Below are 110,169 nucleotides of genomic sequence, written 5' to 3' on the forward strand. Positions count from 1 at the left end.
GCTGTTGTGCAAATGGAATAGACAAAAGGTGGAAATTATAGGCAATTAGCAAGACACCCTCAATAAAGGAGTGGTTCTGCAAGTGGTGACCATAGACCACTTCTCAGTTCCTATGCTTCCTGCCTGATGTTTTGGTCACTTTTGAATGCTGGCGGTGCTTTCACTCTAGTGGTAGCATGAGACGGAGTCTACAACCCACACAAGTGGCTCAGGTAGTGCAGCTCATCCAGGATGGCACATCAATGCGAGCTGTGGCAAGAAGGTTTGCTGTGTCTGTCAGCATAGTGTCCAGAGCATGGAGGCGCTACCAGGAGACAGGCCAGTACATCAGGAGACGTGGAGGAGGCCGTAGGAGGGCAACAACCCAGCAGCAGGACCGCTACCTCCGCCTTTGTGCAAGGAGGAGCACTGCCAGAGCCCTGGCACATTTGTGGCCTGCTGGAGGTCATTTTGATAAATAAAGGGGGCATATAAGCAGACAATGAAAGCTCTTACAATATTTGATGATAACATTTATCGAAAACAGGCTATAGACTACATGTACACTACCAAGTCAGAACATGACTAAGTTATTTATGGGGAAATGGACCAAATTATTAGGGTGAGGCACATGGGCTAATAACAGCTTACTACACAACATACACTTAGTATTACTTTCTTAGCTATAGTATACATATCTTCCTGGCATATTACATAATTTACGCAAGACATTTTTGGATTCACCTTGTGCTGTGTTCACTTGAACAGGAAGGTGGTGCAAACTTTGTCATCCAAGTCTGGCATTCTCTGGCATTCTCTGGAATTATGGTGCTTTCAAGACAACTGGGAACTCAATAAAAAAAACAAAGTTGAATCATAATGTCAGGGATCTTCAGGTCAGAGCTCTAAAAAGAGGTCAGAGTTTTTTTTTTTTTTATTACCCCTTTTTCTCCCCAATTTTGTGGTATCCAATTGGTAGTTACAGTCTTGTCTCATCGCTGCAACTCCCGTACGGACTCGGGAGAGGCGAAGGTCAAGAGCCGTGCGCCCTGCGAAACACAACCCAACCAAGCCGCACTGCTTCTTGACAATGCCCACTTAACCTGGAAACCAGCCGCTCCAAAGTGTCAGAGGAAACACTATGCACCTGGCGATCGTGTCAGCGTGCACTGCGCCCGGCACGCCACAGGAGTCGCCAAACCCTCCCCTAACCTGGATGATGCTGGGCCAATTGTGCGCCGTCCCGTGGGTCTCCTGGTCGCGGCCGGCTGTGCCAAAGCCTGGACTCGTACCCAGAATCTCTAGTGGTACAGCTAGCACTGCAATGCAGTGCCTTAGACCACTACGCCACTCGGGAGGCGAGGTCAGAGTTGCCGAGTTGGAATTCCGAGTTGGATGACCCTTCAAAACGTATTTTCCTCAGTCAGAGCTTGTTTTTTTTCCAAGTTCCCAGTTGTCTTGGACTCACTGAAGTTTGAGATTTCCCCAGTTTCCAGTTGTTTTGAATGCGGCAGAAGTCATGCTTGATTGATTGCATGGCCAATGTATTCAACCTTTTCTGGCCCAGGTTGTTGAATGTTTATCCTTTTAAGCTTGGAAAAGAGACCCTTAAACCCAGACATGGACCACACACCTACTCCACTGAATAGCAGGCTAATGATTGCTTTGCAACGCTTGCAGTTAGCCACTGATTCCTTCCAAACCACTCATTGTTGAATTTACGATTTCCAACGTGTTGTGTAATGTTTGTGTCTAATGAGCACCGATATGTTTTATTTATAATTTAACTTCATATGACAAGGATTGAAAAGGATTTGCCAATACTGTAGATTGTCAATGTGATTCATGATGATGACTGCTTGTCTAGCTTGCTAGCTAAGATTTTGAAAGCTAGTGTAAATATAACGTGATTTGATGTCAATTGATGTAATTATCTGTGGCCAATGACCTTGAGCCTTCTTGGATGGGCACTTTCAATGTAACTCTATGGCAGCACCCAAGGGGCTTGAATTTTCGAGCTCTCTCCATAGATTTTGCAGTAAGGTATTGTCCCCATGAGTGACAGAACACTGAGACAATCACAAAGCAACTACAGAACATTACCAACCACTACGCCCTGTATTTTACACTGGCTGCTCCACCACCACAGAAAACACAGAGTTAGGCTGAAACGCCAACATTTTGGAGCTGCATTACTCAAGAAAGCAAAGAAAAAGACCAAGTTTGTTTGCGGCTTTATTAACTCAATGATTAAAAAAAAAAAAAAGGTACATTGTTTGCAAGCTGATATGTGACACATATTAATGCCAAAATAACATGCAAAACATCTAATATATATATATATATTTAAATTATTATTATAATTATTATATATATTTTTGCCCCACCTGCCCTGAATGACGGGTCGTCACTGCTGCCACGTTAATTCTCATAACCTGCTATGTTAGTTCTCCTAACCGCCCACATTAATTATCCTAACCGGTTTAACTTAAACACTACAAGGAAGCCGCAAGCAGCCACACAAAACGGTCTTGAGTGGCAACCAATCTGCCCAATTAGCTGTTATGTTTCCATACACCCACTTATGTTGATCCTCCCACTTATTTCGCACGCCCACTTTCAGACACTCCACATATGCAGTTACCCTACTGGATTGATTTGGCGGGGAAAGATGGTCCTCTCCAACCGGGAAATGATCATTTAATTAATGGTTTCAGTATACATGACTTGGAAGTGGCCAGTATGAAAACAGCAGGTCAGTCAGATTCAGAAAGATCTGTGAGATAACGCATAGAAATAACTGTGAGACGTACGCATGCCATGCACATGTGCAGAGGTTCATGGTGATTACCTCAAAGCTGTCAATCCAATTCACGAAAGATAGAAATAGCACAGAGAAGAAAATAAACGTGCCCGCGGTTAATGAATGAATATAAAGAGCATCCCAGTTTCCCTGTTTGCCTACTCAACTGAAACATTTCAAGAGTCATTAGAACTGTGCGCTTATCACAGCAAACTACAGCCTGGCACTTATTAAAAATATGGATTTATTGTTCGAAAATAATATTACCCAAATTAGGTGTTCCAACCCGATAATTATGTTATTAGTATACTATAACACATTAGAGAAAACTGTGAGTGATATAAATATTCCAATGCGATGAATAAAGGCGTTTTCTCCTGTGCACGAGCTCAAAACAAAAGCCTGCAGGGGTGATCGAGCCCATCACCCCTGATATATGAATTCTCCAGAGATGATGAGCAGACTCCCCCGTCTTGAGCAACTTGCGTCTTTCTGGAATGCTGGCGCGTGTGTCAGCTGTGAGCCAATCCGTGGCCCCAAACGTCACTATGTGGGTCTCATGGTTTGTGTTTAAAACGGAGAAATGCCCTGATGCACCGCATTCTCTAACCACTTGAGCCTCGAGTTTATTCCTCTGTCATTGGTGACAGCGCGCGATGACGATGCAACGCTAGGGGACCACAGTTTACGCACTGACACCTTCAGGTGGACACCGACTGTGGAGAGCATCTGTACCCTGGTAAGGCGATGGAAAACTCAAGCGTGGTGGTCACTGATGTTCCAACTGCTGGCCTAACAGAATTCCTCAACTTCACCATGAATGACACCATCTCCCGACTCTACGAAGGCTTCACAGATGAGCTCGCCATGACAGAATTACGCGTAACGAACGACCCGGTATCTCTGAAAGTCAACACTCTAAGGACTGCGTTTGCTGCTGGGCTTCGGGTTAAGCTGCCACCGACGGAACCCGCTCACTTGGTGGTTGCTTTTTGGGATTCCCCGCTAAGTCACGGAATCAATGTGTTTGTAGGAATTGTCCTGTGCTTCACAATGCTGGGCCTAGGGTGTACGGTAGATGTGAGCCAGCTTGGGGAACATATCCGCAGACCCATCGGGGTTCTGCTAGCGCTAGTGTGCCAGTTTGTTATCATGCCCCTGGTCGCCTTCCTGCTTGCTTTGGCATTCTCTCTCGACGATGTGGCGGCTATGGCCGTGCTACTGTGTGGCTGCTGTCCAGGAGGAAACCTATCCAACATCATGTCGTTATTAGTGAACGGGGAGATGAATCTGAGGTAACTAAAGGAACTAATACAAATATCTCCCACCTTTCCAAGTGGACTATAAAATGTACCTCAAATAAAAATATCTCAATTTATAGCCTAATTGGATGAATGGAAACCTAAACCTATATTAATTGATACATTGTCTGATATTGCACTTAATTCACGATGCCTATAACTCGAAGTTTAGGCACACGTAGGCTATTACTTGGATTGGCATATTGGTAGAGTTTTACGCATGATAATTAAAATAGAATTGTACGCACGGTCATATCTCCAGCATAGCCTACTGTTGGGACTTGTGGTCCAGATTGTCAAAACAGATTGATTTGAACACATCTTAATTTATTAAATAGAACATGATGTCATTATTTGAGGATCATCACTTAATATTCGTCCACTATTCTAAAAAGTAATATTAATGTACTGGTCAATCTGCATTTGGGGACTCGAATAAAGTTAATGTGACGGTGTGATACACTTTTGTCTTTCTCTTTTCAGCATCATCATGACCATCTCCTCCACGGTCCTGGCGCTGGTTCTGATGCCTCTGTGTCTGTGGATATATAGCCGCGCCTGGATCAACACCCCGGTGGTCAACCTGATGCCGTTCGGCGCGATCATCCTCACCCTCTGTAGCACTCTCATCCCCATTGGCCTGGGGGTCGTGCTCCGGTACCGCTACAACCGGGCGGCGGACATCGTTTTAAAGGTATACAGGGCAGCCTCAAATAACGGTCCGGTATAGAGGAAGGTTTGGAGACGGGTTGACTGGTTCATTGTGAGATTGAGAGCACTTGGCACATACTTTAGACAGACAGTGAAAAGCAGTTTTATTATTTTTCTTTGCCCTTTTCCTTTTTATAGTTTAGTTTAGAAATATGACATTACACGAAATTCATCAATAAAATGCATTAGACCTAGGTACTATATAAAGAATACAAATGTATGATTACCTAAATTATTTCCTGATTCTAAGTGTCACATTAAGAATGACATACAAGACTAAAATAGTACATTTTATGATTAAACAGTGTAGTTTTGCATGTAAAATATATATTTTTTTGTTGTAAAAGTCAGTTGTGGATCTTTTGACTTTGTAATCACTAGTGTGACATTATACCCACTGAGTCATTTTTTATGTCTAGCTTTTAGTGGCGACAAAGCCTGCCCACATTGCACAGTGACATCAGAGGCAGAGTACTGTCAGGGAGAGCCCCTCGGCATGAGATGTGTGACAGAGTCATAGAACTGGATGATAGATCCACAGAGGGGAAAGGATGCAAGAAATAACATCGATTCAAGTGGACCATGGTCACTTGTGGCTTTTCCTTGCTCCTTAATAATACTGGTTCTGTTTGAATATCCTGAAAATGCGTCCATTGTTTCTTCCCTCCACCCTCCTAAAACAATCTGGATGTAGAGAATGCCGATGTCATAAAACCTTTGTTGATTCCGTGCTGTTTGTTTCCCAAGTTGTCTCTGTGGTCTCTGCTGGTGACCCTGGTGATGCTGTTCATCATGACGGGGGCCATGTTGGGGCCAGAGCTGCTGGCCACCATCCCTCCATCTGTCTATGTGGTGGCTGTCCTGATGCCTGCATGTGGCTACGCTGCAGGCTACGGCCTGGCCACCCTCTTCGACCTACCGCCCAACAGCCGCAGGACCGTGTCCCTGGAGACCGGGTGCCAGAACGTGCAGCTCTGCACAGCCATCCTGAAGATGGCCTTCCCACCACAGCTGATGGGGGGCATGTATATGTTCCCTCTGCTCTACGCCCTCTTCCAGGCCGCCGAGGCCGGCATCATCATCCTGGCCTACCGGATGTACAGGAAAGAGGTTCTACACAAACCAGACACAAACTCACCAGGGGACAACAGGGATATTGGATATAATAGGTTTGAAGACGAGGATATGGGTTTTGACAATTCTTACGGGGCGGTGACCACGAGTGACCCAAATCTCATCATGCTGGAGCCTTGTCCGGACTCTACTCCTGTTTAGTGCGCATAAGACAATGACGGCCCACCATGGGTGGAGTGGCGCATAAAGACATTCAGGTCCGCTCATGACATCACTATCAAAAGATATCCTGCAGTGCAGAAACTCTATGGGTGTGTCTCATGACAGGACAGAAGACTGCAACTATTTATGAAGGGAGAGAATGTTACAAAATATATTTGAAGCAATTCATAAGACCATGAAAAAAAATGATGAACAGGTTCATAGAAGTATAAAAGCTTACATCAACATCTTGTGTATGAATTAAAATGGCTGTGAAAATGGATTTCATAAAATATATTCATCCACTCTCACATCACTGATGCAGGACAACAGCGGTTTGCCAAATGTATCATCTCACTTGCTTGTAAAGTCAAACATGATCATGAGCTACATAGCTAACATGGTCAATTATTGTTTTGCATTCAAAGCAAGTATTCAAGTTCAAGGGTACATGTTTTGGTGCCTATAGTTTCAGTTCAAGAAGAAAAATCATGCAGTACCTTTCTTCAACAAAACCTAACTACTCCATAATCACCATATATGTACGATGACAACCCGTCTGTAAAATATACAATTGTGTATATGTTTATCAATGTATATTAAAATATATATGATATAGGAAAAATAAAATATGTACTGACACTTCTGCATTCTGTAATCTTGCGGAGTTCCGTTATATTTGCGGATTGGTCTTGGAGGCCAATTTAGGAGAACTGCCACACCTGCGTACAATTAATGAAATCGTGTCTCGTCAATCTATTTAAATTGGTAAACCAAATAACCCAAGTTGGCTGAGCAAAAATGGCTACATATGTAGACGAGTCGATCGACAGATATTTCTATTCATCTTACAACCCTTATTCTGGCAGGTATCCCAAACCAAAAGGTGCGGGCTGGAGAAACAATTATTTGGCCAACTATGTGGCTACAGAGGACTATTTTGATAACCACCAGCGCGCGCAACTTAAATCCATCTTGTCTCAAATAAACCCCAATCTTACACCGAGGCTACGGAAAGCAAATACCAAAGATGTCGCTGTGCAGGTCAACCCGAAGAAGGATGTCTCCGTGCAGTGCTCCCTCGGCCCAAGGACTCTCATGACCGGAAAGCGAGACGCTTTGCGCAAAAGTAAACAGGAGGCCCAGACACCCGGTAGCCCTGCCGGTAGTCCAGGCAGCTCGGTGGGAGGCGTGCTCTACCCTCGCACACTGGCCGTCTACTCGCCTGTCGCTTCTAGGAGACTTGCATATTTTCTAGAAGACGACAAAGGGGGACCGAGTGAAGTACCGACCGGTGACCCACCTGAAACCGTGAAGGCGGGGAAAAAGAATAAAGGCGAAAAGTCTGCAGAGGACAAAACAGGAAAGGCAAAGGACGAAAAGACTGGGCCAGTTAAAAAAACTAGTAAGAAGACTGACCGGTCAGTTACGACCGAGGATGTCAAAGCCGATCAGGATGGATCGGAAGTCAAGGCCCGCGTGAGGTTTCAGGTGAGCCCCAAGCGCTGACGATACGTTTATTCGGCCAGTCTGAAAGACCCAAAATAAACATTTGACACGTGAGTAATTGTAAAGGTGGCTGTGTACAGTGGCCGTCTAGACCAAGATGCTCCATGTAATTCGCATTCTGACTAGACTCAATGCCTTCCTAGTTTCTGGAGCAGAAGTATGGGTACTATCACTGCAGAGACTGCAACCTGCGTTGGGAGAGCGCATACGTTTGGTGCGTCCAAGGAACGAGCAAGGTATAGTAAACTGGTCCATTCAATCCCTGACGTATGACTACTGCTGCTACTCTGGTAGTGCCTCTTATCAAGTGCTGTCTCCGTTTCAGGTCTACTTCAAGCAGTTCTGTAGAACCTGCCAGAAGTCCTTCAATCCTTACCGGGTCGAGGACATCACCTGCCAGGTTAGGGATCTAGGCTTCTGTACTATACTGTACATTGTTAAACCATGAGTCAACACTAAACTTGGGTCCTCCACTTAATCTTGTTCTCTGTTTCCACAGACTTGCAACAAGTCGCGCTGCGTGTGCGAAGTGACCCCTCGCCACATTGACCCCAAACGCCCCCACAGACAGGATCTGTGTGGCAGGTGCAAGGGCAAGCGGCTCTCCTGTGACCGCACCTTCAGTTTCAAATACATCATATAGCAGGAACCTGCACATGAACTTTCACATCTAAGTCCTGCAGCCCAGAGAAGCCCCTGTGCACATTTAATGAGGCTCTGGGATGGAGAATACTTTTGGATTTCATTATTTTCTGTTATGCCTTTATTTTCATTATGATAGTGATTGCAGGAAAACACTTCTGAATGTGAAATAAAGTGGCAATACCCAGCAGTCTACATTCTCTGGCATTCTTCTCTCCCTGTAAGATGGCTTGTCAGTGGTTTAAAAGCTAATCATTATGCATGTGACGGTCAGTGGCACAAGCATGTCAGCGTGCCTGACTAGCCATTGAGGTTACTGGAGCATAGCTCAATGCACATATGGTCAATTTTGCTAGGACTGTCTGGTGTTATTAGCAGAGGTTTGACTTTTCAATGTGTGGAAATAACATGCCTTTAAATGAATAACAATGGCAGAGACATTCATATGATCAAGTTTTTATTTATCCAGAGAGAAGGCTTGGTATGTGAGATGACAAAAAAAAGTATATTGGTAATGCATCCCTACAATAAAAACAATTTTCCAGGTAAATAACTAAGATCAGCATTCAAATGTACCAGACAAGTTCTCTGAGGAATGAGTACAGTGATCGTTTACAATGTGCCATGACAAGTTTCCTGCAACACTTTCAGACATCAAGTTCATGTTCAGCAAGCAGTGCCTTCTCAGAAGCAAAAGCAGAGCCTTAATGGCAGCAGTTTCCCCTCAGAACACAGGGCCATGGCACACCATCAGTGCAGCTGTGCGCAGCCAACATGGACAAACACAGGCCTGTTTCCCCTCATAAGTCTTAGAGGAGCCTGTTCCGGGGTACAGGGCCAACATGGAGATCACAGTGGAGAAAAGGAATGCATAGGACTGGGCTTGGTTGGGCTGTGGCAGTCCAACAGGAAGCAGAATCTACGCTAGCTAGCGCCTTTAACCAGTTCCAATTTACTCTGACCCACAATCCCCACCAGGCAGGCCAATCTTTGGGAAATGTTAAAGTTTGTGTGACAGGATTATAATAGTGGAGCAGGTCATTAGTGACTCAATATCAGCTATCTCTCACATTTGCTTCATACATCCTATTCGGATTAACAGTGCAACGAAAGTACAAGGGGAAAATACTGGTTTTACACTATACATTTTCTAAAATAAGTTAGATGTTTACATAATGAGTTGTAGCCAGTCTGCACTTTCTGTGCAATTATATGCATTTGTGTATACAAGAATATTAAATCTATACCACACAGCCTAAAGTCTCTACAGGCAGCTACTTATTTGGTTACAGAGTGAGTTTCATTAGAAGACCTGCTGAAGATGATGCTAGTCTCCAACGCAGGTCAATAAACAGATCAATTTATATTTTTCCAGTCCCTAAGGGGGGGGGGGGGGGGGCAGCTCCCCTAGGGTTACAATTACACGTTAAATACCCTAACATTTACAACCTAGGATGTTAGCTCTAATAAAAAATAGTACATTTCTCAAAAAATATTATTGCAGTGCTTCTCTCTTTCAAGCATGCTTTTGAAAACTATTATATCTTTGTGTTTGTTTATGAATCTTGACAAGGACTGCCCTGTCCTCTCACAAAGCCATCCGGTTTCCTTCCAGACCGACTCAAGGAGCCCATGCTCCAACTCTTCTGCTACAAGAATAACACCACTTCTCCCTGACCGAACCTCAAACCCCAACCAGTCTCCTGAGAGGGGCTGAGGAGGCAACTGGCCAATATGGGAGACCCATCAGGTAATTTCCGCCAAAACGCTTCCAGTTTAGCATCATCATCCCCATTGTCTCCTAACTTCTCGCTCCTGGGCCAGTCTTCACCAGTCACATAATACCCCGACTTATTGCAGCTGAATTTGGCAAGGTGGCTTATTCTGGGAAAACAGATACGAGCTTTTAAAGTATTTTATATATGTAATATATATTAATATGAGTCACAGTTATTCCCACACATCCTTTAGCCCTTATTAGGTGGAGTCTCTTCTGTCCTCCCTTGACACACGTCACTGTCTCCCCAGCCTCCAGAGCAGATGGAAGCTGTGAGTGGTACAGGAGAGGTCTACTGCAGTCCAGTCCAGTCTTTGGGCCTGAAGGCTCACAGTCCAGTGCTGACCACTGTGGTCTGGGGGGCCTGGCAGGCCTGGGCCTGGCTCAGAGCCTCTCTGATCTGCAGGTTGAGCTCCATGAGGCGCCCACTGGCCTGGGACAGGTCCCTGCTGGGCCCCACCACAGCCAGGCAGCCTGTCTGGCCCAGCGTCTGGTGACGGAAGTAGATGTGCAGGAGAGTCTGGACCGCGTCATCTGACTCGTTTCCAAAGATGTCGTTAGGCCACAGAGACCTATTGGAGGAGAGCGAGGAGGAAGAGAGCATCAGGACAGAAGACTAGACACATGCCTGTGTAGTCTATACATTGAGGAATAGATGTAGGGTAGAAAAGATGTAGTCCTTTGTTTCTTTACCTGAAGGTTTTGACCTGTGTGAGGGCAGAGCCGAAGTCTCTGGCTCTCAGGGTCTCAATCAGTGATTGGATGGCTGTCTCCGTACTGGTCTGGGAGGCATCCGACACGCCCACATCCTCCTGTCCATCAACCCCCGACTCCACCTGCTTCAAACAGCTCTCAAGGATGGCCAGCTCCTCTGACATGTTGGTCACCTTGGAGACACACCCAAAAAGGTCAGATAACCACAGAGATAATCTCACGTGTATTTGAGCACGTGCAAGACTTCTCTAGAAAGTCAATGAAGCAATGCAATTAGTATTGATGTGATTAATTGAAATATCTGACCTCATCTCTCCATGAGAGAAATGATTCACTCTCATTCAGGGGATTTAATGAGATTTATCTCCAGTAAAAAGCCATGAGACAGCAGGGCTAGACAGCAGCAGAACCTCTAGATAGTGACAGTCAGGCACTATCTCAGTCCCTATGTCTGAGTGCTTGTATGTCTGGTCGGCAAAATTGTGTGCGAGCGCGTGAGAGAAAGAGCATATACACGGAGGTATCTTGGAGAATGTTTATATCTTTTCTCCAGGGCACATTTGGACATCCGCATCTACAAAAATGGCTCATGACTTTACAGATCGACTTTTGCCGTTACAGTATCTTTCATTCCAAAAAGCATAAGCTTGCCCATTCACCCACTGAATGGCAGGCATACACAATCCACGTCTCAATTGTCTCAAGGCTTAAAAAGTATTCTTTAACCAGTCTCATCCCCTTCATCTACACTGATTGAAGTGGATTTACAAGGTGACATCAATAAGGGATCATAGCTTTAACTTGAATTTACCTGGTCAGTCTCATGGAAAGAGCAGGTGTTCCTAATGTTTTGTACACTCAGTGTATATACACAGGAAGCAAGTGAGTTTAATTGAGCGTGTGCGTTGTCAAAACTGCTTGTTTTCCTTTCAGGGAAGATGTGGAAAAATGCAGGGGGCCTCAGTGCCTCAAGCTTTCCTGAAACCAACCTGAAGTCCAATTAAAGAGCTCATTGGGGAAGGGAACTAAACTAACAACCTCTCTGTGTTGACCTAGCACACACAATGGTGCGTGTGACGTGAAACACTCCAAGTGTGCTTGAGTGGGTGACCTGCGATTTTTCTTTTTGGCATGTAAATAAATGACACAACTGACCCCTATTAACACAGCCTAGAACTGTTTTCATGCTGCCCTTCTGTACCACCCACATGGAGCGTCCCACCACACAGGCCCTGTTGAGTAAAGTGTTTGGGTGCAAACCCCTTGCCCAGTCTCACCTCTGCCTCTCTCTTGATGATGTCCACATGACTGATGAGTTTGCAGTAGGCCTGGAAGAGCAGCAGCAGCTGGAAGTGCAGTTTATAGAGCCTGCGACACAGCTCCAGCTCCTACAGAGAGAGAGCAGGGACAGTAACACACCGCTCACACTCGCTACAGCCACACCAGGTCATAATGGTCACATGATCAGACGGACGGATATCCTGGGTTAGAGACTAACGGGGGAGGAGATGAAAGGGTTAACAATGCGCGGAGCGATGTCCCTACACCAGGGGTCTCCAACCTTTTCTAGCACGAGTTACTTTAAAAATAAAACATTTAAACGTAGCGAGCTACTTATTTTTTTGAGCTTTCAAATAGGCACTTTCATCTCTTCTCCCCCCGCAGCTCTTCCCCGGGTCCTTAGTGTACAAGAAAAAGTAGTGCACGGTGTTCTGTCAATACACCTTGAGTGTAAACAACTCCACGGGGGGCCCTATAAAATCTGTGATTTCTTTCCCAAATTATGTTCTCAGTTTTATTTTTCCTCATTTTATATATATATATATTTTTTTACTCTTAAATTGATGTTCTGCATTGATGTCAATGCTTAAATCACATCAGAAGACCATTTTTGGGGGAGGTCTAAAAGAAAAAAAAGTGTAATTCCCCTTTAATTGCACATCTGGCCCTTTAATAGCACATCTAGTGTGCTTTCTAATGTGCCAGTCTAGTGATGGTTCTGTACTGCTGCTGCTCATTTCATGTCAATGTTTGCAAATAATAAATACAAATGATATACAGTACTTCCTCATGATATACTTATGCCAGACAAGCCTACTTTGCAGATAACATTTAATTGAGACATTTTGGGGAACGTATTTGTCAACCCACAAGACTTGTCACATCAACTAGCTAAACGCGGAGTGATAGACAAACTCCCGCACCACAAAGGGGCAATATTGCTGGAAGTTAATGGGCAGATAGTGTTAGGTTTGGCTTTTCAAGCCAATAGTAGCTAACCAGGGGTGGGACAATGTCTATGTTGCTTTGGTTAGATAGTAGCTGGGAGCTTGCGGTGTTTGATACTTGTGAGATTTGTTTATGACAGTTTGCGGTGGAACGTGAAAATTGCATGTACCAAAAGTATGTGGACACCTGCTCGACGAACATCTCATTCCAAAATCATGGGCATTAATATGGAGTTGGTCCCCCCTTTGCTGCTATAACAGCCTCCACTCTTCTGGGAAGGCTTTCCACTAGATGTTGGAACATTGCTACGGGGACTTGCTTCCATTCAGCCACAAGAGCATTAGTGAGGTCGGGCACTGATGTTGGGTGATTAGGCCTGGCTCGCAGTCGGCGTTCCAATGCATCCCAAAGGTGTTAGATGGAGTGGAGGTCAGGGCTCTGTGCAGGCCACTCAAGTTCTTCCACACCAGTCTCGACAAGCCATTCCTGTATGGTCCTCGCTTTGTGCACGGGGGCATTGTCATGCTGTTGCCACAAAGTTGGAAGCACAGAATCGTCTAGAATGTCACTGTATGCTGTAGCGTTAAGATTTCCCTTCACTGGAAGGGGCCTAGCCTGAAACATGAAAAACAACCCCAGACCATTATTCCTCCTCCACCAAACTTTACAGATGGCACTATGCATTCGGGCAGGTTCCATTCTCCTGGCATCTGCCAAACCTAGGTTTGTCAGTCGGCCTGCCAGATGGTGAAGCGTGATTCATCACTCCAGAGAACGCGTTTCCACTGCTCCAGAGTCCAATGTCGGTGAGCTTTACACAACTCCAGCCAACGCTTGGCATTGCACATGGTGATCTTAGGCTTGTGTGCAGATGCTCAGCCATGGACAGCCATTTCATGAAGCTCCCGACGAACAGTTATTGTGCTGATGTTGCTTCCAGAGGCAGTTTGCAACTGAGTACCCACAATTATTATTCAATTATTATTTATTTTTTTACACACTACGGCCTTCAGCACTCCCGTTCTGTGAGCTTGTGTGGCCTACCACTTCGCAGCTGAGCCGTTGTTACTCCTAGACGTTTCCACTTCACAATAACAGCACTTACAGTTCACCGGGGCAGCTCTAGCAGGGCAGAAATTTGAAGAACTGACTTGTTGGAAAGGTGGCATCCTATGACGGTGCCACGTTGAATGTCACTGAGCTCTTCAGTAAGGCCATTCTACTGCCAATGTGTGTCTATGGCGATTGCATGCCTATGTGCCTGATGTTATACACCTGTCAGCAACGGAAGTGACTGAAATAGCCGAATCAACTAATTTGAAGGGGTGTCCACATACTTTTGTATATACAGTGTACTTTCAGAATTGTTTGGCGAGCTACTCATCGGTGGGCTGTAATCGACTTGTTGGAGACCCCTGCCCTAAAGAGAACCGACAAGGCCTAGGTGAGAGTCTAGCCCTATTAACTAGCTACTAACCAACCAGAGGTCGGCATCATTATTAGCCATGGAGGACTGGGTTATACAAAGACCATCACCACCTGTCTGTCACGACCCCTATGGATAAAGTCTGTCCAACCACGGAGCTAAACCGACCAAATGTGTTACTGGAATTATCAAAACATTCTCTCTAATGCAGGAAACATGGAAGAGAATGGGAATTTGAACAGATATGGGAATGGTGCAATAAGCATGCAAAATGAAGGTAGACTAAACATGGCTTCACAGCTCTCTCCCCCCCATCCTCTCCCCTCCCCGTAACCCAGGGCAACACCCCCCCTCTCAAATCAGGCAGACAACTACCACAATCATGATTTAATTTGCGCGATTTTACATCTGCTGTGTAAATCAGTAGTGATGAGGGAGGGGTTAAAACGTCGACAAGATTATTCAGTCAAGGCGAAGCCAAAAGTAGAGCATATATCTGCATACATGCCAATGATGAGAAACAGTAGGCTTGGGGAAATTATTTAGATATATGAGAGAGGTGGAGTCAGAGTGGGAGGGCCCAGGCCTTGGTTGGTTGACGACTGCGGCAGGTACCCGCGGAGAGGGATGAGATGGTCAGTGTGTTGTCCGGACATCATGATTATATTGGAGTCTAGAATACTTAGAGAACCACTTACTGCTAGTTTTTCCATTTGCTAAGCAAGAGGGTGAGCAGGCCACAAAAACAAACAAACAAAACAGGAAGAGAGAAAGACCAAGAATTAGTGAGCCTTCACATCGCAACCCTGATACAGTGACCTGACAGGCGAGGAGGGGAGGGGTAACAACCCTCCATCATAACGCCCATTCCCAGGTCAGGGGGAGGCTTAATCCCAACAGTGGTTATTAGATAACACAGAGCACATCAGCTGGTCTAGGATCAGTGTGTTCAAGTCAAAGCAGTGTAGAAATATAGAGATGGAAAACAGAGAGCAGGATGTAGACCGAGTGAGAGAACGGGGACAGAGAGCTAAGAGGGCGAGAAGAGAGCTAAGAGGGCGAGAAGAGAGCTAAGAGGGGGAGAAGAGAGCTAAGAGGAGGAGAAGAGAGCTAAGAGGAGGAGAAGAGAGCTAAGAGGAGGAGGAGAGAGCTAAGAGGAGGAGGAGAGAGCTAAGAGGAGGAGGAGAGAGCTAAGAGGAGGAGAAGAGAGCTAAGAGGAGGAGAAGAGCTAAGCGGAGGAGAAGAGCTAAGAGGAGGAGAAGAGCTAAGAGGGGGAGAAGAGAGCTAAGAGGGGGAGAAGAGAGCTAAGAGGAGGAGAAGAGAGCTAAGAGGAGGAGAAGAGAGCTAAGAGGAGGAGAAGAGAGCTAAGAGGAGGAGAAGAGAGCTAAGAGGAGGAGAAGAGAGCTAAGAGGGGGAGAAGAGAGCTAAGAGGGGGAGAAGAGAGCTAAGAGGAGGAGAAGAGAGCTAAGAGGAGGAGAAGAGAGCAGCGAATGAGTATGTGCCTCTCTGCTGATGAGAGTACAACAGAGCTTTAGTCTGTAATTGCTAATTTTTCACAGCCAAGCATGTCCTCTGACCTGAAAGAGGGGAGGGGGGGGGGGCAAGCAAAGAGGCTATAAATCTATAACCTCCAGCAGTCAGAGTACTAAACATTATCAGGGGACAGGAGGAGACCGCACGGTAGAGGTTCTCAGCTGTTCTCAGATCAGCTACATCTACCATGATGAGCTGAAGTAATACTGGCTTCAGGACCAGTGGACATACCAGGGTTCAGTAGTGATTATATCACTGAGCTTGTGGGTAGTTAAAATATGGTGTCGAGGACGAGGGGAGATGAATTAGCTTTGACACATAAATATTTTCTCTGAGAACAAAAATGTTTCAAACAGGCGTGTTATCATGCTTATCGACTGTTTGACTGTGTTAGAAAAGGCACTCGAACACAGACTGTCGTCACATTTTTTGCAAGACGTAAAGTTGCTGTGTTCAGATGTGTGTGGGTTAGTCATACCTGGGCTTGAGTGTTGGGTCGTTGGTTGCCGTCTTTGTCGCGAAACGTCTTCCTGCAGTTCTCCAGCCACTGTATGAATGGGATGAGGGAGGGAGAGAGAGAGGGAGAGAATATGTCATGAAATTGATTGTCTTTTTTCTTTCAACGAGTGTGTGTTTGTGCAGGGGTCAGGTGGGGAGGTAGATTTAATAAGAGTGCTGTACTTAGCGAATTAAAAAGAGGGTCGGTTCCAGTGCAGGGGGGTGGAGACCAATCCTCCAGGAACTGCACCCGTCTCATTCAATTAGCACCCCTGCATCCCAGAGCCCTCTCTCTCAATCTCATCTGTCCTCTTTACCCCCCCCCCCCTCCCCTCCATCTCTCCTTCCTCCCTCCTGTCCAACCCTCTAACTGATTTAGGAGCGCCAGAGAATATTTTTTGCCCGTCAGCAGAGGATGTCGCTAGCAACGAGGACGCTAACGGATGCTAAATCCTCCCATATCCTCCTGTGATTCGATGGCTGACCCGACGACGAGTGACACCCAACACATTTATCTTCCTTATGACTCAGCTCATTGTCTCGGTTCTGTTCCCTCAGCCTCTTCCTCCCTGATCTGGGCTGAAGGTGAAATGAGGCGTAATCGGACAGCTCATTGAGCCTTCAGGTTTTCCTCACTATAAATGAGAGGCCATTGAAGAACCACCCAGTGTTCTGGTGCAGGGCTGGTCTGAGTACAGATATGTGCTATGATAATTAGCCATAGAATAAGGATGTGTGATTGCGTGGTCAGGCGGTTTAGGAAACGATAGGTCAGAGTACTGTAACTGTAGATAGGGACGAGTGTGTAACGGTTAGATGTACATGGTGATGAACGGGGAAAGCTCACCTCCTCAGCCGCCTCTCTCTTGCCGTTGTAGGTGTCCAGGTGCTCCTGCAACTCCAGCACACTGAACTTCAGAGTCTCCAGCAGTCCACATGACACCAACTACGACACAGACCACACGCGTTAACCAACCAACGAAAGGACACAACTGCAGGACAACCAACTACACAATATCACATGAGTGTGTCAACTCCCTGCAGTATAGGCCAAGTGCATTTGCACTGCGTAACGTGCAATTGCGCACATAACAAGTACGGCTGATTATACAACTGCTGCCGTCGCTAAAAATATCTTACCAACAAGCATGCTACAGTTAGCTTTCGTCATGGTTCCCTTTAGCAACCAGAGAAATGATGCAACATAACTTCATATTATTAAGGAAGTGGTCATCTCTGGGTTAGCAGGCGTAGACTCACCGTCTCAGCATCCAGCAGCACCGTGGGGCACTGGGAGTGAGAGGTCATGACCTCTAGGGAGCTGAGGAACTGGTTCCCCATTCGCTGCAGCCGCTCTCCTAGGAAACGCACCGACGAGTGGGTGATGAAGCCAAACTTCCTCTGCATGCTCTGCAGACACCAAGACAATAACACATTCAACAGAGCGAACACACACACAAATATATACAAAACAAACATATCCCACTCTTTCTTTCACCTTAAATAGTCGGGAGAACACGTGGAAGGTGTACACAGCAGAGGACCCATCCGTGTCCGACAACATCTGGTTGACATGGCAACGCCAAGCGTCCTCCTCGTCGTCATAGGTAACGGGCTGGAAAGCTGCCAGGATGGCGGAGAGGAAGGGCGAGGGGGGCGGAGAGGCCTGGATCTCTGAGAAACCATCTTGATCGCCCTCATCCTGACTGAGAACAGACAAACACACAGGGTCTGTCTTAGTACCACTGACACACACACAGGATTCACCCAATTCTGAATGCACAAACACATACACCCTCGCTCTGACTGTAACCAAAACAACGTCACACTTCCATCTCTCGCCTCCTCCCCTCTCTCTCTGCAGATGTTTCTGCTGCAGTGTTTCTTTTGCAGAGCTCTACTACAGAGCAAAGAGAACACATGGCTCTCCTACCATCTTAACACAACCACACACACATGGATACTCACAGGCCTGTGGGACCGAACAGCCTGACGAAGCAGACCGAGTAGAAGTATCTGATGCCTGCGCTGCCGAGCGCTGTGGAGGACACAGACTTCGTCCTCATCCTCACCTTAACTCCCTGCCTGCCGCTCTCTCTCTCTCTGCAGCACAGTAACACAGTCTCTCTCTCTCTCTCTGCAGCACAGTAACTCCGAGTCTCTCTGCTAGCTGCACTAGCCTGCCTAGCACACTGCACCGTACCACACAGGAATGCAGAGCAGAGTTCTATCTGAGCCCAGCATCTGACACACACACACACACACACCAAGGCCCCAATCTCACAGCAGGCAGCGCAACACCTCCTGCCGAGTTAAGCTTTCTTGTTGGCGTGCGCACACACACACAGCAGAGCCCCTCTGTTTTCCGGGGGAGGATAATTAGGAGCACTGCCGTTCCCTGTAGCGATCAATCAAACTGCCTGGGTTTTGGAAATGGGGGAAATTAATTCAAGTACTTGTGTACTGAACGAGCAACCAAGAAGTGTATACGTGGTTTCTACATCTCTGGTAGTTGAATAGAGTTGATTTGTGGCTGTACTGTGATCAGTGTCCTCTAGCCTGAGTTGGTCCACCTTGATGAGCGTGTATATAAAAAGGAAAGAGAGGAGCCAGAGCTGGCCCACCTTCAGAGAGATGCCCGCCGCTCCAGCCCAGCCCTCAGCTCCACAACCAGCCTGGCCCACGTGGGAGTCGAGCCAGAGATGAGCTCACCAATTACAGCAGCTCATAAGACCAGGGAAATCGCAGAGAGGCCAGGAAGACCCGACACACTCGGCCGTCCACTCAATCAATTACTTGGGCAAACACAGAACGCACATACAATACTTGCTGTCACGATACCAAGACCCACCACACACACACACAAAACAGGTTGGGAGCAACACATGGTCAGCTGCAGAGCAGTGCCCCTGGAGCAGGTTAGGGGGTTAAGTGCCTTGCTCAAGGGCACGGTCGGCAGTACGTGGCACCTGAGATATTGATGCCAGCAACACTCTGGTTGTTGACTCACTCCCCCCAGATTCCGCTTCTCCACATGCAACTCTGAACTGAAAACAGGTATGAAAATGTAAAACAGGATGTCAATCTAGAGACAGGATCAATGGATACCTGCCAACAATATACACCTGCCGACAAACAGATATCTGACTAGAGGCCACAACCACCGCACATTTGGCCACTGGTACAGGTCCTCTGATACTGGTCAGTAGAGTACAGCAGTCTTACCTGGACATGTCGGAGAAGTCGGCCTCCTCCTCCTCACAGCGGTCGTCAAGCTCCTTCAGCGCCAGCGTCACGTCCTCCTCACACACAGAGCCACAGGGGCTGTCTAGGATGGGGGGCAGGGGCATGGCTGTGAGGGAGTCCCTCTCTTCACAGAGGGACCCCGGCGGGGTGTCTATGGCCGGTGGGAGAGGGGGGGCCGGGTCCAGGTCATAGTGTGGGTCTTGGGAGTCGGTGACGTCACACAGCTCAGGGGGCAGAGGGGGGGCACTGCTGCCAAACCCCGTGTCCGTGCTCACGCTGCTGCTCAGCTCATCTGCCGCCGTCATGCTCACCCCGTCCTAAACAACAGCCAGCAGGGGGAGCTCAGGAGCAGGTCAGATATATATACACACTACAACACTATACAAAGATACATTCTCTCGAGACCTTACAGAACCAGAACTGGTTGGTTGGCATGACAACAGCCCTTCTAAAAGTCTCCCTAAGAGTTACTTCAGTGGTTGCCAACTGTTTTTTTTGTTGCTTACTGTACCACCAACTGAATTTTGCTCTGCCTGGAGTACCCCTGAAGTACCCCCCCCCCATTTTACCAGTAAGCTTATGGTCTGGTGGGTCTTCAAGAATCCCCTGTGGCTAGGCCAAGTACCCCCAGGGCTCCCAGCAACCCTGGTTAGGAACCACTGATCTACTTAATCTGTATCTATGCCTGACAAAAACATTACTGGCTTAATCTCTTTTTACAACATTCAAGAAAATAAGAGGTCACGGTCAGCATAATTCAAGAGATCGATGTTCACTTTAAAAAGTTCATCCTGTAACTTGGTGTCTCTAGAGAAAGGGAACACACTAAAGAAATAGGGCCAATATCAATCTATGGTGCTGGCCTAGGCCTGCCATTTAGAGTGTGACCATCAGGGTAGTAAAACACTGACATTGTGGCCAGACGGCAGGCTGGGAGAGCTAACGAGCCTTCAGATTAGATGAGATGCGTTGCACTCTGATCAGTGGTGGCACTTAAAAAAGTGGGGAGGACGGGCTCATAGTAATGTCTGGAAAGGAATAAATCAAATGGTCTCCCACAAAACACCTGGTTTCCCTGTGTCTGATACAATTCCCTTCCCTCCATTCATTATTATGAGCCGTCCTCCCCTGCCCGATGCATTCTAACACATACGGATGGATCATAAACTACCGATTTATGGCTCACACTAAATGACTACCTACAGAAGACCGTAAAACGTGACATTTGAACACAATGGGACATTGTTACCCGACATTGTTACCCGACTGACAATGACAAACTTCTGTGCGGTGGCAGTTACCTGCATTAAACCACAGTGTGCGTCATTAGACAGGAAACACTACAAGTCAACTGTGTTCATGGAAGACACGTCCACGGAACAGGGGGGGGGTCTAGAACATGTAATCGAAATGGACGTGTTCTGTCTGTGCCTCGTTTCCCTCCATTTAAGAGTCTAAGGCACTGAGAGAGGAGGTGGCAGGCTGCCAGAGCGTCCCTGAGGCACGATGGCTTCATTACGGAAAGCTTTTAGGAGTGGGTGGCTGTCCGGGCCGTCGTGGAGGGGATGAGCAAGAGAATCGATGGTTTTATCTGGGGCTCATTATACTAAGAGCCGGGCCTATCATGAGGAGATGTCCTTGAGCTGATGGGTACGGGCAGGGACAGTAGGGGCTCACAGGGAATCTTTATTCACATTACTGGGGGGGGGGGGGGACCCGGTGTTCTCTCTGACTGAAAGTCCCCGTTGAAAATCCCACCTCTCAGTTTCACTCGCACAATCCGCAGATGTACGTCCTGTGTCAGTGTGTATGAGTTAGTCAATTCAGAATGGGGTCGTCGGGGATAAACAAGAGCGGCATACTATCAACACAAAACATTATGTGGAAGAGGTGTAGATAATAAAATGGACTAATGGAAGCTGTTAGTGACTGGGTTACCTAACTGTGTTCCCTGGTGAACTGTCCTCACTGGTTATATCTAACGCATGTCTGTGTTGCGTCACAATGCTCTCTAGCGTAGCCGGCTTAACTAGCTCATACTCACATATGGGTCTGCCCCGCTGGTGTCCAATGCGTATTTAACGAGGGGTTTCGTTTTGAATGTTCAGGTTCCAAATTGAGAGGTGAACCGTTTCGGCTAGCCTGAGGTGAGCATTGACGATGATCTCGTCTCCCCAATTACACAAGCAAGAACCACGAACCAGCTAAATCAGAGAAAGCAAGAGCTAGCCCACCACAACACCCACAAGCCCCGAGCAGCACGACAAGCGGAGAGAAAGAGATGAGACGGAGGGAGATGTGAACAAAGAGAGCACCCCTTACGGCTCTGTCCAGAGAACAGGCAGGACAAGAGCCAGCCCACTGCACCCCAGGTACAGCGCTCTCCCTAGAGGCAGGCGGAGAGAGGAGGCGGCCACCAACCCTCTGCGTGAAAAAAAACCGACTGACAGAGAGAGCCCAGCAGAGGTAGAAAGTGGTTAAAAGAAGAAGATAAGGCGCTAGAAAGAACCGGAGCACCCCGATTTATTTCTCCCGATTGGTCGCACCTCAGGCAGCTGACTGCTGTTTGAGTCAGAGCGCGGCATCTCCAGTGCAGTGCTGTCCTGGCGGGGCAGCAGGGCCGTGGTCTCCTCTGTCAAGGCACTGCTGGACGACTCCTGCGATTGCTGCAGAGAGTCCACGTGGTTGGACGTGGCATCGTCCGTAGCCGAGTCACTGTTCATCTGGAGTGAGAGACGGACGCAAAGAACGGTTCAACTTTTCCATTTGGAACTAGATAGTAAATACTAAATCAAACCTCCAAATTCTATATATTATCTGGTCCTCTGGTCCGTGTCTCCAGGATATCTGCTAGTATACTGTTTAGTTTTTATTGTTCAACAAGCAAGTTTCTTTTTGTTGTTTTTTTGCATACAAAAGTAAGACGTTTACCAATAAAAAAAAAATCTGCTATGTTCCAGGCATTCTTACAAAACATTCTTGTTATTCGAAAAACGATATATTCTCACATTACTTTGTCTGCAAATGACATGCTGCATGCTCATGGTAGCATTGTTTAAAAGTTACTAGAGCCGTCTTTGGGCCCAAGGGCCACTAGAGGATCAGTCTCACAGTGCACTATCAAGCACAAAGGAGGAATAAGAAGACAGCATAGACTGAAGAGCAGCTCCAGGAATAACAGCATATTGTCGATAACACCCTGGGAAGATATATATATATTTTTTAGCAAAGCAAACAGACGTTAGAGAAAGGCAGCCAGAGGTTGGGGGTTAAAATTAAATTGGGTTCATGCTCATAAAGGAACATGCTGTTAATTTGATGCCCGTTGTAACTTGACTAAATACGTTTTTACATGGCATGCTATGGACTCTTGAGTTTCACTTTATTGTAATTCATCTCCCAGTTAGTTCATTGATTCCCATATATTATGTCTGTGACCTTAAACATATCAGAAAGCTGGACTGATTCTTAGAAGTACAGTGTTTGGGTCTCTACTTTACTTACCTAAAAACAAACTTCTGGGGGAAGGGGGGTACTGGTTTGTGGGTAAAATTAGAGTAGAGCATCTAGGATTGGGGTGAAATAGTGACTGTTACCAGCGGAAGCAAGCATCTAGCCCCAGGCCATACCGGGTAAAGTAGCAGCTCTGCAATCGCTCTGCTCAGCGGACACACACACACCATGCCAACGGGCTGTGTGAGGAGCATGGGGACGGGAGGGGGACGGGGGCACCCTGGTGGTGGGTGAGACTTACGAGGCCAGAGCGGGTGAGAATCTGGCTAGCGCTCAGTACCTCCTCCTCAGACGACTCGTCCGTGTCCTCCTGGTTGGTGAGGTTGAGGCTGGGCGTGCTCCCGGTGTACTGGCACTCCTGCAGGGACGGCGTGTCCCCGTCTCCCTCCCCCTTGTCCATGCTGTCCAGGGAGCGCCGACGCACGCCCCAGTTAAAGTTGTCCATGCTCTCCCCCTACAGGACACCCAAGGAAACAGCAGTCAGATACCAGTAGAACTAACTGAAGTTTGAGATATCTGTCGAAGATGTGGATGATGACAACAGCACAAGTACACAAGAAAACAGAAGTACGTCACTAACATGCCACATCTAAAGGAGCTGTGTTTGCAGTAATGGGAAAAGGAGGAAACAACGCCTTGTCTCTAAGGCTTTGACCCTAATCACTTCGGACAGAGAGCTGCAAAACTTTAAAGACAAACTAAATAAAAGCACAAGAGGAGGAAAATCAGGACAAAGTGCAGACTACATCGATCATGAAACAAAAAGTTTTTGTGGCATGCTTCATTGGCTGTCTGTTTCTAGACTGACAAAACAGGTGCTTCTACAGGGTGACAATCACATGACTGACAGAGGGACACCAGGGCACTGAGGAGAGCAGCTCTTGCTGGCCCAAAACTTACCTGCAACTCCTTGTGGCGGGAAAGGAGGAAAGGTAACAAAGTGAGTTAGGAAGAGTAGGCAGTAGGGACAGTTAGAGGACAACATGGAAGAAAAGTCATACCAAGACCTGCACACACACACACTTGAGTGCACGAGCCCACAATCACACACACTGAATGAAACCATTTATTGTCACCCATCAACGACATGATCTAAAATGATGCAACAGCAGAGCGACTATTGCAAATGATCATATACAAGGCAGGTGTGTGTGTGTGTGTGTGTGTGTGTGTGTGTGTACAGATGACTTATCCTAGTGTACAGTAACAGTACATCACCCCTCACCTCAGCATCTTCCAGCTCCACGTCCAGGAAATCAAAGTCCTTGAAGACTCCAAACTGCTGCTCACTTCCTGCATCCTCTCCCTGCAGGTCCTCCTCCCTCACCACCTCCTCCACTGTGGGGATCAAACTGGTCTGCTGATCACCTGAGTCCAGGTCCTCGTTGGATGAGAACACCACCTAAACACAGAGAGTACAGTTATGGTAAACATGTTCAATAAAGCACATGGAGGGATAGGATATGTTTTGTTGAAGTTGATCACTAGTCCTGCTCGCTCACAGTTTGACATGCCAGGTGTCTTACAGAAGGATTCTTGGGAACGCCAGACTCAGGACCACACAGAGAGAGAACGTTCATGAGCTTCTCTCTGGTTCGCCTCTGAAATAAGACAACATAAACCAGAAATGCATGAGACATTCCAACGTTAAACATAGCAAACCACATCGTAACATATCCAGTGGCTGAAAGTACCTGAGAGAGTTGGGGCCTCTTCCAGCTGACAGGCACCAGGCCGTTGGAGTTGGATCCAGAGGAAGTGGAGGACGTGCTCCGGGTCACAGCGATGACTTGCGGTTTCCCATTCCGCCCTGCAGCTGTGCGCTGGTCCCCGTACTTATGCCCTATGATGGGTGTCTGGGGGTCAAAGGTTAAACCAGTTAATCTCAATTATACAGGTCTAATTATTTTCTGATAAATGGTAGGGGATGAAGGTAAAAGATGAGAAACATGGAAAGAGTGAAAAAAACAATCAATCAGAGAAGGACGAAAAGATAACAAGAGGACGTAGGTCAGGACAGATGTCAGAGAAAGGTACTTCTTTGTATTGACATTTTAGCAGCACATACAGTTTCATATAAAAACATGTTACAACATAAAACACAAAGCACAACAGTTTAAAAACATCAATTTACACATTGAGCAGGCAAGACCTCACCTCTGAGATGTCAAAGTGGAAGTCCAGCGTCTTGCCGGGCAGCTCCTTAGAGGAGTTGTTGAAGATGCGAGTGAAGGCGATCTCTGGGGATCCAGAGGACTCGGTGCTGTAGGAGCGCTGCACCTCGTCTGGCAACACCAGGCTGGCCGACCGAGACACCACCAGCTTCAGAATGTTCTGGGCCTCCTTCCAGTACGGGCTCTGGGGAACGCACAGGAACAGAGGTGGTGTTGGTTAGATTGTCAATAGGAGAGAATTTTAAAATGGTTTTAGGAGGACACCTCAGTTCTAGGGAAAGTTAAGAAATATATTGTCTTTCAACTCAAACCTCTTGTTCTTTCCCATACAAAACACCATCCAATTCTAGGGCTATCCACAAATGTGAAGGAACAAAATGTCCACAGTCAGTGCTCCTATTATACTGTATGACATTTTCTAATTCAGGTTTTCATGTCATGTACACGAGTACAGTGAAATGCCTTTCATGCAAGCTTCAAACCCAACAATGCAGTAATCAATATAGTACTAAAAATAACAAGGTAGAACAAAAACATGAGAAATAAAAATAAGAACACGCAAAAGTAAGAAGCTATGTAGAGGGTCAGATCCAATACCATATTTACAATGTGTAGGGATACTGGAGTGAAAGAGGTAGATATGTATAGGGGTAAGGTGACCAGGCATCAGGATGTATGATAAACAGAGTAGCAGCAGCGTAAATGAGGATTGCATGTGAGTAAGTGTGTGTGTGTGCGTGTGTAGAGTCAGTATAAATGTGTGTGCATGTTATGCGTGAGTGTGTAGAGTCCTGTGAGTTTGCATAGAGACAGTGTCAAAATCACATAGAAGTGTCAACTAGTCCACGTATTTAGCAGTCTTATGGCTAGGGGATAGAAGCTGTTCAGGAGCCTGTTGGTGTCTGACTTGATGCACCTTGCCGTGCGGAAGCAGAGAGAACAGTCTATGGCTTTGGAGGCTGGAGTCTAACAATGACTACGCGGTCGTGGGTGAACAGGGAGTACAGGAGGGGACTAAGCACACACCCCTGTGGGGCCCCTGTGTTGAGGGTCAGCATATTCGATCCTACTCGGACCAGGCTGACAACCCTTACAAGCAACCTTGAAAGAACTCGGTCTGAATTAACAGTCTTTATTCAAACATACTAACAAAAGAATCCACTTGTACAAAAGCACACACTGCTGTGGAGGTCGGTGAGTGGAGAATTGTCCTGAGGCTGGGTGGGGGAGGGTAGGAGTGGTAGTCAGGCCAGCTGCAGCTCTGACTGAAGAGCAGTTCAAGCCCAGGGGTCAGGGCTGGTAAAAGGCTCTTCTATAAAGAGCCTTGGCTGGCTGACTATGTCCAAATGGCCTGAGATCCATGACCTGCTTTAAATCTTCAAGTGCGTCACTCTGTAGAGAGGGAGTCATTCTGGCTTTCTCCCTCACATATTCACTCTTACACACCAAAGGCTGTATCTGCTGAAATGAAAGAGCCACGTGACACATACAGGAATAGAGCTGCCTGACACAATGTACTGTATCAGCCAATTCCCGTTCATTCTTCTCAAACCTCCCAGATATGAGGCCTAAACAGTGTCAGAGTGTTTAGCTGAAACCTAAAGGGCGTCCAGGTCTCACCTGGACATATTTGCCGATGATCTTCATGATCTCCAGGTTGAACTGTTTGACGGGTGCAGCCGACAGGTCAATGTGACTCAGCAGGCTGTAGATGATCTGCAGCAGGGACTGCTGCATGCTGGGTAGGCCTTTCTCCAGCAACTGGGGATGAGAGGGGAAGGGTAAGGAACAGGCTCACAGCAGCTATCATGGGTTAGATGTTGGACATCTGATTACCAGCTGATCAACAATCAACTGCTGACTTGCCATAATAAAAAAACACAAGCTCCTGTAAATGGAGGTTAACCAGTGGGTGTAATGTAGATGGACTACGTAATAAGTTGCCAGCTTTGATTCTCCTCATTACTTCTATGAAAGCCTGGTGTTGCGGGTGCTTACCTCGGCCAGGTATGTGACCAGATTGAACGTGATCTCAGCGAAGGCGTCGTGCAGGTAACGACACACCACGTTGATCCAGTTGGCGCAGTCTCTGGAGTAGCTGTGTGCGCTGTACAGGCTCATCATGTGGGCCAGGTTAGACAGCGTGGCGGACTTCTCCTCGGCACACACCTTGGCTATCTTATCCGCCGTCTCCTTGCAGAACGGAGTGGGGCTGTCAAAGTGCTGGATGAGGTGAGGCAGCAGGCACAGGATGTTCAGAGGAAAACCTACAAGGAGACGGCAACAGACGACGTCAGGATCAAGTGAATCTAGATCGTCTGAGCTAACACAGGAAGAGAAACAGGTCTAACCCCATCGGAAGGCTCTAGGGGGGATTAGTGCCATTTACCAAGCATGAAGCCAGGAACTTGTGCTGAATAAAATCAATAAGATCAATACCTGCTCGCTTACCTGCCACCTGGGAGGGGTCGACCAGTGTGTGGCGGGAGACGCTGATGAGCTTGCTTAGCAGGTGGATGGTGAGCTCCTGGGTGGAAGCTGAGGTGAAGCCCTTGAGGAAGAGCTGCAGCAGACCAGGGAAGCTGTACCATTTCAGCTTGGCCTGCACCCTCTCTAGTCTCTCCCTGCTGTCTGCGTTCTCCAGGGGCAGCTGGCCCAGTAGCTTGTTGAGCAGCCGCAGGGCCAGCAGGTACTCAAACTCATAGTCCGACTCCAGGAGGGAGGCTGCTATCCAGAACACCGTGGCCATCAGGTTGGATGGGTCCACAGGAGGGATGGCCTCCTCCCCAGGACCCCCTCTGCCACCCTCCCGCAACGACGACAAGCTCTGCGTTCGTGCTAGGTTGCCGTGGCTACCGGCCAGCCGGTCGGCGATGTCTAGGGTGTTACTGCGGCGGCGGTCTCCCTTACGTTCACCCATGAGGCTGGCGCGGAGGGAGTTGCTGCGGGTGTGGCTGTGGGGGTAGTGGCCTTGGTGGAAAAGACCACCGCTACTCAGATTCAGCTGGCCCGTGCTCTTCCTTTTAGCTGCAAACTTGGCCCCCAGCAGGTGCTCATGGGCAGAGGCCCTGCAGGATAAATGACAATGAGTATTTCGCTAACACAGGGTTTTAAAGTATCCATAATGCGTGTGTTTAGAGAGCGCGAGTTGACAAAATTGTGTTTGTATCAGCGACGGGACATTCCACAGTAACAGTGTGAAGACAATGTCCACTGAACATTTTACAAAAACACATTTACTTGAAGAACAGTGCAGATGCAAAGTTTGGTAACAGAATGACTGTTTGTGCTGTTTGTTCCGTCATTCTGTTACCAAACTTTACATCTGCACTGTAAACGTGTTTTTGTAAAATTCTCAGTGGAAATTGTTAAGTAGTCCTTGTGCATAGAGTTGTATGGTTTGCTTAACTTTGCAATCATTGGTTTGCTTTGACATAGATTTTTCACATGAAATGTGAGTCTCATTGTCACTGTTACCGTGGAATTGCCCAGATCTAACTGGTCAGTGCTTACTGTGCCAAGGCAGTGAGGAGGTCATAGTTCTTGACTGTGTCAGCGAGCGTGTCGATCCCTGACTCCAGAGTCAGCAGCAGCTCGATAACAAAACCCTGAGGAGACAGAGGAGCAGAGGTCAACCACCGAGACAATCCGACCCCTGATACTGCAGTACCCAGTGGCTGCTGCTTCCTAACAAAGCTGCTGATCCACACTGATCACAGGTCAGAGTGGCTGAACCCTCTGGAGTATAGTCCCTGTTTAAGTGGCTATGCTCTCTCTCATCTGAGATCAGAAGTTAGTGAGAAAACAAATGAGCAGACAGCCCAAAGGTCATACTAGAAGGTGGTTGTCTTGATACCGGTGGGTCGTCTAGCTCACCTGTGCCTCCTCTCCCGGGTCGCCCACTGTCTCTACGAGGCGTGAGAGGACATCAGAAAGTGTGGCGGCTGTGAGGGGTTGTTTGAGAGCCCTGAAGATCTGGAAGGAGCGTCCTGCGTAGTGACGAGACGAGCAGGACAGAGCAGTCTGCAGGGCGACCTCACTCAGCAACTGCTCCAGTTGGAAACCTGATTCACATAAACAGCCAGAGATATTTAATATAAAAACAAGGATGCTAGACATAAGAATAGAGGGATATTTAATGGCAATATTTTAGCGCTAAGAAATGCTACAGACAGGACAGTCAGTGCAGCAGAGAGGGATAAGGAAGTGACAAACACACAAGGACCTGACTGGGACTGTTTGAAGACTGTCACTACATGTCGGAGGAACACGCTCAGCTGGTCAGCACTCTTTATGTTGGGGTTCTTGGGTGACACGTCCTCATGGTTCCACAGGGGCCCCCGCTTCCTGCAGGACAGGAAGACAAGACCGAATCAGGAGAGAAAACGAGGGGAAGTCCGAATGATCGTCACAACTCATCGAACCCTGATATTCTCACCCAAAGACAAAAATGGTTTGTAGTAGCACACGCAAACACATGCAAATGAACGATACCCCATCCTTTCAGACATGGCTGCAAGTGCGAGATCAGATACATGGTTTGGATGAAGAAATGAGTCATGATGGTACAGTACATCACATAAGACAAACTGATATATAGAGCCATGACAGACACATACAGTGCAAAAAACAGATTTTCAGGTAAATGTAGTGTAGTTGAGTGTAGGGTACTACCTGGAGGTGACAAACTCGATGAGGGCTTTGACCTTCTCGTACTGCTCTGCGGTGACGTCCACCTCGTTGATCAGGGTGGGGGTGAGGTGGGGCAGGGGGACGACTCCTGCACCCAGGCTGATGCTGGACGACGTGGAGCTGGAGCTCAGGCCTGAGTCTGTCATGGGAGACGGCTGGTAGTCTGGCACAAAGTCACACACTCCTGCGTGAGTAACACACAGACACGAGCATGGCTGACGAATCGCTAGAAACTTGAGATTTCACACACTGATCTGTGAAGACTGGAGAGCAAATGAGGACGTGGATCTCTGCTGCCCCCTACTGATCTTATTGAACAATACAGAACCAGGCAAAGGGATATTTGCGTGCTTGAGCTAAGCTACTCAGATCTTTGCAGAGCGCTACTGACCTGTGAGGTTGAACTCGTGGGGCGGTGGCTTCACGGTCAGCACCTTGGGGTCGTTGTACTCTCGGTTGCGCAGCAGCACGGAGGCCAGGGATTGGACGCCGCTGTTGGTTCCCTGGACGACCAGCAGGTGAAGCAGGAGGCGTTTGCAGTGCTCGTAGACCTCAGGGTGCTGGTGGTCCAACCCTGGTGGGGGGGAGAAACAACACAAGGGACTGCTGAGAAAATCTATTCCATGAACACTGGCAAAAGTAGAGTTTTGCATTTGTTTTGCCTGTAAATGATGAGTATAAAGACAAGTATACCTCACTCAAATTGTAATCAGTCAGCTGTATAGAGGTGAGTGGTTAGTTACCTATGAAGATGGAGTGCAGCAGGAGGTGAAGGTAGGCGCTCCACTCCACTTTGACCCCATGGTCTACTATGAGGTCAGTCAGTAGGATGACAGCTATGTTACACCTGAGATACACCACACCAGAGGGTCAGCTGGGACAGGGGAAAGGTCATACAGACAGGTCAGAGGTCAAGTGGAGAGGGGGGGGGGGGGTAGAGGTTACCTGTGGAGGGGTACTCCAGGGGTGTTGGTCTCCGGCAGGTAGTCCACCAGAGGGGACCAGCAGCCCCCTGTGGGAGGGAAAGGGAGGGGCTCGGGACGGTTGTGGTCCATCACCTTCAGACGCCAGTTAGCATACAGCGGCATGGAGTCACCTGGCGAAAACAGTGGCTTATCACACACACCTGTGGCAACGTGGACGTACAGTATGTATATACAGTTGAAGTCGGAAGTTTACATACACCTTAGCCAAATACATTTAAACTCAGTTTCACAATTCCTGACATTTAATCCTAGTAAAAATTCCCCGTCTTAGGTCAGTTAGGATCACCACTTTATTTTAAGAATTTGAAATGTCAGAATAATAGGAGAGAATGATTTATTTCAGCTTTTATTTCTTTCATCAAATTCCCAGTGGGTCAGAAGTTTACATGCACTCAATTAGTATTTGGTAGCATTGCCTTTAAATTGTTTAACTTGGGTCAAAAGTTTCAGGTAGCCTTCCACAATCTTCCCACAATAAGTTGGGTGAATTATAGCCCCTTACTCCCGACAGAGCTGGTGTAACTGAGTCAGGTTTGTAGGCCTCCTTGCTCACACACGCTTTTTTAGTTCTGCACACATATTTCCTATAGGATTGAGGTCAGGGCTTTGTGATGGCCACGCCAATACCTTGACTTTGTTGTCCTTAAGCCATTATGCCACAACTTTGGAAGTATGCTTGGGGTCATTGTCCATTTGGAAGACCCATTTGCGACCAAGCTTTAACTTCCTGACTGATGTCTTGAGATGTTGCTTCAATATATCCACATCATTTTCCTTTCCTCATGATGCCATCTATTTTGTGAAGTGCACCAGTCCCTCCTGCAGAAAAGCACCCCCACAACATGATGCTGCCACCACCGTGCTTCATGGTTGGAATGGTGTTCCTCGGCTTGCAAGCCTCCCCTTTTCTCCTCCAAACATAACAGTCATTATGGCCAAACAGTTCTATTTTTGTTTCATCAGACCAGAGGACATTTCTCCAAAAAGTATGAGCTTGTCCCCATGTGCAGTTGCAAACCGTAGTCTGGCTTTTTAATGGCAGTTTTATAACAGTGGCTTCTTCCTTGCTGAGCGGCCCTTCAGGTTATGTCGATTTCGCACTCGTTTTAGTGTGGATATAGATACTTTTGTACCTATTTCCTCCAGCATCTTCACAAGGTCCTTTGCTGTTGTTCTGGAATTGATTTGCACTTTTCGCACCAAAGTACGTTCATCTCCAGGAGACAGAATGCGTCTCCTTCCTGAGCGGTATGACGGCTGCGTGGTCCCATGGTGTTTATACTTGCGTACTATTGTTTGTTCATATGAACGTGGTACCTTCAGGCGTTTGGAAATTGCTCCCAAAGCTGAACCAGACTTGTGGAGGGCAATTCTTTTTTTTTTCTGAGGTCTTGGCTGATTTATTTTGATTTCCCCATTATGTCAAGCAAAGAGCCACTGAGTTTGAAGTTAGGCCTTTAAATACATCCACAGGTACACCTCCAATTGACTCAAATGATGTCAATTAGCCCATCAGAAGCTTCTAAAGACATGACACAATTTTCTGGAATTTTCCAAGCTATTTAAAGGCACAGTCAACTTAGTGTATGTAAACTTCTGACCCACTGGAATTGTGATACAGTGAACTATAAGTGAAATAATCTGTCAGTAAACAATTGTTGGAAAAATTACTTGTGTCATGCACCGACTTGCCAAAACTATAGTTTGTTACCAAGAAATTTGTGGAGTGGTTGAAAAACGAGTTTTAATGACTCCAACCTAAGTGTATGCAAACTTTTGACTTCAACTGTATATAAAGCATAGAGTAGTATGGCTGTCTCTTACTCTTCTCCTCCTCATAGGATCCTCCAGAGCTGCTGCTGTAACGAGACTCCAGGCGGTGGTGCTGACGGCTCAGGTTGCTGTTCAGACCACTGTAGATGTCCAGATGGGTGGAACTGCAGACAACAGAGAGACAGCTGTAGTCTTACTGGGAGTGTCTCGGTGTGTGTGTGTGTGTGTGTGTGTGTGTGTGTGTGTGTGTGTGTGTGTGAGAGAGAGAGAGTTAGTGTGTGATCTCATACCCGTCATCCATGTTGGAGTCTTTATTTTTGCTGCTGTCATGGTGACCGTCGGTTCCTGGCACCATGGTGTTACTGCTGGAGTTGGTTCCTGTGGACAGAGATGGGGATAGACATCTAGAAACTACGGCAACAAGGTTTATGAGGTACATGACAGACAATGTCATTATGACAGTCATTCATACAGTCCAACAGTCCATGAGGGAGCAGACGGGAGAATATGTAACATAGAAACATCAAGCATCTGTGTTTCATATCCCAGAACAGTAGGGCTATAACGTAGAGGGACATGTATAGAAGACAGTGTGATATATACCTGCTGAGGTGACGGAGGGGATCTTGTAGCTGGAGGTGATGCGGTAGTAGGGAGGGTTGTCCATGTGAGTGACAGCAGAGCTCACTGGGTCTGTCAGGTCCAGCTCACACATCAGCTCCTCCAGCAGCTGCATAGTCTTATCCCTGCCTAGGTAGACCACCACCCGCTTCACCTGACAACACACACACGTTTCAACAAACATTTGAGATGACTGAATAATGGTTGGATATGGGAGGTGTGAGGGAGAGAGGACAGTGTGTGTAAACTGGACTTACATAGGGCAGGAGGCTGGGCTCACTGTTGACCCCTGACATGCTGATGAGGAAGTGCAGGATGATCTTCAGGTTCTTTGGCCAGCTGTCGGCCAGGGTGGTCCACACGTTCTCTATCTCTGACCACGCAAACTCATCCCCGTACTGTATGCACAAGCGCAACACAGTTCAAACAAACACTATCATTTATCAGCAGCAGACAACGTAATGCCTGTGTGGGGTCAGGTCGCGGTCGTACCTTGGCGGTCATGAACATGAGGTTGTTGAGCACCATGGTGGTGGCGTGTGGGGAGCCCCAGCCCTCCCCTCTGAGCCAGCGCCGGCTGTTGACCATCATCATGTCGCGCTCGTGGGCCTCTTCTTCCTCCTCACAGACTGGGGGTTCCTGTCGCCGTGGCGACGGCTTGAAGTCCACCAGCTCCACGTTGTTCATCCAGGGCAGGAGGTAGTGCAGCATCACCTGGCGACCGCCAGGGTGTGCTGTCTGGATACGCTGGCTCACCTCTGGGGAAGGAAACAGCACAGTCGCCGCACCAATAAGACTCAAATCTACGTGCCAAACGACAAAGCTACGCATCTCGAATGACCGGCCATTTCCTTTTAAAGAGCACTACATTGACCAGGGTGTCCTTTGAGATTTGCCCAATGAGACCGAAGAGTGTAGGACAATGTGTGATGTAACAGTGCAGACCTGAGAAGATGGGCAGGGTGAGCTCTGGGTATGTCCTGGCCAGCTCCTCAGACAGCTGGTAGTAGGAGACAGAGTAGAGGTGTGGCAGCGGGGAGGGAGGGCTCAGGATCCCATCTGTTCTCTGGATCTCCAGTTTGTGAGCGTAACGGAAGAGCTTGGGCTCCAAGATCTGGGGAACAGAACACGCACAGAAAAATCCCATTAAGTACATGTAAAAAATAATGGATTTTTCCCAAATAGATCCAGTATGTGTCCCGGATCGTGTCAAACCAACCTGCAGCAGCTGCATGGCCACCTCATAGATATCTCTGGATGAATCAGCCGACTTGAACAAGATCAGATTCAGCAGCACCACAGTGTCAAACTGGTAATCCCTGTAGACCATACGATATCAATCATATTAACACATCATGGATTACAGAGTTAATACACAGAGACACACACACACACTATAAAAATGGCCGACGTGCCTGTTGTGAAAGACGTTGGCGATGGCCCTGAAGCAGCCGGCAGCCACGCGGCGTGAGCCAGTGTAACAGCGGTCCACAGCCCAGAACATCAGGTTACTCTGGTCTGGGTTCAGCTCCAACAGCAGCATCACCGCCTCACAGCCCAACTGGTGCACCTGCAGGGACACACACAGAGAAACAGACCATCAGAGGGACCATCAGCACAAGCCCTCCATATACACTCAGCGCTGCACCTCAAGAGTCAAGCTATTTCCTTCCCTTCATCCGTACCACTCAAAGTAATTGAACCCGTGAAAGTTTAGCCTTATCCTGTTTGGCGATCATATCAGTGCAGATGACAGACAGCTGGTGGTAATCAAGGAATAGTTTAAGCCCAGCAGTGGGGCTGTAGTGCAGAAGGGCTCTTCTCTTACCTTCCTGTCCTGAGAGTCCAGGATGTTGTCCAACCACTTGTAGAGATAACCGTCAGAGGAGAGGCCAACGTTATCAGCCACTGGACCACAGCACAACACTGCCGACATGGCCTGCAGACACGCAGTAAACAAACATTTACCCCGTCATGACGTGTTTACAGAGTGGGATCTCAGAGATAGTCTTGCGTGTGAACAGCTGGTTGTACCTTGAGAGCACAGTACTGGTGTCGGTTGATCTGCATGTTGCGGTCGCTGTACCGGTCTAGTGGGGTGAACATGATGCTGAAGGGCCCCGCCCAGTGGCTGAACAACATGAATAGACTGTGTCTCAGAGACTGCTGGGGGAAGATGGTCCTCCTCTGGTGCACTGGTGGGAATACATACGCAGATGTCAAATAGCCACTCACACATATACAACATTTTACACTTTATAGTGTGTGTGTGTGTGTGTGTGTGTGTAGTACCTGGGACGTTCTGAATGATGTTGGCCACCAGAGCGCTGAAGTGGCAGCGGATGTCCTTCAGTGTGTCTGAATCTTTGTCGTTCTCAGCCTCCAGCAGCTGTCTCGTCAGATCCACATACTCCAACAGTGTCGAGTTCAGAGAGTGACTCTCCCCGTCCAGACCGCCACTCCCCCTGCACACACACACAGGGGGTACAGTACAGGGGTCAGTGAATTCAAAAGATGGAAGGTCCATGATTCTATTCTAGGATACTATATAACTACTTGTGTATTTATATGTAATGGTTCTGTTCTGGCTTCCACTCACGTCTGACTGACGACGCCAGCGTCGGCCAGCAGCTCAAAGATCCGGACCAGCTGGACCCTCAGGATGTCGCGACGCCTACGTCGCTTCATGTTCTGCAACAAGAGGGGCAGAGCCAGTACTGAGCAGGTAGTACAGTGTTATGTTAGATACATGGAGATGTGAGGGTCAGTGAGCTGCACCCACCTCAGGTCTCCTCTCCAGAGCCTCCTTAATGATGGGGTTCAGTTCCTCTATCAGATCTCTGGAAGACGGAATAGAAGTAAGGAAAACTACCGGGCAAACGCTCATACAAACTCACTCACTACATTCTGTGCCTACTAACAAAATAACGCACACACTACTATATATTCAAACATGCAAATTCGAACACAGGCAACTGAAACATGACTCTCAGCCACAGGCGGACGTACAGAGTGGCTCCCTCACCTGAAGGCCACGGGGTTGGTCCTGCCAAGCCCCAGGACGAGTGACTCTGTGATGTCCATGCTCTCAGAGCGCATCATCGGGACAACGTGTTTGAACAGGGATGAGGGGGACGGAGTGCCAATAATCTGGACACACACAAAGATCAGAAATCAAAATGAAAACTAATGATTTTTCAATATCTAACTAAAAGGATAGAGATGTATATAGTAAAAAAACACTGCATTTTCTCAACTTGGAATAGGCATTATCACACTGACAGCAATCAAGTAAACGTATAGAGAGAAAAAATGGATAGGTCATGCCCTCTGACCTTAGAGTCGTAGCTGTAGCCACTGTCCGGCGTGGACGCCAGCGTCTCAGGCGGGGAGCAGCGGACGGAGCCAGAGGTGGAGGAGGAGGAGTTGGGGGAGGAAGTGGCGGAGCTACAACAGAGGATCAGGTAGTTCCTCCACAGCCCCACGTACGAGTCACTACTGCTGCTCAGGCTGTTCAGCTTCTTAGCATTTATAGGGCTGCTGCAGGGGCAGAGGACAAAGGTCAAAGATTAATAACAGGCAGGCGATATAGAGATATATATATATTGTTTTTAAAGTTTGCGGGCAAAGATGCTCAATTTTGCTGCGGCAATTCTGACATTTTGAATGGCAATATGCAAAAACTGTTTAATTTGTGGTGAAAATGAGTTGCAAAGGGAAAAAGTTTGTTGACGTGTGGCTTAATTGAATCATACTACGTGGTAAATTTGCTGGGATTGGTTGAAATTGCATGCCCTCTTTTTGTACTGCGCTGATGGGTAAGTTTAATGTGATAATATTGCTACGCTTTGAGTGCTTTAAGTGGAAATAGTGAGGTGATTGGTCAAATCTGCAAGCCATAGCATAATATGCATGGAAATCGCAGAATCTTGGAATCCTGGAGGGACTGATTTACAATATTACTGAAATAATTTCCATGTGTGTCAGACATACAAACACTGTAAAAAGACAGGGGCCAACTCTCCTCCTCACGGGGCTCACATACGTATACAGCTGAGGGATCTATTAGGATGAAGTCATCCAGTCACGCGCCGAGTCTCCAGTGACGGTGTAGACCGTATGGACACCGTACACGAGACAGGGTGACGTCACTCAGCCCTTTAGTGCGCAGACTGTAACCACATCAATTCTAAGTGCCTTTTTACAACCTCAAATCTAAACGTGTACATGCACCTAAGAGAACAACATTGACAGAGTAAAGGCCTGGAGAGACATACTTGATGTCCACTTGCGGAGAGAGCAGCTGCAGGCGTGTGTAGGCGAACATCCCGGCGTAGTTGAGTGCGGTGGGGCAGTGCTTGGGCAGGTGCTCCTGGCGCAGGAAGCTGGACAGGCTGATGACCCAGGGGTCCTGGCCCTGCGTCACGTGGGCAAACACCCAGATGTGCGACGGGCTGACCACGTCAAACTGGTGGCTGATGGGAGACGAGTTCCATTCTGCCAGCGTCTGCAGGTCGATACCGCTGGGACAATATAGCAGGTTGGTCTGCAGGGGAGAGGGGAGGATGAGGGTCAGGGTGTATGTACCATGTTGTGCTGCTGCCATGTTGTTGTCATGTGTTGCTACCATGTTGTGTTGCTGCCATGCGTTGTCCTAGGTCTCTCTTTACGTAGTCTCTTGTCGTGATGTGTGTTTTGTCCTACATTTTTATTTTGAATCCCAGCCCCCGTCGGTGGCCTTTTGCATCTTGGTAGGCAGTCATTGTAAATAAGAATTTATTCTTAATTGACTTGCCTAGTTAAATCAAAATCATGTGTGTGTTGCTTTGCCATTCTTACCTGGTCAGCTCCTGTGAGATGGATGAAGCTCTCCAGCACAGATGCACTTAGCCTGTCCATCACATCTATGGCCAACTCCTCATCTCCCTGAAAAAGTCAGGCAGAAACAGTAACTGAGTCTCTTGCATCTTAACTGAGGTTACTTTAACAACACTTCATCTAATTATTTGAGTCACTTTCACAACCCCATCTGTCAGTCTGAGTTGGTAGTTACCTTGGCGATGCCCAGAGCGGTGTGCAGGGCTCGGACCTCTTTGAGGATATTAACAGCCAGCCTGCGCGTGGCGGGGCGGCAGCTGCACAGAACCACCAGTGCCAGGCCCTCCGCCACGTGCAGCACCCCCCACAGAGGAGAGCGCTCCAGGGGCAGAGACGGCCCGCTTCCAGGGCCCTGCTGGAGCACACACACAGACAGGGTTACTTTATCACACAAACCCAATTCAAAATACACAATATAAACTGGATGGTTCGAGCCCTGAATGCTGATTGGCAGACAGCCGTGATATATCAGACCGTAAACCACTGGTATGACAAAACATTATTTTTACTGCTCTAATTACATTGGTAACCAGTTTATAATAGCAATAAGGCACCTCGGGGGTTTGTGATATGTGGCCAATATACCACGGATAAGGAATGTCCGCGTTGCGTTGTGCCTAAGAACAGCCCTTAGCCATGATATATTGGCCATATACCACACCCCCTCTAGCATTATTGCTTAAATAACCCTACTACTACAGTACAGAGCAAGAAGTTCGAGTCCCTGTCCTTGTACGGCGTTACGCACATGTAAAACACACAGGGTTGACCACAACCAGACAAAATGAGAGACGCCACAGCTATCCACTCTCCACCCACCTGTGCCTCGTGGGTCTTGTTGCTGGTCTGGACGGCCTGCCTCCACTGGCTGATGAGCTGCAGCAGCATCTTGACGGCATTGTCCAGCAGCGTGGGGTGGACGTCGGTGACCTCGCGCACCACGAAGTAGACGAAGCCAGAGAGCACGTCCTCCCTCCACTCTGGGAAGTCCAGCATCAGAGCCTGCAGGGTGGTGAAGGCCAGGCCACGCAGCTCCTCGTCCATGTGGATGGTCAGCCTGGAGAGGAGAACGACGCACGGGTCAGACAGAGGTCAAAACGGGATCACAAACAGAGCTTTTGAAGGCACGGCTTTGGCAAAATAAAAAGCCCCATTGATCTGTTCAGACAGAGGTGGTGCATGTGAAGGAGTGGGGTCTTTTACTTAGCCAGCAGCTCGATCAGGTCCTGTCTGCTCATGCCGTCCGGGATCAGCCTGGGGATGGCCGCCACACACGTACGGAACAGATCGATCTTCGGCTTCCTCTCCCCCCTGCAACACAACACACAGTTTACACACACACACACAGTAAAAAACACACATGTTATGGGCCACATATGTTTTAAGTCAGAGAGGCCCTTACGTGATCATGTCCTCAGGCTCTTTATTGGACATCTGGACGTTGGTCATGCTCATGGAGCGCCCCACTTCCTTGTCCAGGTGACGCAGGATGTTGTCCAGGGCCTTTCTCACCGCTGGGTAGTACAGCGACATGCCTACAAACACACACAGTCATCACTCTGATACTAAACACAAACTTAACCTTAAAATGACCCACTCCCATAAGATTATTTATTTAAGAAATGTATTCGGCAGAGACAGTGCACAATGATCAACATTTCAGGTTCAACATCAATGTAAAATTGCCGGAGTTAGCAACAAAGCTAACTTTGGTCCATAGTCCCTGAGTCATAGCTGAGTCATACTGTCCTGTTGTGACCAGGGTGGAGCACAGAGATGTTGACCTACCGATGACCTTGGCCTCCTCGTCAGTGAGGGTGGTGGCGAGGAAGATCTTTTTGACCCGCAGAGTGTTTCCTGAGGGCATGATGACCCCTGTGGTGGGCATGGGCGGCTCCCCGTCCTTCTGCTGCAGACTGTCAGCTATCACAAGGAAAGCCCTCAGGCCAATATTCATCCTCTGGGAGCGAGAGAATGAGAGAGAGAGGGAGAAAGGAACAGTCAGAGATTATACTCTTCAATCACAGTGAGTATGATTGGAAAATGACTGTCGTCTCTCGGCCATCTCTTACCTCTGGATTGATGGTGAAGGTCTTGTGAGATTTCCCCACACACAGTAGGTCATAAATTATCTCCTTCATAGCAAAGTCAAGCCTTTCCTGTGAAATGAGCCACAAAGGACCAATAATCACTAATCACAGATAACATTCAAGCCATTCGCTGAATTATACAGGAAGAACTGCTCCAGCATGACCTCAAAACAAACCTGAGCTATGAACTGGATGATCTTGACAAAGATGTTGAGGGGCGTGTCCCTCGGCACCACACTACGGGAGCCTTTGGGGAAAAGTGCTGAAACGATGCTGAGCAGCCGGCTGCAGGGAAACAGGAGAGGATTAAAAAGGATTATTCAACTGGGGATGTTCACCAAGGAGTCTGTAGACTAGACCAGTTCTGAGAGTAGATGGGATTCTAGTTCTGCAGAAGGAGTGGGCATTTGTTTGTTGTAATATGGTGATTTAGGTGCTGGTCTGGGTGATTTTCATTTGACAGTGTCTGTTCACACAGAGATAGCGTGGTCATGGGCCAACAGGGTGAGTGTGTGGGCCCTGACCCGTCTGTCTCTGGGCTGGGCTGGTACTGACCTCTGCGTGACGGTGTTGCTCTCACACTTGATCCTGATGATGTAGACCCACAGCAGTCTGTAGAGGGACTCCAGCGCCACACGGGACATTTTGGGGTCTTTGTTCTAAAAAAGGGACAGAGGGAACATTCAGAACTGCCTCCTTTGGGAAGTCCGGTGTGGAGCACAAACCATTCCTTTGACCTACTGTACTGAATGAGACAATTCACACAGCTTGTTTGAGGTCTCATTTAGAGTAAATGTTTGAGATGCCCCAGTGATGGATATGACTCGCGGCAAGTCGTATCTGTGATTTGATAACGAGGTCCACCTTCAGATCTAACGGCCTGTCAGATTCATACATCTGTCACACACCAATTACATTTAGGAATCATCTTATATAAAAACGACTGACGTACGAGATTCTTGAAAAGATTTCAGCTTGTCGTAAAAGAAATCTGTGCCAGAGTGAGCCTGTCTATATATAGATGTAGTACACCGTGTTATGCTAGCGGTAGTTTCTGATGTTCCGAACCCCGGGGAATGTTTGTACAGCTGAGCGTTCACAAAAACAAAAATAAAAAACGGTGACTAAAAACGCAATTACACAGTGCTGCCCATCAAATCCACGCACGCAACAGACCCTCCTCCAACATCAACACAGCGGACAACCATACAAAGGATTCTTTCAAGGGTACTAAAATGACCTTTCCAACCCTTCAGTGGGCCGTGGAGCTGCAAGGGTGCTTAACACAGCAACGCCACAGAGATAATAGAATTGGGTGTAACTAGAGACAGCCTCTCACGAACGCTAATAGAACACACAAAAGGATGCAGGACTCTACTGGTCTCCAAAACGAGACTACAAAATCCATCTGGTTAGTCCTCAGATCTACCAACAACTCCTTCCAGGTAACTGGCTTCGTAATACCCCTCAAAGAGTAAGGTAGGTCTCTGAGAATGTGTTAGCTACACATTGGCATGATGCAGTCCGCTCTATTGACATCACCAGGATGATGCGCTAACCACTACTATACACAGAAAACAGCAAAGCCATAAACCACTGATGAAGTCAAAGCCATCATTGCGTTTCAAACAATTTGCGATTAAGCGCCAAGTGCCCAACCACTATTTTCTGTGTAATCTTTTCTCTCAGTAAGTTCCACTTTAAGAGGACTATCAGTGTCCAGCACATTGTTGCCCCTGGCTAACGAGGTGCATCCCCTCTGTCCTCCAGAGGCTCAGGACAGGGTCAGGTGACCTCGGAGGGGGGGGGGGGGGGGGGTCAAGCCACCAGACAAACTCACCTGCAGTGTCTCAATCTGCTTTCGGATGCTGTTGTTAGACGGTATCTGGAGCGAGTGAAAATGTGAGCCAAAACGACAGGAGACATGGCGTGTGAGGATGTGGGGAGGGAGACATGCAGGTTAGAAAGAACAGAGCAAAATATAATAGAAACACAAAAATGAGAAGTTTGACTAAAAACCCTCACTACCAACTAACTGCCTTCTATCGACTTGAGTCAGTCTCATATTAGACACAGAAGTGAGATGCAAAGTATGAAATGCAAAAGCAGTAATATGTCAAAACACAAATATCCATCAATATAGTCGTATAGAAAGACTGCAATGATACACTAATATAGACAATATTGCATAGTTTTTTACATTTTGACATGTAGCATGATGTTCTTATATTTCATACTTTTTGAAAGTGAAGAGAGATGAAAGATGTGCAATAGATGGCAAATCAAATTGACAGGGAAGAGAACACACACACAAAGCAGGGGTGAAGAAGGTGTGGACAGATGGCGTGTGGAGAGGGACAGTAAACGGACACCAAGTAGGAAAGCAAGCCGTATGTTACGGCACCGACAAAATCTGATTGATTCTCGCTCTCCAAAACAAGGTAAGGCACCAAACTGAATCAATCGGAATCAGCATTTGATCTGGAGTGATGTGAGAACAAGGACAGGGTTCAAATGGCCAATAGGAGCTAAATCATCACTCCAAACAAATCTCCACCAGAGACTCAAGGTTTCACCACAAAAACAAGGGAGATAAGTCCATTTGGTGCTGATGTAATCTAAATCACCAGGTTAAGTAAAACTATGTCATCAAAGAGAATCTAATCTTTCACAGGATATCAAAAGCAACTGAATCACCACCTGACTGTGATTATAGAGAGTCAGTTCAACAACAGTCATCAGGAGCAAAGGCAATTATAGCACGTGTCCACCATGGAATCAGAGGGAATGAATCGCCACAAGGGAATCTATTCAGAGTTGAGAAGCGAGGAGACAGTCACACAACACAGTAAAAATCTGGGCTGGATTGGCTTGAGGTACGGTACAGGAGAGGAGCACGATTGATTGGCTTGATCGGTTTGGAAGGGGTTGTCAGACAGGGTAGGAGGAAGATATGATTTTTAAGGCACACCCTTCAACCCCAAAACACCTCAGATCCATTTCTGATGTGTGGGGGATGGCTAACATCTCACTATGACAATGAACAACTTACCTGGGCTAAAGAACATTCTGCTAGAGCAATAAGGGTTCAGTCATGGTAACAGTAACACATGGCAGAACTTGGTATGCAACACATATTTTAAGTTCATAGCACTTAACACAGCTAAAGGGACCGGAGATAATCTATTTTCATTATACAGTCTTTAGAAAATGACACTCAATGACATGTCCCAGTGAACTTCCAACATTAGGGAAGCCGCTGTCTTTAAAGATAAAACAGAAAGCGTCCTATTCAAATGTGAAATTGGCATGTATGTTTGCATTTCTTTTCAGAGTCCTTTAAAGGCCAGTAACTGTCAGGTACATGCTTGAGCTGATTGTGTCGTTTACCTTCAGGTGCGAGAGGCAGTTTGTGAGGAAGATGTGCCAGTTATTGAGGAAGAACTGCTTTTGACTGACACACAGCAGGCACGTCACCAGAGGATACAGAGCCTGAAAGAGAGGGAGGGAATGGGTAAAGAGAGGGAGGGAATGGGTAAAGAGAGGGAGGGAATGGGTAAGGAGAGGGAGGGAATGGGTAAGGAGAGGGAGGGAATGGGTAAAGAGAGGGAGAAGATAGTTAACAAGTTGACATAATAAAAAAAGAGAGCGGGAAAAGAGACGGGAGAGAGAAGTGGGAGGGAAGAGTTGACATTACCAAAGAGTGCTTCTTCCTGGAGCTAAGGTCAAAGGTTGTCTGGTAGAGCATCTCCACAAAGTTCTTGAGGCACGGCACGTTGACTTCATTCTTCACCGCCTGCAGGGAGGAAGGGGTCACCACAGCTCATTCAATTAATACGTGCGACCAAAATGGTACCCTATTCCCTTTATAGTCGCCACTATGGCCTATTTATTGCCTTACCTCCCTTATCCTACCTCATTTGCACACACTGTATATAGACTTTTTCTATTGTATTATTGACTGTATGTTTATTCCATGTGTAACTATGTGTTGTTGTTTGTGTTGCACTGCTTTGCTTTATCTTGGCCAGGTCGCAGTTGTAAATGAGAACTTTTTCTCAACTGGCCTACCTGGTTAAATAAAGGTTAAAAAAACAAAATATTGTGCACTACTTTTCACCAGGGCCCACACTTAGGGAATAGTGTGCAATTTCAGACGCAGTCAATGACATTACAGCCAATCTAATGTGCTTTCTATGGTAACTAACACAGTGGAATCTATCTTTTACAGAAAAACACTAAGCTACTAATAACCATTCTGTGGAATGTGGGGTTTCCCATGTTTTGTACTATGTTGTCTGGTTGGTACTCACAGCAGCAACAGGGATGAGGATCTCAACAAAGAGGCCAGCCAATGCATGCTTTATGTCCTTATCCTTCACCTCCAGGAAATACTGGGCACACTCCTGAGGAACACACAGAGCCATATCAACATGGATGAGGACAAACAGAGTGACAGATCCACAAACCCATTAGACACATAAAACCAAGACAGTGCAACGGATTCTTGCATATGGGCAGAATCAAATGTATTTATAAAGCCCTTCTTACATCAGCTGATGTCACAAAGTGCTGTACAGAAACCCAGCCTAAAACCCCAACAGCAAGCAATGCAGACGTAGAAGCACAGAAACCAACAGACGTAGGGGGGAAAAAATTAATCTCTGCATATTACCCAACATGTTCCATTAACACGCTGGGAAAACCAGGGCTTGTTTCGAGGGGAGCATATTGAGCAAGATTTTTGCTGCCGTATTGAGCTTAACGAAATGCCATTGCTCCGTTCAGTGCTCTTGGCTGGGCCTAAAATGCACACACTCCTCTTGGCACAATGATCCGCTATTTGATCGTTACTCTGGCTTTATGAGGCTCTGCTACAGAGAGCTGCTGAGTCCCAACAAAAGGGCTGCAGTAAAACCTCTAATGGGTGTACAGTGGTTCCGCTGAGAGCCATCAGTCGAGCATACGGAGCCACTCGGACACAATCAGACATACAGTACCGTACAGTCTGGGCATCCAGTAGATTAGATCAACGCCTGTTGCTTGGACACATCAGGGTTGAATTCACCAAAAACTTGAAACGGGAAGGAATGCCTGAACTTGTCCAATGAGGAACGCTTCTTTTCTTGGTACAGTTTGCTACGGTGCACTCTAAATGAACACGACCCAGGATAACTGACCTGCATGAACTGGAAGGAGGCCTCGAAGTCCTCCACGGGGTACATCTTGACCCTGAAGAACTTCATGCCCATGATGAGGCTGATGATGCTCTGGACCACGTAGGGGCTCTGCTCCTTCTGTCTCAGCTCCTTCAGCTCCGTGATGAACTTCTTACGCACCGCCTGGAACCTGGAGCGACCAACGCACATTACACCGATTTAGCGTCTCACTCAGCCTCTGATTCAACGGACTGAGTCTTTCATAAGGAGTTGGCTCATTTTTAACATATAGTTTAGAAGTGGCATGTGAATAAAACAGGAGTGACCTGTTAAGTTATTTCAACGGTGTTGAGAGGACTTAAACTTGGAAAAACCCCAAGGAGAAAACGCTTACTTTGACTGTGTGAGAACTCCGATGACCTCCGCATACAGGTCTGCTATGATGTGCACATTGCCAGTGTTGGGGCCGGAGTACCTGTCAATCAGAAGACATCGTTGACCCACCCACACAAAGAGAAGTAGCTCTCGTAATATTTTAACATGGGTGTACGAAGACACTGACCCATAAACAGACCTGTGAGAAGCAGCTGAACAAACAAAACTATTAAAGGAAATATCATCCCAAAAGCCATCTCTCTAAAACCAGAGGCATGTGGCTGTATAATGTAGGGTTGAAACAGTTGAGTGGAGGTTTACTCAACTTGTCTAACAAGTGCCGATTGTGTTTTCTGTAAGTGACAATGTGGACAGGCCATAAAGTCACACACATTGGTTATAAAAAACAGTCTATCCAAACACCCATAAAGTAATGAGTCACTGCGCTGCAGAGCCAAAACCACTCAGGAATATTATCTGTGTTGGACTAAGACCACTGTACTGTATATAGCCCTCAAAACTCAACTGTGGACCTCAAAGCCAGTTCCATTGCGTTTTTTCATTGTTCCCCTCTAAGCAGGGACTGATTTAGACCTGGGAGACCAGGTGTGTGCAATTAATTATCAGATAGAACAGAAAACCAGCAGGCTCCGGACCTCGTAGGGTAAGAGAACACCGCTGGTATATATGACAGCAGTGTGTGTGTGTGTGTGTGTGTGTGTGTGTGTGTCAGGCCTAGGCAGAAAATAGCTGTAACTTATTTATTTGAAAATACCAACTTTTCAAATACTCAAGGTAGATGAATTTAGTCTATATAGTTACAACTAAAAGGCAAAAATGATTTGATATTCAAATACAGGTCTCAGAAAAACAAATAACATTTGAAACTATTTTGAATACCTCTCAGAAAACCAAAGCAACATTTGAAAATATTTGAATATATGCAATTAAATTGAAAACCAAAAAACATTTGATGAAGACCCAAAAACTACAAGTTAGGGCTCTTAGATATAAATCTTAATACAGCCTATTTAGTCTAGAACTAAACACGAGGGACATTAAATCACCTCAACATTAGAGTAGACCACTTTTGCAGCTTCAAAATGACTAACAAATATATTTTCATAATGAGTGAGACAGGTAGAGTAATACTTGACATCAATTTCTTTGTAACTTTGTGATTATTACCATAGCAAAGTTGTTACATAATTGCATAATAATGGAGTTATTACATGGAATAAGGAACAGTCACTTGGTAGCATTCCAGGGCGCATTCTCAGAGAACGCGCAGAACAGCTGGCAGGTATATTAACGCTAATGTTCAATCTCTCCTTGTCCCAGTCTGGAATCCCCACGTTTTAAGATAACCACCATCATGCCTGTTCCCAAGAACTCTACGGCTTCATGCCACAATGACTACCTCCTTGTAGCACTCACATCTGTAGTCATGAAGTGCTTTGAGAGGCTGGTTATGGCACACGTCAACGTCATAGTGCCAGACAGTTTAGACCCACTACAATTTGCAGACCGCCCCAACAGTTCCACAGACGATGCAATCTCAATTGCGCCCTCACCCACTTAGATAAGATGATTACCTACTGTACGTGAGAATTCTATTCATTGACTACAGCTCAGCATTCAACACCATTGTCCCCTCCAAGCTTGTCACCAAGCTTAGGACCCTGGGTCTGAACACTTCCCTCTGTAACTGGATCCTGGACTTCCTGACGTGCCGACCCCAGGTGGTGAGGGTAGGCAATGTCACTTCCGCCACGCTGACCCTCAACACAGGGGCCCCACATCGATGTGTGCTCAGCCTCCTCCAGTACTCCCTGTTCACCCACAACACCATCAAGTTTGCTGAGGACACGACGGTGGTAGGCCTGATGACCGGCCACGATGAGACAGCCTACAGGTAGGTGGTCAGTGACCTGGCAGTGTAGGGCTGAAACAACCTCTCCCTCAAAGTCACTAAGACCAAGGACGGGGGCAGGCACGTCCCCATCCACGGGGCTGTAGTGAAGTCGGTCAAGAACATACATTTCCTCAGTGTCCAAATCAGTAGGAACTTAATATGGTCATACACAGTTAAGGTGCGACAGCGCCTCTTCTCCCTCAGGAGGTTGAAAAGGTTTGGCATGGGCCCTCAAATCCTCAAAATGGGACAGCCCATTAACATCACTGGGGCAGCGCTCCCTGTCATCCAGGACCTCTACATCAGGTGTTTTGAAAGGAAGGCCCAGAAAAATCATTCAAGACTCCAACTACTCACCCATAGAATGTTCTCTCTGCTTCAGCACAGCAAGCGCTATCGGTGCATCAAGTCTGACACCAACAGGCTCCTGAACAGCTTCTATCCCCTAGCCATAAGACTGCTAAATAGCTAACAGAATGGCTACACAGACTATCGGAGTTGACCTTCGTATTTTATTCATATTTTTGCACCGTCTCCATGCACTCACAGGGCCTTACATACTACGCACAACGATACTCCTCACATACAAAACGCCCACTCCACAATTTGCACACACACGTATGCACATACGTCTTCACTGACTCTACACACGCACACCCACTCACATACAATCATCCTATAAGCTGCTGCTACTCTGTTTATCATACATCCTGATGCCTAGTCACCTTACCCCTATACAGATCCAGCTCTATCAATCCGGTATCCCTGCACATTGTAAATATTGTACTGGAGCTGACTGCATACACATATATAGTAGAATGCTATGTATATATGTTTGTGTTCTTATTTCTATATCGTGTGTTTTTGTTCTACCATGTTACTTTCAGTATTATATTGATATTGATTACTGCATTTGTAAGATTAGCGCTTACAAGAAAGGCATATCACTGTACTTGTGCATGTGACATTAAAATGTAAAACTTCCTTGTGTACAGTAGTTACAAAAACAATTAAAATAAAAACGCAATTAAAATGCTCCTACGGACGTATTACATAACGCGCTCATAAAATGTTGCGCCAAAAGTAATTACAGTTTTATTACACAGGCACAAGAACAGTTTAATGTTAAACGTTTAGGAGAATGCTCACAGTAATAAAATATATTTATATTAAGTGTCGGAAGGAACCTAAATATCCCAAAACGGCCTTCTTGAATCAACTACAGCAGAGTTCGGTGGGAAATCATGTTACTTTGTATTCCGAGTAAACTATCCCTTTAAAGATGGTAGTGTGTGTGTGTTTGAAACAACAACACTTAACCTCGGCTCGTCAAAGAGGTTCAACTTGCTGTTTCCAAATGGCTTTGAATTACTCTACAGTATTTTCAGGTATCATCAAATGAATTGCAGCTTTTAACCTTTTCAGTGGCATGTTGAAAGAGAGTCATATAATAGTTGAGCGTTACAACTTATTTATTCTTCCCTCCACAAAATATAATTGGCTTGACGTGATAATGTAAACCTGGGGCAATGGACATTCAGGAGAATGGATTCTGTAGATCAAAGTATCAAATATGTGTAGATCAAAGTCCGATATACTGGAATAGTACAGGAGATTGTGTTCGCACAAATCATTCCATTTCTATCCTCAACATACAGTTCCATACAACCCTGCTATACAGCCCTGCCATTAGCTGAAGACAGCCAATCCAATAGTTTCAAAAAAACACAACAAAAAAAAAGCAACCACTTCCTGAGATCAGTATTCAAATATTTAAAAAGTACTTGCTTTCTCAGATCTGTATTCAAATAGCTGTAGTCACTTCCTATGTAACTATTTGTTCCCCTGAATTTATCACAAAGGAAAGTTAAAACTACAGTCATCCCAGGTCTAGTGTGTGTGTGTGTGTGTGTGTGTGTCTCGTTTACACTTACCCCTCTTTGTGTTTAAAGTGCTTGAATGCCAGGTTCAGAACTTCATGTACTAAAGCGTCTGGCACGGGATGAAGAGGAATCTGTGACGCAAACATTAAATCACCAGTCATAATAGGCACATTGATACTCCCTTCATGCTGTCTCCGTCTCTCTTTGCTAACATTCATTCTCCTCCCTGTTGTAGCCAAGGACAACCAAGCTCTATGCTCAGTCAGGGCTTGTTGATGGTCTAAGAGAGTGTGGTTTGGATTCGGTTAGTCTGCTGTCGGTCTAGATGGTGTAGTTTAGGATGACAGCTCGGTATGCTGACATTGCATTGACCACACTAAGGGAGAGGACTCTTATTTATTTTTATACCCCCTTTTTCTCCCCAATTTCGTGATAGCGATCTCGTCTCATCACTGAAACTCCCCAGGAGATGCTAAGGAGAGGCGAAGGTCGAGTCATGTGTACTTCATGACATGACCCGCCAAATTGCGATTCTTAACACCCGCCCGCCAGCGCACCAATGTGTCGGAGGAAAAACCGCTCAACTGACGACTGAAGTCAGCTTGCAGGTGCCCGGCACAAGGAGTCGTTAGAGCGCGATGAGCCAAGTAAAGCCCCCCCGGACGACGCAGGCCAAGTTTGCAACGCCCAAAGGGAACTCCCGGTCACGGCCAGTTGTGACACAGCCTGGGATCGAACCCGGGTCTAATGACGCCTCAAGCGCTGCGATGCAGTGCCTTAGACCGCTGCGCCACTTGGGAGGCTGGGAGAGGACTAACAGCACAGACAAACAAACAGAAGTAAAGTTAAACAGGACTTACCTGTTTTAAAACTTCTACTGAAACTAAACAGAAAATGAAATCTATGGCTAAATCCCTCCGCTCCAATAGGTAGTCTTTATCCCGATGCTGTTCATCCCTATGGGGAGGGAGGGTGATAGATCGAGAGAGAGAGGGAGAGAGAGGGAAAGGGTTATGACGGACTGAATAACACTAAACACACTTACCAGAAACAGGTTGATTGTTCAGGAGCGGGAAGTGAGGGGAGGACAGGAGAGAGGGATGAGCAGATAACAGGAGTATCGTACCCTTTGGACTTGGTGCTGGAGCGAGGCCTGTACTCATAGGACTCATCCTCGGTGCCACTCTGCCGCCGGTACCAGTCAAACAGTGTGCGCAGCAGGGAGGGCAAACAGTGTTCCGCTATGGAGCTCATAGAGCTTATTAACTGTGAGAAAAGCACGCAGACGCTTCACAATAGAGTCTACACACGTTATTATAGCTTACCAGATGATGAGAATGTACAAAAAAAAAAATAATACATAAATACAAACATCTTCACAGGAACAGACACCTTCATCGCCAATATTACACACATCATTACACACAGACAGAGGCGCTATATTTTATGTAGACAGCCCATTCTACCGCCACAGAGAAAAGGCTCCACTAAGTTGAGATGAGGAGAAAGGAGGATGCAGGGAAAGGGATACAGGGGAGGGTGGGGGGAATATCTAGAAAGAGAGAAGTGGAGGGAGATTGCGGGGAGATGACGTAATTACTGGGTGACATACAGTAGAGAACAGGACGTATCGACTGGGATTGTGAGTGCGGTGTTCGCTGACGTATCGAGCACAGTGAGGTCCTATCCTATTGAGCGGCTAGCTGGCGCTGCAGCCGCCACAGCACAGGGCTCTGCAGTGGGCCTACAGCGAGTACGTCAGGGCCGACCAACAAACAGGCTCTGGTTGAAATACCTCCTCAGCACTTTGATCATCAGATCAAATATGTTAAATGAATGGAGGTGAATTGCAACCTCATACTATGGATCTTTCATCAACATCTTTGTAGACAAAATGGTAAGGGTATAGAGCCATAATGCTAGCAAGAAATGTACGTAGTTTACAGTACATTGTCCTCAGTTCTTCTACAACAAGCACCAGAGCAATCATAGTCCTATGCATGTCAAGTGTGTAGTGTTTACAGTCAGGCAATATGCAGCTGGGCCGAGTAATCGTACCTTTCCGCACAATGAATGGCACGTGCCTTAATTAAGTGCATGTCAGTGCATGTTGTGAGGGGCAGTGTGCTGAGGGTGCTGGATGATGGGAGGGAGAGTTATGCAACTGCTCTCTGCGCCCTCCAGGCGCCAGGCGGACACACTCCAGCGCCCGACACTGATTTACTGCGGAGGATGACACAGCGATTCTGCTCCCGCTTTCCCTCTGTGCCCACTCTCTCCCACTCCCTGTATGCCCCCTCTCCCAGTCACAATGGAGGCAGCTGGATCTATAGCGCCATATCCTCATTGACTTTGTGTTGTGCTGAACAAAGCACTCCGCAGCAGCTCCATTGTTCAGAGTTCTGCAGGCACCAGTTGGAGATGAGGGATGCATGGGGCACTGAGTGGGGATTGATTGGGTGGAGCTGGAGAATTCAACTACTGTATGGATGGGTGGGGGAGGGATAGAGTATATAACAACGCATGTGCAGTGTGCAAGCAAGCACGCACACACACACACTAGAACTCACCTGATCAAATTGCGCATCTTCCCCTCTTTGGAGAGATCGCGACAACAGTTTCTCCTGAGGGAGAGAAAGACAGAAACAGGGCTGTCAGTCAAGTTCACAAAGGACAAATATGGATTCCGAACATAATAGGACCCCTATGTCACTGATACCAGCAGACCCCTGGATGTGGGGCCAGGTGAAACAGGAGATGAGACAATGTGCGCTGACACGGTCGCCAGGTGTACGGCGTTTCCTCCGACACATTGGTGCGGCTGGCTTCCGGGTTAAGCGGGCATTGTGTCAAGAAGCAGCTTGACTGGGTCGTGTTTCGAAAGACGCACGGCTCTCGGCCGTTGGTGCGCTTCCATACCGGAATTGCAACGATGGGATAATTGGATACCACAAAAAAAAATAAAAAAAATCTCCCCAATTTCAAGTATATCTATATATATATATAATGTTTATTTTTATGTCTCACGTGCCAGATTGAAGTGCCCGGCAGGCCGGATACGGCCCCTGGGCCGTACTCCCCCCCCCCCCCCGATATAGAGTATAGCAATTGACAGTGAACGAGCTCTGCCATCAGCCTGGGGTCATTACCAGCCTAGCAGCCCCTGAGTAAACAGTCAGTCAGGAGTCTATCTACCAGCTGACCACTGGACAAACACACCAGCCAGGGACCAGGGAGAGAGAATGAAGGGGTGAGAGAGAAAGAAGGGGTGAGAGAAAGGGGATGGCAGCAGAACAAGGGAAGCACTCAGGTAAATGAATAGAGAGATGAATAGAGCTAAAATGAGAGAATAGTCGAGTGTCCAACACACACACCTCCCAGCCCCTAGCTAAGGCATGGGATCACACCTCCCACGGAGTCTCGATATCCGGGTAGAAAAAGCTCAAGATTCCTAGAAAAATGTTATTGCTCCAATTCTGGGAAAGCACATTGGAATGTGCCTCATTTCTCATACTCTAGATGTTCACACACACAGAGGAAGAAATCACACACATAAACCCCTCCAAGTTTAAGGATGTGTCTGTTTACAGACTGAACATTAAGCAGTCACTAGAAAAATGACATTTAACCTCTTTGGCCCTTAGTTCCTGCTACAGAGCAGTACTTGGCTAAGGGCACAGGCTGATTAATGGCTAGTGAGAATAGCCTTAAAAGTTTTGCTTAATTCCAAATAAACAGTTAGGCTAGCCACTACAAATAGGGGAACTATGTAGATCTGAAAGGTAAAAGCACATTGCAATATTGGTCAGAATATTGTTTCAATGGGCATCCCGAGTGGCGCAGCTGTCTAAAGCACTGCATTGCTTGAAGAGTCACTACAGACCCGGGTTCAATCCCAGGCTGTCTCACAGCCGGCTGTGACCGGGAGACCCATGAGGCAGCGGACAATTGGCCCAGCATCATCCGGGTTAGGGGAGGGTTTGGCCGGCCGGGATTTCCTTGTCCCATCGCGCTCTAGCGACTCGTGGCGGGCTGGCCACCTGCAAGCGGACTTCAGTCACTAGCTGGACGATGTTTCCTCTGACACATTGGTGCGGCTGGCTTCCAGGTTAAGCGAGCAGTGCCAAGAAGCAGTGCAGCTTGGCAAGGTCGTGTTTCGGAGGACGCATGGCTCTTGACCATCGCCTCTGCCGAGTCCATAAGGGAGTTGCAGCGATGGGACAAGACTAACTACAATTGGATATCACGAAATTGGGGACAAAAGGGGTAAAATAATCAAAAAAAATGTTTTTTTATTATTGCTTCACCTATCCAATTCTTTCAGACAAGTGCCTAGGATTCAGGGCTAGGGGTTGATTTGAAATGTGGCCTTACTTCCTCGCTCTGAGATCACAGCAACTCACCAGCGGTTCAGCCATCACCACCTCAATCTTCTTCTCAGCCAGCACAGCAAACTCAGCCAACAGACTCTTGATGACAAACTCCCCGGGCTTGAGCTCGGGGTCAATGGTGATGCTCGACATGGCGGCGGCGTTTCGCTTCTCCCACGACAGGGGGGCCACGGAGGGGGCGCGGCGTCTACTCACACTGTTGACTGGGGCCGAGGCTGGAGGTAGAGAGAGAGAGAGAGAGAGAGAGAGAGAGAGAGAGAGGGGGGACAGGAGAGAGGGGACAGGTCAGAGACACTGCGTGAACACCATCACATGACTGGAGGTCAGGAGTCAGCTTTAATCCAAACAGAGAGAGAGCAGTGGAGAGATGAAAGAGAGAAGGAACCTCAATATCAACCTAAACACACACAGAGGAGCTATGCTAGTATGCCAGTGGGTGCTCAGTGGAAGACAACAAAAAATTATACACTTTTGATTAGCCTATAACCTATTGGTTGCTTGATTTCACTAGAAAAGGTTTACCATCACCCAACTAACTGCAGGCTATGAGGACAGCACACATTCAATGTTGGGTAAAAGGGATGTAGCATTGGTCTCTGGCCTCACTGGACTACAGCAAATCAAACCCAAATGAGCTGACCAACTAGGAGCAACAAGAAACAGTGTACAAAACATAAATAAGGCCTTCCTAATATTGAGTTGCGCGAAATAAAAACGTTTTATTTCATATTATGAGGCATGTCGTACCTTGCTACAAAGTAGCCTATAGGCACAATCTGACCATGGAAATGTAGAGGCAATGACTTTATAATTCAAATTTTATTGATCACATAGATCTCCTTAGCAGATGTCATAGCGGGTGTAGTAAAACGCTTGTATAAAGACTTCATAGGTGTGAGTTTCAAGTTTGGGAAGGCTTACAATTTATCCTACCATTTCTACTGTTCTGCGTGCCAGTTATGATTTTCATATGCTCATTTATCATAACAATATGAATTAAAATGATTTTAAAGTCAACTAATGCGAGAACCAAACCCTTTGTCATATTGATAGGCCGTTATTCATTGACGGCTAAAGAAATGAGCACATGGAACTCAGTCTATAGGACAATGCAGCAGTAGGCCTATAATTGCCATTGCTCTTTCACACACTGAGGATTGGTGATTATCTAGGGGGAGATTGTTGTAAAGAGTTTAATGTGAGGAACTACAGTTAATATATTATAATTTGTAATGGATGTATTATAATTCGTAATGGATGTAAAGAAAAAACACTTTCCTACATTTCTATGCAGCAGGCCAGAGACACCAGATATTCTCATGGTCTTTTCTTTGAAGTGCTCAATGTTAGCAATCAACAAATGGACAAATCTCTTAAATGATGGTTATGAAATAAACCAAAACTTGTTTCACAATTGTAGCAGGTTGTGGACTCCGCAAACAACGTTTCCACTCCAAGAATGAGAACGCTAATTGACTAATTAATACACGCATTAACAGAAATGTATGTAACCAAATGACGGGGATTAACAGTACATTTAATACTGGTGTCATATGTAAATGGTGAATAAAAAATAAATGAATCAAAAGGGCAAAACATTCACACAATGAAAGTGCAAGAATTGTCAGGAGACAGCTGAGCCAATCTAGAGATAAACTTGTCTATATCTTCGCCACACTCCTTTCCCTTCTTGTCTCAACATTTTTAATTATACTCAAGACACATTATCTTCACACATATTTTAGATGCATTTCACTGACAGCTTCAATGTGGTGCTCTTATTCTTCTCACTTTGCTTGGTGAGGTAGATTGCTGCTATAACTTGATGACCCTTCACATACAGAACCATTTCCTCCTGGATGATGTATTTTGGGAGAGAGTGGTAAGCAGCCTGAAACTCCTGAAACCTATAGCAGTAGCCATTGCACGGATTGAGGGAGACAATGCCACCATGTCTGCTGTTCAGACTCTGCTTGCAGATGTAAGAGAAGAAATGTGTAGTGCCCTGCCCACTTCACTGTTGCTCCAAGCAGAGGAAACTGCAGTTCTGAAATACATAAAAAAGCGTGAAGACTTCTGCCTGAAGCCCATACACGATGCAGCATACACCCAGGTAAGAAGAGGGGCGGGGGGGTATGCCTTATGATTAACGAGACGCGGTGTGATCATAACAACATACAGGAACGCAAGTCCTTCTGTTCACCTGACTTAGAATTCCTCACAATCAAATGTCGACCGCATTATCTACCAAGAGAATTCTCTTCGATTATAATCACAGCCGCATATATTCCCCCCCAAGCAGACACATCGATGGCCCTGAATGAACTTCATTTGACTCTACGTAAACTGGAAACCACATCCTGAGGCTGCATTTATTGTAGCTGGGGATTTTAACAAGGCTAATCTGAAAACAGGACTCCCTAAATTCTATCAGCATATCGATTGTGCTACCAGGGCTGGCAAAACCCTGGATCATTGTTATTCTAACTTCCGCGACCCATATAAGGCCCTCCCCCACCTTCCTTTCGGAAAAGCTGACCACGACTCCATTTTGTTGCTCCCCGCCTACAGACAAACTAAAACAGGAAGCTCCCTCGCTCAGGTCTGTTCAATGCTGGTCCGACCAATCTGATTCCACGCTTCAAGATTGCTTTGATCACGTGGACTGGGATATGTTCCGCATTGCATCAACCAACAACATTGACGAATACGCTGATTCGGTGAGCGAGTTTATTAGCAAGTGCATCGGCGATGTCGTACCCACTGCGACTATTAAAACATTCCCAAACCAGAAACCGTGGATTGATGGCAGCATCCACGCAAAACTGAAAGCGTGAACCACTGCTTTTAAATCAGGGCAAGGTGACCGGAAACATGACCGAATACAAACAGTGTAGCTATTCCCTCCGCAAGGCAATCAAACAAGATAAGCGTCAGTATAGAGACAAAGTAGTGTCACAATTCAACGGCTCAGACACAAGAGGTATGTGGCAGGGTCTACAGTCAATCACGGATTACAAAAAGAAAGTCAGCCCCGTCGCGGACCAGGATGTCTTGCTCCCAGACAGACTAAATAACTTTTTTGCTCGCTTTGAGGACAATACAGTGCCACTGACACGGCCCGCTACCAAAACCTGCGGACTCTCCTTCACTGCAGCCGACGTGAGTAAAACATTTAAACGTGTTAACCCTCGCAAGGCTGCAGGCCAAGACGGCATCCCCAGCCGCGTCCTCAGAGCATGCGCAGACCAGCTGGCTGGTGTGTTTACGGACATATTCAATCAATCCTTATCCCAGTCTGCTGTTCCCACATGCTTCAAGAGGGCCACCATTGTTCCTGTTCCCAAGAAATCTAACTGAGCTAAACGACTACCGCCCCATAGCACTCACTTCCGTCATCATGAAGTGCTTTGAGAGACTAGTCAAGGCCCATATCACCTCCACCCTACCTGATACCCTAGACCCACTCCAATTTGCTTACCGACCCAATAGGTCCACAGACGACGCAATCACAACCACACTGCACACTGCCCTAACCCATCTGGACAAGAGGAATACCTATGTGAGAATGCTGTTCATCGACTACAGCTCAGCATTTAACACCATAGTACCCTCCAAACTCGTCATCAAGCTCGAAACCCTGGGTCTCGACCCCGCCCTGTGCAACTGGGAACTGGACTTCCTGACGGGCCGCCTCCAGGTGGTGAGGGTAGGTAACAACCTCTCCACCCCGCTGATCAACACTGGGGCCCCACAAGGGTGCGTTCTGAGCCCTCTCCTGTACTCCCTGTTCACCCACGACTGCGTGGCCATGCACGCCTCCAACTCAATCATAAAGTTTACAGACGACACTACAGTGGTAGGCTTGATTACCAACAACAATGAGATGGCCTACAGGGAGGAGGTGAGGGCCCTCGGAGTGTGGTGTCAGGAAAATAACCTCACACTCAACGTCAACAAAACAAAGGAGATGATCGTGGACTTCAGGAAACAGCAGAGGGAGCACCCCCCTATCCTCATCGACAGTAGTGAAGAGGGTAGTAAGTTTTAACACATCACGGACAAACTGAATTGGTCCACCCACACAGACAGCGTGGTGAAGAAGGCGCAGTAGCGCCTCTTTGGCTTGTCGCCAAAAACACTCAAACTTTTACAGATGCACAATCGAGAGCATCCTGTCGGGCTGTATCACCGCCTGGTACGGCAACTGCTCCGCCCACAACCGTAAGGCTCTCCAGAGGGTAGTGAGGTCTGCACAACGCATCACCGGGGGCAAACTACCTGCCCTCCAGGACACCTACACCACCCGATGTCACAGGAAGGCCATAAAGATCAAGGACAACAACCACCCGAGCCACTGCCTGTTCACCCCGCTATCATCCAGAAAACGAGGTCAGTACAGATGCATCAAAGCAGGGACGGAGAGACTGAAAAAAAGCTTCTATCTCAAGGCCATCAGACTGTTAAACAGCCACCACTAACATTTAGTGGCCGCTGCCAACATACTGACTCAACTCCAGCCACTTTAATAATGTAAAAATTGATGTAAAAAATGTATCACTAGCCACTTTAAAAAATGCCACTTAATATAATGTTTACATACCCTACATTACTCATCTCATATGTATATACTGTACTCGATACCATCTACTGCATCTTGCCTATGCATCTCGCCTGGTGCAGAAATCAACAAGTCCTATGGTGTCATCACTACTGTGTCTCGCCACCTTGGCCTGGATGAGGGCAAGGTTCTTGGCAGTCTGGCGAAGTACACTTCCAAGCAAGGGCTTGGGATGAAAATGCAATATAGCAGTCGTGCCAACATATCTCATCAGCCACCTGGTGGAAGGGACTGTGGATCTGAGGCTCTTTCCCCTTTTGCCATCATCCTCCTCCAAATCCCATCAACATCAGCCGCCTCAGAGCACAACTGGTCCTTGTTTGGGAACACACACACTAAAGCACGCAACAGGCTGACCAATACAAGGTTTAAAAAAATAAAATAAAAAAAAATGGTGGCCATCCATGCAAATTTGAGGCTTTTTGAGCCTGACAACGAGCCATCCACAACAAGGTTGGAAAGTGGCAGTGAAGATGACACCTCAGAGTCTGATGTTCAAGAGGTGGACATTGAGGAGGTCCAGGGAGAAGACATGGAAGCCTGAGAGGAGCTTTAGTTTCCAGAATATAATTTTATAGATATATTCAAAAAGTTTTTGGGAGATGCGATGGATCATTTAAAACTTCTCAAGGATAAGGGGCAGCATTTTCACATTTGGATGAAAAGCAAACCCAAATTCAACTGCCAGCTACTCATCCCCAGAAGATAAGATATGCATATTGTTAGTAGATTTGGATAGAAAACACTCTAAAGTTTCTAAAACTGTTTGAATCATGTCTGTGAGTATAACATAACTTATTTAGCAGGCGAAACCTCGAGGACAAACCATTCCGATTTTTTTGTTGTTGAGGTCACTCATTTCAATGGATTTTCATTGGGAAACCAGATTTCTAATTGACCTTCTTGCAGTTCCTACCGCTTCCACTGGATGTCAACAGTCTTTAGAAATTGGTTGAGGTTTTTTCCTTTGCGTAATGAAGTACAGCCATTTTGAACGAGGGTCACTTGAAGTGTACTGTTTGTTAGAGGCGCGTAACCAGAAAGCTAGCTACAGTTTGTTTTAATCCTGCATTGAACACAGATCATCCAGTCTTCAATTTTATCGATTATTTATGTAAAAAAAACTAAAAGTTGTATTACAAAAGTAGTTTGAAATGTTTTGGCAAAGTTTACAGGTAACTTTTGAGATATTTTGTAGTCACGTTTCACAAGTTGGAAGCGGTGTTTTTCTGGATCAAACGCGCCAAATAATTAGACATTTTGGATATACACTGCTCAAAAAAATAAAGGGAACACTTAAACAACACAATGTAACTCCAAGTCAATCACACTTCTGTGAAATCAAACTGTCCACTTAGGAAGCAACACTGATTGACAATAAATTTCACATGCTGTTGTGCAAATGGAATAGACAAAAGGTGGAAATTATAGGCAATTAGCAAGACACCCTCAATAAAGGAGTGGTTCTGCAGGTGGTGACCATAGACCACTTCTCAGTTCCTATGCTTCCTGCCTGATGTTTTGGTCACTTTTGAATGCTGGCGGTGCTTTCACTCTAGTGGTAGCATGAGACGGAGTCTACAACCCACACAAGTGGCTCAGGTAGTGCAGCTCATCCAGGATGGCACATCAATGCGAGCTGTGGCAAGGTTTGCTGTGTCTGTCAGCGTAGTGTCCAGAGCATGGAGGCGCTACCAGGAGACAGGCCAGTACATCAGGAGACGTGGAAGAGGCCGTAGGAGGGCAACAACCCAGCAGCAGGACCGCTACCTCCGCCTTTGTGCAAGGAGGAGCAGGTGGAGCACTGCCAGAGCCCTGCAAAATGACCTCCAGCAGGCCACAAATGTGCATGTGTCTGCTCAAACGTTCAGAAACAGACTCCATGAGGGTGGTATGAGGGCCCGACGTCCACAGGTGGGGGTTGTACTTACAGCCCAACACCGTGCAGGACGTTTGGCATTTGCCAGAGAACACCAAGATTGGCAAATTTGCCACTGGCGCCCTGTGCTCTTCACAGATGAAAGCAGGTTCACACTGAGCACATGAGCACATGTGACAGACGTGACAGAGTCTGGAGACGCTGTGGAGAACGTTCTGCTGCCTGCAACATCCTCCAGCATGACCGGTTTGGCGGTGGGTCAGTCATGGTGTGGGGTGGCATTTCTTTGGGGGGCCGCACAGCCCTCCATGTGCTCGCCAGAGGTAGCCTGACTGCCATTAGGTACAGAGATGAGATCCTCAGACCCCTCCCTTGTGAGACCATATGCTGGTGCGGTTGGCCCTGGGTTCCTCCTAATGCAAGACAATGCTAGACCTCATGTGGCTGGAGTGTGTCAGCAGTTCCTGCAAGAGGAAGGCATTGATGCTATGGACTGGCCCGCCCGTTCCCCAGACCTGAATCCAATTGAGCACATCTGGGACATCATGTCTCGCTCCATCCACCAACGCCACGTTGCACCACAGACTGTCCAGGAGTTGGCAGATGCTTTAGTCCAGGTCTGGGAGGAGATCCCTCAGGAGACCATCCGCCACCTCATCAGGAGCATGCCCAGGCGTTGTAGGGAGGTCATACAGGCACGTGGAGGCCACACACACTACTGAGCCTCATTTTGACTTGTTTTAAGGACATTACATCAAAGTTGGATCAGCCTGTAGTGTGGTTTTCCACTTTAATTTTGAGTGCGACTCCAAATCCAGACCTCCATGGGTTGATAAATTTGATTTCCATTGATAATTTTTGTGTGATTTTGTTGGTCAGCACATTCAACTATGTAAAGAAAAAAGTATTTAATAAGAATATTTCATTCATTCAGATCTAGGATGTTTTATTTTAGTGTTCCCTTTATTTTTTTGAGCAGTGTATATAGACGGAATTAATCGAACAAAAGGACCATTTGTGATGTTTATGGGACATTGGAGTGCCAACAACAGAAGCTCGTCAAAGGTAAGGCATGAATTATATTTTTATTTCTGTGTTTTGTGTCGCGCCTGCAGGGTTGAAATATGCTTCTCTCTTTGTTTACTATGGTGCTATTCTCAGATAATAGCATCGTTTGCTTTCACCGAAAAGCCTATTTGAATTCTGACATGTTGGCTGGATTCACAACCAGTGTGGCTTTAATTTGGTATCTTTCATGTGTGATTTAACGAAAGTCTGATTTTTATAGTAATTTATTTGAATTTGGCGCTCTGCATTTTCTCTGGCTTTTGGCCAAGTGGGACGTTAGCGTCCCACATATCCCAGAGAAGTTAATATTCAATTTCTTTTGTTGTTCAGTGAAATCATCCCATGTGAAATGTCAACTCATTTACTTAAAATCTCAATTGGTAACAGTTTTTCCACCCCCCCTAGGATTTAATAATTTGCAATTATGCCTACTTATAAGGTAAAATGTTTGTTTCTGTCTCCATATGATATGGTAAATATATCCTATGCAAAAAAACATCTACATTTAAATGGCATTAATATTAATTTGCATAAATTTCTGTTCATTCTCATGGAAAGTTTCCACCTCTGAATATTCCTCAAAATGTGCAACCCTAGGCTAACTCATGCTTTCTGGTGAAGTATTTTAATTATTTAATTCTGTATACACAGGAGTCATTTTATAATTTTGGAAAATGTATTTCCATTTACTTCCCTATTGGATTCACCACTATGCAATTTCTCTCCTGTTCTATTGGTTTGCATATCAACTTTCTTTCATTGCCCAGAAGCCAAAGGCACAATCCTAGTCATATTAGCAACCCATCCTAGTTGTTGCATCTTTAGATCTCTGTCACATATGGAACCGCTATCAGGGGAGTTTAGAATTGTGCTTTCCCACAAAATTGCATTTTTGCACATTTGAAAATGATGTTTTATTGGCTGCTTCATTACACGAGTTGCATGTTCTGTTAAGATGCATTACCATAATATAAATGTGTCATTCTGAGCACTGTATGTGGACGCCCCTAATGGTTTATGTACCCAATGCATATAGGTCCAGGAAATTAAAATCTGAGTCGCGAGCCATATTTTCCTAATGGAAACACTGGTTGGTACGTGCGCATATTTTAATACTAAATATAGCCAATAGCCATCGTGTGTGTGTCAGTTAAGCCTTCGTTTGATCTGTGTGCTGTTCCAGCCTGTTGGTTTCTCTAGAAACAGGTGAAAACACATGTCTGTACTTCTACAAGGGGCAGGAACCACATTACTCAAGCACAAAATCCTCTATTGTCTGCCAAACTATACAGAACCACACACACACACACACACACCAGTCCAGGACTACTTCTACCAAACACAGTCAACCTTTAACACACAAGGTGGTTGCATACGCACTTCCCAAGCTGAAGGGAAAGAAAGCTTTTCTGACATTATAGACACAGCAACCAACAGAGGGGCCCTGCTGCTGTACTAGAACACAGTCTTCCTGCCAGGACAGAGGGGACTCTGGGACAGAGGGGACTCTGGGACGGATGGCCAATGGTCAGCTGACTCCCAACCTCCCTCCTCCAAGGAAACGCCTCACTGTTTCTTCCTGATTACCATGGGAACACTGGTGTGTTGCCCAAACTTCAAAACAATAGTAAGGAGTGAACCAGCATACAGTAAAAATTAATGAGTTTTTCAGAAGAGAAGGAACCATGTTCACACCCAGCAACTCCCCCATTCAAACCCTACTGAACAAACAGACAGACACACACAGTTTAACTTACTTGCAGACTTAACATAAAATCGGACATTTCCAATGGTTCAGCAGCCGCAGCAGAATCGCAGCACAGTCATGCTGCTTTATGTAAAAGAGCTCGGGGAGTCAGGGACAGTGTTTGGGTTAACGGGGGTACAATATTAGGGAGTGTCAGCTGAGAGTAGTTCAAATGTTGTTCCGCAGCAAAGAGAGCCTTCGAAACAGTCCCACTTTGTTTACTGTGCTCCACACCAACACCCTCTTTCTCCCCTGATGACGTCACATAGCCAGCTCACTACAGGCCTGTGCTCTCAGCCTCGCTTTTCCTCCTCCCCTTGCCCTTTTCCAGTCCCCACCCTCCTGCCCTTTTCCAGTGTCCCTCCTCCCTCCTCTCCTCGTTCCCTTACCTCTCCCATACCGTTCCCTCACCTCGTTCCCTCACCATCCCCCCACCTCCCCCCCTCCCCTCGCTCTCTCCCTCACCTCGCCGCCTCTCATCCTCCGTTCCTCACCTCGCTCCCTTACCCTCCCTCTCTCACCGCTCCCTCCCTCCCTCTCATCCTCCGTCCCTCACCTCGCTCCTTACCCCACACCCTCCCACACCCATCCTCCCTCTCTCTCACCCTCCCTCCCTCACCCCCTTACCCCACTCCCTCCCACACCCATCCCCACCTCGCTCCCTCACCCTCCCTCCCTCCCTCTTATCCGCCGTCCCTGCCTCACCCGCCGTCCCTCCCTCACCCCGCTCCCCTTACCCCACTCCCTCCCACACCCATCCTCCCTCTCTCACCCTCATCCTCCGTCTCATACCTCCCTCCCTCCCTCTCCACCTCCTCTCTCCCTTCCTCCTTCGCTCTCCCCCCCGCCGCGCTCACCCCCTCCCTTCCCCCACTCACACACTTCCCTCTCACCACCGCTCCCTTCCCCTCCAACCTCCTCTGCTACCCTCTCCCCCCCCTCTTCTTTCCCTCCCCGACTCCTTCCCCGTCCCTCTCCCCTTCTTTCTCTCCCCGTCTCACCCCGACTCCTTCCCCCCCGTCCCTCTCCCCATCTCCCTCTGTCCCGGGCCGGCTGGCTGGCTGCTGACTGCCTGGCTCACAGAAATTAGAAACCCAACATTGTTGTTGAGTGGAAAAGTACAAACAGAGTGAAGAAAAAATGCAAACCATCCAATTCCTTTCCCTGGCCAAGTCTCTGCCTCGCTCATTTGTGACGTGCAACACCTCCCTCCCTCTCCCAACTGACCCGATTGCACATGTTCACAAACACTCCATAAACCTGTGAGCTGCTTCCACTTGCTGTCTGGCCTGTCATTATACTGATTTACTACTGTACTGACTCACCCAACACCCCATTTCACATTCAAATCGCAATGCAAACACATAGTATGACCTTGTGATGGCAAGTAAATGACCAAGCCCTTCAGAGAGCGCTTCGGGATCTTTCCAAGAAGAGGACGTTCTAGAGAAGAGGACTCCGAATGGTAAGTATCTACAAGACTAATAGTGATTACTCTTGCAGATAAAAGTCCTCGAGGCAGGCGACTGCAAGCCCTCCAGCCAGAGCTAGTCTAGTAGCTACTGTGTTGAGTGGAGATGAACCAGGCCACACATGCTCCATGCATAGCGTGCCAGAGGTCCACTGTGAGACCTGCAATTAAAAGAGCACCCAGTGGGATTATACAAGTATTAGAGCCAGCGACTCCACCTTGTCACTTTAAAAATAGAGCCCTGCCCAAGGCCCTCACTTCCGCTCCCAGGACAACCAGGGACAATCGAACACACACTCTGTGTATGTGTTTGCGCATACAGAACACTGTTGTAGTACTAAAGCGCTATTCTAGAAATGTGTCTGGACACATCCAGATTCCAATGTGTTTGGACTGGCCTCCTTTAGGTCCAAATAATCCCATAGTCAATTCAGAGACAACACTATTACTCAGATCACGCATGCAATGTAGTAAAACTGAAATGCATTCCCAGTGTTTAAAAAGGGATGTGGATAACCCTGGTGTAACAAGCAGACTGATAGCAGGGTTATCTGTACTAAGGCGTGATTACACATCTGTCAGTTCACTGCCGAGCATGATGATCACAGAGTCACCTTGTTATGAGTGTTTTGGCTGAACACTTGTGACTGCAGAGGATCTGAACAGAGGACAGGCTGAACTGAGGACAGGGCACATCCCGGGGCATTAAATATAGGGGGAAACAGAAGGAAAGCGGGAGAGAGAGCGGGAGAAAAGAGTTTTGGCAGGGTGGCATAGTGACAGTTGCTGAAACAAAGCCTTACTCGTCATTGTTCTAAGTGAGAGGCCCAATGGAGAGTTGGCAGCCAACACAGAGGGGGGACAGAGGGGTGAAGGGGCATTCATTAGGAAACAACATGTTTACCCAACGGTCACCTTGCATTTCTACTGAGCCATTACGAGGAGCCAGCTAGCTACTGTAACAGACTGAATAACAGACTGTTAGTTTCATATTACCGTTTAGTCTGGTTTACAATTAGGGTTCTAGTAGCAGTTTGACAATAGAAAATAAAGCACCGCTCATTGTGCTTGTGCCACATTAAAGGCGATTTATGGTTATTCCAGTGTCTCCATTGGCCGCACAGAATTTCGCTACAACCGCAATAACACCTGCTAAATATGTGTGACACCAATAACATTTGATGTACTGCGATTCAGCCTCCACAGAAGTCAGGGCATGCATGCTTCTTGCGCGTCGCAGAGCTGTTGTGAAGGAAGTTGTCAAGATAGTGAGTTTGTGTTGATACAGGACGTACCGCCTCCCCCCACCTACCGTCAACTAAATCATGTCAACGCAGAGCTTTACGGAGCCCTCCGCATTGTGACAACATTTGGGAGGCGCACGGCGATGCGGTACGGAGCTTGATTTGGCCTCCGGAGGCTCTGCAATTGAGTCACACTCTCAGTACGGGTGGATTGCGAAGTTCCTCAAAGCTAACGAACACACTACAGATGATCATTTGATCAGAAAACGGTTATCAAAATTATAAATAAAAAAACTGGGCCACTTAGGTCTTGAGGAAATATAACGAGACATCTTAAAATGAGACATAGCCAGAATAGGGTTAGTCATAGTCTAATGGGTCACTGCTCAAGAAAAGTGACGTGACCAATATTCTCACTATGCGTATTTCTTGATAATCAAAGGCACTGAGGGAGGCAAACAAGCACAGCTTCAGTAGTGACCCTTACTGGAACTAACTTTCCAGTAGAGATGAGGACCATGGGTAAGGTCAATAGGATGGTGCACAGGCCCTCCGATGTGATCTGTATACCAGTCGAATAATGGGAGTCAATGAGAAGACGGATCAATGAGGAAACATTAGCCATCCCAGAGGACGACAGAGAGGGAGAGAGACACGGACATACAGACGACAGAGAGCAAAAGAGAGAGAGCTCGTGCAGACACATTTACCCACACAACAAGCACCTGGCGCCCTCACGGAGACACTCAGGGTAGAGGACTTCCCGTCTGTGTGCGTCTGTAATCGGAATCTGTATCTGCAGATGCTCATCAGGGCAACAGGCCCCGAGGGACAAAGAGCAGCCAACCAGTAGAGAGGTCAGGACGAGAAGGGGAAGGCTCACTCCTCTCCTACCCGCACACAGACCAAACTAGACCGGGTACAGCTGGACCAAACATCTCCCCATCTGTCTACCGCCTAGACCCCCCCCCCCCCCCGCTCGGATTAAACCATTGGTGCGAATGTCCAAGAGAATAAGCAGTCTTAATGGCTGTGTTTCATGTAAGCGTGTGATATAGATGGATGAGCGTGTTGTTTGCTAGGTATGGTATGTAAATGTCGGGTGTGCGCTTGTGACAGTCTCTGTGACGAGGGTACTCACAGCTGCCGCTCCACGACTTGAGCAGAGACTTGATACTGATCTCAAAGAAGAGCGAATCCTGCAGGCTCAGCATGACGCCAGCGAGGGCTGTTACCAAAGACCAGTCCTGTTAACGTTATCCTCCAAAACACAGACCGGAAACTCCAACCTCGCTGGCCCAAAAATACACACTTCCTCTCCCCCAAAACACACACACACCTCTCCTCCTAACAGACAGGAGCTCAGTTCTACCCTCCAGAGGAGCTGGTTATAGGAGTCATGGTGAACATCAGAACAGACACCAGTCAGCCGCTGTTTGCAGAGAGGCCTATGGGGAAGTGTCAGGCGGTTAGCTGGGTTCAGTGGAAAGTACAACCACCCAGAGAGACACGGAGAGAGGAGAGCGTGAGGATCTTTAGAGCTGCATTCCATCCAAACGCCCGCTCGCTAGCCAATCCACAGAGTCCCTCACCACGCTCCCAGCACAGACAACACAGAGGTGAATGAATACCGTAGGAAAATAAATAAATTAAATAAACAACTTTCCTCCCGGTGTTAGAGAGAGGAATGGGAAGTGGAGCAGCACGCAGAAAAAAAGACTTGTCTCGCCAGAGCACAGCAATATTCCCTCTCCTCTTCTCTTCTCTTCCTGTGTCGAGTCCAAGCCTGCTACCGCTAGCACTGTCAGCTATTCTCCCCCCGTCGCGCTCTCCCTCTCCATTCGCTTGCAGAAAACCCCTCCCCTCCTCAACTAGCTCTTGTTCGCTCACTGATGCTTGCTGACGCACTCTCTCTCCATTCAGTTTCAATAGCTGGGTGAGGGGAGGTGGGGGGGTAGAGGTGATGTCATCAAAATGCTGCGAGTGTTCCTTGGCTGTGGTCCAGCGCTGCTGGCCTATCAAAACTACACTTCCTGTTCTCTCCACAGTAATACTGATGCGTCATCCCCAACTGCAGTATGAGGAAGAGGAAGAAAAAGAGGGATTGAAAAAGCCGGGGTGGTGGGGGGGACTGGAGGAAAGAATATGGTGGGAGGCGGAGGACACACCTGAGCAGCATAAAACCAAAATTAAACACTATTCAAACTCCATTCAGCACTTTTCCAACAAAAAACAGGATATATATATATTATTTTTTTTATACTAAAAATGTTCCACCAATAAAAATGTATTTCACACACACCAACACAGAGTAGCCTAGAGTATGCTGCTGGACATGAGACTCCATATTGGGGCGTTTCACCTTTCACCTGCCTGGGGCACAGAACATGGCACGCTGCAGCCCTCACCCACAGAGCATGACATGATGGGTAGAAGGATACTTAATCCGTTTGGGTCAACAACAAACTGACACACCCATAGGAGTCATAGGATTACATCATAGTTTTTGTCCAGCAACAGCCATCAGACACAAAGAAATGCACACACATCGCTGGTGACACACACCCCATTGTGTGTTTGTGTCTCTTTTTAAACCCTGGCTGCAGACTGAAATAGAGCCACATGACATCAACTGATTTGTGGTCATACACAGTTGTTCACAAAACATTTCAGGGAGAACAGATATACAAGATGAACACTAACAAAATATCTATTTTTCCTCCATTTGTAGCGCAACGTTGCCACTTTTCTCTTTCCCAGTCGCTCTCACCATCACATGACTGTCTCTCACAACATAACAAGTTATGCAAAACCAAGCAGGGCTCTGCATTGTAAACAAACTCTCCACAAAGACCTGCATTGTCACACCCTGCCCGCCCTGCAGTATTGTCACTGGGCATTCAGGAGCCTTATGATGGAGCAGTACTGAATTAGTTTAGCCATTTAAAACAAATACAGTAGAAAGGAGAGGGAGTAGTGTGTTCATTGCAGTTGGTGATTGACCGTATGTAGCTGTGCCATTCTGAGGCATCGGTCTAAACACCAGCATAGTAAGCTCTGCTGCATCTCGGTTTTTCTATCAGAAGCAATGTTCCTCAACTGCAATTTGAAGTTGTTAACGAAATCGTTAACTAGCATTAACGCAATGACTGGAAGTCTATGGTAACTGCTAGCATGCTAATACCAGTTAGCATTGGCTCGTGAAACTACCTTCATACTGGATGCAGAGACCTAAAAATTGTATCCATGAGTTAAATCCGACTCTGGGAAAGTAGATAAATGGCTTCATTGACAAAATCCCAAAGTATCCCTTTAATGGATTTTAACACTTGAATTTGTGTTGTGGTTTTTGGTTTGTTCAGTCTACAGTCTACAGTTACATAAACTAATGAAAATGCTATTGTGTTTTGAGATACATTTTCTTTCGTATTCTAATGTTACCCAAGACCTTCATAAAAACCTTCATTTTTGCAATAGCGTGTATGAAATGTATTTATTAAAATGTTGACGTTCAAAAAGCGTGTCATTGGCCCGAAGGGAGGGGTCCAACAAGGCTTTTCTAGAGTTAAGTAACGGTAGCTAGTGCTAGTTGGCTGTACCTACACAAAAACCTAAAGTATTTCTCCTTCAAAACTCAGCCTCAGTCTTTTTTTTCCAATGATGAGCCAACACGTTTTCAGTACTTTCATTTCCATGACTGATCAAACCTAGTTGTTTTCTCATGCTCTCTCGTCCCTTTGCAGCAGGCAAAGTTTGGAACATCGAATCGCAATACATAGAGAATCATGATATCGAATCGCAATACATAGGCACCCAAGTATAGTGATAATATCATATTGTGAGGTCCTTGGAAATACCCAGCCTTAAGAGGATACTTTGGGATTTTGGCAATGTCTACTTCCCCAGAGTCATATGAACTTGTGGATGCCATTTTTAGGTCTCTGTGTTCAGTATCAAGGAAGTTCGAAGTAGTTTCACGAGCCAATGCTAACTAGCGTTATCGCACTGAATGGAAGTCTCTGGGTATCTGCCAGCATGCTCATTTGACAATGGGGAAGTAGATAAAGGGCCTCATTGCTAAAATTCAGTAGTATCCCTTTAACACACACACACACACCTCACCTACCCATGGCTCATTTTTTATTTAACTAGGCAAGTCAGTTTAGAACAAATTCTTATTTACAATGACGGCCTACCCCGAACAACGCTGGGCCAATTGTGCGCTGCCCTATGGGACTCCCAATCACTCCCGGTTGTGATACAGCCTGGAATCAAACCAGGGTCTGTAATGACACGTCTTGCACTGAGATGCAGTGCCTTAGACCGCTGCGCCACTCTGGAGCCCATATCAGAGATCGCACTGTTTAGAGTAAACACTGTTCATATCTTCAGGAACGCAGTACAACAGTATCAGCTCTCTCAGGTTAGATCAAACATTACTCTGTCCAAAGCAGAACAGGATATCATCAAAGAGCACTGGGCCCCCAACAAGAATGTCAACAATGGAACTAAGCTATGCATACCTCCACATTTTAGCAATTTGTTTTGATGATATAGGCCCATCTGTACTAGAGCTGAAGGTTCAATTGAAAAAGACCATGGCAGGCCAGGTAGAGGCAGATGTCCAATGGGAGGAGTGACAGTGGCTGATTGAAAGCTGGCCATCCTGACTGGCTCCAGACATTACTGGGCAGGGGGAGTTCCTCCTATAAGGCCACAGTGAGGACAGAAGATACATTTCCTGTCCACAGTGTTCTGCACAAAGTAGGGGGGAAAGAACATCAATTGATAGGAGCTGTAATCTACTGCAGAGTTCTGTCAAACCATCCAGGTCTGTGCCCAAACAATTCGAGCTTCTACTTCTAAAAATCAACCTTTCCAGAAACAAGCATCTCACCGTTGCCTCTTGTTATAGACCCCCCTCAGCCCCCAGCTATGCCCTGGACACCATATGTGAATTGATTGCCTGCACCCCCCCCCATCTATCTTCAGAGTTCGTACTATTAGGTGACCTAAACTGGGATATGCTTAACACCCCTGCCGTTCTACAATCTAAACTAGATGCCCTCAATCTCACACAAATTATCGAGGAATCTACCAGGTACAACCCTAAATCCATAACCATGGGCACCCTCATAGATATCATCCTGACCAACTTACCCTCCAAATACACCTCTGTCGTCTTCAACCAGGATCTCAGCGATCACTGCCTCATTGCCTGCGTCCGTAGTCAAACGACCACCCCTCATCACTGTCAAACGCTCCCTAAAACACTTCAGCGAGCAGGGCCTTTCTAATCAACCTGGCCCGGGTATCCTTGAAGGATATTGACCTCATATCAGTAGAGGATGCCTGGTTGCTCTTTAAAAGTGCTTTCCTCACCATCTTAAATAAGCATGTCCCAATCAAAGAATGTAGAACTAAGAACAGATATAGCCCTTGGTCCACTCCCAGACTTGACTGCCCTTGACCAGCACAAAAACATCCTGTGGCGTACTGCATTAGCGTCAAATAGCTCCCGCGATATGCAACATTTCAGGGAAGTCAGGAACCAATATACAGTCAGTTTGAAAAAGCTAGCCTTATCTTTCCTAACAGAAATTTGCATCCTGTAGCACTAATTCCAAAAAGTTTTAGGACACTGAAGTCCATGGAGAATAAGAGCACCTCCTCCTAGCTGCACACTGCACTGAGGCTAGGAAACACTATCACCACTGATAAATCTACAATAATCAATAATTTCAATAAGCATTTTTCTACGGTTGGCCATGCTTTCCACCTGGCTACCACTACCCCGGCCAACAGCTCTGCACCCCCTGCAGCAACATGCCCAAGCCTCCCCCATTTCTCATTCACCCAAATCCAGATAGCAGATGTTCTGAAAGAGCCGCAAAATCTGGATCCCTACAAATCAGCTGGGCTAGATAATATGGACCCTCTATTTCTAAAATCATCAGCCGAAATTGTTGCAACCCCTATCACTAGCCTGTTCAACCCCTTTTTCGTATCGTCTGAGATCCCCAAAGATTGGAATGCTGCCGCGATCATCCCCCTCTTCAAAGGGTGAGACCCAAACTGTTACAGACCTATATCCATCCTGCACTGCCTTTCTAAAATCTTCAAAAGCGAAGTTAAACAGATCACCGACCATTTCGAATCCCACCGTACCTTCTCCACTATGCAATCTGGTTTCCCAGCCGGTCATTGGTGCACCTCAGCCACGGTCAAGGTCCTAAACGATATCATAACCGCCATCGATAAGACAGTACTGTGCAGCCGTCTTCATCGACCTTGCCAAGGCTTTCGACTCTGTCAATCGGCAGACTCAATAGCCTTGGTTTCTCAAATGACTGCCTCGCCTGGTTCACCAACTACTTCTCAGATGGAGTTCAGTGTGTCAAATCGGAGGGCCTGTTGTCCGGACCTCTGGCAGTCTATGGGGGTGCCACAGGGTCCAATTCTCGGGCCGACTCTTTTCTCTGTATATATCAATGATGTGGCTCTTGCTGCTGGTGATTCTCTGATCCACCTCTACGCAGACAACACCCTTCTGTATATATCTGGCCCTTCTTTGGACACTGTTAACCAACCTCCAAACGAGCTTCAATGCCATACAACACTCCCGTGGCCTCCAAATGCTAGAGAAACTAAATGCATGCTCTTCAACCGATTGCTTTCCGCACACGCCCGCCCGGCATCACTACTCTGGACGGTTCGGACTTAGAATGTGGACAACTACAAATACCTAGGTGTCTGGTTATACTGTAAACTCTCCTTCCAGACTCACATTAAGCATCTCCAATCCAAAATTAAATCTAGAATCGGCTTCCTATTTCGCAACAAAGCCTCCTTCACTCCTGCTGCCAAACATACCCTCGTAAAACTGACTATCCTACCGATCCTTGACTTTGGCGATGTCATTTACAAAATAGCCTCCAACACTCTACTCAGCAAACTGGATGCAGTCTATCACAGTGCCATCCGTTTTGTCACCAAAGCCCCATATACTACCCACCACTGCGACCTGTATGCTCTCGTTGGCTGGCCCTCGCTATATATATATATATATATATATATATATATATATATTCGTCGCCAAACCCACTGGCTCCAGGTCATATAGAAGTCTTTGCTAGGTAAAGCCCCACCTTATCTCAGCTCACTGGTCACCATAGCAACAGCCACCCGTAGCACACGCTCCAGCAGGTATATTTCACTGGTCATCCCCAAAGCCAACACTTCCTTTGGCCACCTTTCCTTCCAGTTCTCTGCTGCCAATGACTGGAACAAATTGCTTTAGCTGGAGACTTATCTCCCTCTAACTATAAGCATCAGCTGTCAGACCAGCTTCCCGATCACTGTACCTGTACACAGCCAATCTGTAAATGGCACACCCAACTACCTCATCCCCATATTGTCATTTATCTTCTTGCTATTTTGCACCCCAGTATCTCTACTTGCACATCATCATCTGCACATCTATCACTCCAGTGTTAATGCTAAATTGTAATTATTTTGCCTATATGGCCTATTTATTGCCTTACCACCCTACTCTTCTACATTTGCACAAACTGCACATAGATATTTATCTATTGTGTTATTGACTGTACGTTTGTTTATTCCATGTGTAACTCTGTGTTGTTTGTGTCGCACTGCTTTGCTTCATCTTGGCCAGGTCGCAGTTGTAAATGAGAACTTGTTCTCAACTGGCCTACCTGGTTAAATAAAGGTACATTTTAAAAAATCCTGTACAGGTATACCGTCCTCCTCCTATTGCCTCACAATGCTATCAACATTACATTTAGCGCCATAACACTACGTCAAGGTGAGAGGCAAGGTTGGTTCTAATAGATTTTGTTTCAACTCTGATCGCTAAGCAGCTAGCTGAGCATCTTCAATCATTTTTTAACATGTTAATAACATGTCTAATAATGCGCACTAGAAGCTCCCATCCATAACCATTCACTTTCCATCCAGAACCAGAACCACCACCACCTCCACACCACTTCACCATATCCCGTCTTCCACCTCACTTGACCCAGCTTCCCCAGATTTGACTATCAAATCCACAGAGCTGAGTCATGGGAGAGTTACTTTAAGGTCACCACAGCACAGCACAATGAGTCCCTCCCTACGGATAGAAGCACAGAGCTGCTGTCGGCCAGCCAATTTGGAATTAAAACTCTTCACAAACACACGTAGCCCCTCACTCTCGGCAATTTCATTCCTCATGTGACGGGTCAGTTATTTGAGAGTCAGTGTTCATAAAACTATTTGTCCCCTCTGCTATGAGAGTTTTCCCATAGGAGTTGCAGACCAGGCTCTGTGCTGGCTGGCTCGGTAATACTATTTTACTGTTACTGCCTTTTGGGTTTGCAGTACTGCTCCCTGTACGCAGCCCGATTACAAAACTGGTGCTAGATGTCTGTACCAGCACCATCATGGAGGTCAGAGACACCAGTTGACAAAGAGGTACTAGGCTACAACATGTGCATCAAGAGTCAGCCAATAACCCCATCCCTAACACACACACCTCCACATTATAAAATACCCCACATGCATACAAAAACACCTGCGTTTAGTCACATTCACGAACACACCGGGCACCCTTTAACCAAATACGTATCAAATCATTCCCTGGAATCAGGTTGCAGCACATCCACCACAGGGGTGATGTCATTGTGTGCTTCAATGACCAATAACAGAGAGCGAAAGAGAGCACCACCTCAAAAGTCAATGCAGGAAGGGCAGGCCATGGCAGCTAGAGGAAAGACCGAGGACGTGACACTGAATCATATGGGAAGGGTGTGTGAGGGAGGTCCCAAACTGCAGAAAGAGCAGCTTCAAAAACATTCAAAATGTTTCCTTGATTCTTTAGGCTACGCCATAAACCACAGTAATCATCATCATCACGCATCTCATCCATTTACACGACACATTACCACTGTCATCAACTTCAGAGTAGTGTGTTCCTGTCTAATACAGCGGAAGGCAGTGTACTGGTTGAATAGAACCTGGATTGATTCAGGTTTTTCATTCTCAGAGAGAACATTTGGGAAGGAAATTCATCTAGAGACCACAAACATGTTCCACACACGAAAGTCCCAGAGAAGAGGGGCAACTTCAAACCGGGCAAAGTGCTACCCGCTCAACTTCCACCATGTGCGTGGCATGGATACATTTCTGTACAACTCAGCGACTTTGTCTAATCTAACCTGAATAGAGACGCCTCATTGCCCTAGAAGAGGATTGTCAGTAGTAACAGCGTGGAGTTCAGAGTAACACTCATACCTTCACCCAGCTGATACAGTAAAAAGCGTAGACATGTAAGCTCTCTCTCAACCTGGGGTCAGAACTGGTGTCCTGGTGCGTCTGAAGGGAAAACAGCGTGGGACTGTATTTAGGTGTAGCAAGCTGTCAGTGTGGACTAGCTGTAAAGCTCTCATAGGGAGAATTGGTGGATTTGTTGATTCAGCCATGTTTCAGGGAGGAGCAAACAGAGAGCGAGCGTGTTCTGACAGGCAGGGCTGAGCACAAAGCCATGCTGATCGACTGACGAGTCATCACCCTGTGGACGATGGAAAGAGGCTGGTGAACACACACACAAAACGAGAGGCCTGTTGAGTGCTTACTATAAACAGATAGGTTTGGGTCCTCCATTTTGAAGCCAATAGTAAATTATTTTTAGTGTATTTAATGGTCTTTCAGAAACAAAACAAACCATTTTAGAGGTCCATTCCAAGCCATTAAACTCAGAAGCTACCGTATCATAGAGCACTAAAAATATATTTAAGCCCCAAAAAAAAAAAATAACAGCAACTCAAGTTCCATTTCAGCATAGAATATAACACCGCTCAGTGACTTTGTGATAGAATATTCCACCGTCCTGCTAACTTTCACTGTGCCCTTTCACAGAGTTCTCCGTCTGTAATACCTTGTGGTCATAGCGGTATGAGCATGCTGCATGTGAAATGTTTATTTATTTAACCTTTATTTAACTAGGCAAGTCAGTTAAGAACAAATTCTTATTTACAATGACGGCCTACTCCGGCCAAACCCGGACAAGGCTGGGGCAATTGTGTGCCGCCCTATGGGACTCCCAATCACGGACGGATGTGATACAGCCTGGATTCACACCAGGTACTGTAGTGACACCTCTTGCACTGAGATGCAGTGCCTTAGACCGCTGCGCCACTTGGGACCCCAGAATTGTCAATGTCCCAGATCACTCACTACCACAATAATTTTAAACTCTTTCACACACACAAGACACAAAGCCTTACTTTACCTGGAGGTACTGATGTGGCAATAACAGAATAAACCCTCAATGACCCTATAGCCTACTGTGTTTCATGTGATGGCATCTCATAGGTATCACGTTAGAAGGTTACTGCAGCTGATGACGTTATTGGTTTACCATGTACTAGGCCAAGATAAAACTAAAGATTCAGCCAGTTGATTGACTGTTGACTCTGCTCAACAGCACAACACCTCATGTGCATACGACAACAGAGTTAAACACAACAACAAAACTCTGTAGTCTTGATAAGGCGAGTCAGGCATTCATTGTAAGAGAAAGCTTCATAGTCTGTCAATACCTTTGATGCGGTTGGAGCGGACGGGCCTGGTGGTGGAGGTACTCAGACCCTCCTGGTCCTCCTCGATGGTCTGGCCCATGGCCAGCAGGCCCAGGCGCTTCATCCTCAGCAGACGGGGGCCTGTCTCCCGGGGCAACCCTCCCCCAGACTCCAACGCCCCCCCGTCCCACGATATGGCGGCTGGGACCAGACTCCTTAGGAACTCCATGTATGTCTGTATTCACGCTAACTCACTCAGTCCAGCATCCAGTTCAAATCCACAGTCAGTCACTCTGCACCATCTTCCCCCACAAAACTACCTGGCTGTTTACCACTAACAGCCAGGGTTACAGTCACTATGTCTGTCTGCTGCTTAGCGCTGTACAGTCAGTGATATCGTAAACTACGATAGTCAACAACAGACAGCCCATTAGAAGAATGAAGAGACACTACCTAACCTATTGAAACTCAGTCTGTTGTATCCCCCTACAGCGAAGAGTCGGAATGGGAGAAACTTCCTGCGCAGCCAGAAACAGTACCTGTCTGCTCAGAGGGAGAAGGCAAACAGACATCACACTCCAGCAGTGATGTAATCAGGAGTGGGTGGAGCCAGGCCAGGTCGGTTGCCAGGCCCTATCAGGGGCAGGACCAGAACATGTTCCACAGGAGATAACGCACGCCTGGGCCCATAGCCAATCAAAACAGAGACAACACCCTGGCCTACCTCTCTTAGAAGAGTGAGCGAGAAGGAAGCGAGACCAGTCTTGGTGGAGAATTAGTGAGAAGTGGAAGGGGTGTGTAAAACAGAAGCGGCAGATCAGAGACAGACTGGATGTTCTGGCGCTCACCTCTCTTAGGAGGCTTTTATTTACAATATTAACAGGTGCAGGACGATAGACTTAGTACAGAAAATAAAAACAGGACGTTGACAAAGAATAAATCTAAGATATCCTAGGTATAAACTATTCCGGCAACAACTCTTTACCTATTACAAAACTCAGGTATGGCTCTACTCTAGCCAACCTGTTACCTGCCCAGCCTGCTCTCCCCCAGGCAAAGGCCAACTGACCACCTAAAGTACTCCTTCCAGGAACTCCCTTCAGCTAGGAACGTTCCATCATTATAGCCCCGAAACACATTTCTACCATTAATGCGTAATTTCCCATGGACATATAACACCATAAAAACAACAGTTTTACATAAACCCACACTTGAATAACTTGTGCCATAACTATTTCTTTAAGACACATAATACACATTCATGAAGTAATTTCCCACCGGCACTTCAACAATTGCACACCGGCACTTCAACAAGAAACAGCGCGGCGCTTCAAAAACAAATAATTTGGGTAGGTTAAATGATATGATTATTCTCTACCAACACGTCTATCATTACCGTAATAATATATTTCACATTGCTAGAGCATGTACATTTAAATGGACAGCTTTATATACGGTAGAAACATGGTTAACAAGTTACATTGTTTTAGTAACTGGCGTGCACAAACACTCGACTTTGGCGCCTTAAGTCAAAGTATTGTTGGCAAACGGAATGCGCAACTAACCAACATATTCTCTTTTGTGTCAGGATTCTTGGCTATATCTTGAGATACAATAAAGAATCTCTCCAACCAATCATTTTTTTCAGTGTCATTGTTTATGAGCCACGGACATGCGCTCCATGACAGGATGACTCTACCCTCCGGCCCGTCTGTGTATACTGATAACCCTTATCGCCTACTGAACTGTCATATGGTACTAAACATACACTTGACTAAACTTGGGCGGTATACCCTGTACCGGGGTATTTGTAAATAGCCACGGGATGTTTTTTTCCAAATCATGTCAAAACTGTTTTTAAGTTCATCAATAAGTTGTAATATTTGTAGCTACTCTAAGTAAATACCTGCAGGCAACTTGTGCAATACGTTAAGAGATAAAGATAGACTTCTTCATTTCACCCGTCACATTATGAAGCTTACTGTAGTTCCCCAGAATCTTTGAGCCAGTCGTGTTAGTTTGTAAATAGCACAACGGGAGAAAGCAGGAGCAGGCGAGTCCAGCTGTGTATTGACAGGGGTTGCGTTTCATATTGAAAGTCAACCGTGTTGTTTTGCTTCAATAGAGTGATCAGGGACGTGCAACTATAGTTTTCCTTCACAGAAAATACATTAGTGCAACACATTCGGCAGAAAATAGCTTAATTGTCAGATGACAACAGAAGTGCAACACGATTTGGCTGGCAGCCACACAAGTAAATGAGCTTACAATAAAAAAAAAATTTGGCCATCATATTTCTGTTTATCATAGAATGAATGTAACCAGCTATCTTTCATAATGTTTTGCTTAAAGTTAATCTTGCATTTTACCAGAGAAAAGTACGCTGGCTACAAAGAGAGAAGTACCAGAGAAAAGTAGGCCGGCTACAAAGAGAGAAGTACCAGAGAAAAGTAGGGTGGCTACAAAGAGAAGTACCAGAGAAAAGTAGGCTGGCTACAAAGAGAGAAGTACCAGAGAAAAGTAGGCTGGCTACAAAGAGAGAAGTACCTGAGAAAAGTAGGCTGGCTACAAAGAGAGAAAGAAGTAGGATGGCTACAAAGAGAGAAGTACCTGAGAAAAGTAGGCTGGCTACAAAGAGAGAAAGAAGTAGGATGGCTACAAAGAGAGAAGTACCTGAGAAAAGTAGGCTGGCGACAAAGAGAGAAGTACCTGAGAAAAGTAGGCTGGCTATAAAGAGAGAAGTACCAGAGAAAAGTAGGCTGACGACAAAGTGAGAAGTACCAGAGAAAAGTAGGCTGGCTACAAAGAGAGAAATACCTGAGAAAAGTAGCTACACAGTCAGAGCTCTGTCTTTTGTTTGAATGCCTTTGTGAATTCTCAGAGTGGAGAAGCGCAACTGAATAGAACATTTGCTTGATGCTGAGCAGAAATAACACAAAGAAGCAGTTTAGATAATTCTTGAGTTTTATATTTTTTTCCTGCGTGAAAAACAAAGAATTCTGCGTTAGGGTGACCCCTGGCCGAATTAGTACGGTCACGGGGATTCATATTGTGTTAGCTTTCTACCATGTTTTAGATGTCAAAGCCCTTTGGATGAGTTATCTGTACAGCTGCCACTGCAGCTTGATTTCCTTGCGTTTTTCTCCTCTCTATTCTGGGCCCTTCTGCTCCTCCCCTATCTCCTCTGAGCATAGTAGGCTTTCCCGTTGCCCTAGTGACTCCCAAACTCCACAGAGACAGTACTATTCCGTCTTCAGACAAGCATGTGTCAAAACATTGTTAATTTGCTAAAGTTCTCTTTCACATTCGCTTGTAAAAGGTCCAAACTAACAAAAATCATCAACTTTAAAATATATTTTTTAACTTATTTATACAAGTTTCCTCATTGACATAAAATATATTTTAAGAGACCTGGTCCTACCTATATATGTATAATTTTATAAGCCCGGATTGCCTGTCTTTGCAATTCATTTATTTTCGTTTGTGCTCGTTAGCATATTTAGCTAGGAGCCTTAACGCAAATTAGTTATTACTTGTGCTAATGTTGTTAGCATTCATTTTAGCATTTTGAAGGGAGCGCCCCCTTGTGTACTAAACTGGTAATACAGTAAATCCCAGTGAGCGAGAAGGACGGTGTGAGGCTATGAAAATCTGGATACAGGCCAACCCTACACTTAACACTTTCCAATCCCATTGTCTCGCACACGCTCTACTTACACGAACTCCGTTCGAACCCTGGTATTATATGAACAATCATAAGACATGGCAAAATGAGCAGAATCTATATAATTCCATATCACTATTATTTTGGACAATATATCAATACTTAATCTAAGTATTGATTTCTAAGTATTGGTAGTGTTAGCTAGCACTAGTTGGTTGTACCTGCACAAAAACTACAGTATTTTACCTCCTAAGCTTGTTCTCCATCTTTTTAAAATAGTGAGTCAATGTCATCAGCACTTATTTTCATGACTGATCAAAACCCTTTCTCTCATGCTCTTTGTCCCTCTGCAGCAGACATATACAGTAGTGAGCAATATGTTTGGAACATCAAATTGCAATATCGAATCACAATAGATATAGCATCGTGAGAATCGCAATACATATCGGCACTTAAGTATCGTTAGAATATCGTATCGGAAGTTCCCTGGCAATTCCCAGCCCTAGACAATATCCATTCCTACCTTTGCCACCTAGGAAGTGTGTGACTGGACCTTCTCAAATAGTATTAAAGTACACTTGCTCTATAGGTTACTGAATATACATGCATCGCATAGATATTCAAAACAGAACAGTTTAACTCAATAGGAATTGCCACAACATGGATGTAGCCCATTTAGAGAGTCATTATGAAGAAAGTCCATTTTCTGCTGATTCGTCATCACCACACCTATTGTGAGCGGTTTAGTTTAGCCAATAGTACGAACACCTCCCTCTGAGCGCCCTCTACCAACCTGATCTGAGAACAGCTGTGACAGATGAAGCTCATCCCATCTTGTGTAAAACAACTTAAAATAGAACAAAGATGGCTCTGTGTATCATATAATCTGAATGCTACTGTTTTGAGAGCTGTGCAATATAGCGCCTACTGATGCAGGTTTACTGAGGTCAGCTGTATTAGTGTTCAGTAGGACAGAGCCTTGGGTTAGAGTTCTGGCACAGTAGGAAGTAAAGAGGAAGTGCTCACATCCTTTGGTGCAGCGTGAGAACAAGTTGAGGTGGTGTAATGGTTTCAGTACCACCCCACCGTGTGAGTGCTAAAGCTGCTTTCTGTCAAATCACCCACACCCACGACAGAAAGTTTTTGTTTTTTTTAAGAATCCAAAAATGTCAGCCAAAACACTTTGTCTTGTTCTTCACATTTTACTTTTCAGTTACATTCAGTACTAACCACATAACTGTTTTTGCTGTGTAAGAATAAAGCTGCAGTGTATGGATACAAGCCAAATAAAGGACAGGAGTGGTGTGTACTGGGATGTCTTAGGCAGCTAGCATTACAGCAGCCCTGCCCTCCAGAGGCCAGTCAGTAGACTGCACTGCCAGCACAAAAAGCATTGAGCAGAGGAGCTGATGAAGGAGCCTTTGCGCTGAGCTCACTCAAGGCTCGGTCTATTCCCTTTAAGAAGAGGGTCCCTTGCTCAGGGAGTAGAAACATGATGAAATCACCAAGATGATGCTGCAAGTTCATCAGACCTGGACTTTCACAATATCTATGTTGCATTGGTGTGACTAGGGGATATGTACAGTAGTACTGATTTCAGTCTAACCAAGTGATAGTATACAGAATAATTTAACTCCCAATCTTCACAGAAAATATTGGCAGATTAACCTACATCCAAGGCCGAGCCAGAGGGAGACATGGATTATTGGGATAATTTCGTTTTGGTACATTGTTGTTCTAATCTAGATTATGTGTTTCCAATGCAGGTTCACAGAGTTGACAAAACATTAGGAACAACTTCCTAATGTTTAGTTGCACCCCTTTTGCCCTCAGAACAGCCTCAATTCGTCGGGGCATGGACTCTACAAGGCATCGAAAGCGTTCCACAGGGATGCTATGCTGGCCCATGTTGACTCCAATGCTTCCCACAGTTGTGTCAAATTGGATGGATGGCCTTTGGGTGGTGGACCATTCTTGATAGACAGGGAAATTGCTGTGTTCCACGCTCAACGTTGCAGTTCTTGACACAAACCGGTGTGTCTGGCACCTACTACCATACCCCGTTCAGAGGCACTTAAATCTTTTGTCTTGCCTATTCACTGTCAATGGCACAGATACACAATCCATGTCTCAAGGCTTAAAAATACCTCTAATCTGTCTCCTCCTGTCCATCTACATGGATTGAAGTGGATTTAACAAGTGACAACAATAAGGATCATAGATTTCACCTGAATTCACCTAGTCAGTCTATGTCATGGAAATATCAGTGCTCCTAATTGTGTACACAGTGTATGTAAAACAAACCAAAATGAATCTGACAGAAAACAGATCAAAATAACAGATGAATAGTTGAAAGATTGAGCGAAAGAGAGACCGGCTGAGCTGAGTAGAGGATTGGAAGAGAGAGAGAGAGAAAGAAGCTAGTTAGGCCTAGAGAGAGTGAGAAAGCCAAATGATCAGTGAGATCGTCATCACTGGACCAGGGCAGTACAATGGCCAGTGGAGGTGGCTGCAGTGTGGAGGGGCCAGGTCAGTGCTGCTGCCAGGTTAAAACAATAGCCCAGTGCAGGAGGCCCAGATCCCAGTCAGCCCCGGGGAATGTGAGAGAGGAAACTCAGGGAACAATGCGCAAGGGTTCCTACGCCTCACTGGATACCGCCCCGACGCTACTCAGGCCTGCTTTCACGCCTGAGAAAAACAGGAAAACTGCCGGGCCGGGCTGGGCTGTCTCAGATTGTACAGCGCCCAAACACTTGGCTACACTCGCAGATAGACACAAGGTCATTCACTGAGTGGAGTACTGAGGATGACCCTCCTGTTATGTGAGAACGGAGCTGTGCTCCCTCCACGTGACAGAAACCCAGCCAGCTAATCCACCTGACCTGATCCCAAACAACAGCTGGAGTAGGTTGGGTAAGGACAGTTGCTGTACGCCCTCCCGTGGTCTGGACAAACACTACAGGAGTTGATAAAAGGAGCTTTCCGCAGTCAGCAAACATGGTCTGACATGACACACCTTTGATGCCTGTCTCAGCAGTGAATCACTTCCTGCAACACTTCTCCAATGCCTCTGGCCTTGCCCCTTCACCTGGCTCTCACATACCCCCTTCAGTTTTTCACAGGTCTGAAAGGACGACGGAGCTTCGCTTCATCCATCATTGCCTCCAAATATCCAGATCTTTCATAGATCTGAATACAGGGGGGGGGGGGTCATTGAAACCAGGCAGTCGCCATGTTGCCTCTCCTGAGATAGTTGTAAGGTCCGCCCATAGGCAACATGGTTGTCATTGCTGGGGAACGTGAGAATGTCACTTAACCAGCCCCCGGGTCACAATCACACACGTTTCGGTCTTGGCCAATCACCACTCATAACTAACAAGAGGGCTTCAAATTACCAGCTAGAGGCCAGAGTGTTGCACAGCACTATAAAACTGGTAGATTAAAGTGAACAGAACCAAACAGCTCCATTCCAGCTCTGCTACATTACTGCTTGCTCAAGAACCAATAAAAGAGTGCAATCTAAAGGTCAAACCTATTCTATTGATATGTTGCAGGAACCAACGTGCTCCTCTCTGTCCTGCAGAGACGTGCCTTTGCATACCTTGGCGTTTCCATGCTATCAGACAAGCACGGCAGTGCACACTTTGCCCGAAAGGAACCATTCAACAAGTTTCAGTGATCTATCAAGAAAGAGACTCATACGACACAAAGGAAATGATACAAACAAAGAACAGAACTCTTTCTTTGTGTGTTCTGTCTAATGGTGGTAGAGTGTATCAGTGTCAGACTGCGGTGACATTTCTCATGTCATACAGCTGACAGACAACACAACATAGTTCACAGCCTAGAGTCAAAACCACCGCCAGTGAGATTGACAAGTGCCTGACTGCCAAACAAAGTGCCCAAAACATCTATGCCACTTCCTAATATAGTGTTTAAAGCCCAGAGAATTAAAGGAATATTTAAACAAATAAAATTATTATTTCGGCCATAATAATCTTTCCCAGTTCCCACACTGCTTTGCTCTGAGCTGCTGTAACAGCCATGTAAGAACATCACAGTGCAAACAGCTCCTGCTAAACCTGTGTAACGTTACGTACCTTAAGGCCATAGAGCAGTGGCTGTACTGGGGCAGTCAGGAAGGAGAGGTCCCAACGATGTCAGTGCACAAGACTCTGAAACAAATAATTCAATTAGTTACCACACCAGTCAATCACCCACAGAGATGCATCCTGTAACAACCTCCTATACGGTGCATTCGGAAAGTATTCAGACCCCTAGACTTTTTCCACATTGAGGAAAACTTAACAATCTATACCCCAAAACGACAAAGAGAACACAGGTTTAGAAATTGTTGCAAATGTATTAATACAAAACAGAAATACCCTATTTACATAAGTATTCAGACCCTTTGCTATGAGACTTGAAATTGAGCTCAGGTACATCCTGTTTCCATTGATCAGACGTTAAATGGAAACGGTCAGAACACCTCTAACTCCACAGCACATCAGTATTTAAAAAGGCAGCAAAACAAACTCATTCACACACACTCACAGTGGAATGAGGCATCTTTCTCCAAAATGCACAGACAAAATGCTTCACACACACACTGACAGACCTGTGAATAATAGATTAACTTCCTGTTACAGCTCAGACCGCAACACCGGAAAGGTGTGTTACCAGACCAGACAGAACAAGTGGAGCAGAGAATAAGACCATAAAGGCCCTTTTTACCTCACTGGGTTGGGGAGTAACAGATTAGGGTAAGTGCACCTGTTAAGCCTTCCAAAATCTAAGTTTAGATATTTCTAACATATACTGCCCTACTTTTTGTAAGAAAAGTAGAGATAAAATTAAAGATGAACCTCTCATGTAAGGTTGACTTTACAACAACAACAACAAAAATCTCTCTCTCTCTCTCATGGTGTACAAGATACCGGTGTGATTCGCGCTGAGTGGACTGAACCATTGTGGAGGCCGTGGGAATGGCAAAGTCCATCAGACCGGTGCTTCTGAGACAGGTGCTACTGAAAATGAATATGGTTATATTACATAATAACAATGGTGTGACACTAATACAAAATATTATTTTATAACAAATGCGCTTTCTCCCTCATTGGAGAGTGGTCGCTGTCCACGGTTCTAAAACACATCAGTGTGCTGTTGAATTTGGTGCCTTTTCCTAGACCATGATGCTATGTGCACAATAGCAAAGTTACCCAGCCTATCGGTTTTTAGAACAATGCCCCGGAAGCAGCAGCAGAGCTGGGATATGAGAAAGCAGCCCTTGCCTTGTCTAAGAAAAGTGAGGAAACCAAAACTTAAAATCAGGTTTATAATCAATAGCCTAACTGTTAGATGTGCCTGGCTTTATAAATCAATATATCTATAGAAATAAGACAGAACCTGCTTCTGTTGCCGGTTGTTTAATAGCCTACTGATTCCGTCAGCAACAAACCTCACGTAACATGTCAAGTAAACAGTTTCACAAATTCGGCTGTTTTTTTTTAACATCTTTTCTTTGCTGTAATAAAGGCTTTACACTGTTCCAAATTATCAGAAATTATATTTATAATGATGCTCCTTTATCTTTCTCATAATTATGATAATATGTTATCATTAGTAGGCTTAGTACAGCACCCTTTATAACCACCATCGCGCTGTAGGTCTAAGAGCACATCCTACATAGTCTTAATTAGGAATGCACAATATAAAAAAATATATATATATTTTTAAGTGAACATATCGGAATCGGCTGATATTAACAAAAAATGCCAACATCGGTATCGGCCGATGTCTAGTTTAATGCCGATGTGCAAAACCGATGTCAAAGCTGACGTGCATACCTATATAACGTAGGTACATGATGTAATTACACCACATAAAAATTTGCACAACACAGCATTCCTAACCTAGCCCACAACGTCTGCTGTGTGGATCGAGCAGTCATTTGAAAGAGTAAGAATTTCAGCGAGACAACTCAAAGGCGAAATCAATTAAAGCCAAGAGAATGGAATTCATTGCCCTTGACAATCAACCGTTCCCTGTCGTGGGTGATGTTGGCTTTCGCCGACTGGTCGAGCACTGGTATACACTACCAAGTGTGCTATTTTTCAGATGTTGCCCTACCGGAGTTACACAGTAATAGCGTCACTGCTATTAGCTTCACGACATAGATACTATGGAATGCCATTTGAGTCTTTGCGTGTCAAAAACGATACAGTAGCACTGTCAAAGCTGTACAAAAAAAGTCTGCAAACACAGGCCACGAATGATGTGTTTACAATACAGTAATAAAGCATCATTTGTTTGACCGCAACTTCCGGGGTAGCTAGCTACAATGACCTGTAGAAACTGCAGTAATTTTCATTATTCTTAGCAATGATTTAGGAATCCTTGAGTAAGTATTAGCTAGGTTGCCACTTGTTGTTCACCTATTGAAATTGAACTTCAGTTCATGAAAATAAATAGCTAGCCAGCTACTTAACCCTGTTGCCCAAAGCTAACGTTACAAGCAGCCAGCTAGCTTCATCTGGCTAGTGAGGCTCGACCTGCCCGGGTTGTGAAGCTAGCCGGCCCTACAACTCATCCAGAACGCCGCAGCCCGTCTGGTGTTCAACCTTCCCAAGTTCTCTCACGTCACCCCGCTCCTCCGCTCTCTCCACTGGCTTCCAGTTGAAGCTCGCATCCGCTACAAGACCATGGTGCTTGCCTACGGAGCTGTGAGGGGAACGGCACCTCCGTACCTTCAGGCTCTGATCAGGCCCTACACCCAAACAAGGGCACTGCGTTCATCCACCTCTGGCCTGCTCGCCTCCCTACCTCTGAGGAAGTACAGTTCCCGCTCAGCCCAGTCAAAACTGTTCGCTGCTCTGGCACCCCAATGGTGGAACAAACTCCCTCACGACGCCAGGTCAGCGGAGTCAATCACCACCTTCCGGAGACACCTGAAACCCCACCTCTTTAAGGAATACCTAGGATAGGATAAAGTAATCCTCCTAACCCCCCCCTCCCCCTTAAAAGAGTTAGATGCACTATTGTAAAGTGGTTGTTCCACTGGATATCATAAGGTGAATGCACCAATTTGTAAGTTGCTCTGGATAAGAGCGTCTGCTAAATGACTTAAATGTAGCCACAATAAGGATTAGGTACAATAGCGGAATTTGGAGTTTGCCTTCAAAATAAAAGTACCTCTTTGAATTTGATGCAAATTCATACAAATAGTAGAATTAAGCCATACTTTTATTTTGAAGGCTAACTGCAAAGTCCCTTATTTTGGCTAATCGTTATTGTGGCTAGCTTCACATAGATGGGTCCAACCACCATTAATCAAATAAGAACTGTCTTATAAATTAGGGTTATTTTAGATGACACCTAGCTATATAATTAGCTAGCTAGCTATAGCTACTGAAACAGTTGTTGTTTTGCTATGCTTTTGGGGAAGAACATTGTTTGCATCCATGAGCTAGCTAGCTTTAGAATAAACATTTTTTTATGACCAGCACTGTTGCGCGAGACAACTTGACCAGCATCATAGCATACGTATCGATGAATCGTTGTGACATATGAAATACGAGAGAGTGTAATCAATGTGTAATAACTACGGAAAAAAATGTATGAACGCGTTAAATTATTATGTGACATGCAGTCATATTCAGGTCCTGATTGGTCAACAAGCTTATTTGACACGCAAAGACCAAAACGGCGTTCCATAGAAACCCTGGTTGAGAACGAAACGACTGAACAACGAAACAGCACAGCAAGTAAGTGAAAGAAATAGGTTTTGATTATGTTTTACTGTTAATGGGGACATGCGTAAATGCCAACAAAATAACTTTTTGGACAGTGTGGTGTGTGTGTGTGCAATAGAGGTCGACCGATTAAATCGGAATGGCCGATTAATTAGGGCCGATTTATTTATATATATTTTTTTTAATTACACCTTTATTTAACTAGGCAAGTCAGTTAAGAACACATTCTTATTTTCAATGACCGCCTAGGAACGTTCTGCCTCGTTCAGCTCGGGGGATCCAATCTTGCAACCTTACAGTTAACTAGTCCAATGCTCTAACACCTGATTATATTGCACTCCACGAGGAGCCTGCCTGTTACGCGAATGCAGTAAGCTAAGGTAAGTTGCTAGCTAGCATTAAACTTATCTTATAAAAAACAATCAATGACTGTCATTGCTCCAATGTGTACTTAACCATAAACATCAATGCCTTTCTTAAAATCAATACACAAGTACAGTGGGGAGAACAAGTATTTGATACACTGACGATTTTGCAGGTTTTCCTACTTACAAAGCATGTAGAGGTCTGTAATTTTTATCATAGGTACACTTCAACTGTGAGAGAAGGAATCTAAAACAAAAATCCAGAAAATCACATTGTATGATTTTTAAGTAATTAATTGGCATTTTATTGCATGACATAAGTATTTGATACATCAGAAAAGCAGAACTTAATATTTGGTACAGAAACCTTAGTTTGCAATTACAGAGATCATACGTTTCCTGTAGTTCTTGACCAGGTTTGCACACACTGCAGCAGGGATTTTGGCCCACTCCTCCATACAGACCTTCTCCAGATCCTTCAGGTTTCGGGGCTGTCGCTGGGCAATACGGACTTTCGGCTCCCTCCAAAGATTTTCTATTGGGTTCAGGTCTGGAGACTGGCTAGGCCACTCCAGGACCTTGAGATGCTTCTTACGGAGCCACTCCTTAGTTGCCCTGGCTGTGTGTTTCGGGTCGTTGTCATGCTGGAAGACCCAGCCACGACCCATCTTCAATGCTCTTACTGAGGGAAGGAGGTTGTTGGTCAAGATCTCGCGATACATGGCCCCATCCATCCTCTCCTCAATACGGTGCAGTTGTCCTGTCCCCTTTGCAGAAAAGCATCCCCAAAGAATGATGTTTCCACCTCCATGCTTCACGGTTGGGATGGTGTTCTTGGGGTTGTACTCATCCTTCTTCTTCCTCCAAACACGGCGAGTGGAGTTTAGACCAAAAAGCTCTATTTTTGTCTCATCAGACCACATGACCTTCTCCCATTCCTCCTCTGGATCATCCAGATGGTCATTGGCAAACTTCAGACGGGCCTGGACATGCGCTGGCTTGAGCAGGGGGACCTTGCGTGCGCTGCAGGATTTTAATCCATGACGGCGTAGTGTGTTACTAATGGTTTTCTTTGAGACTGTGGTCCCAGCTCTCTTCAGGTCATTGACCAGGTCCTGCCGTGTAGTTCTGGGCTGATCCCTCACATTCCTCATGATCATTGATGCCCCACGAGGTGAGATCTTGCATGGAGCCCCAGACCGAGGGTGATTGACCGTCATCTTGAACTTCTTCCATTTTCTAATAATTGTGCCAACAGTTGTTGCCTTCTCACCAAGCTGCTTGGCTATTGTCCTGTAGCCCATCCCAGCCTTGTACAGGTCTACAATTTATCCCTGATGTCCTTACACAGCTCTCTGGTCTTGGCCATTGTGGAGAGGTTGGAGTCTGTTTGATTGAGTGTGTGGACAGGTGTCTTTTATACAGGTAACGAGTTCAAACAGGTGCAGTTAATACAGGTAATGAGTGGAGAACAGGAGGGCTTCTTAAAGAAAAACTAACAGGTCTGTGAGAGCCGGAATTCTTACTGGTTGGTAGGTGATCAAATACTTATGTCATGCAATAAAATGCAAATTAATTACTTAAAAATCATACAATGTGATTTTCTGGATTTTTGTTTTAGATTCCGTCTCTCATAGTTGAAGTGTACCTATGATAAAAATTACAGACCTCTACATGCTTTGTAAGTAGGAAAACCTGCAAAATCGGCAGTGTATCAAATACTTGTTCTCCCCACTGTATATATTTTTAAACCTGCATATTTAGCTAAAAGAAATCCAGGTTAGCAGGCAATATTAACCAGGTGAAATTGTGTCATTTCTCTTGCGTTCATTGCACGCAGAGTCAGGATATATGCAACAGTTTGGGCCGCCTGGCTCTTTGCAAACTAATTTGTCAGAATTTTACGTAATTATGACATAACATTGAAGGTTGTGCAATGTAACAGGAATATTTAGACTCATGGATGCCACCCGTTAGATAAAATACAGAACGGAATAAATGTTTTGTTTCGAGGTGATAGTTTCCGGATTAGTCAAAGGTATATGGTTTAGAGAGAAATAGTCAACGCGTTATAATTCCTGTAATAACTTGCGGCTGAACTTGAAAGGGGTTCCTTCGTTATTTTACCGTTCATGTCTTCCATAGAGAATGTCTTGATCTACTTAAAATAAGGTCAGTGTTTCGTGGAGGAGCAGACTGACAGGGGACCATGCAGACAAGCTCTGCTTTCTGCACTACAACCTAAAACTTCTTAACTGGGAATATTGAAGACCCATGAAAGCTGGTGGTTCGTTTTAACATATGTTCTCATGTTATGAGACTAAATTGATTTTATTTATGTATTATATTAAGTTAAAATAAAAGTGTTCATTGAGTATTGTTGCAATTGTCATTATTAAAAATAAAAAATAAATCCTCCCAATCGGCCGATTAATCGGTATCGGCTTTTTTTGTCCTCCAATAATCGGTATCGGCGTTGAAAAATCATAAAATCGGTCGACCTCTAGTGTGTAATCTTTATTTAACTCGTGAAATCAGTTAAGAACAAATTCTTATTTACAATGACGGCCTACCCCGGCCAAACCTGGCCAATTGTGCGCCGCCCTATGGGACTCCCAATCACGGCCAGATGTGATACAGCCTGGATTCAAACCAGGGACTGTAGTGCATCCCAGGCACTGAGATGCAGTGCCTTAGACCCCTGCATCCATGTGTGTGTGTAACTATTTAACTGTACTAGAACGCTTAAAAGAACGCACATTTTTTTTTGTAATAATTGGTTATCAGTATCGTTTTTCTGGCAAGGGGGAAAAAATTAATAAAATCGGATATCAGTACCAGCCAAAAATGTCATATTGGTGCTTCACTAGTCTTAATACAGTAACTTACTTAGAAGTTTAAATATAGGCCTATAAGCCACTGTATCAATCAAATCATTTGTTCATGTCATCACGCAGAATATGCGTCATTCATGATTTGAAATGCAAATCAAGCATTTTAGTTTTAAAATGAAATAAAGCGAGCCTTGAATAAATAGCTTAAACAATAAATGAACCGTTCCATTTCGGAAATTGCATTCACGAACAAATGCGACTTTTTAGTCTTTACTGTAATAAAGGCTTAACAAAAAAAATCAAAAAGTTTACTCTGTACGCGTATACTTTATTTAGTGTTGTTTACATTGTTCCAAAAGGTCCGAAAAATGATATTGTAATCTGCAGAATAAAGCACCTGTTCGGCACACACAATATGCACGCAGTGCTTGTGCCTTAACTTATTTTTCTTGATCTCCAGTATTTTCAACAACTAGGTCACATTTATTCCACACATCTGACTTTCCCTTTACCTCATGAGCAACCTGTAAATATTCCCCCGTTTCGAGTTGTCACGTCCTCTGCATCCATTGTGCTGACGTGTTACGGTGTTCAGTTTGTTATATCCAATGTATTGATGGGATTATAATATGCTATAGGTCAGGTCCTATTGTTCCCTATTTGGACGGGATTCTTTTTTTTTTTACTGGGATTAGTCGGGTAATGTAATTATGTGCATGAGCACAAAACATCATTTTTGTCCCGTCCGAGTCTGCCATGTCAGTAATTTTTACATTGCAGGAGTGTAACATTTCCATTCAGAAAAAACTGTTTTTTTGACAGGTGTGCAAGAAAAATGTATCAACTCGAGCATAAACTAAACTCAGTAAAAAAAATAAACGTCTCTTTTTCAGGACCGTGTCTTTCAAAGATAATTCGTAAAAATCCAAATAACTTCACAGATCTTCATTGTAAAGGGTTCAAACACTGTTCACCATGCTTGTTCAGTGAACCATAAACAATTAATGAACATGCACCTGTGGAACGGTCGTTAAGACACTAACAGCTTACAGACGGTAGGCAATTAAGGTCACAGTTATGAAAACGTAGGACACTAAAGAGGCCTTTCAACTGACTCTGAAAAACACCAAAAGAAAGATGCCCAGGGTCCCTGCTCATCTGTGTGAATGTAACTTAGACATGCTACAAGGAGGCATGAGGACTGCAGATGTGGCCAGGGCAATAAATTGCAATGTCCGTACTGTGAGACGCCGAAGACAGCGCTACAGGGAGACAGGATGGACAGCTGATCGTCCTTGCAGTGGCAGACCACGTGTAACACCTGCACAGGATCGGTACATCCGAACATCACACCTGCGGGACAGGTACAGGACGGCAACAACAACTGCCCGAGTTACACCAGGAACGCACAATCCCTCCATCAGTGCTCAGACTGTCCGCAAAAGGCTGAGAGAGGTTGGACTGAGGGCTCGTAGGCCTGTTGTAAGGCAGGTCCTCACCAGACATCACCGGCAACAACATTGCCTGTGGACACAAACCCACCGTTGCTGGACCAGACAGGACTGGTAAAAAGTGTTCTTCACTGACGAGTTGCGGTTTTGTCTCACCAGGGGTGATGGTCGGATTCGCATTTATCGTCGACGGAATGAGTGTTACACCGAGGCCTGTACTCTGGAGCGGGATCGATTTGGAGGTGGAGGGTCTGTCATGGTCTGGTGCGATGCGTCACAGCATCATCGGACTGAGCTTGTTGTCATGGCAGGCAATCTCAACGCAGTGCGTTACAGGGAAGACATCCTCCTCCCTCATGTGGTACCCTTCCTGCAGGCTCATCCTGACATGACCCTCCAGCATGCCAATGCCACCAGCCACACTGCTCGTTCTATGCGTGATTTCCTGCATGACAGGAATGTCAGTGTTCTGTCATAGCCAGCGAAGAGTCCGGATCTCAATCCCATTGAGCACGTCTGGGACCTGTTGGATCGGAGGGTGAGAGCTAGGGCAATTCCCCCCAGAAATGTCCGGTAACTTGCAGGTGCCTTGGTGGAAGAGTGGGGTAACATCTCACAGCAAGAACTGTCAATCTGGTGCAGTCCAGGTGCACTGTAGTACTTAATGCAGCTGGTGGCCACACCAGATACTGACTGTTACTTTTGATTTTGACCCCCCCCCCCTTTGTTCAGGGACACATTATTCCATTTCTGTTAGTCACATGTCTGTGGAACTTGTTCAGTTTGTCTCAGTTGTTGAATCTTATGTTCATACAAATATTTACACATGTTAGGTTTCCGGAAAAAAAAACACAGCTGATGTTTATTTTTCTGCTGAGTTTATATATGAATGGACTACATGTAGCCTATCAACGTTCACAGTGAATGCTTTGGTTTATATGTTTTGTGCCTATGAATTGAATATTGCCAAATGCATCAGTAAAACGTAGCCCATTTAAATGCAACCTTTGCGTTAATGGATCGCAAAGCAGCAGCATGTAACTGACCTAAACGTTTGGAAATGATCAGTTAACTTTCTCATCCATTGCCTTAAAATGCATCTCAAGTTGGGGTAGTGTGAAGATTGATAAAGAAAATATATATTTCATCCATTTTAGAATAAGGCTGTAACGTAACATAACAAAATGTGGACAAAGGGGTCTGAATACTTTACGAATGCACTGCATGTCAATCTACTATCACCCATATTAGAAACGTTTGCCTACTCCATTGGGCAGCTTGTCGTTCTGCGCGAGAAAGAAGTAGCCTATTCCAGACTCTAGGACAGCTGTGGGACGATAAATCCCAATTTCATACAACCATTAGGCCTAGACTACATAAAAATAAACAAGTAAAAAGCAAATGAGGCTCATGCAACATTTAACATAACAAACTATTTATTCACATTATAAGCTGGGCGGCAGTGTAGCCCAGTGGTTAGAGTGTTGGACTAGTAACCAAAAAGTTGCAAGATCGAATCCCCGAGCTGACAAGGTACAAAATCTGTCGTTCTGCCCCTGAACAAGGCAGTTAACCCATTGTTCCTAAGCCGTCATTGAAAATAAGAATTTGTTCATAACTGACTTGCCTGGTTAAATAAAGGTAAATAAATAAATAAGCGCACAAGCCAGCAGGATACGTGTGAATGTTTGTTCCATAATGAAACTAGCGTAAAACGCCATTGTGAGCAGTTTCATGTGACCGATGAAAATATCCATTAGAAATTTAATAAGAGGGGAGATTTAAAATATGCAACAATTAGCATGGGTTGCTAATATGACTAGGATTGTGCCTTTGACTACTGGACAATGAAAAGTTGATTTGAAAACAAATAGAGCATGAGAGAAAAAGGCTACTGGTTTCAATGGCACATTGGCACGTCTTTATAAAAGAATAGGCTACTTTGAAGCAAGGTAAGACATGCCCCAGTATGTAGTAAAGCGTTCAAGCTTCAAACAAGTACGTAAATGTTTTCAAATCCATGCTGCCTCCAGCTCATTGCAAAGTGGTGTGTGACGCGCTGAAGCCTGCCTAGTTGCCTATGCACTTGAATGGCGAATTGGAAGCGCGCTTCAATTACCAGTTGAGAAATAAAAGTAGCTTTCTTTAAATCGTGACATTTTTAAAAATGTATTGTTGCGCAATGATTGTGCTTATAAAAGCACGTTTCAGTCCAGCTTCATTAAAACAGCTATTTGAGCTGTATTAGCAGCTCTCGACATACATCGACTGGTAGGCTATTTCAATCAATGAATAAGCCAAAATGCATTTTATCGCAAAGGGATTTTTTCTCTCTCCCTTCTCCCGGACAATTGATCAGCGCCAATTTAATCAGTTATGCATTTATTTGGGGTCCAAAAGGCAGCTAACGAAACCCCTGCCATCTATATATAGACCCATGACAAGCAGCAGAAGTACAGAGTTGCACTCATGCATTTTGCAGCTTGGAAATAATAACATTGACGACATTTACGTAACTAGGCCTACCTACACACTATGACCGGTTGTGACAGACGTGCTGAAATAGACATTGTCGTGGGGTGAGAGTAAGAAGCCTGGACAACAAAGGGCACCACAGTATGCAGCACCAACCTGATCAATGGTTAAGTGAAACTGAAATTCCGCCAGGGTTTTCTAGGTCAGACAGGATGCTGATCTCATCTGCAAGTGAGAATATACTGTATTATCTTGATCTCACCACTGGTGCAGTCATGACTGGGGTGAGGTCTCACTATTATTACCCCCCCCCCCATCATCCAGGTACCAAACACAGGCCTGTGTTGTGCTTTACACATGGAGCCACACCCATTTCTGTAATGGTAATGCAAAAGGGACAAAGAAGAACCAAGTACATCTGGTTCACCAGCACTAAAATGACAGGCTTTGCCCTGGCATAATTACTACATTCCTATGGAGCGGAAACATCACTAGCTTCTGACAGAGAAGGAGTTCATGCTACCACCCAAACAGGACCCCCTTATTTGCATGTTTTAAAAGCTCTTCCTCACAAATAGTGTGCTTTCTAAAAATAGAGGTATGTGAAGCCTAGTACACATCCCTGAAAGTTCCAATCCAAACACACTGTATGAGGTGTGAGAGAGGTACAGAGTTGGCTTTCCTTGGGCCAAGGACAGGGTGGTTTCTTTGGTGAAGTCAGTCCCAAACATTAATTATCCTGCTCCAAACCAGTTCTCCCGACCCAAAAATAATCTGCCTCAGCAAGGTCCAATTATAGGCTATTTCTAGCTGAACTTACCCCACATTTCTGTGTATTACAGAACACAGCCTTTGAATCCAAAGAGAAAGGATCTCTCTCATTTTAGGATCACTATGACTCAAGAAGGGGGGGGGCTTGTCGGATGAAGAACAGCTATTTAAACAGTAACTTGCATGACCTTTCAGTTTAACATGCTCTTCATTATTGCCGGTGGATACCCACTGCAGCAGTTCAGATTAATGATTTAGCTCCAAGCAAACACAGTCATGCCTCCAACCTTTTCAGTTAGGTTTAGTAGATCATTTGGCAAGAGATCCAGCATCACAGTCACCAGGCAAGCAAATACAGGCTGTAATTCAGCTGGTAATAAGAATACAGCCGGATGTAGTTCACACTCTAAATCCAGGTTTCCTTTAAGTTCTCTTGATAAGGCAGTAGATGAACTGTTGAGAGGTCATAGGTCAGTCAGATACAGAGAGTTCAGAAGCAAGGCAAGATATTTGTGCAGCCCTGTAGGTAAATAATGGTAAGCATCATATATTTGTTAACCAGATGGCAGAGGCGCAAAAAGTGTCAGTCAGTTGGTCAGTACAGGGACAAAGCAGTAAGAGAGGGTGAAGGACAACAGTGTCAGTCTGATGGGACAGGAGAAACAGTGAGACACCGGGCTCAATAAGAAGTGAAATGCTCTTTACTGCACAGTTATTATTTGGCTCCTGTAAATCTAACCACCACACTCCAGTGATAAGTGATCCATGGCCCTCCTCTGTCTCATCCTGAGAGGAGACAAGCCCATGGCCTGACAAGAGAACCATTCAACCAGAGGCCAGCTCTTAGTTGCCTTCAAAAACATTAGCTTCAGCGGAGTCAATCACCACCTTCCGGAGACACCTGAAACCCCACCTCTTTAAGGAATACCTAGGATAGGATAAAGTAATCCTTCTAACCCCCCCCCCCCTTAAAAGAGTTAGATGCACTATTGTAAAGTGGTTGTTCCACTGGATATCATAAGGTGAATGCACCAATTTGTAAGTCGCTCTGGATAAGAGCGTCTGCTAAATGACTTAAATGTTAAAATGTTAAAAACATCATGCCACCTTGAAATTTGAGAGACCTTGCTCAATTGTACCAAGGTATTAACATTGTTCATTCCATGTACCTGATGTGTGTGCAAATCCTTAGCAACAATCAAGTCGTATTGATCGGAATTATACAGACATGACATAATGCTGGTATGAAAAGAGAACACAGTACTTCTGTTTTCAGTCCATGAATACCTGCACAACCTCATAGAGAGATTTCAGAGGAAAATGTTTCTTCACAAACGTGTCATGATGGTCACATGTTGGGTGTATGAGAGAAACTATTTTGATAACAGCGCAAATAAATGAGGACAAGCTGCAAAATTAACTCCTTGCAAAGGGGAGCCAGGGATGCTTAGTCAGGGCCATTCTTAGTGAGCCTGGCCTTTCATCCCTACACTCAATGCCATTAATGTCTTACCAGATTAAACCAAAAACACTCATTCCCTGGAATTATGCCCCGGATAATTGCAGATAGATGTCCCTCTGCAATCTAGAGGGATTCCCTGCTGTTCCTATGCACATAGACCCAGTGTGTGTGTCTGTGTACAGTGCAATCACACACCTGTACTGCCATCAGATGCTTATCCTTGCAGGGTGAGGCCGGGAGTATGAGTCAACCACACAGAGAGAGACATGTATGGGATGGGGAAGACAGGGCCCTCACTGTACCTTACACTCACTTTAAAAAGTCACCACAACAAACCAGACTGCCACTAATCCTAGGAAAATCTAACAGCCTCCTGTCCTGACTATGACAATCTAGTGATGTTTTTTTAATAAAAATAATAAATTCTAACCCATTATGATGCATCAGCATTATAAGTTATGTAAGATGTGGCCTGTTATTCAACAATGAAAGAGCACCAGTCCTTGAATTAAGTGGTTACTGATTATTCAGAGCTTGTACAACACCCATGTGGGAGTGACACAGACAAACTTTTCTCCAGATGAGAAGTGCATTGTAAAGGCCTCGGGGTCCACAGGCTACGTCTGAAATAGTTCAGCCCTCTCCACCTCCAGGCTCATTGCAAATTGACCAGATTCCTCTGTGTGTCTGTGTTCCCATTTCAGTGCTTGCCTCCAGAAAACAAGAACAAACTCCCCATTGTCTGTCTGTTGCACTCAACAGAGCAGAAAGTTCTAAGAATGTTAGACATGAAACACAACTATTCCCCCGTACAAACACACCAGAAGACAGTGGCAGCTGACAGGCGACCCTATTATGATTGATCTTTACTGTGCAGTGTGTACACTGCCAAACGTTTTCACAGACACTGATGTTTGGTTCCCATGCCAGTCTGGATGTGGCCCAATTTAAGAGGGGGACAAAAACAGCTGCTAAACAGGACAAATGAAACTTGGCTGTTTCTGTAATTACACACTTGGAAGAAAGAGTGCCCAGTAGCAATTACAGAATGTTAGCTATTACAGTTCTGATTGGAGGTTAACTTTATATCTAGCACCTATACATCAAGGTAGAGTGAGAAATCACCCAGCAATGATATTTATAGAGAATGCAATCTTTGGGGGAGAGAATGATATTCCTTGTTGTTGGGCTACAGGCCTAGGCATACACAACTAACATTGAATACAATTTTGGGGTATATTGGCATTACAAAGTAAAGGCGTTCCCGAAGTAAGATTGAGCTGTATAATAACAAGTGTATATGGATATTTGCTGATTATCCTGAAACATTAGTTGTATCCTAGCTAGTAACTTATTACTTATTCTTGCCAGTCAAATTGCCAATACATTGTGTCAGGAACAATTTACCGGACGTAAATCAACGGATGGACGGAGGCAAAACAAAAGAAACAGGGGGTTATAGTTCGCTATAACTAACGTTACATAATATACTAACAGCGAACTTGCTACTGTACCAGCATTATCATTGTGCTGCGTCTTCTATATTGCATCGTAGCTAACGGTTAGCTTGGTTGGTTAATGTTAGCTAGCGTGGAATTTGTTCCTGACACCATAACTAGCTTGCTGACAACTGTAGTATACTCATTCAAGTATTTCTGGTGCTTGCCAAAATCCTGACAACATGGCTAACTAAGGTTATGGCAAAGATTTGTATAACTAACCCTCATAGCTCATTGTTCTATCTGTGTCTATGTAGCTAACTTACCTAGAAAATAAATAGCTTCTAGCTAGCGTAAGCTAGTTAACTGGGCTAACGTGAGCTAACTAGCAACGTGGGTGCGCTTTAGCCAACTAACTAACTGCAACATATGGCAGACAAACGGTTAGTTAACGGCTGCTAGTTGTTATCGAAGCAATTCGTTAACTAACCAATTTGTACGAAACGTTAGCTACTCATAAATTAGCTTGCTAACCTGAACTGCCTAGCTAGCTAGCTGTGGTGGGACCGAGTATTTCAAATCTCGGCCGAGCTTACCTCTTTTAAAGTGCGCTTAGCTTGTTTCCTAGCAATCCAACTCCTTTGGCATGCTAAACTAGTTTAGCTTTTTCCAACAGTGAAGCTTCGCCGGGCTCGCATAAATTATATTTCAACATTTGTCTATGTCCCCACCTCCCTTTTCCTTTCATTCTTTTTTTAGAACGTTCATTTCTTTCAAAGACCTAAAACTCGTCCAATGGCAACTACCCTCCTCTTTGAGAAGGGTGTAATTGCAGATCACAATTAAGGGCGTTTCTTGACGTCAAGTTACTCCCATTGTTGCTCGACATTGATCCGTGGTCGTTTATTTCGCGTCGGGCACATCAGTTGTTGACAAATGTAACATTATAACTAAGACTACCCCTTTTCCTAACTTGAACCTTTATCCTCCTAACCTGCCACGTGAATTATCCTCGTCATCCTAACCTCCAACTTTAACAAATCATCTATGATATCAAGGAACGCCCACATCAAGAAACACCCCGAATTGTGGTCTGCAATTACACCATATTGTCCTCTTTGACAGATTCGGGCATTGGTAAACGATTTTGCAGTTTGTCTTGCATTTTAAGATTAGTATAAACCTATTGTATCAATGGTTTTATTTTTTCAGCCTCTGGCAATCTTACGTCTCTCTGCATTGACTGGATGGTGTCCCTGAGAATGAGTGGTAAGGGGCTTTCAAACTGACGCTACCGCAGTGTAAAATTTCAAGTGCTAGTCGGAAACTAGGAAACTCGGCAATGTTCTACTTGCTAACTGGTTGTAGCTGAGCTGTACACATGCTGCTGTCAATCAGTTAGCAAGTTGGACATTACAGAGCTTCCTAGCTCCGACTAGCACGTGAACGCGGCATTAGCCACTAGGCAGCTATCTATCCCCCTGCTCCCCTGACGCTTTGATGCGTTTGGACTGGGTCTGCTTCTGTACACGTGACGCCCTCTGGTGGTGGTGTACAACAGCAGGTTCCCTGTTTTTTCCCTAATTCCAAGTGGTCTTGAACGCACTGAAGTCGTACATTTCCGAGTTCCCAGTTGTTTTGAACGCGGCATACCTTGCGTAAACGCTGGATATCAGAGGGCGCATGAGTATTTAGGCATGTGGCTAACTGGCTATGGTTTGATATTGTAACGACCCTGGGTTTATAAACCCCAGGGTCGTTACAATATCATCATCTGCATCAAGATAGAACAAGGCTTGACGGAAAAAATGGCGTCCGATGAGAGGGCAAAAATGAGATGTACAGTACAAGTCAGAAGTTTGGACACACCTAATTCAAGGGTTTTTCTTTATTTGTAGTATTTTCTACATTGTAGAATAATAGTGAAGACATCAAAACTATGAAACAACACACATGGAATCATGTAGTAACCAAAAAAAAGAGTTAAACAAATCAGAATATATTTTAGATTCTTCAGTAGCCACCCTTTGCCTTGATGACAGCTTTGCAACCTCTTGGCATTCTCTCAACCAAATCAAACTTTATTTGCAACATGCGCCAAATACAACATGTGTAGATCTTACCATTAAATGCTTACTTACAAGCCCTTAATTACATGTTGACCACACCGCTCGCGTCCGTGCTCAAGCTTGCAAAATAAATGTACACATACATGTTATTCCATCATTGCGCGCCAACGAGCGTATGCGTTGCCACACACTAAAATAGACGTTGCTTCTATTTTTGTCGCAGAACATGCTGCAAGTCCTGCTTCTCCCATCTCCTCACTGGTTTATAGAAGCAGATACCTACGTGTCATCTCCTCATTTGGTTATACCCACATGGGTGATTGAAAGACGAACTGTGTTGCCGGTCGGTGTAGTAATACTATGAAAGTTTAGATGCCAATCACCATATAAAGTCCAAAGAAGAAAAAGAAGCCTTATAGGTTGACCACGCGACGCGAGCGTTGCAAAATAAATTTAGAAATCTATGTTATTCAAGTATTGCACCCACACTGCTCGCGCGCGTCAACGAGCGTCTGCGTTGCCAAGGGCTAAAATAGAAGTCCTTTCTATTTCTGACGCAGATCGCGCTGCAAGTCCTGCCTCTCCCATCTCCTCATTGGTTTATAGAAGCAGGTACCTACGTGTCATCTCCTCATTTGGTTATACCCACATGGGTGATTGAAAGACGAACTGTGTTGCCGGTCGGTGTAGTAATACTATGAAAGTTTAGATGCCAATCACCATAAGTTCAAAGATGAAAAAGCCTGGAAGGAGGAGAGATGACTAGAAACTATTCGGTTGACTGTTTTATGTGTGGATTAATTGTCAGGTAAAATAACAACTCAATGTTTATATCCCAGGATAAATTAGCTAGCAACAGCAAGCTAGCTAGCTAAATTGCCATAAATGTTTAATGCTTTTTGACCTATCCCCAAATTAATATTTCAACCTGGGTGTCCTGATCGCTTCTGGTGTGGGTGAACAAAATCAACCTGCATGTGGAAGCACGCGCGCGGTAAGCATGTATGTCATGCTATAGCATAAGGATGCCAAAGGTCAGGGAACATGGTCAGAAGTAGTGCACTATAAAGGGAACATGGTGCCATTTGGTAGACATACCAGATCTTCCCCTCTCTATTCCTCTCTTGAGCTCTCTTTTACTCAAGCATATAGCTACTGAAGTGTTTTGGGCATGCATTGTTAAAATAAAGAGCTATAAGGATGTATGGATTCTGTATGCACTTATGACAACATTATTTATTCTCAGTCTTACCAATAACTGCTGTGGCAGTGTCTGTAGCTCAAGTACTAGTTATGAAAGGTGAGTTTAATGTTCAGTCCAGTAAAATTGTGATTCAAATATCAGCCTAATGCCTTTCATTGTCATGTACTTCACTTTCTATATCTCCCTTCCAAGAGTCCTTGCACCCTCATTACGATTTGGTTACCTGCCTAAAGTAGTTAGTAAGTAAAGGCAGATGTTTATTTTGACAGGGAGTCAATGCTGAGTCCAAGGTCTCTTTTCCAGATGAGCCCTGTTTAACACAACAATACACATCAAAATACAATAGACACATTAAACTACACATCCATATATACATAAAAATACACATTATTATACATCAATGCATTAAAAGGACAACACAATCATTAAAAAACAGACACCAATTCCTCAAATGTTAAAATGCTTTGGCGATCATTCCACACAAAAGGTACAAAAAAAATGCAAGCAGATCTACCCAACTCAGTGGAGAGTTAGCCATCCCTGAGACCGGGTCTGGTATCTCGTACGTCTATAAGTTAACAATGAAGTAAGGTACGGCAGAAGTTTATGCAGGAGAGCTTTAAAAACAAAAAGAGTGCAATTAATCGATCTACGAGATTTCAAAGAGTGCCAGACTACATTCTGATACAGAATGCAGTGATGTGTACTGAACCTATCGCCCGTAATAAAGCGTAGTGCTCAATGATAAACTGCGTCCAATGGCTTCAATACAGTGGCAGCTGCATTCATATAGTCTATAACCGGTTTGAATGTCGACTGAATGAATATGTGGCTTGTCAGTGTCCTGCTGGAATTCAAAATGTATATGAAGCATTGTCATGTCTTTGGGAATATTCATTTTTGTGTTTGTCTGGTGTCTATTTTCAGTTTCTGGTCTGTTTGGATACATTGGCGGAAAGAACTCCTACACAAAGTTAAGTCAGGAGAAATGTAAAAAACCTGGAGAATTCTCCATTGGGTGAAGCCCTAAAGCAAGGGCAACGTCATATTCCTCAACAGTCAGTAGGGCGCCCCCCTCAAACACACACACTCGTTTGGTTGTTGAATGAAAATTCATCATGTCATTTGAGCCTTTATTGTGGTAACAGGTTATTGTTTTGACGTCTTACCAAGTTATATTTTTATTGGACACAGGTTTGCTCCTCAAAACCAATCAGAGTCTACAGTCAATCACGGATTACAAAAAGAAAACCAGCCCCGTCGCGGACCAGGATGTCTTGCTCATCATTGTTCATCGACTACAGCTCAGCATTTAACACCATAGTACCCTCCAAACTCGTCATCAAGCTCGAGACCCTGTGTCTCGACCCCGCCCTGTGCAACTGGGTCCTGGACTTCCTGACGGGCCGCCTCCAGGTGGTGAGGGTAGGTAACAACATCTCCACCCCGCTGATCCTCAACACCGGGGCCCCACAAGGGTGCGTTCTGAGCCCTCTCCTGTACTCCTTGTTCACCCACGACTGCGTGGCCATGCACGCCTCCAACTCAATCATCAAGTTTGAGGACGACACTACAGTGGTAGGCTTGATTACCAACAACGACGAGACGGCCTACAGGGAGGAGGTGAGGGCCCTCGGAGTGTGGTGTCAGGAAAATAACCTCACACTCAACGTCAACAAAACAAAGGAGATGATTGTGGACTTCAGGAAACAGCAGAGGGAGCACCCCTCTATCCACATCGACGGGACAGTAGTGGAGAAGGTGGAAAGTTTTAAGTTCCTCGGTGTACACATCACGGACAAACTGAATTGGTCCACCCACACAGACAGCGTTGTGAAGAAGGCGCAGCAGCGCCTCTTCAACCTCAGGAGGCTGAAGAAATTTGGCTTGTCACCAAAAGCACTCACAAACTTCTACAGATGCACAATCGAGAGCATCCTGTCGGGCTGTATCACCGCCTGGTACGGCAACTGCTCCGCCCACAACCGTAAGGCTCTCCAGAGGGTAGTGAGGTCTGCACAACGCATCACCGGGGGCAAACTACCTGCCCTCCAGGACACCTACACCACCCGATGTCACAGGAAGGCCATAAAGATCATCAAGGACAACAACCACCCAAGCCACTGCCTGTTCACCCCGCTATCATCCAGAAGGCGAGGTCAGTACAGGTGCATCAAAGCAGGGACCGAGAGACTGAAAAACAGCTTCTATCTCAAGGCCATCAGACTGTTAAACAGCCACCACTAACATTTAGTGGCCGCTGCCAACATACTGACTCAACTCCAGCCACTTTAATAATGGGAATTGATGGAAATTATGTAAAAATGTACCACTAGCCACTTTAAACAATGCCACTTAATATAATGTTTACATACCCTACATTACTCATCTCATATGTATACAGTGGGGAGAACAAGTATTTGATACACTGCCGATTTTGCAGGTTTTCCTACTTACAAAGCATGTAGAGGTCTGTAATTTTTATCATAGGTAAACTTCAACTGTGAGAGACGGAATCTAAAACAAAAATCCAGAAAATCACATTGTATGATTTTTAAGTAATTAATTTGCATTTTATTGCATGACATAAGTATTTGATCACCTACCAACCAGTAAGAATTCCGGCTCTCACAGACCTGTTAGTTTTTCTTTAAGAAGCCCTCCTGTTCTCCACTCATTACCTGTATTAACTGCACCTGTTTGAACTCGTTACCTGTATAAAAGACACCTGTCCACACGCTCAATCAAACAGACTCCAACCTCTCCACAATGGCCAAGACCAGAGAGCTGTGTAAGGACATCAGTGATAAAATTGTAGACCTGCACAAGGCTGGGATGGGCTACAGGACAATAGGCAAGCAGCTTGGTGAGAAGGCAACAACTGTTGGCGCAATTATTAGAAAATGGAAGAAGTTCAAGATGACGGTCAATCACCCTCGGACTGGGGCTCCATGCAAGATATCACCTCGTGGGGCATCAATGATCATGAGGAAGGTGAGGGATCAGCCCAGAACTACACGGCAGGACCTGGTCAATGACCTGAAGAGAGCTGGGACCACAGTCTCAAAGAAAACCATTAGTAACACACTACGCCGTCATGGATTAAAATCCTGCAGCGCACGCAAGGTCCCCCTGCTCAAGCCAGCGCATGTCCAGGCCCGTCTGAAGTTTGCCAATGACCATCCGGATGATCCAGAGGAGGAATGGGAGAAGGTCATGTGGTCTGATGAGACAAAAATATAACTTTTTGGTCTAAACTCCACTCGCTGTGTTTGGAGGAAGAAGAAGGATGAGTACAACCCCAAGAACCCATCCCAACCGTGAAGCATGGAGGTGGAAACATCATTCTTTGGGGCTGCTTTTCTGCAAAGGGGACAGGACGACTGCACCGTATTGAGGGGAGGATGGATGGGGCCATGTATCGCGAGATCTTGGCCAACAACCTCCTTCCCTCAGTAAGAGCATTGAAGATGGGTCGTGGCTGGGTCTTCCAGCATGACAACAACCCGAAACACACAGCCAGGGCAACTAAGGAGTGGCTCCGTAAGAAGCATCTCAAGGTCCTGGAGTGGTCTAGCCAGTCTCCAGACCTGAACCCAATAGAAAATCTTTGGAGGGAGCTGAAATTCCGTATTGCCCAGCGACAGCCCCGAAACCTGAAGGATCTGGAGAAGGTCTGTATGGAGGAGTGGGCCAAAATCCCTGCTGCAGTGTGTGCAAACCTGGTCAAGAACTACAGGAAATGTATGATCTCTGTAATTGCAAACAAAGGTTTCTGTACCAAATATTAAGTTCTGCTTTTCTGATGTATCAAATACTTATGTCATGCAATAAAATGCAAAGGAATTACTTAAAAATCATACAATGTGATTTTCTGGATTTTTGTTTTAGATTCCGTCTCTCACAGTTGAAGTGTACCTATGATAAAAATTACAGACCTCTACATGCTTTGTAAGTAGGAAAACCTGCAAAATCGGCAGTGTATCAAATACTTGTTCTCCCCACTGTATGTATATACTGTACTCTATATCATCTACTGCATCTTGCCATCTTTATGTAATACATGTATCACTAGCCACTTTAAACTATGCCACTTTATGTTTACATACCCTACATTACTCATCTCATATGTATATACTGTACTCTATACAATCTACTGCATCTTGCCTATGCCGTTCTGTACCATCACTCATTCATATATCTTTATGTACATATTCTTTATCCCTTTACACTTGTGTGTATAAGGTAGTAGTTGTGGAATTGTTAGGTTAGATTACTTGTTGGTTATTATTGCATTGTCGGAACTAGAAGCACAAGCATTTCGCTACACTCGCATTAACATCTGCTAACCATGTGTATGTGACATAAAATTTGATTTGATTTGATTTTGAGTTGGGAGATGCTAATAAGGCTTTTTGAGCTCAAGCCCCCAGCTGAAACACCTGTTCCGAAGAGAGATGGTGACTCACTCCTCACAGTGATCTGTTATTATTTGGGACTATTCACATATGGTGCTAACAATGAGGATAGGGCCTGCCTATATAGATTATTCAGTGTGTCAACAGTGCTCACATACTTGGACATCAGTTTAAATTATTGTGCCAGAGCAGGGTGTCTGTATTAAGGCACATGCTAACATACGCTAGCATTTGCTTTGTAGTTTGTAGCAATAATTAACCGTATAGCCTTTATACTTGTTGAATTAAACACAATATTCCGGGTGCATTAGTGAACTGCAATGCATAGATATAGCAGATTTGCTGTGTGGTTATTTTGTTTTTGCCTCAACAGTGTAAAAATAACCAATATGGAGATGCATTCGTCGAGTGAATACTGCTTTCAGGAGCCATTGATCAGCTGCTGTAACAGGAGAAGGCACATGCAGTATACACAAGAACTCAGCTAATTATGCAATCATGCCATAGTAATTTGAAGAACGCATAGACGGGTTAGCTGAGGCTGACAACGTCACCAAAACGATGCGCACCCTTCAGTGGGGCAGAAGTCCGTGTTTTGTGATTCTGGATGGCCAGATAGCTAGCAACAAGGATAAGACATGTCTGTTTGCCCCATAGTTGCACACATGTAGTTTTTTTTGCTAAACAACCAAACCGTTTATAGCTACGTTCCCAAAATCATAAATGTCAAAATAATATAGTGTCAAAAGTGAAGATGAATAGCAGCTTTCTAGAATTGTCCATTATTAGAGACAAGAATGTTGTTGTTGTCATGTTTTGTTGCTAGCATGCTGTGTTGTCATGTGTTGCTGCCTTGCTATGTTGTTGTCGTAGGTCTTTCTTTATGTAGTTTTGTGTAGTCTCTCTTGTCTAGATGTGTGTTTTGTCCTATATTTATATGTTATTTATTTTTTATTTCTAATCCCAGCCCCCGTCCCTGCAGGAGGTCTTTTGCCTTTTGGTGTGCCGTCATTGTAAATAAGAATTTGTTGACTTGCCTAGTTAAATAAAGGTTAAATAAAAAATAACATCCTGTCAAACTAGACCTTTAGATGTCCACCTGTGTTAAGATGGTCTTCAAAGAGGCCCTTGACTTTCAGCTTTTAAAAAAATATCATTATTTAACTAGGCAAGTCAATTAAGAACAAATTCTTATTTTCAATGACTGCCTAGGAAGAGTGGATTAACTGCTTTGTTCAGGGGCAGAACGACACATTTTTACCTTGTCAGCTCGGGGATTCCATCTTGCAACTTTTCGGCTACTAGTCCAACGCTCTAACCACTAGGCTGCCCCGGCCATTCTAATATGTGATATCGGTCACCTCAACACAAGAACCTGACACCAGAAAAGGTCCAGATGACATCAAAGAATGGAATTATTCATTGACTTGGAAAAATATGTATATATTCATTTAGGAATAGGATTTATAGATAAACCTTCAAAAAAGTATGAGCTCACTTTGGTAATACTGAACATTTTACACTTGAATGAAAATGATGGGATGGAAACAGGCTATTGGTAAGTTTGTTGGCTGTATTCAATTGTTAATGGTGAGGTCCCCTCACTTGGTTTTTCACAGCATTGTCAAAAGTAACATAACAAAGGATGTGTTGACTGAGATTTCCTCCAGGACCAGGCTTGCCCAGCTGTCAGGTCTGTTGACTTTTCAGTAAGGTGTGGCGCTGTCACAGCAGAAATCCACCATGTACAGCAGACATGAAAAATAGCGCTGTATAACGCATATCGTTTTACTTCCACTTATGTTTTGTTAAACAATTGGGTTGATTATTAAACCAAATTGGTTTGGGTAGGGAATGCCGGCTGTAGTCATTTGTCTTCATGCTGTATGCTCCATATTTCAAAAACTAAAAGCATTGTATTTGGGACAATTAATTCGCTAAACCCTAAACCTCAACTAAATCTTGTAATGAATAATGTGGTAACTGAGCAAGCTGAGGAGACAACTGCTTGGAGTAACCCTGGATTGTAAACTGTAATGACAAAACATATTGATACAACAGTAGTTAAGATGGGGAGAAGTCTGTCCATAATAAAGAGCTGCTCTGCATTCTTAACAGCACTATCAAAAAGAGAGGTCCTACAGGCCCTAGTTTTGTCTTACCTGGACTACTGTTCAGTTGTGTGGTCAGGTGCAACAGAGGGACAGAGGGCTCAGAACAGGGCAGCACGAACAGAGCTAACATTAATAATATGCATGTCAATTTCTCCTGGCTCAAAGTGGAGAGATTGACTTCATCACTACTTGTATTTGTGAGAGGTATTGACATGTTAAATGCACCGAGCTGTCTACTGGCACACAGCTCGGATACCCATGCATACCCCACAAGACATGCCACCAGAGGTCTCTTCACAGTCCCCAAGTCCAGAACAGACTATGGGAGGCGCACAGTACTACATAGAGCCATGACTACATGGAACTCTATTCCACATCAAGTAACTGATGCAAGCAGTACAATTATATATATTTTTTAAACTGATAAAAATACACCTTATGGAACAGTGGGGACTGTGAAGCAACACTAACATAGGCACAGACACATGCATACACACACATAATATACGCACTATACACACATGTAGATATGTGGTAGTAGAGTAAGTGCCTGAGGGCACACACTTAATGTTATGAAATCTGTTGTGAATGTATTGCAATGTTTAAAAAATGTTTTTTATAACTGCCTTAATTTTGCTGGACTTCACAAAGGCAGAAGCAACAAATATGCTAGCTTTGTTTATACCCTGATGAAGACAGCTTGGCTGTCGAAACGTTGGTAATTACATTTTTGCATCTGAGCTCCTAGAGTGTGCGGCTCTCCTTTATTTTCAAGCTTTGTTTGGATGACAGACTTACAAACACACGCGTGTGCGTGTCAAAGTAGAAGTCAGCCCAAGTGATTTTCAAAAAACAGTCAAAAAACATGCCCTGCTCAGGGCTTCTGATCGTTCTCTCTCTGCTCGAGTACAAAGTAGAGCTGTGTTAACTTTCATAATTAAAAGAGAATATGGCAAAGCCATCCGATCCATTCAAATCAAATTTATTTATATAGCCCTTCGTACATCAGCTGATATCTCAAAGTGCTGTACAGAAACCCAGCCTAAAACCCCAAACAGCAAGCAATGCAGGTGTAGAAGCACGGTGGCTAGGAAAAACCCCCTAGAAAGGCCAAAACCTAGGAAGAAACCAGGCTATGAGGGGTGGCCAGTCCTCTTCTGGCTGTGCCGGGTGGAGATTATAACAGAACATGGCCAAGATGTTCAAATGTTCATAAATGACCAGCATGGTCAAATAATAATAATCACAGTAGTTATTGAGGGTGTAGCAAGTCAGCACCTCAGGAGTAAATGTCAGTTGGCTTTTCATAGCCAATCATTGAGAGTATCTCTACCGCTCCTGTTGTCTCTAGAGAGTTGAAAACAGCAGGTCTGGGACAGGTAGCACGTCCGGTGGAAAGGTCAGGGTTCCATAGCCGCAGGCAGAACAGTTGAAACTGGAGGAGCAGCAAGG

General features: G+C 45.5%; 3 protein-coding genes across 27 annotated transcripts; 2 read left to right on the plus strand and 1 right to left on the minus strand.

Moving 5' to 3' along the window:
* The first annotated feature begins 3,364 nt into the window (after nt 1-3,364).
* Nucleotides 3,365-6,711, plus strand: LOC139578562 (sodium/bile acid cotransporter 4-like). The gene is made up of 3 exons (XM_071406341.1): nt 3,365-4,077; nt 4,567-4,777; nt 5,542-6,711. The coding sequence occupies exons 1-3, from the start codon at nt 3,530-3,532 to the stop codon at nt 6,067-6,069; spliced, it is 1,287 nt and encodes a 428-aa protein (XP_071262442.1). The 5' UTR covers nt 3,365-3,529; the 3' UTR covers nt 6,070-6,711.
* Nucleotides 6,712-6,780: 69 nt separating this feature from the next.
* On the plus strand, nt 6,781-8,410 carry zar1 (zygote arrest 1). Its single transcript, XM_071406343.1, has 4 exons — nt 6,781-7,560; nt 7,722-7,814; nt 7,904-7,978; nt 8,078-8,410. The coding sequence occupies exons 1-4, from the start codon at nt 6,871-6,873 to the stop codon at nt 8,219-8,221; spliced, it is 1,002 nt and encodes a 333-aa protein (XP_071262444.1). The 5' UTR covers nt 6,781-6,870; the 3' UTR covers nt 8,222-8,410.
* A 254-nt stretch (nt 8,411-8,664) lies between these two features.
* Nucleotides 8,665-99,673, minus strand: LOC139578560 (protein furry homolog-like). 25 transcript variants are annotated; one of them, XM_071406337.1, is made up of 64 exons: nt 99,509-99,673; nt 84,465-84,539; nt 54,106-54,308; nt 52,273-52,326; nt 50,829-50,968; nt 50,563-50,659; nt 49,754-49,833; nt 45,924-46,004; nt 45,551-45,719; nt 44,684-44,776; nt 44,068-44,166; nt 43,761-43,862; nt 42,211-42,255; nt 40,926-41,029; nt 40,547-40,655; nt 40,353-40,439; nt 40,069-40,240; nt 39,683-39,815; nt 39,484-39,591; nt 39,100-39,337; nt 38,456-38,635; nt 38,242-38,328; nt 37,680-37,948; nt 36,738-36,942; nt 36,428-36,552; nt 36,185-36,242; nt 36,002-36,093; nt 35,695-35,867; nt 35,437-35,597; nt 35,231-35,341; nt 34,818-34,972; nt 34,622-34,721; nt 34,348-34,516; nt 33,895-34,160; nt 33,660-33,800; nt 33,385-33,556; nt 33,072-33,159; nt 32,833-32,945; nt 30,968-31,118; nt 30,766-30,869; nt 30,414-30,596; nt 30,005-30,206; nt 29,550-29,677; nt 29,207-29,394; nt 28,844-28,938; nt 27,770-28,398; nt 27,329-27,597; nt 26,951-27,091; nt 25,314-25,514; nt 24,851-25,012; nt 24,659-24,757; nt 24,382-24,558; nt 23,398-23,610; nt 22,190-22,366; nt 19,623-19,960; nt 19,367-19,444; nt 17,896-18,103; nt 17,658-17,807; nt 17,245-17,343; nt 16,378-16,446; nt 15,065-15,082; nt 11,989-12,099; nt 10,691-10,884; nt 8,665-10,569 (listed from the first exon to the last, which is right to left on the minus strand). In XM_071406337.1, exons 3-64 carry the CDS (start codon nt 54,223-54,225, stop codon nt 10,326-10,328), a joined length of 9,324 nt encoding a protein of 3,107 aa, XP_071262438.1. In that variant the 5' UTR covers nt 54,226-54,308; nt 84,465-84,539; nt 99,509-99,673; the 3' UTR covers nt 8,665-10,325. The 25 variants fall into 25 exon arrangements, with proteins under 25 accessions (XP_071262438.1, XP_071262416.1, XP_071262423.1 ...); XM_071406315.1 differs by lacking the exons at nt 84,465-84,539; nt 99,509-99,673 and adding an exon at nt 76,722-77,259 and having other exon boundaries at nt 38,456-38,632; XM_071406322.1 differs by lacking the exons at nt 84,465-84,539; nt 99,509-99,673 and adding an exon at nt 76,722-77,259 and having other exon boundaries at nt 24,683-24,757; nt 27,782-28,398.
* Nucleotides 99,674-110,169: the final 10,496 nt, after the last annotated feature.

Source organism: Salvelinus alpinus, chromosome 6, assembly GCF_045679555.1.
Source record: "Salvelinus alpinus chromosome 6, SLU_Salpinus.1, whole genome shotgun sequence".
Classification (NCBI taxonomy): Eukaryota; Metazoa; Chordata; class Actinopteri; order Salmoniformes; family Salmonidae; genus Salvelinus; species Salvelinus alpinus.

Excerpts from the sequence above, each read along its gene's own strand:
- LOC139578562 (XM_071406341.1), top strand. The coding sequence starts at position 3,530 with ATGGAAAACTCAAGCGTGGTGGTCACTGATGTTCCAACTGCTGGCCTA. Across the intron at positions 4,078-4,566 it reads AACGGGGAGATGAATCTGAG|CATCATCATGACCATCTCCT; the intron begins GTAACTAAAGGA and ends TTCTCTTTTCAG. Across the intron at positions 4,778-5,541 it reads CGGCGGACATCGTTTTAAAG|TTGTCTCTGTGGTCTCTGCT; the intron begins GTATACAGGGCA and ends TTGTTTCCCAAG.
- zar1 (XM_071406343.1), top strand. The coding sequence starts at position 6,871 with ATGGCTACATATGTAGACGAGTCGATCGACAGATATTTCTATTCATCT. Across the intron at positions 7,561-7,721 it reads AGGCCCGCGTGAGGTTTCAG|TTTCTGGAGCAGAAGTATGG; the intron begins GTGAGCCCCAAG and ends ATGCCTTCCTAG. Across the intron at positions 7,815-7,903 it reads GCGTCCAAGGAACGAGCAAG|GTCTACTTCAAGCAGTTCTG; the intron begins GTATAGTAAACT and ends TCTCCGTTTCAG.
- LOC139578560 (XM_071406314.1), bottom strand. The coding sequence starts at position 76,929 with ATGGAGTTCCTAAGGAGTCTGGTCCCAGCCGCCATATCGTGGGACGGG. Across the intron at positions 54,309-76,721 it reads CCGCTCCAACCGCATCAAAG|CCTCGGCCCCAGTCAACAGT; the intron begins GTATTGACAGAC and ends CTCTACCTCCAG. Across the intron at positions 10,885-11,988 it reads TCATCAAGAGAGAGGCAGAG|GTGACCAACATGTCAGAGGA; the intron begins GTGAGACTGGGC and ends TGTGTCTCCAAG.